Source organism: Canis lupus, chromosome 14, assembly GCF_048164855.1.
Source record: "Canis lupus baileyi chromosome 14, mCanLup2.hap1, whole genome shotgun sequence".
In the NCBI taxonomy this organism is placed as follows: domain Eukaryota; kingdom Metazoa; phylum Chordata; class Mammalia; order Carnivora; family Canidae; genus Canis; species Canis lupus.
The window spans coordinates 2,255,859-2,375,368 of NC_132851.1; the positions used below are offsets into that span (position 1 = coordinate 2,255,859).

The 119,510-nt window shown below is 39.5% G+C and overlaps 1 protein-coding gene and 1 long non-coding RNA gene across 6 annotated transcripts; one reads left to right on the forward strand and one right to left on the reverse strand.

The window, feature by feature from the left end:
* Window positions 1–5,921: 5,921 nt before the first annotated feature.
* NIPAL2 (NIPA like domain containing 2) lies at window positions 5,922–82,061 on the reverse strand. Of its 5 annotated transcripts, none has more exons than XM_072773965.1 (12): window positions 81,915–82,051; window positions 69,625–69,792; window positions 60,249–60,317; window positions 38,809–38,868; window positions 31,596–31,696; window positions 24,538–24,634; window positions 16,030–16,165; window positions 13,974–14,062; window positions 12,891–13,016; window positions 10,269–10,332; window positions 9,063–9,157; window positions 5,922–7,515 (listed from the first exon to the last, which is right to left on the reverse strand). In XM_072773965.1, exons 2-12 carry the CDS (start codon window positions 69,683–69,685, stop codon window positions 7,403–7,405), a joined length of 1,011 nt encoding a protein of 336 aa, XP_072630066.1. In that variant the 5' UTR covers window positions 69,686–69,792; window positions 81,915–82,051; the 3' UTR covers window positions 5,922–7,402. The 5 variants fall into 5 exon arrangements, with proteins under 5 accessions (XP_072630066.1, XP_072630064.1, XP_072630063.1 ...); XM_072773963.1 differs by having other exon boundaries at window positions 31,596–31,717; XM_072773962.1 differs by lacking the exons at window positions 69,625–69,792; window positions 81,915–82,051 and adding exons at window positions 57,539–57,710; window positions 76,728–76,776 and having other exon boundaries at window positions 31,596–31,717.
* On the forward strand, window positions 81,156–99,750 carry LOC140603592 (uncharacterized). Its single transcript, XR_012006515.1, has 3 exons — window positions 81,156–81,410; window positions 97,497–97,626; window positions 99,268–99,750. It is a non-coding gene; the product is annotated as an uncharacterized lncRNA (long non-coding RNA).
* The last annotated feature ends 19,760 nt before the right edge of the window (window positions 99,751–119,510 follow it).

Sequence of the window (119,510 nt, forward strand, 5' to 3'; positions counted from 1 at the left end):
CCCTCTCCCTCTCGCCATCCTGAAGTTACCATGTATCAGGATTACTACGCCTTTAAAAAAGAACAAGGTTATAATGTTCCTTAAAGATTAAGCCTAGGATTGGGGCACCTGGGGGGCTCAGTTGGTTAAGCATCTGCCTTCGGCTCAGGCCGTGATTCCGAGCTCCTGGGATCCAGCCCTGCATCAGGCTCCCTGCTCAGCACTGGGTTCCCTGCTCTGCTTCTCCCTTTCTCTCCCTTTGTGTGCTCTCTCTTATTCAAATAAACACATCTTTAAAAAAAAAAAAAAAAAAAGATTAAGCCTAGGATCTACAAAAGACTTATGGTCATTTTGGGGGGCTCACCTTCTCCTATCTCCTATCAGAAGACTGCCCCATACGGGTTCTGGACTCTCACTGAACAGGGCTAAACTGTAATTTGAGTGCTGGAAGGAACTTCCTCCCGGTTTTCATGGAGCACTTCTCAAATGGGCTCATCCTTTCCCCTTTATGTGCTAGCAGCCACATCTAACTAATATTTGCTATAAACTGTGAGTCTTGGGACAATCAGACCATTCTGATGACCGGGAACACGCAGTCACTCCAGCCAGCTGGAGAAGACATTGGCTGTCATTGTGAACATATCCATGAGCGGAGGGAGGGGATCTCACACATCTGGGCCCTCCCAAAGTTCCCAAGGCAGGCCCCAGCCTCAGCTGTCCCTGCAGCTCTCTAGTCAACCCTGCTCTGCGTCTACGTTTACAGGATTACATACTTCCCCTTCCTCTGCCAACAGATTTGGCTCTTTTATTTCAGCTCTTTTATGCTCACGTTTCCTTCTTCCCTCCAACTTCAATGTCTTGCTGACCCCGACTTGCTACAGCCCTTGCTGTCTCTCCTACCATCATACTTCCTGAGCATGGCTTCCAGTCTCTGCTCCCCTCACCTGACCCCTTGATTCTCTCCATATCTCTCAGTTCAGGTTCTGGGGCTGGGGTGCAGCTCTGGCTGGCCCAGCACATCCCTCTCTGGGTCCAGCTTTTCTGCCTGAGGCCATCTCAGAGGTCACTGCCCAGCCTTACGGCCCGGCTACTCTGGTCCTTTCTGGTAGGATGTGATGTGCCACAAATGTGAAGCATGAATTCTGTTGTGACTTCCTGAATGTTTATTATGCCATCTCATATTGATGGTGAACAACTAGGAAAGGTAAAGGAGCATGTCATTAAATTCTGACAGGCAAGTTTTTGATTATGTCTTTGGGTCCATCCTGCACTCCCAGAACTGAAGTTAATGCCATCATGTACCTTCCAAATGAAATCCAAACTCTTAATTCTGTGTCAGAGCTGGCCACTCAAGTCTTTCTAACCTGCCTTTCTCATCCTATCGGTTGCCTTCCTCTTCACATGACCCCATGCTGCAGATGTTTCCAAGCTTACTCTGACCTAGTCAGCTCCTCTTTTGCTCATGGGCTTTGACGACCAGCTCAGGACCTGTGTTAGTTTCCTAGGGCTGCCACAGCAAAGTACCACAGTACCACATCCTGGGTGGCTTCAAACAACAGAAATATATTCTCTCATAGTTCTGGAGGCCTGAGGTCTGTAGTCAAGGTGCTGGCAGGGCTGTGCTCCTTCCAAAGGGTCTAGGAAAGAATCTTTCCTTGCCGCTTCCCATTTCTGGTGGCTTCCGGAATTCCTTGGCTTATGGCCTCCTGGCTCCAATGTCTGTCTCTATCTTCATGTGGCTTCCCTCTCTCCCCACCGTGTGTTTCTGTCCTTTCCTTTCCCTTCTAAGGACCCCTGTTATTGTATCAGGTTATCCAGGATTTAACTTAGGATGATATCATCTTGAGATCTTTAATTATATCTGTAAAGACCCTTTGGCCAAAGAGGTCACATTCATAGGTTCTAGGAATTAGGAGGTGGACATATCTTTTGGGAGGAGCACCATCTAATCCACTATAATCTCTAGTTCCTTTGTGAAGACTGCCTCCTGGTCAAAAATGACCTCTCTCCCCTCTGGGCTCCCTTGCCCTTTATTCAAATCTTTTAAGGCACTTTTAAATTTTTTTATTTTTATTATTTTTTAAAGATTTTATTTATTTATTTCAGAGAGAGAGCACACAGGGTGGTGCATAGAGGAAGAGACAAGCAGGGAGCCCGATATAAGGCTTGATCCCAGGACCCTGGGATCATGACCTGACTCAAAGGCAGGCACTTGACTAAGCCACCCAGCTGCCCTACCAAATTTTTTTAAAAAAATTTTTAAGAAGATTTTATTATTGATTGATTGCAGAGGAAGGGGCAGAGGGAAAGGGAGAGAGAACCTCAAGCAGACTCCACACTGAACACAGAGCCCAATACAGGGCTTCATCTCACAATCATGACCTGAGCCAAAACCAAGAGTTGGATGTTTAACTGACTGAGCCACCCAGGTGTCCCAAAGCACTTTTGACGTTCTCTTGTGCAGTGTAGACATATTGGTACTAGTGGTAAGAGTGTGGGTTGCAGAATTAGATGTCCTGGGTTCAAATACCAGCTCTGGCACTTGCCAGCTGAATGACACTGACCAAACCACTTCTTGCTAGGGACAGGCTGTAATGGGGTGCTTAGGGCACAACATTTAAGGAGATATTCACTCTCAGGGCCCAGCAGGTGCAGGGTCAGCTTTCTCACTACCTTGAGAGTGAGATTTTCATGAACTTCCTTAAATTTCATGCCCCAACTGCCTCTCTTGCCTTACCATAGTCCCTGCCCTACCTATTGCCCTGTTTTTTAATCTGTCAGGTAGGGAAAATGACCTCCCTGGTAGAGAAATTGTAAGGACTAGGGTTGCCTGGGTGGCTCAGTTAAGCATCTGCCTTCGGCTCAGGTCATGATCTCGGGGTCCTGGGATAGATCCCCACATCAGGCTCCCTGCTCAGCGAGGAGTCTGCTTTTCCCTCTCCCTCTGCCTCCTGCCCCTAACTTGTGCTCTTGCTCCCCTACTCTGTCTTTCTCTCTCTCTCTGTCTCTTTCTCAAATAAATCAATACGTCTTTTAAGAAAAACCCCTACTTTATTTAAAAAAAAAAAAAGAAAGAAATTGTAAGGACTAAATAACACAAGTAAAAGCACAGTCCCTGGCACATTGGAAGGGCTCAAGAAATGAAAGCTGTTTTTTCTCCCACCAGACAGTAAGTTCCTGAAGAACTGGCCTTCATGTCTAATTCATTTTTATAGTCCTAATAACTTGAAACACATTACACTGAAAATAGTATGTGATTAATTATGTTCAAGTGAATTAATATTTGCCAAGTTTAAGCCATGTGGTGTTTGGGTCTATAATCAGGAAAACAGCTCAAACTTTGAGTCTTTGGATCAAGAATTCTTGAGCTGGTTCATTTCCTTGTTCGCATTTAGCATTGAGAAGGTTTAGGTGAGGAGCTTTGGATGGAAGTAGAGTCCAAACCTCAGAAAATTGCTGAGGTTGGTTTTCAAATTAGAACCATGAAGGAAAAGGCTCCAAAAGCAGGATGCGTGCACACTGGAAGGATTAGCTTGCGTCTGGGTAGCAGCAGCTCAAATGTGCAAAGTGGCTTTGGTTCATGCGTGCTGGTCACATCAGGATGGATGGGCTCCTTCTCCATTATGCACTCGCCAGTCCCTTGGGAAGATTTTTTTCCTGGAACATGGATGGAGACTATCTTGCATCTTGCCTGGAACTCCGTGAAACTGTTGGCAACATTGGGCTCAGCTGGGTGCATCCCGAAACACATTTATTTGATATCAGAGTTGATATTCCTCTTTTACATTGTGGTTGGGACTCATTAACTCTCAGTAAGGACCGACATTGAAGAGGAGTTTCCTCCCTCTCTCGCAAAAAATGTTTCCTTGGACAGGACATAACTCCTGTAACTGATTTGCTCTCCTGGCACAGGGCAGCATGTTGTGTGGTACCCCGAGGCTGGTAAGAAAGGGGACGACTCAAGAATTCCTGGGTGGGAAGGCTTTTCCCTGTGCTTACCACAATTGCTGAAACATGAGGTTTAATAGCCCAAGACTGGTCTATATTTGCATGGAAACTGTGTTTGTGTGGAATTTTATTTTTTTATTTCAAGATGGCCATAATAAGACCCAGACTGTTGAGGAGTCTAATGATTAGAAGCAGCTCCAAAATGTCCCACACAACCATGTTAGGTTCCATTGCAAGATCTTGTTCTCAAAGTTCAAAATGCGTGGTGTTCAGCTAGCCACCTCACTAAAGCACTTCTATCCACCTAGGGCCAGACACGTGCATTCCGTTTGCCCTTGCCTGGTGCAAGGACTGCCTCCATAAACGGCCGTGGAATTTAAGTAAGGCAGTCTGGAGGGGTGTTGGGAAGGCTCATTTTAGTAACTAGTATATTTATGTCCATAATATCACTATTAAATTGGCAAATATGAAGCAGCCTTTAGTGTGGCCCAGCGTATATAGTCACCATTCCTGGATGAGCTGTGTGCTTGGAAACAAGGAGTGTAAAGAGGGTTCTTGGCTTCCAGGAATTTGACTCAATGTTTCAATCCATTTGAGTCATGTCCCCGATTACACCTGCTTCTTTTGGAGCCATACCTGCACATTATCACCATTACTCTTCAATAGCACTGAAATTGCAATAATCTATTAAATCTGTCTTTTCCCGTTCTTTCACTGCCACAAAACAGAATTTCCAGGAGCTTGTGGGGGTGGAATGGGGGTGTTAAAAAAATACATTCTGAGTCACTGCTTGAGGAGCTTTTATTGTATTTTTCCCTCAAGTGATTCTAGTAGTGAAAGTATTATGGGTATAGAACAAGCAAACACTTAAACCGGAAACAATCAGATGGAAAGTCCTCTGCTTTAATGAGAGGTAACTGGTACTCATTTCTGAAGCTATTATCAACTGGGAGTGTGGGATTGGAGAGGCTCTTCCACTAATATAGGTAGTGGTGCTCACAAAAGAACCACTGCTTTCAAGAGAAATGTGGGCACCAGCAACTTGGTGAAACTTGGGCATCATTGCTTCTATCTGCATCTTAGGTAAGCAACCAGAGCCTCATGTAAATATCAAGACATGGCTTCACTATGCCATAGTATCCCAGTTTGTTATGAGTCATGTAGTGTCACCATCTCAACTCCAGAATGCCCAAGGAGCAAGAAAGAAATTGTGTGGCAGGGGCAAAAGGAATCTAGATCAGAGACTGGCACACTATAGTCCTAGGGCTGACCACCTGTTTTTTGTAAACAAAATTTTACTGGCATACAGCCATGCTCATTCATTTATATATCGAGTATGTTTGCTTTCATGCTAGAATGACAGAGTTGAGTAGTTGTGACAGGCAACGTTGGCCCACAAACCCAGAAATATTTACTCTCTGTGTCTTTACTGGAAAATTTTGCAGACCCCTTGTCTAGACAAATAGTCAAATGAGTCAAGTTATTGGCTAAAGATCCCCAATTCGCAATGCCAAGAGAAGGACTGGGTTGGCTTTGGTTGTTGTCATGCACTTTGTAATTTACAAAATCTTATGAGCCAGTACAACTAAAACTCCTATTCACTCCTATTCTCCTTTTGAATAAGCAATATGGAAAGTAAAATTAGGTCTTGATATATTTTGTATGTTGCCTGGACTTCTAAAGCATTGCTGGATTGCTGAAATGTGCGTAAGTCAATGTCATTTCTCAAAACTTTTAAAAGATGCAAATGTTGGCAACTACTAAAGTATTGGCATTATGCTTGTGTCTGTACAAAGTTCTGCAATGCTCAAAACCACGTTTTGTAGCTATAAATGTAGCCCTACTTCAAGTGAAACTCTTTAGTCTAAATATTTTCCCAATCTTTGAAACCAGTTTTAAGAGTCATCAGAAATCTTTAGTTTAAGACACCAGACACATTTCTTAGTTGAGCCTTCCAGTGCCAACATGTTGGACCAATTCAGTAAAACATGCCATAAATTATATGACTGCTTTATTTGAATTACGGGATACTTTCCACAATAGCAGGAATTCTTACCAGGAGTTCAAACATGAGTTCTAGGTTATTATTCAGACAATGGTGATGGATTCAAATCTTGCCTTTGTAACCAGGTTTGGTCAGGGGTATAGTTTATGACAAAGAACAAAGCTAGAAGACCCCTAGTAGTTAAGGGGTTTGCAGTTTCAATAGCTCTGAGTCACACAACCTTCACAAGCTGGAGGACAATTGGCTGGAACAACTTTGGACTAGTATGTTAGAAGTGATTTGAAGGTTTTGAAATGTCATTAAAGATAGGGCTTATTACTTGATGTTGGTTACAATGAAGGCTAGCTCTTTTCATGTCATTTAAATATATTAGTAAATCATAAATAACATATATGATTATGGACTCTATGGGCATATGAATCTTAGTAGATATGTGACTAGTCACGGCAGAAAAGCCATTCAGGGTACAGGAGCACACAGCCGTCATCTCTAGACTCAGGTTGCGCCACCTGGCTACGTCTACAGATTTAAATGGCTAAAATCCAGTTCTCTACTCATAGCTGTACTTTTGCCTAGAAGAGTTTATAAAGCTTGGGATAATAAATTGGGGGAAGAAATGGTGTCCTAGTGAAAATAACACTAAGAATTTAAATACAATTTTTGAGACTTGTGTCGAGTTAAAACATAATAAACCCACTAGGTAAGTCATAAGAACTACACATATATAAGCACAGGATATGAAGTTTTCAGTTTCAAGTATAATAGGATCATATAGCTGAAGAAAATGTTCATTCTATATTTTTTGAAAAATTGGGTCTTAATTCTTAAATTGCTCCTTTCTTAATCTGAAAAAGTTCACTAGCCAAGGTATACATCATCACAGAATGCCACTTACAAAACTCTAATTTTAAAGATACCCTTAATTTTCAAAGGACAGTTACAATAGGGCTCACTTTCAGAAAAGATGATTCACCGTTCTAACTTAGGAATAGAAAGGTGAGATCCTTATGGGGGAGGCTCATAAAAGATGTTGTAGGAGAAACAAATGTTCTCAAACCTTTGGTACAGGAGTGAGGTTGTGGGATGAACATGTCTCTTTTAAAGTAAGGCAGCTGATGCTATAAGTCATGTGGGAAAGGCAGCCTATGTGTTCTGGAGCCAAAATCATGAATGTACATTTTTGTGTGACAGTCCTGCTTGGGGAGCCAGGGTCTAATTAAAATCTAGCCGGTTAGATGTTCACAAGGGGGAAGTCCAGGGTGTGGGGAACACTTCAAATTACATTCCATGAAGACATTAGACTGTCAGAGCTTAGGAAGGCCTGGTTGTCTGTAAAAAAGGAGGTGGGATAAAGGGCTGTGTAATGCTAGCACATGTCAGCACAAAATAGCTGTGGACACAAATGGAACATATGCAGTTTTTTTAAAGGTGGTATCGAATAGCAGGCCAGCAGCCATCCCTCTCGGCATTTTAGTCCTCTTTCTTCTCTCCACTTTGGCTCTTTGTTGAGACACTTCCATCAGGCAAAGTTCCATAGGATAAGCCATTTGAATCTGGTTGTATTTTGTCCAACATTTGTTTCCCTGTGGAGATAACAATCACAAAAAATCCTTTGCTCTCTTAAAAAAAGAATAAGTCTTAATAATAATTTCTCTCTCTAGGCCACATTTCATTCCCTTTTTAAAATAAGATGTAGTCTGGGCAGCCCGGGTGGCTCAGTGGTTTAGCGCCGCCTTTGGCCCAGGGCCTGATCCTGGAGACCCGGGATCGAGTCCCATGTCGGGCTCCCTGCATGGAGCCTGCTTCTCCCTCTGCCTGTGTCTCTGCCTCTCTCTCTCTCTCTCTCTCTCTCTCTGTGTCTCTCATGAATAAATAAATAAAATCCTTTTAAAAAATACGATGTAGTCACTCTCTCAACAGAAGAAGAGATAAACATCAGGAAGAAAAGGCCCCGGAACTCAATGTCCCTTAATGGGGACAATGCACTGTCCCTGGAGAGAGTGGTCTCCCCACCACCCAGGGCCTACTGTGCTGGGCATGGAAATTGGGTTGGATCAGCAGAGAGGTGAACATGCAGCATCCATTCATCTCCACACCTTCCTTCCTGGGGTCCTTTCTCCTTTTCCATGTTTGGTCTAATGCATGTAACAACAAAGAAAAGCAGACTCCCACAGCAGCTTCTAAAAGCTGTTGCTGATCTTCTGGATGGGGCTTTGTGAAATGAAAAATTGCGTTAAAAATACGTAAACACTATTTTACCATCCAAGTCATTTACAATGCACATCTTTGCCACAAACACCAATTCTTGCTCTTAGCTGATAAGAGGGCTCAAGAAGGAAAGAGAACACAGAATTCCTTGGGTCCTATTTTCTCAGGTAGAGCATGAAGGCTTTAATGGTTTTTGCTTCAAAGACTTGGACCTAACAGAATGGTAGAGGAAGCTGTCAGAATGTCATTACTTCTGTCTAGAAACCTGCAGGTCACCCCAAATCCCTAGCAAAGCCAGAGATATTGGGTGGGCAGGGGAAGAGGTGAGGACACAGCCAGCTGTTTGCTATGCTCTAAAGATTGCTTCTGTTGTCTGCGTGACTACAGTGAGAGTGGAGGACTGCCTACATGCACATGTTTGATGGTCAGGATGAAGAAGGCAATGGGGGCGGGGGGAGAAGCTACCCATGTTCCCACATTCGGGTGACTGTGAAGAACACCCCTTCTGTCCCCACTGTACACAGGCCACTGCAGTCTTCCCCAGGGACTGTTTTCTTTAGCAGCCTAATGCCCTGTCCTTAGAAGTTCCTTCAAAGGCTCTCCAGGCAGCAGGGGACCCCTGCTGCTGGTAGTCATTCCCCACTCTTATCCTCCTTTTTCAGTTTAAGGAACCCCCCAAAAAGACATTTGCAACACCAAATCAAGAAAATGGGGCCAGTGTTCTGTGTAAAACTGACATTCAAATAAATGATTATTAACACTGACAGTTAAAACATTGCCTCTGGTTTCATCGTTAAATAAACACTTTTCTGAGGATAAGAATTATGTTTTATATTGATTTTAACACCCCAAATAACACCAGCAACTATTAATTTATAAGGATAAAGTTTTCCATCGTAAGTTAAAGAATATACAGTTTTACCAGGAATATTTCCAAAATCAATGTAGGACTGTGGCAGATGTTCCTTTTCTCGACTTCTTGTGACCAAAAACACACCAAGGAACGACAGAAAACACCTGTAAGAATAATATTAATAAAGAACACAAGAACACTGAAACAACCTATGGTGTTAAATAACTGAGCCCCATATTCTACATGATGACATAAATTGCACTGGGTTTGTTTTTCCTGTTTCTCAGGGTAAGCCTTCTAGAATTTGTCTTAATTGCTACAGCCAATTATATTTTTTTCCCAGAACCAAGACCTGGGTGGCTTCCAATAAATCTCTGCCCCAGGTTTTTACCATCTGGAGGCTAATTCAGGCTCTAAACCCTTTGGGTAGACACTAGGTCTCATTTTCTATCCATGCATGCCCAGACCTGGCATGCAACATGAGCAAAAATATATATATATTCTTTAATTTTCTAGGAAATTTAATTGTCCTTGGCCATAAGAATAGTCATAGTTTCCTAGAAGTTTAGGCTTACCCAAGTATCTTATGAAATTGAATTTTCAAGCTTAGATGGTTTTCTATGCTGAAAATAGTCTGGGCTCAAGTCTGCATTAATAATGGTCATGCAGAACACCAGATCAAGAAACAGCTAAGCATTAATGGAGTGCCAGCTGTAACCAACAGAAGATCTTACACACTGGTCATATTTTGTCAAAGTTCTGCTCTCTGTTTGCAGGCATGTCAGCAATGATGCTGACCAAATTTCCAGGAAGGGCTAAAAAGGGCCCAGACACAAGAAAGGGATACCACCAATCTGACGTTATTAGGTCCAAAGCTAATAACCTGCCCCAGACTTAACTTTTTACTCTAGGTGATTCCAGAGGCATCTGTGGTTCCTGAGTGAGTTCTAACCTAGAAATTTCCTAGAGCAAGGTAGGTCTGATTTAGTACAGAAAAGTCATAGAGTAGCTACAATAGCCTGTGGATTTATCTAGACCTTGCCTGGAACTGGAAATCCCCAGGTTCTGAATCCTCAGAGGGAGACCCAAGTTACCAAGTCAAAGAAACGGAGTTCTGTATAGGGTGTTAAATTGAAAACTATGTTTCTTTTAAGAGCTCAGGAAACTAATGTTTCTTATGTTATCTTCCAATTTTATATACCTCAGTACAATGCCAAAAATCCCACATAAAAGTAATAGGATTTCACATTCCTTACTTATGAGACATCTACTCACCCAAAAAAATATATAAATACAGTTACAAAAGCTGCACCAAGGAACTCCTGATAAAATATGATACCTGTAGCAGGAATAAAAGACAAACTTAATTTTAGGGTAAAAATATATGTTATATATATATATATATTTGGAATATATTACTTACACATTGTTTTTCAAATTGTGTTAATGTATTATTTTTTTCTAAGTACAGTTATCCTTAAAATATAAATTCTGTAGCTTAGTTTTAAAATATTTGCATGCCACACTTAAAATCTTCAGTGATTTCAAAAAGAACAGAGATTCATAGACTTCAATAATCATGTATTATTATTACTATAAAATCAACACAATTGACGTAACTTTTATAAGTAGATATTTCTCTCTCTCTCTCTTTTTTAAGATTTTATTTGTTAATGAGAGACATGGAGAGAGAGAGGCAGAGACACAGGCAGAGGGAGAAGCAGGGTCCATGCAGGGAGCCTGATGTGGGACTCGATCCTGGGACTCCAGGATCACACCCTGGGCTGGAGGCGGCGCTAAACTGCTGAGCCACCAGGGCTGCCCTGTAAGAAGTAGACATTTCTTACCCAGTCTAAGATTTGTCCCACTGGAACATGCAAGAAAACAAAACTCTAGTGACATTTCTCACCTACCCTTTTAGGCCAGGGATCAGCAAGCCTGACCTGAGAGAGTCTGAGTAGACTCAGGCCTCTGACACATCATTCCCTTTAGGGCAGCACTAGCCACTCATGCTGGCACTCTTAGCAATGCCATGTGTGTGCTCAGGCACCGCAAGGAACAGCAGCAACTGCCATTCTACCCAGCTCCATCTCTTACTGCCACCACCCTCTCTCCCTTCTCCTTCTTTGGGTCTTCCTTTTTGGGTGAAGGAAAACTTGGATGTGTTGTTTAATAAACTTTTCTCCTCTTCTTGCTGGTCTCGATGATTTCTTCTTGGTCTAAGGTCCCAAAGCCTTCAGAGAGTTGTTGTTTTCTTTTAAAGGGTATCTTTAAATAATGTATTATTTGGAATTGAATTTGTGTGTGTGTGTGTGTGTGTGATATTAGCCTTCCTAGTCATCCGACAAATATTTATGGAGTCCTACGTGCCAGCCACTGTGCTAGGTGCTGCAGATACCACGATGAACAAGACAGAGTCCTCTACCTGAGGAGTGCTCTCAGAAGCCCATATCCTCACCTAGAGAATAAGCTTTGTCCAGGAAGAAGCCCAAGTCCAGTTCTAATAAGTATCTGTCAAGGGGATGAGCATTATTCCACATTACTGCACACTTGCTTGTAGTCATTTTAATGTTTTCGTGTTATTCTAAGCAGATGCACCATAATATTCATTTCTCTAAGGGCATTTTAAGCGGTTTTGAAATTTTTTTTTGCTTTAGTCAAGTAGCAATAAACTTCTTTGTACATATTTCTTTTTTTTTCTCAGCATCTTAGGACTTTTCTAGTTATTGCTGTTTAAAGCAGAATTTTTTTAAAGAGTAGAAACATCTTTAAAAAAATTTTTGTAGTAAAATATAAATAACATAAAGCTTATTACCATTATAACCATTTTTAAGTTTGCAGTTGTGTTAAGTATATTCACACTGTTGAACAACTAATCTCCAGACCTTTCTCACCTTGCCAAACTGGAAGTCCATACCTATTAAAGGACAACTCTTCATTTTCCCCTCCTCCAGCCTCTGGCAATCATCACTCTACTTTCTACTTCCCATTCCTGTAAGTCAGACTACTCCAAATACCCCATATAGGTGCAATCATACAGCACTGGTCTTCTTATTTCACTCAGCATAACGTCCTCAAGGTTTCCATGTTGTAGCATGGGTCAGAATTTCCTTCCTGTTTAAGGTTGAATAAAATTTGATTGTATGACATACCACTTATTCTTTTTCCATTCATCTACCAATGGACATGTGAGTTGCTTCCACCTTTTGGCTACTGTAAATAATGCTTCTATCACCCAGGCATACAGGTATGTTTGAGTACTTGCTTCCAATTCTTTTGGGTATGTACCCAGAAGTGGAATTGCTGAACTGTGTGGTAATTCTATGCTTAATGTTTGGAGGAACTGCCATAGTGTTTTCTATAGTGGCTACTTCATTTGACATTCCCACCAACAGTGCAAAGAATTTAATTTTTTCCAGATCCTCAGCAATACTTGTTAATTTTTTTCTATCTGCCATCCTAATGGGTACAGGTGGTGGTATCTCCTTGTGATTTTGACTTAGATTTCTCTAATGATTAGTGATGTTGAGCATCTTCTCATGTGCTTACTGGTCATTTGTACATCTTCTTTGGAGAAATGTCTATTCAAGTCCTTTGCCCATCTTTAGATTGGGTTATTGTTATTGTGGTTATTGTTGCACTGTAGGATCAAAGACTAAAAATATTTTTAAGGTTCTAGATAAAAGCTATGAAACTGAGTTCTAGGAGGGCAGTATCATACCACCCAACTCCATGGCAGGACCTATGATACTGTAGCCTTGCTGGCATCAATTATTGCAATAAAAAGTATGAAACAGAAACTTTACCAATTTATAGGCAAAATATGGTATGGACTTTTAGTTTTAAGCTAGACTTTTTGATGGGGGCAAAAAGGGAAAGTTAGTCAAGAAGCTTCACCTCCATTCCATACTTCAACAGCAGATGAATGATCACTCCCAGAAAGCTCCAGCCTCCCTGACTCATCAATTACTTGGTGTGTTGAGTACTGAGATTCCAGCCCTGTTGGTCCTCCTACAAAAGATTCTTTTCAAGGGAACTATATTTTTTTACACATCTTTACAACATTAATATTAACTATTAGGGGACATGTCATGCCTGTAACTCTTTTTGGCCCTATTAATTTTTTCTAATAACTCTAGGGCACACAAATATGAAATCTTTTCTTACTTTCTTTTGTCAACAAGCATAAAATGCTTTTAAAAAATAAGATGTCTTTGTATATGATTTTTCTCTTTAAAAGTAAGGTTCAATTTGGGGAAATAAAAAAATGCATCAATTATTCTTAAAAACTGCCCACTAGCAAAAAAAAAAAAAAACAAAACAAAAAAAAAAAAAACTGCCCACTAGCAGTCGCATTGTTCACCATGAAATAAGAAAGATGTGCCAATTAGGTAACATATTCCTTAATTACTACCAAAATGCATAAACTTTGTTTTGGCAAATGAACTTCCAATATGAGATGGTAGTAAATATATCCAATAAGCCAATAAACAAGGGCACACAAGGAGTAACCTTAGGAGTGAGAGACCGGAATCTACCATATTTTTGTCTGTACCAATTTTCAAATTTACGCTTTTTTAAAAAAACTACTGTGTCTCATACACACACACACACACACACACACACATATATTTGGAAATACCAAAGAACCAGAATAGTAAAAAATAGAGTCCAGAGCATCAAAGATAGTGGTTTGTATTCTCATCTGCCTGGCCTTCCATGGAACACTGGATTCAGTGTTGGGCCCCACTCTGATGAAGGCAGTGAGGGACAGGGAAGAAGAGTTAGGACGCTTCCACTGCTTTGATTATCAGAAGGGCTGGCAAGGAGAAGACTCCAGAAAGCAGAGCTAAGATGAGAGTCTTGAATTCACAGTCTCATTTAACCTAAAGATTCCTTGTCTCATTTACTCTGAAAGAAACTTGATTTTATGCCTGGTGTAGGGGTAGAATCACCTAGGTGTAGAAAGCCGAAGCTCACCTGCTATAATGGCACTGGTCGTAAAGAAGACGTGGTTGACTGGCACCACCATTGTTGTGTTGTAGAGTTTTGTAGCTTGATTCAGGAACCTAGAGCAGAAGACACTTACTGGGGCTTGGACTTTAAGAGACGCTCAGCAACATGTATGTTAACAGTAACATCAAGAAACTTAAGCTACAACTACAAAGGAAAAGGAAGTGCAGTAAAAGGGCATTTCCAATCAGCAGTCATAGCTCATAGCTTATATGCATCTGATGTATGAGATCAGATGTCAGGTTTTATGGTCTGTTTAAACCAACAACAGTAACAATGAAAAGTAATTAATCATATTCTGAGGCCACAGAAGTTTGAGTTGGAAGCGATTCAAGCTGCTGGACCAGTATCACACTGGAGCTGATTCATTAGGATAGACCCTAGAATCTGTTAAGTATCATATCTGGGGAATAGTATAGCTATCCATTGACATGCCACGTGCCAAGAAAGAAGATGGAGAAGTAAAGGAATGTTTAATATTTCAAAAACAATGCTCAGGACTCCAGCTGCAGAGCACATGTGGGAGCTCAGCTTCTCACTTTGGCCACCAACATGATTCAGTTTCCCACAATGAAGCTGTGCTGCCCTGTCACTGACATAAACTGGACAATTTTAAAAAGCACTAATGCTTAGGTCCTGTCCTGGCACAACTTAAAAAAAAAAAAGTTTTGTGGGTAGGCCCAAGTGTGCCTGAGCTTGTGTGCACATGCGTGCCTGTGTGCACACACTTATGTATGAATATATACATGCATGTAGATGTGTGTGTGTATATATATACATATACACACACATATCTATATACATACAGATACATGTATATATACATATACAGATATATACAGGAGAACAAACACATCTCCTTGGGTGTTATTTCACTGGGTGGCCAGTCCTACAGTTCCAATGTGTTCAAGGTAGGTCCAGTGTGGCAGAGGCAGAGCCAGAACAAGGGTGACGGGAATCCGGTATACCTTCAGTTGTACCTGCCTCTTAAATTCATAAAGCTGAGTTGAAAGATAACAATCACTAAACTCCAAAAGATATTCTAGCAGTGCTGATTATCTCAGAAGAAGAAAGGGAGATGAAACAAAGTAGCGAGGGTCAAGCATTAGAAACACACTCATTCTCATAAGGAAATGACAGATGAAACTGCGACAAACCATTGGGTTTCTCCAGTCATTGTCCACATTTCCTTGCAACAGGGCCTATGTCCAACCCGTAACGATTAGACTTGACTGCTAGCTGCCATGGAGAGCACCACTCTCTTCCTGATGATAGGCTCTGATCTCCCAGCTGGCACCGGAATGGTGCTTTTGCATAGATTTTGGGATAAACAGAAAACTTCCTGGCTGACCAAAGATAGTCTTGCAGGGAAGGGCATAATCATGATGTGAAATGGAGGGGAAGTGAGTGAGGCAGATGGAGGTGGTGGGGGTGGGGGAAGAACAGAAATTTAAAATGTTCCATGTCACCACAATTAGACCCCAAGAGAAACATAAAACAATCATTCTATGATCCCAGGGGTACAAAGGAAATTCTGGCCAAGGATGCAAAGTTCTGGGTAAAGGATTTCCCTCCCAGCCAAACGTCTGGTTTTGTCCATCCCTGTGCAATTAATGAGCATGAGCTAAGGATGAAGGTGAAGGGTTCAGGTATTTCCTATATTTAGAATGACATCCTGGATGTGGACCTGCCCCTTTGATTTATTGCTAATGACAACCTGCATATGATGGATATTAATTACAAGCAGAAGAGCATCAGGAAAGTATCAAAGTACACTTAGCTAGATTACGGCATACTTTAGAATTCACAAGATATGAAGGCAATGCTTAGTGCAAGCTTATTATTGGACACGAAGGATAAAGCAAGGCATGCTGGCTGAGGACAAGCTATAGACTCTTCACCCTTAGAAATCAGTTACATCAGTTACACCTAATTGTAATGATCAACGGACGCCCATAAAGATAAATGCGCAGAGAAGCACAGGGATGTTGAAAGATTAGTAAGTATGTAGAAGCTAACTTACTTGACTTGGAAAACACAAGATGCTATCATAATGATACACATGATATAGAAGATGGGATAAGTTAGTTGCATTTGATCCATCACAGAAAAAGTGATCATGCCTGAGACTGCTTTTACCGAAATTACAGTCAATGAGGCTGAAAAAGAAAACAAGAAACACAAATAAAATACATACTTGAGACAAAATTACAAATAAATATTTTAAGTTTACACAGGAGAGTAGTTGATACCCCAGTTATGCTCTCAGAATGCAGGCTCAGGGGAGGTGGCATTAGGACGTGACACCAGATATGCAGTAGCGCTGCTGCTCAAAGCTGCGCTGGATTTTGAATTTGCTTAAATCTGCTCAAGATCGGCTGTGAAACTGGGTGCTTTTAATCTTTGCAGCAAGCAAAGCTTAAAAGCTTATTTTTCCAGCCCTAACTGTTGAAAGGATGCCACAGAGGTTATAATCATTAGGAGATGGGAGAGTAGAAAACAGTGAAGCAGAGAGAGAAGAAAAGCCAGATAATCCATGTGACATGAATGGGAAAATAACTATTAAACTAGACTGAAAAAATTTAAAACCAAATAGATGAGAAAACTGGAGTGTGTAAATCAATTCACTCTGTGAGTTTACTAAGAGTTGTACTGAGTCTACATATGAGCCTTTTTGTCCATAAATGTCTAGAAGCTTCATGAAAAATATTTTTTGACAAAGACAGTAATTGGAAGCAGGACCAGATCTGAGTATTCATTTCTCAGAGTCAACCATAAATCTAAGATGTACATAAGCAGTGTCTATTCTCTATGCTAAAGAGGAACCTGTTAGGAGAACAAATTTTTCATAGGTTACAAATAGCAATGAAGTGACTTGATAAGATTATAACAGGAAAGCAATGAAGCATTTTCTAGAAACACTGTGTCTCTGTAGGAAGAAAATAGTGTTTTCTTTTTGTTTTAGGTTGCTTAATGTTGCATATAATTCCAAAACTTAGCTAAAACTTACAGTGAAAAAATAATTTTTACATGAAGTCAAATAACTGTAAGTCAAAGGCAATGTGAAGGAGAAAAATTATCTTTGGTGCTGTTGATCTACCTGGTCATAATATATCTGGCCTTTATTCCTTTTTGACAAAGTATATAGATATATATGTGTGTGTATGTGTGTATATAGATACATATATATGTATCTATATACTTTTATATATATATATAAAATAAAGATATATATAAAGTTATATATATATATAAAGAATAAGTTTAAAATAGCAGCTGATGGCCAATCAGGGAAAGCCTCCCATAATCTCCTTTTCCAAAAAACTGAAAATATATTTTAATTTGAAGAGTACCAGGGTACACTTCCAAATTAGGCATCTTCTTTTCATAATTAACAGAGAACAGGTGATAAATTTTAAAAACAAACCCCCAATCTGAACAAGAGGCCCTTACAACCAGGCCTCTCTTCATCTTAAAATGCCTTTTGGGGACGCCTGGGTGGCTCAGCAGTTGAGCGTCTGCCTTTGGCCCAGGGCATGATCCCGGGGTTCTGGGATCGAGTCCTGCATCGGGCTCCCTGTGTGGAGCCTGCTTCTCTTCCCTCTGCCTCTGTCTCTGCTTTCTCTCTGTGTCTCTCATAAATGAATAAATAAAATCTTTAAAAAAAATGTCTTTTGACCTGATCATTTTACATGTTTTCTACAGATTATGACAATAGTCATACTTTAGCTAATCTAGGAATTTTAAATATCTGCAGTGATGTATGTCACTGAATGGTTTAAGTTTATAAGGTTAGCTCTTGAGGGACCTTGGTTTCCTCCTCAAAATTTTGCTTGAAATTAGAACACAATGTGATTATGGTCTTGGGGTCAGAACAGCCAGATTTTCCAAAGGATCATTAATGGGAAAGAGCTGAACACTGTTCCATTAGCCTCACAACCTCCGGATTGCAAAGGTTCTTCAAGGTTCATCTAATGCAACTACCATCTGATATTAAGTTATACTTAACTGCAAAACAAAAACAAAACTACACTTCTTTATTAAACAGCTAAACCAACTATTGGTTTGCTCTAATCACTGTATTTTCAAAGCATGTATAATCATCAACTGATTAATCACTCTTTACGTAACTTATGTAACTGTACATTATTTCTAGGCTGTGACAAGGATTCTGTTTTATTTTTGGGTGGGAGTGTGGTTAATGAGGACAGGTGGCAATACAAAATGTAATGCAATATCATTCTAATGTATATATAAAAATATAAAGTGTTTATATATCTTCTATTTTTATATACAGAAAAGAGGCTAGAAAAAATACTAGAAGGAATTACATCAAGATACTCTCAGTGGTTATCTCTAAGCTTTGGGATTATGATAATCTTTAAGCTCATTGTTTTAAGCTCTAAAAGTTTATATGTTCCTTTAAGAAAATTCAGAAAAACACAGAAAAGCCTGAAAACAAAAATGAAAATCACCTGCTCTCAACACTCATCCCCAAATCATTTTTAACACTTGGGAATATTTCTTTGTAGCTATTTTTCTGTCTCTAAGTATGGATATATTGTAACATACAAATCATATAATATATACTATTTAGGAACCTATTTTCAATTGTCATTAAGTATTTTCTATGCCATTAAATATTCTGAAGCATGATTTTCTTCAGTTGTGAAGTATGCCTTTGCACAAATACTTACTTTATCTTGGTAATTCTCTATTTTTGCATATTTAGGTTACATGCCTTTTTTTAGTATTAAAAATGAGGCTGTGATGAATATTCCTGAACATAAATCTTTGCATACCACTCTGCCAATTGCCCCAGGAAAATCACCCTAAAGGGGACTTTGTTAACAGCTGCTGTTCTGAAATACACTGTCAAGCTGCCTTCTACAGAGTACCAGTCACACTCCCAGAACACTGAGCGGCAGTGCTCAGTTACATGGATTTTTATATTTTTTTCTTGATGAGTCTCTCTGTTTTCTTAGTTCTCAACAATAGACATTACAGCGTACCATTTTTACCTGACGTAGCTGACTTGTGTTTGAAATCTGGCCTTCTCAGTTTTCTGCTACTTCATCAATTGCTCCTTCTAGAGACTTGCTCAAATTGCCATCAATGTCTACTTATTAGAGTTATCAATATTTCATTTATTAATTTGGCTTCTGTAATCCAAGTATGCAAAGCAGAGAGAAGGACCTCCTAGCTTTCCCAGCTTTCTTGATCAGCTGAAAGCATTCTGCCGGGAGTCCTAAGACTCCTTTAAGAAAGATTACAGCCACAGTCATGGGGAGCCACCCATTAGAAGCCAGAACGCTTTCTCCCCAGTTGCCCTCACTTGCTGTTTTTCCTTTTTAGTTCTTTTCTTTTAAAATCTATATGATTTGGGGGCAGCCCCGGTGGCGCAGCGGTTTAGTGCCACCTGCAGCCTGGGGTGTGATCCTGAAGACCTGGGATCGAGTCCCACGTCAGGCTTCCTGTATGGAGCCTGCTTCTCCCTCTGCCTGTGTGTCTGCCTCTCTCTCTGTCTCTATGAATAAATAAAAGCTTAAAAAAATAAAATCTATATGATTTGTATCAAATAAAATATATCAAATTTTTATCAAATATTATATATCAAATAATATGTTAACAAAAAAAAAATCCACCTGCCTACTGCCTTTCATTCATTTCCAGTGTACGCCTCATACGTGCTTTTAATCACAACGATGGTAGGTACAAGGTTGTGTGCTACTTTTTCATTTAACTTAACACCATACATATTTTTCAAGGCTGCCACATGAATTTCACAATCATTTTTTCTTGTAAAAGTCATTACTGATCATTGTAAAATACCCAGCCAGCACAGGTAAGTATAAAGCGAAGAGTGGGTGTCTTTTTCTCTTTTCTTATTCTAGTGAGAACACCTCTGGTTTTCATGAACGGGTGTGCTCTAGCTTTTGGGTTAAGAGAAGTATGTTCTTCCAATGTTACAGAAACAGAGAATAGAATGGTGCTTGTCAGGGGCTGGGGGTGGGGGAAATAGGGTGATATAGGTCAAAGGGTCCAAATATTTAGTTTAAGAGGAGGATCTGAGGATCTAAGATACCACATGGTAACCATAATTAGTAACATGGTATATTGTGTACTCTAGAGTTCCTGAGAGATCTTAAGCATTCTCACAGCACACACACATAGAAGAGTTAACTATATTAACTATATGAGGTGATAAATGTGTTCATTATCTCGAGTGTGGTAATTACTCTAAAATGTATATGCATATCGAATTATCATGTTGTATACTTTAAATATGTGCACTATATGTGTGAATTATTTCCCAATAAAGTGAAAATTGTTAAAAAGAGAGAAATATGTTTTTAACACACAGATATCTCTATTCCAATTGCATTTCAAATTCTTTATTAGGAATGGATATTAAACTTTAACATGTCTCTTCAGCATCTAGATATTTACATATTTCCTTTTTGAGTCATTAATATGATGAACTATATTAATGGATTTCTTAAAGAACAATCCTTTCTTTTTTAAGATTTTATTTATTTATTCTTGAGAGACAGAGACAGAGACACAGACAGAGGGAGAAGCAGGCTCCCTGCAGGGAGTCCGATGTGGGACTCGATCTGGGATTCTGGGATCACGCCCTAAGCAGAAAGCAGATGCTCAACCACAGAGTCACCCAGGGTCCCAAGAACGATCCTTTCATTCCCATAATTAATTTAGTTAATTAAAAATGTTTACTTTAAAAAAAATGTTTACTAAAAAAAAAAAATGTTTACTTTGAGCTCACTGTCCTCAGTTCTACGAAATTATATACAGTGTAACTACAACAGAGATGGCTATGTCTTCAGAACTAATCTGATGGGGGAGAGGAGTTCATACCGGAATATAAGGATATAAGTAGAGTATGTAAGTATAAATTATTATTCGTGTTTCAAAGAAAAAGAACTGGTTTCATAAAGACCATTTGGTCATGAAGTATGATTTTTTTTTTCTGGATTCTACTTGCTCATCTTTTATTTGAGACTTTTACACATTAATACTCAGTAGTGAAAATAGTTCATGGTGTACTGTTTGGGATCAGTATACTGATTATGTAAAGAAAAAAAAAGGTGAAAGCTTTCTTCTTATGTCTTCAAATAGTTTAAACAACACCAGAATAATCTGTTTCTTAAAGATTAAATGCATTACCATCTAGGTTGAAAGTAAATGTAGTCCTGATTCTCTTCAGGATGTAGCTTCTATTTCCTCCACAGCTATTTTCCTTTAAGAATTAGCAGTTTAATCAAGTTTTCATATTTATTTTCAATTTTATCTTGAATTTTGGGTATTTGAGATTTTTTTTTTTTTGTCTTATGGAGGGTCTATTTTAATGTCTTTTATGAATAGATTTTGGGTTTATTTATCAATCCACTGCTTTTTGGTTCTATTTCATTAATTTTTACCTTTATTAAGCACTCCTTTTTGCTTTCCTCAGCTTTATTTCAGTTTTATTCCTCCCTAACTTTTTGAGTGGAGTGCTTGACTTACATTTAAAGTAATGAATTTCCTTCTGAATATAGCATTAGTCATAAACTATAGGTTGAATAGTAAGTGTTTTCATAATAATTTTAAAAATATATGCTGCAATGAAATCTTGTTTTCTACTAGGGTCCAGCAGTAGTTTAAGAGTAGTGTTAACATTTCCAGATGTTACAGTCTTACTCTTTTCTATTTTTGTTATTATTTTCTGTTTTTATTTCGCTGTGATCTGAGAATGTGGTCTGTACTATTTCAACTTCCTGGAATTTATCAAGGATTTCTCTGTGGCCAATTATATAATTACCTTCTGTAAATGTCACACAGGCACTTGAAAGCAGGTGTATGGCCTGTTTTCAGGATTTAGAGTTCAACGCGAGATCAAAATTATGGACTCATTCCTCTATCCTTACATATTTGTCTACTGTGGGACTCAGGAAATTTAACAAAATCCCCTACCCCTGGACAAGCAGAGCAGGACTGACTCTATTTTGGGCTGCACCCGCCTTGTGCTGACCTGCGTATTACTTAGGGCGCTGTCCCGCCCTAGTCAAAGACCAGGACACACCCGAATCGGAAATCCGGCTCAGCGGACCAGCCTGACTGTGCAACATTCTGCGTATCCTATGGGCCACTGGCCCCTATAAAGCTGCTACGCCGCTTAGTCTCGGGGTCCAAGTCCCTGCTCCGCTGTGTCGGGTGCACTTGGACCCATGCTGGAGCTTGTAAATAAACCCTCGTGTGTTTGCATCGGTGTCGGCTCCTCGGTGGTTTCTCGGATTCGCGATCTTGGGCACAGCATCTACCCATCTTCCATGAGCTAAGAGAAGTCTGCTACTCTTCCCATATTCTGTTAATGTAATTTCCAAAAGAGCTGCTGCTCGAGTCTCTGAAGGTCTCCTGGCCGTGCTGTCTCCTCTCCTGACCCCCAGGCCCACCATGATGAGCAGCTAAATACTAATATGGGGCCTCCAGGAGCTCCTGCTGCATTTAATGCTTCTGCCTTGATTTTAATGTAGATAGTAATAGTATGGCCATCTGCTTTCTTTTACTTTCAATCTGAGTTACCTTGTTTTAGATGACACTTATGTATGAAGCCAAAGTATTTCACAACCAGCAAGGGCCAATTAGAAAGAGCACTATTTCTATGACTCTCACAGATCTGACCCTGAGGACACTGGCTGAATACAATTTCAGAATCTTTTTCAAAATCAACCTGGTAGGAATGCCTGGGTGGCTCAGCAGTTTAGTGCCTGCTTTCAGCCTCTGGCGGTCCTGGAGTTCCAGGATCGAGTCCCACATCAGGCTCCCTGCATGAAGCCTGCTTCTCCCTCTGCCTGTATCTCTGCCTCTGTGTGTTTCTCATGAATAAATAAATAAAATCTTAAAAAAAAAAAATCAACCTGGGAGTTTTTCCTGAGGTCCAATTTGGGAATCTTTCCTTATTACTAGGTAAATTTACCCTATCTACATTTACAATCATAATTGGTCTGTATGATGATCTTAATTCTGTTATCTTACTTTCCTATTTAAAATTTCCTTTTAGGGATCCCTGGGTGGCGCAGCGGTTTGGCGCCTGCCTTTGGCCCAGGGCGCGATCCTGGAGACCCGGGATCGAATCCCACATCGGGCTCCCGGTGCATGGAGCCTGCTTCTCCCTCTGCCTGTGTCTCTGTGCCTCTCTCTCTCTCTGTGACTATCATAAATAAAAAAATAAATAAATAAATAAAATTTCCTTTTAAATTTTTTTTCCTTTTTTCAATATTTTCCTATATAATGTACATTTTGTCTCTCAGTTTTTTGCTTTTATTCCCCTATCTGGTAATTTGGAATGAAACAAATGTAAAGTTCTTTTTCTGTTCTTTTGATCATCAGCATACTTGAATATAGCATAAATTTGTTTCTATAAGTAACTACCACAAATACAAATCTTCTGATTCAAAGGAGAAAACTAGTTCATGAAATGAAAAGAAATGAAAGCTCCAGCCCTTCCTCAGCATAAGGGCTGCTGCCTGTCCCAATGCTGTAAGTATAATCTACAGTCATAGCAAACAACACACGATATATGGATCATCTATGTCATCTGCAAAGAAGAGGCAACAGAAGAATTATAAATTTTTAAAAAGGCAATTTTCCAAATGATTAATGAGAGCTCCTAATGTTGACTTACATGAGAGAGTGTGTGTGTGTGTGTGTATTTACGTGTGTGTGTGTATATATATAAGAAAGGGGAGGGGAAAGGATAGATTCAAAAATATATAATGGGCTTACAGAAGCTAAAGTTTTCAAATTTTATAAGGTGCCTTCAGAAAAAAAAGGGGATGGATCAACAATGAATGAAAAGAATGAAAGAAATGCAGATTTTAAGAAAATCATACTGCTTACATTTATGTTTATTAGCCACATTTTATTAAGGTTTTATAAAAGTAAACAAGATAAGTTGATAAATAATCCTTGACACAAAAGTTTCAACTGGAATCATTCATTTGTTCCTCTTTTAATAATTCTCAATTATAAAAAAAAATTCTCAATTATACACTAAGAAAAACAATCCTCAAGTTGTCAGAGAGCAAATAAAATTACCAAGAAGTAAAAACTCTTACATATGTTTTTTTTTTTTTTCAAAAATTTTTTTTATTTATGATAGTCACAGAGAGAGAGAGAGAGAGGCAGAGACACAGGCAGAGGGAGAAGCAGGCTCCATGCACCGGGAGCCCGATGTGGGATTCGATCCCAGGTCTCTAGGATCGTGCCCTGGGCCAAAGGCAGGAGCCAAACCTCTGCGCCACCCAGGGATCCCCATCTTACATATGTTTTTAAAACAACTAAACACACCAATTTTAGCCATGGACATGCCAAATTTTATTTGCATAATTGAGACTAGGTTTCTTTCTACAGATCAGAGTTGAAAAGTAGAAATAATGAGAAAGGAATACAATGCTCAAGTCCTCTCCTTCCAATCTCTTTTCTGACTTTGCCTGGCTAGATTAGAGAATTAGGAAACAAAACGTGTCCTTACCGAGAAGTGCCACCAGGGTTAGCAGAATCACCATGTGCTTCACTCCCTTTCTCTTATGGAAATACAGCAGAATGCAGAAAATTAATATTTCTAAAATCTAGAAATGAAAAAGATGAAAAAGAGTAAACTATAAATTATTTTATACAAAGTCTTCAGAATGCCACACTTCTGTGATTTTGCAACAGTTCTCCTGTGAGAGCTGAGGGTGACTGGCATTCCTAAGGACAATTATAAACATAGGGGAACAATATAAGGATCCTCAGCCATTCAGACTAGGGCTCTAACCTCACCTACATGCCAGTGACCTTGAGATCAGCAACTCCAGTCTCATTTATCCAAATACCTTCTAGACATTTCCACATGCACATTTAATAGCCGTATCACACAGATATGGACAATGCTAAACTCCTGAGTGCCTTCCTTCCCTACATATCCCTCCTGGGGTCTTCATCCTCAAAATGAATGGCTCAACACCTACCTCCCTGCACCAGCCAGCAAATCCTTCCTTTCCCCTACTCCCTGCTACCCTCTCTCTAACCAATTCGTTTTTGATTCTACTCTTGCCTCTACAATCCAGCCATTCAGCAGCCAGAGGAATCATTTAAAAGCACAATTTGAATAATGAAATGTTATTCATAGAGAAGATATGTGATATACATATAAAGTCTTTACATAATATGACAAGTAGTCGGGTGCCCTGCACCCAGCCAGCGAGAGAGAACCTACCAAAACCTGTGAAGCCTCTTGCGTGCCACTCCCCAATTGTACTCTGCTCCTGGTAGGATCTCCCCAGCAACCACTACGATGAATTTGTGTGTTTACTATTCACTTTCTTTATAGTTTACCACCTTTTATGTATCCTCAAACCACACTGTTTATTTTTGCATCTGTCTGGACTTTATATATGCAGAGTCATACTTGCTTTCACTTACTTGTTTTTTTTCACTCTGTTTATGAGATTTATCCAGGATGATATATGTAGTAGAAATATATATTAAATCCAGTCATTCCTTTGCCCAAACCTCCTGTGGTTTCCTATCACATTAAGGATAAAATCCTGGATGGCCAACCTGCGCCAGCCACAGATGCCCCACCCCCACCCCAACCCTCATCCCATTTTCTGCAAAGCTCAGATTGCTCCTGCCTTTGGACCTTTGCACTAACTGCTGGAGTTTCCTGGAATACTTCCCTGATCTCCCTACAATGCCTTCTTCCAGTCACTAAACTTCAGCTTAAAGATCACCTCCTCCGAGATGTGTTCTGACCACTCTGATCTAACAGAGCCACCATTCATCTACTCTGTAGAGCGTTTTATCATCATCTGGAATATTTCTTGTTCATGTATTTTTGTGTTCCTTGTCTGTCTCCCTGACTAGCAGACAAGCTCTATGAGAACAGGGATCTTGACTGTCCTCTTTGCCACTGTCTTCAGTGCCTGGACACAGTTGGTCACTGAATAAGTATTTATGGAATTAATGAATAAATTACACCTTAAATTTATTATGAACTTGCCAAAAAACCAGACTTAATGTCTAATAAGCTGAGTGTTCAATAAATATTAATTGACTGTCTAAAATTTTCTTACCCTTAAGAAAACGCTAACGTAACTGAGTTCTCAATTTTATTTTTGTTTTAACGTTTTTTTTCTTTTTGGAAGTCCTTAAGATAACCCAAAGCAAAGCTGTTTTGTTTTGTTTTTTTTTTGCATGGAGGCAGTATCCCTGGACTGAAATCATAAATAAAAATGTTTACTTTTCTGACATCAGACAAGTAAAAACACCACTCCACTAATTTTTTTTCTTAGGAATTACTAGGGTTAGGGACTTTACTACATTCAGGTCTGCATTTTACTTATGGAGCCCTCTCTAAGTTAGCATGAATCTCTACTGTTTCAGTTCCAGGTTTGCTTGTTCTTTTTTCCTCTTAATCCTTTGTGGGCATGGAAAACAGCAGGACCATATCTTCTTCATGTAAAAACCTTTCATCTCATGTGGAAGATTAAGTCATCCCTCAGTCTTTTCCTGGTTAATTAAACCAATTACTTTAACTTTTTCTTATCGGACTTATTTGCCAGATCTTCAATTTAATCAAGTCAGGCTAAAAAAGTTTAAACTCCTATCCCTTTGCCTTCCCCAAAGCTGCCATCAAAACGTTGGGTGTCCCAGTGTCTGTACAGATCATCAATTGTTAACAGAAATATCCCCATTGGCTTTGTCTGCCTTCAAACCACAGGCTTTCATTCCTCACATCATGTGATTACAGACAACTCACAGCAGCATTTGGGACCACTTGTACTCATTGCTGGAGAGAAGGCACGAATGCACTGAGCGTGTTAGCTAATCTATTAGCCAGAGGATTATTATTTCTGGGAAGGGGGTGGGAGGAAATGAGGGTAGTTATCAGTTCTAAATATCACATATGACTTTTTTCCCAAATTCCATTGCTGTCGCTTTAGATAAATAAAACATGATCTCCCGTGACTCAGAATGACTGGAGCTGCCCTGCATTCTGTCTTGTGGCAAGAGGTCATAGACCTCCCAGAATAAAATATTCAAGCAGCATGGAATTAATGTTAGTTTTTCCTAGGTGACATTATTTTCCCCTCTCTGAAAATATCAACATTAAAGCAGCAGTGATTTTTATGGGTTGCTGAGACACAGAAAGAGACAGCTTTGCTGATTGCTATCTCAGAGGTCAGAAATAATAACAGCACTTACTGCAGGCTTACCACGTGCTTTACTTGCACTAATTCCTTGAGTCCTCACAATGACCTTAGGAGACAGGCAGTGTTATCTCCATTTTACAGATGAGGATACCAAGGCTCAGAGGGGTTAAATGATGTAGGTTTGGTAGGCGGAATAACGGCCTCCCAAAGATGCCCATGTCCTAATCTCTGTAACTAGTATGTTACTTTGCGTGGCAAAGGGGCTTTGACCCTTAATTAATTCCTTAATCAGGCTATGGACCTTGAGATGGGGAGATTATCCTGGATTATCCAAGTGAGTTTGAAGTAATGGTCTGAGTCCTAAAAAGCAGAAAACCTTCACAAGCCTGCTCGGAGGGAGATGTAACATGAGAATGAACAGAGTCAAGGAACACTTGTGGCCTCTATAAGCTGGGAGAGGCAAGGAAATGGATTCTCCAGAGGCACGAGTAAGGAATATAGCCCTGCCAGTACCTTAATTTTAATCCAGTGGAACCCATGTTGGATTTATGACCTTCAAAACTGTAAGATAATAAATTCATGTTGTTTTAAGACATGAAGCTTGTGACAATTTGTTATGGAAGTAATAGGAAACTGAGATTTTGGTATCTGAGGTCTTTCCAGAGGAACAGACTCTTCAGGATGAGTTTCCTGAATCGACTCCAGGTTTTATGGATTGGTTCTCTAGTCCATTTAGATTTAAAGGCACTCATCACCCTATTTTCAGTGGTGAAAAGAACACTGGCAGGCCATGGGATGCTGTGACAAAGGAGATACACAAAATTTCATAATTAGATACTCCACTTCCAGTACAAAAATCTGAATCCACATTTACCTCACCTCTCACGAAGTCTTTCTTTCTTCCTTCTTTCTTTCTTTCTTTCTTTCTTTCTTCTTTCTTTCTTTCTTTCTTTCTTTCTTTCTTTCTTTCTTTCTTTCTTTCTTTCTTTCTTTCCTTTTTCTCTTTTAAAGATTTTATTTATTCATGAGAGACACAGAGAGAGGTGGAGACACAGGCAGAGGGAGAAGCAGGCTCCATGCAGGGAGTGTGATGTGGGACTCAATCCCAGGACCCTGGGATCACGCCCTGAGCAGAAGGCAGACGCTCAACCACTAAGCCACCCAGGTGTCCCACCAATTCCTTTCTTGAAAGTATATACTTTGAGATGACTTTCTTGTAAAACAAAAACAAAAACAAAAACAAAAACCCAAAACAAACAAAAAAAACCTCTGCAAAAGCTCTCTTTAGGGTCAAGTCTGGGCAAAGATTTGATCCTCCATGGTCAGTTTTTATTCATTCTGCATAGAGAGGTGTGTACTGGAATGGATTGGAGAGTGCACCCTGGAGGTGGGCTGTCTGGTTTTGGATTCTGGTTCTGCCACTTAGTATTTATGTAACCTTGGATAAGTTACCTACCTCAGCTTCCCCATCTGCCAATGTAGAGGACAGAACATATTCCGAGTTCCCCACACAGGATTCAGCTTGTTTGGTGAGCACAGGCTGCTCTATTGCGGAAGCGAGCCCCAGGGCGAGCGTGTACGTGCTCAGATGGCAAAGCAAAAGAACCTCAGGCAATGCGTATTGAGGTCTTATAAAAACAGGTTTTTTTCCTTCAGGTTTCTAACACCTGGTGGTGGGTTTTGAAGCAGCTCTGCCAGAAAGGCTGACTTAATAATCAGCTTTGGGGTATAGCATTACAACAAACAATAGGGCATGGCCCCTGCTTCTGCTGATTTAATTTTTTGTCTGGTGGAGAGAAAACGAACACCTTTCAGATTATTTTGTGAAGGATCTTATGTTCACAACAGAAGTTTCCATCTGAATTCTCTGTTGGAAAATCTGGGTGGACAAAATGTCTACAAAGAATGGCCTGCCAAAGAACACAAAGCAATTGAGGCTTACAGCCGAATTTCCTCATGCGCGTTCTGCAGACTGCCTTAATAGGTATCACTCAACAAAAAAGCTCCTTCGAGAAGAGGACCCTGTGGTCAGCAATTTTGTTTCTTTCCTAAAGGACTTCTAGTAGAGATGAATTTCTCAGAATCTCCATGTTATGCAGCAGCTTTTCTAACCTTGAAAACGCACTTGTTTTTTGCTTCTTGGCAAGCACCAGGTGGGATTTACCCACCTGTGAATACAGGCTAGGAAAAGTTGTTTCAGTGGGTGAGCAAAGGACACTTCATTCTTCACTGGCTGGTTGACATCAGGCTTCTCAAATCCTCTTCCTACTAAAATGAAAACAAGCTCAGAGGACAGGCTCCTGGGTCTTGTTTCTGAGGCCTTTACTTTATGTAAGCCTTAAGGGTAACCTGGACATCCACTTGGTATGGGTAAGCACATGACACAAGGAGGTGCTATTAGCCAGTCTGGGACAGAATTTTACAATCCCCTTTTGAGAAATGGAAAACTTTATTCAGACTATAAAATATTTTTATTCATTTTATTAGTTATTAGAAGAGCAATTCAGGTACAGTATTTATCCTTGGTGTAATCCAAGAACAGTTAGGTGAATGATACTTCAAAGAATAGTCTTAATTGCTGTAATTGTGATCTTTGCAGTCACAGTTTGCAGAAAAAGCACAGAAACTGCCACCTCCAAGGATTAAATACTAATTACTTTGATGTTTAACAGATTTAAACCAAACTTCAGCTCAAGATCTTAGCATACTAATTACTTTGATGTTTAACAGATTTAAACCAAACTTCAGCTCAAGATCTTAGCATATAATTGATAACTTCTAGAGTCTTTAGAGATGTAACATATAATGAATTAAATTCCAAACTAAGATAATATAGATAATCCCCTTTAGAGTCTAAAGCCAATAGTGTTATTCAAATGTGACTTTATTAAAGATTTATCTTATACTATCTTATAAATATCTGAAATTAGATTTTTGGATGACATTTACTTTCAAATATACTTTCATTATTTTATAAGAATATGGGCCTCTCCCAGGACTGTAAGTTTCCTGTTACAGGAATTCTCTATACCCTTGGTGTCTAATCAGTTGAATGAACCAGTGAATAAATGAATGAATGAATTTAAGAGTTGATTAAATGGAAAAGTAGCAAAATGCAAGTAATGTCAGAGGTTTTTTTTGTGTGTGTGGAAACTTAACATTTAATAAAAGGTAGTTTTGTTCTTTTCAATGTTTCCTCTGGTGTTCAAACAATATATGATATGTCACCATCAAACAATGCTGTTTATCCCAGGAAACTAAGTCTTGATGCAATTTCAATCTCCAAAGGATTCAACTTGGGCTATTCATTTTCTGGTCACACACTATTTGACCCTTTTCTCACTGGATAAAGAATTTCTTTTGCTTGTAGGCAAAGAATAATTATATGTTGGTAGGACTTCAAGTCTAGGCTACCATGAAACACTCAGTAAGTCCTTCTAGTGCCTTGGATTTGCTCGATGAAATCTGTTAAAGGGCTGGGTCTGGTGGATGAGCAGGAGGATACAATGGGGCAGAGGGGAGGCACAAGTATGACAGACCTGAGGAAGGCTAATATGAGCTGGAAAGTCCAATTCTAAAGGTTGGTGGAGGGCCGGGGGAAGGAAAGCCTTCCAACATAAGAAAGAAGAGAGTCCAGGGGACAAAATAATTGAGTTCAGTTTTTGAGGAACTTTTGAGGAACCTACGAGACATTTTTTTATTGAATTAAAATTATTTTACTACTACGGCTCTTGGTTAAATGCTCATTTAGTCTATCCCAGTTTTCTTCTTACCACCTGCCCTTCCTGGAACATGCTTATTCTTCAACCTAAACCAACTTCTGTAACAAGTTACATACCAACCATCTCTATCACCCCTTCTGTCTATAGCCACTGGATACAGTCACTACATCAAATAAAATATCCCATTAGTGCCTTCAAATTTCTATATTGGTTCATTCCATTCTTTCTTTTACACATCTCTCAGTGTTATCCTGCTGTTGTTTACTTCTCCCAAGACAATCTTTTGCATTGGTCTCAAGGAATACTTTTTTGAAGAAAATATCTATCTTGAATAAAAGTCAGTGAAGTAGAATGTGTCTTCAGGCATTTCCCTTTGACCTGGGAAGGGAGGTTTTTTGGGTTTTTTGCTTTGAGTTGTCCTAAAACATGTTGCTCTGGAATTTGCTGGATTAAATATTGTGGAAATTATTCCAGTGGCAAGTCACCCCCAAGAACAGGATACTCAGGAAACTGCTGATTTAATGTTTCAAATACTTTCTTATTGGTCAAATATATTTACAATTTAATGAGATATTAATGTTGAGAAGAAAAGATTTATTCTCTAACATCTGCATGTACCAGTGGTCTAGATAATATAACTTCTGAGATAGTAAAATGTTTAAGATTCTTACCACATAGATCAGGAACTGCCAGCCAACAAAGTAATAGTGTACTGTTCTTGCAGAGATAGACTGACTTCTGTTTGGAGCAAAGTTCACCAATAAATATGTTCCTGCAAATGCCAAGGTCATACCTTTAAATAAAATTGAAAAGGAATATTTAAACCTTTTTTGTCAATGCAAACATTACCTATAGAGTGAACATTACTTATAAAAGTGCCTATGGTTCCTTCCTATTAACATCTGATTGATCAAACTGTCCCAAGATAGCATCATGTATTCACTTGATGGCATTATCTTTAAAAAAAGGGGGTGATAAGGCCCAGGGAAAGGATGTGGGTAGGTTATAACTTCTGATTTTTCATTGTGGTTCCAGATGAATCATTGCGTCTTCAGGAAACCTTTCCCCAAAGATGGGAAAGATCAGAACACATGCATTTGGAGACATGAAAACACATCCAAGCTGGCTGATTCTACATGGACCAGTAAGTACATGATAGAACTAGATCCACCAGAGCCCAGAGAGTGGGGAAGTCCATCACCTGATGGATGACCTGATGATCTACTCTGTACTTATTCATATTTGAAACATTTACACAGATACAGACACACACACACACACACACACGATTTTATACTTTATTTTAAAAAAAATTTTTTAAAGACTATTTATTTATTCATGAGAGACTTACAGAGAGAGGCAGAGACATAGGCAGAGAGAGAAGCAGGCTCTCTGTGGAGAGCCCATGTGGAACTTGATCCCAGGACCCCAGGATCATGCCCTGAGCCAAAGTCAGATGCTCAACCAGTGAGCCACCCAGGTGCCCAATTTTACACTTTCTAATCAATGCCATATACTAGAGTCCTTTTAGCAGAAATAACAAAGATAAGTGCTGACTTTGCTATAAGATTTGTTTAATCCAACTTAGAATCTAGAATTCTAGGGCTAACGTAGTAAAAAGTCACATTATAAACCTACGTAAGGCATGTATTTACTGTTATCCCTTTATCATTACCTAAAATAATGGAGGAAAGAAAGGTGTATGGGAAGAGGGGCCACATGAGGAGGAATAAAGAGAGGCCTTTACATTCCAAATGACACTGAAAACTGCTTATTTATTAATAATCAGCGCAGAAAAGCTGTAGTATTTTTCAGATAGCACCCTTAAAAAAGAATTCAACTTGTTTCATCACTATGGGTGGCATTGTTGTGTATATAATTTACAACCAGCACTGACCCCAACCAGAAGCAATGTGGCTTGTCTATAAAATCTCACAATTGGAAGATACCAATTTCCTGTTCCTCTTAACCAAATGATTTAGGGTTTTGAACTCTTGTTTCTGGGAACAGAGAGCACTGGACTTTTCACACAAGTTAGACAATGGCTATTCAAGATATCATAGAAGCTATAAAATAAACTTCCTCTATTGTAAGAACTTACTCTGTAATACTTTGTGAAGGCAGAAATTATATACAAAATTTTAAAAGCTATTTCTAATGAGAATTTTAAAAATGAGAAAAATTATATTATTAAGCATTGGGATAAAAGGAGAATAATACAAATTATAAGTACCTAAGAACTTGGGCAAGATTATTGGTGAGCCCTGTCCTTTCTTTGAAAAAGAAAAAAAAAAGATCTTATAATGGTTCAATATTAGGTTGCTAGAAGGATGGGATTCTAAAAGAAACCAGTCTTCTAAACTTGGTATAGTGAAGTAGAATAAATGCATTGAATACAACTTAAAAATCTCAGAGACTTCCAACTTTCTTTTGTGAAATCCAAATTTCTTATTTTTATTGAGTTTCTCTGCCAATAATTTTTTAAATCTCCTCTAATTGTATCTAGTGTGGTTAAATTTATTTTTAAATTTAGTTTTGATTGGATAACACATGTATATGGTTAAAAAAAAAAAAAGTCAAAAGACACGAAGGGTGGTGAGTGAAAAGTTAAATCTCCCTCCCACCCTATGGCCCACTAGTTCCCCTCTTGCAAGTTAATACTGCTACCAAATCTTTGATTTCCCTTTTCAGAGATGTTTTATGCAAGTGTGTGAGAAAGTGCAGGAGTTTGAGTTTTCTACACAAACAAGAGCATATCATATACACTTTTCTGTACCTTGCTTTTGTTCTACTTAACAGAACATCTTGGAGAACATTTCACATCAGTGTATATAGGGCAACCTAATTCTTTTTAAGCCTGCATAATATCCCATTCTGTGGAGGCAGTGTTATTTATCTTAACTTTCTTAACAGGGTCCCTGCTTCCCATCTGCTTTCATATTTGCATATTGTGCCCAGTTCAAAATGTAGATCTTCACTGCATTTCAAAACTCCTTAAAAACAAATAAAATGACTGGTGACTGCAATTTTACTTTCAAAGTACTTCTGCACCTGTATTATTTCACTTGAGCCCCATATCACTGTGAATCTAGTTAATGACTCTATGGCAACTTGGTAGGTAACACATTCCTTTTTCTTCTTCATAATTTTAATTTCAGTTTCCTCTGACAATTACAAAGGTAGTTCTAGGTAGCTGCTATCTGTTGTATGTTTGTTTGCTTGGTGTCATTTGTCTGTGTGATTCACTCTCTCCTTTATGGATTATGTATACATGTTTCCTAAGTGTTTAAAAGTATTGAAGATACTAACAGCTCCTTATATAAATGTCCTTAAAATGTATATATATCTCATATTTTTTCTAAAAGTGGCATCAGATGTCCTTTCCTGATATTTTTATTTCAGTAAAGCCACAAATACTCTTTCATTGAAAGACACAGATTTCTAAATTAGAAAACTTGTTAGTTTACTTTCCGCTGGTCCATTTGCCCAAGGGAGTTATCTGGAAGCATAAGATACTCAAGGAGGGGAAGCAACACTTGGTATGCTCTTTGCCCATGGAAATGATTAAACTCCAGGTCAACACTTGGATCATGAAAGTCTAATCCACTAATCCACGCTGAAACTGCCCCCATAGTATTCAAATTTCACTGCTACTTGCTGGCTGGAAAAGATTAGGCATGTTACTTAGCCCTCTGTGACTTAGTCTCCTCATTTCTAGGCGCAAATGAACTTATCACACCTGCTAGACTCCAGGAATTTGGCTGGGCAAGAAGCCAATCTGGGGAGCTGAATAGATTTGAAAGCTCATCTGGTGGCCTGATGTGACAGAGAACTCTGGGACAGATCTTCTTCAGGATACCGATCACTAGGAGTCCAAAGCTATCTCAGTTAAGCTTAAAAATTAATCTGAAGTTGGCAGCTCCTTCTGTACACGGGTCCTGTCCCTGTACTACCATAAAAGCACCTTTTTTCTTGAGGCAGCCCTGAAACCAAAAGAGCCAGTCTGTTCTCTCAACCAGAAATGATGGTTTGTTTGGCTACATCGGTATTCTAGATACCAGCCCTAAACCTAGCTGACCATTTGGTGTGGGAGAAGGAAGGAAAGAGATGGTCTTCATGTCACTCTTAATCTCTTGACATTCTATCTAGGGAAACCATTTATTAGTGACTTGAAGTAATCAAGTTACTGGTCTCTGGAGAGTACTTAAGAATTGATTGTATTTTTTTTAATGATAATACTATCTAGACTTAAGTCAACTAGGATCATACAGTCTATTAGATTTAGTACTTTTGATGATTAAGGCAGAAACTATAGGTTTTGGCTGACTGAAGGGGAGAGAAATCTGGTGCTTTTTAAAGGAAAAATAATCATTAAAATAATTTAAAGTTATTAATCCACTAAGAATCAGAGCACAGTCCAAAGCCTGTCATTGAGTTAATAATAGTTGGCGATTCATTTCAGACATAGCTTTTGTGAGGTCATTTTTTGAGGCTAGTGGTGAAAAGCTTCAGAGCCACAGAGCAACATTTGGCAATAAATTAGTTCAGCTTGTTTCCACATGGCCCAAAAATCTTCATTTGTTCCATCATGAAAAACAAGCTTTCATTTGCTTGAAGCAGGGAAAAATAAATGAATTTCTTTTGCACATTTTGACAATTTAATTTTTAGCATGCTTATATGTTAATCTTTCTATTTTTTTAAGCCACTAACTACTCTCTCCCCTGTTTGGTTTTAGCCTCTGTAAAGAAAAAAAAAATCCCTGCATTTTTAGCTCTTTACAGAAAGAGCCAAATTTTCTTAAGGCAGCAGCAATATAGATCCAAAGAAAATACATGTGACTTAACAAGTTACTGAGTGAGATTGGGGAGAAATTCTTCTCCCCAAGTATGAAGTGGGTTATTACATCTCAGGTTATGATAATTTTATGACATTGCTGTAGGAGACATGGGTATGGAAAAGGTGGCTACATTTTTTTCTTCTTCCTTTGCCACTAAAGTCAAGAATTGATCACTTTCAATGACAGTATGATACAAATGTGACATCAGTTATATAGCACTACTCAAAAAGCATTCAATAAAAAGGCAAAAATACCCAACCAGAGTTATGGAAAATATTGACTGGATTACTAAAGTTTGCAAAAATACTAATCAAGGTTTGTTCTGATGAACCACTGGAGTACATGTAGAAGTGGGGGTGGTGGTAGCAGTGGTAATAATAGCTAACATCAATTGCTTATTACGTGACAGGCCCTGTTCTTAGAGTTCTATCTCTATGAACTCATTTAATCCTAGAGGGTAGGTAATATTATCTTCATTTAAAACACGAGGAAAGGAGCCTCACGGAGATTAGGTAAATTTGAAAGGCCACACAGCTTTCTGCCCCTAGAGACTCATCTTCAACTATTACACTATATCGGGCTGCCATTATTAGAATACTGGTCCACTATTCACTGGTTACATGACCTTGGGCAAATTAGTTAACCTAAGTATCAGTTCTGTAAATAGGTTATTCCTACATTTAAATGAGATAGTTCATGTAAATACCTGAAAAGAGGAAATATTTAATAAATGTTATTCTTAAAAACAAGAGAAATTAGCAAAGAATCAAAGTGTTAATAGAGGTTTAATTTTTTATTATTGTTATTTTTTGGTATGTGTATATATGTGTGTGTGTTTCTTACTCCTTATATTACATTTTTAGTATTACCTCTCAGGAATGAAGTTGATCATAGAAATTACGACAATTTTATTAACAGGACTTTACATTTCTCAAAGTGCTTATAAGAATTATTCAATTTGATCCTTAGAACAGTATTCTATATTCATGAACAAACTGGTAGAGCAGTTAAGTGATATTATGCTGGCCACATAGTTGACAGAAAAAGTTGAATCCAGATTTGAACTATAAAAGTAAGTTTAATTTATATCTTTGATGTTGAGCTCATTTATTGCTTTTAGAAATGTGTCATTGATCTTGGGATTTCCAAGTATATAATCAAATCATCTGCACACATTGATATTTATCTTTCTTCTCTTTCCATAGTTGTGACTTTCATTTATTTTTTTCCTAAACCTATCAGCAGCAGTTGAGTGCAGTATTAAATAGAAACTTACCCTGCCTATTTTGCACCTTTGTTAATACTTTTCACCTTAGTCCCTCTCTATGTCAACCTCCAAATGCTTGGAAATGGCCCATGCCTGTCCTATCAGTTCAATCAGAACTGATTGAAATGTTAGATCTTCTATAAGAAATTCTTTCTGAGTTTCTTAGCTAGAGTAACCTCTATTTATTCTAAACCAGTGGTTCTCACCTGGGGGTGATTTTGTCCCCCTGGGGACATTTGGCAATATGTGAAGTCATTTTTGGTTGCCATAACTAGGGCAGATGGTGCTACTGGCATCTAATGGGTAAAGGCCAGGAGGAATGCCACTAAACATTCTGCAAGGCACAAGACAGCCCGCTGCAATGAATTCTCCAGGCTAAAATGTCAGCAGTGCTGAGGCTGTGAAACCCTGTTCTAAACCCTGTTCTAAAGTCTCAGGGCATTAGGACACGTAGTATTTTCCACTTTTAAAAATGTATTAATGTATATATTTTATCATCGACTCTATTATTTGAGTGCAGAGATTCCATCTTCATCATCTTTTTATCACCAATGTTCACAGTAATTGAAATGTCCCTACATATCCACCTGTATTACCTCATTAAATACATTAATTTAAACCTTAGCCATTAACTACAAAAGATGACATACATTAGATAAAATGATTTAGTTTTCATAAGACATTTGATAAATGAGAAAAATAATATAGGACCTAATTTTTTAATTTATAAAACTCAGGTAAATGCTCATTCTTATTTCTGATTCCATGCATCTTCCCCAAATGATTCCATAAACCATGATATATTTTTAAAAGTATAGAAAAATAAAATATTTGAAAAGAAACAATGCACATACCAATGCATTTGGAAAAATAATGTAACCATGACAAATTTGATGATGTCAACAAAAAATTCTACTAGCAGAATCAAACCAAGGAAGGGAAAGAAAAAGTGAAAACACTTTCAAGACACTAGGCTCTAGGAAAACACAATCAGGGAAAACAAATGCTCAACATACCAATACTGGTGTCACATTTAAAGCTCAAATTTTTTAAAAAATGTGATCTCCTTGGAAGTGAGTAGACACTGTTTTATTGAAAGTGCCTAAAGTATCATTAATTGTTGTCATATTATGTCAGCAGCAATTTAGAGAGGACTTTGTTAAGGAAGAAAATATGAAGTTCCAGAATCCTCATATGTGATATTTCCAATAAGAGGTGGAAGATACAATCAATACATGATGGCTTTGCTATATAATAGCAATCTTTCTTATAGCCAGGGAGGCTACTGTTACTTTCCACTAATAGCTGTATTTCTAAATAAAATTTTGAAGGGGAATGTTCTATGTTACTTTTGGAAAGAGTTAAATACAAATTAGGTAGGAAATTGGTGTATTTAATTTTTGTGAGGTTTTCATTTGCATGCAGTCCTTTCATGTAACAATCTAATAAATACATCCTTTGAAGCCAAATACTCTCTTAGGTAACACAGTTGTTTCCTTGGATTTTATTATGCTCATGAAAATTTTGTAACATTCATAATAATAATAGTATAAAATAATAATTAACTGTGGCCAATTGCATGGGCAGTGGGCACAATGGAAATTGAAATATTTCACGTGAAAGAGCAGAAGGCAGATCCAAGAAAGAATACTATTCATCTCCAAATGAGATTTATCCAGTTCAGTAATTTGTTCCTAGTTTTTAATGCACATTTTTAATAGTATTATTTATTTCCTGATCAAGCAGTGCTACAATTACATGAATTAAACAATTACTTACCTAGTAAATCTGAAGCTCTTAAGTTTTCTTTCAGAAACATAACAGAAATAATGGCACTACCTAGAAAGAAAATGGCTATTAGTGGTGTTTCCAATACAAAAACATACATTATGCAATGCCATTTGAAAGGAGTTGAGCACTTTGTGTCTTACACCTGGCCTAGCTATGTCCTGGTCAGAGACACCCAGTAGCTGTGCCTGTGAAAACAACTTTTCCCCCCTCATGGTTGAGGATACATAGAAACTGGCCTGGTTTATAATGGACTGAGGTCAGTGGCTGGGATAGTGCCCTGTGGACCGCAAGAGCATATAAAAGATTACTAAATAACTAAATGAACAAATGGAGAGAAAGGCAAGAAGAAGAAAAGAAAGAAAGAAAGAAAGAAAGAAAGAGAAGAAAGAAAGAAAGAAAAAAGAAAGAAAGAAAGAAAGAAAGAAAGAAAGAAAGAAAGAAAGAAAGAAAGAAAGGAGAAGAAAAGAAAAGAGAAAGGAAAGGAAAGGAAAGGAAAGGAAAGGAAAGGAAAGGAAAGGAAAGGAAAGGAAAGGAAAGGAAAGGAAGAAGGAAGGAAGGAAGGAAGGAAGGAAGGAAGGAAGGAAGGAAGGAAGGAAGGAAGGAAGGAAGGAAGGAAAAGAAAGATCAGAAACAACGAGAGGGGAAGGCAAGAAAGAGTGGAAGCAAGTTTTAACTTTAATATATCCCAGACTGAAGCACATTATTTCCCTTCATCTCTTCCTATAATTCCTAGTCTAATGATACCTTTAAAGAGCCCCAGAATCCTAGGACTCCTGTCAGTCTCCACTCTCCTTCACACTCCACATTCAACAGGATCCTGGGTCTGTTGGGTCTGAATTTCACCATCTGTCTGGTCCACTCACTCCTCCTCAGACCAGTGTCATTGTGCTGCTCAGGCCAGCTGCACTTCATGCTTAGACCTTAGGCTCCTGCCACTTTCCTCACCCCATTTGTCCTTGATCTCTTTGATGTCCTATGCCCATCCTTACTAAAATAATCAGAATTCCCAGAACCATCATTTAATTTCATTCTAAAGGACTTTTATTTGTGTTCTTTCCTTTGCAGCTCTGGCTCCATTCTTGTGACCAACTATGGACTCAAGTATCACCTCTGGATTCCCCTAGACCCAGTTAACCAATCCATCCTTTTTCATAATTACCACCTCTACTATAGCTTTCCTGTTACACTGAAGATTTATCTCCCTATCTGTCCTCAAAGACTATCAGTTCTTTTTACTCTAAGGTATGTCTTATTCTTATAAGATCTCCCAGGTGTTCCTAGCACATAAATAAGAGAGTTTGTGGGATCTCTGCCCTGCATTTGCTGGCCCTCATGGTGTAAGGTCTTCTCCATTACTGATGCTACTGAACACTCATCCTCTAAGTGATGACCTGCTACCTGCCATAGCCTCAGGTTATGTAGGGTATGTTGAATCTCTCTGAATTGTTCCTCTCCTCTATTAGTAGAGGCATGGGAAAATCCAACTTGTAATAATACAAAACAATACACAAAATAATTTGTATTTAAAATTTTTAGGGGCAGAGGGAGGAGGAGAGAGAGACTCAAGCAGGATCCACACCCAGCGTGAAGCCTCATGTGGGGCTTGATCTCATGACCCTGAGATTATGATCTGAACCAAAATCAAGAGTTGGATGCTTAACTGTTTGAGCCACCCAGGTCCCCCTATATTTTACATTTTTAACATAAATTATTAGCTAGCTTTTTAAGTTTGTTTTTTATTTTTTAATATTTTTATTTGTTTTTAAAATTTTTATTTATTTATTCATGAGAGGAGACACACAGAGAGAGAAGCAGAGACATAGGCAGAGGGAGAAGCAGGCTTCATGTAGGGAGCCCGATGTGGGACTCTATCCCAGGACCCCGGGGGATCATGCCCTGAGCCAAAGGCAGATGCTCAACCACTGAGCCACCCAGGCATCCCTAAGTTTGTTTTTTAAAGTGAAAATATAGGGAAGAAAAGTCATCATAAAAATAACTCATCACCTAGAGAAAACTGCAGTTGACATGTTGGTGTGCTTATTTTATCTTAGCAATGTTTTTTCAGTCTTTTTAGTTATTATGTTATTAAATTTGTCATGTCATTTAAAATTCTTCAGAGATAAAAATTTTAACGAGTCCATATAATAATTCATTAAATCAGTTAAATTTAAATATAACTATATCTGGTATTCTGGCAATGAATGAAAACAAAGTAAATCCACACCAGAAACCTTCATTCAAGATAAGCTGGGATTCTCTTACGTTTTCTTCATATTTTTCTCAACTGGCTCTTTCTTATTCAAGCTGAGCTATGTCCTTGCAAACTTCTCCTGGGGAGGTTATTTATTGGAATGGATGTTTCACAGAATAAACAGAGCATGAAAAATGTCCAACAAGCATGACTTTAACTGGGTGCTGTGGCTTTAAAACAGTAAAGCAATGTTTTCTGTATGGATATGTATGTAGCCTATTAACATTAAGAATTGAGTTAGGAACATGTGTAAAAATGTATGAAAATTTTCCATTTCATGTTTGGACCAAAACCATTCAGGGAAACTAATTTCATATGTTAGAGAACTAAAAAAGGTACAAAAACCAAGACCCCATTCCCATCCCATTACTGACTTCCTGTGTAATTGCATAAGAAATGTTTCCAAGTGGAGAGAGGTAGATCAATAAGAAATAAGTGAAGTATCACTACTAACATATATCAAATGCCATTCCGTTATAACAATCCATGAGATGACTGTTTCACAGCAAAGGAGCCCAGTAGGAAGACAGACGTTGCTTACATGGAATAAGGTCATCTTAGAGCTGGTAGGAGATACAGAGACAATGTATTCCAGGTCCTAAACCTTATATTTGGGAGACAGGTCCAGAGAAGTTGTTTGTTCATTCACTGATCCATTCATCTGACAAACATTTATATTACAGCAGAATTGGAACAGCATTTATATTACAGCAGAATTGGAAATGTGGAATTGCCCACATTTCCTTATCCTCAGTCCAGAGCTCTTTCGAGTACACTACACTCCATTCCCTCCTTTGAAAGGAGAAAGACATTGTTTTCCTTCTCTTCTTGTTGCTAAACTAGTTTTATAATTTCACTTTTAGAAGGGTTGGGGGAAACATTATGTAGGTGACAATTTCATTGCTAAAAGAGAAGAGGACATGATTGCTAACAACAAACTTAAAATCCACTACATGCATCAAATTATATTAACTGCCATAAAATAGTTATCAGAGTTTTGTTTTATGAACATAAATATGCTCCTTTTGCTTTCTGAAAGAACGTATGTCTAATGTACTTCATATTCATTTTTTTGTTTTAAAAGAATGTGTGTTTTTCTAAAAAATTGTTAGGTAAGAGAGTAATATTTTTAGTTTTAACTAACAAAGGAAGTAATAAAAGTGAACATTCTGTTAAGAAACACTCAATTCATTTATCATTCAAAATATGGTTAAAATGAGAGATGTGCTGGGCAAAAAGACTATCTGAGCAACAGCTAATAACATGACTTCTAAGCAGAGCAGTAAATTTTTAAAATGAGAAAACATGAATAAACTGAAGTGCCCTAAATACATTTGCCATCAGAGATCCGTCAAGCTCAATCCTGTCTAGTTGTTGCTGTAACAACCACCACTGCCTAATAAACACCTAGGAAGAGGAAAGAACTATTATGCTCTTACTCTAAAGTAAAATTTAATATTCAGAAATAGAACACTTCAAGACCAATAGTTTAAAAAGCATTAAGCCAGAACATAGTTGTAAATCAAGCAGATTTGTGCGGTGTGACTAAACTATCATTACTACTGAGCATTGATTTCAGCACTCACAGTATCATGTAGATTTTCAACTGGGGGCATATTTGAGCAGAGGTTCAAGAACCCTTTTCCATTCTGGCCTTCATAAAGACATAGCTCAAAACAGAGTGCTCACAGACATGGTCTACACAGAGGGTTCTTGTGGACATGGGTTAAATTCATTACACAGTGTTGCAGTGACTCCAGAGCCAGACAATGAATGCAATGAGCATAATGTATTAAGAAAAGGTAGCATATGAAAGATTATATACCAAAATTTAAACAGTCGTTATGTAGAAGTCATGAGGGGGTTAAAACGATAGCAGGAATATTTTCTGTAAGGGGGAAAAAATAAAAAAGCATCTAGTACTCTCTCTGGTGCAAAACTGGAGTACAATTGACATACAACATTAGTTTCAGGTGTATAACATAATGATTTGATGCTTATATTTTGTGTTCTTTTAAAAATTTGTTTAAAGATTTTATTTATTTATTTGAGAGAGAGAGCATGAGCAGGGGACAGGGAGAGGCAGAGGGAGAAGCAGACTCCTCATGAGGAGGGAGTCTGGTGCAGGACTTGATCCCAGGATCATGACCTGAGCTGAAGGCAGAGGCTTAACCAACTGAGCCGTCCAGGTGCCCAGAGATGTTTTTATTTTTTTTATTGAAATATAATTACAGGGATCCCTGGGTGGCGCAGCAGTTTAGCGCCTGCCTTTGGCCCAGGGCGTGATCCTGGAGACCCGGGATTGAATCCCGCGTCGGGCTCCCGGTGCATGGAGCCTGCTTCTCCCCTCTGCCTGTGTCTCTGCCTCTCTCTCTCTCTCTCTCTCTCTCTGTGTGACTATCATAAATAAATAAAAAATTTAAAAAAAAGAAATATAATTACATACAGTGTTATATTAGTTTCAGGTATGCAATATAATGATTCAACAATTCTATACATTTCTCAGTGCTTGAGATTAGTGTACTCTTTTAAAATTTATTATTTTTATTTGAGTATAGTTGACACACAGTCTCTCATTAGTTTGGGTGTACAACTTAGTGATTTGAGAGGTTTACACATTATGGTATGTCCACCACAAGCATGGCTACCATCTGTTCCTTTACATCACTATTACAATAAGCACTGTATTACTTATGCTGTGCCTTTCCTTCTCATGTCTTACTCATTTCATAACTGGAAGCATTTCATATCTCCCACTCCCCTTCATCCATTTTGCCCAACTCCTACCCCTCCTCCCCTCTGGAAATCATCAGTTTATTCTCTGAATTTATAGGTCTTATTCTGCTTTTTCTTTGTTTATTCATTTTGGGTTTTTTTTTAAAATTATTATTTAGATTCTACTTGTGGGGATTCCCTTAAGCATCCTTAAAAATACTGAGCATCTTTTCATGTCTGTGGGCCATCTGTATATTTTCTTTGGAAAAATGTCTATTCAGGTCCTCTATTCACTTTTTAATTGGATTGTTTGGTTCTTTGGTGTTGAGTTGTATAAGTTTTTTATATTTTTTGGATATATACTCCTTATTGGATATATCATTTGCAAATATCATCCCCCATTCAGTAGGTTGCCTTTTTGTCCTGTTGATGGTTTCTTTTGCTATTCAAAGTTGTTTGTTTGTTTTTTTTTTATGTAGTCCCAACAGTTTATTTTTGCTTTTGTTTCCCTTGCCTTAGGAGACATAACTAGAAAAAGTTTTTCTACAGCTGATGTCAGAGAAATTACTGCCTACTTTTTCTTGTAGGAGTTTTATGGTTTCAGGTTTCACACTTAGGTCTTTAATCCATTTTGAGTTAATTTTTGTGTGTGATGTAAGAAAAGTGGTCCTGTTTCATTCTCTTGCTTGTAGTTGTCCAGTTTTCCCAGCACCATTTGTTGAAAAGATTGTCTTTTCTCCATCATTTAGTCTTGCTTCTTTTTCATAGATTAATTGACCATATAAGTGTGGGTTTTGTTCATTTTTGCTTTTCATGCCTTTGCTTTTGGTGTCAAACCCCAAAAAGTCATTGCTGAGACCGGTGTCAAGGGGCTTACCACCTACATTTTCTTCTAGGAGTTTCATGGTTTCAGGTCTTACATTCAAGTCTTTAATCCATTTTGAGTTAATTTTTGTGTATGGTGTAAGAAAGTGGTCCAGTTTCATTCTTTTGCATGTGGCTGTCCAGCTTTCCCAGGACGATTTGTTGAAGAAACTGACCTTTCTCCAATGTATATTCTTGGTTCCTTTGTAGTCAATTATTTAAACATATATGCTGGGTGTATTTCTGGGCTATTTTGGCCCATTGATTTGTGTCTGTTTTTATGACAATACCATACAGTTTTGATTACTATAGCTTTGTAATATGGTTTGAAATTAGGGAGTATGATGCCTCCAGCTTTGTTCTTTCTTAAGATTCCTCTAGCTATTTGGGGTTTAGAATTGTCTTTTCTAATTTTGTGAAAATGCCACCAGACTTTTTAAAAAATTTATTTATTTTAATTCAACTTGTCATGGGACGCCTGGTTGGCTCAACGGTTGGGCATCTGCCTTTGGCTCAGCGCGTGATCCCAGGTCCCGGGATCAAGTCCCACATTGGGCTCCCTGTGGTGAGCCTGCTTCTCCCTCTGCCTATGTCTCCACCTCTCTCTGTGTGTCTCTCATGAATAAATAAATAAAATCTTTAAAAAAATAAATTCATGTTGCCAACATATAACACCCAGTGCTCATCCCATCAAGTGCCCTCCTCAGTATCTATCACCGTTACCCCAGCCCCCACCCGCCTCCCTTCTGCAACCCTTTGTTTGTTTCCCAGAATTAGGAGTCTCTCATGGCTTGTCTCCCTAATTTTTCCCACTCCATTCCCCTCCTTTCCCTTATGGTCCCTTTCACTATTTCCTATATTCCCCGTATGAGTGAAATCATATGATGATAGTCCTTCTTCAATTGACTTATTTCACTCAGCATAATATCCTCCAGTTCCATCCATGTTGAAGCAAATGGTGGGTATTCATCCTTTCTGATGGCTGAGTAACATTCCATTGCATATATAGACCACATCTTCTTTATCCATTCATCTGTTGATGGACACTGAGGCTCCTTCCACAATTTGGCTATTGTGGATATTGCTGCTATGAACACTGGGGTGCAGGTGTCCCAGTGTTTCACTGCATCTGTATCTTTGGGGTAAATCCCCAGCAGTGCAGTTGCTGGGTCCTAGGGTAGCTCTATTTTTAACTCTTTGAAGAACCTCCACATTTTTCCAGAGTGGCTGCACCAGTTTGCATTCCCACCAACAGTGCAAGAGGGTTCCCCTTCTCCACATCCTCTCCAACATTTGTTTCCTGTCTTGTTAATTTTCATCATTCTCACTGGTATGAGATGGTATCTCATGGTGGTTTTGACTTGTATTTTCCTGACAGAAAGTGATGCGGAGCATTTTCTCATGTGCTTGTTAGCCATGCGTATGTCTTCTTTGGTGAAATTTCTGTTCATGTCTTCTGCCCATTTCATGATTGGATTTTTTGTTTCTTTGGTGTTGAGTTTAATAAGCTCTTTATAGATCTTGGATACTAGCCTTTTATCTGATAGGTCATTTGCAAATATCTTCTCCCATTCTGTATGTTGCTTTTAATTTTGTTGACTATTTCCTTTGCTGTGCAGAAGTTTTACCTTGATGAGGTCCCAATAATTCATTATTACTTTTGTTTCCCTTGCCTTTAGAGATGTGTCTTACAAGAAGTTGCTGTGGCCAAGTTCAAAAAAGGGTTTTACCTGTGTTCTCCTCTAGGAATTTGATGGATTCTTATCTGACACTTAGATCTTTCATCCATTTTGAGTTTATCTTTGTGTCTGGTATAAGGGAATGGTCCAGTTTCATTCTTCTGCACCCAGTTTCATTCTTCTGCACGTGGCTGTCCAATTTTCCTAGCATCATTTATTGAATAGACTGTCTTTTTTCCATTGGATATTCTTTCTTGTTTTGTCGAATATTAGTTGACCATAGAGTTGAGGGTCCATTTCTGGGTTCTGTATTCTGTTCCATTGATCTATGCGTCTGTTTTTGTGCCAGTACCTTACTGTCTTAATGATCACAGCTTTGTAATATAGCTTGAAGTCAGGCCTTGTGATGCCACTGGCTTCGGTTTTCTTTTTCAACATTCCTCTGGCTATTTGGGGTCTTTTCTGGTTCCATACAAATTTTAGGGTTATTTGTTCTAAGTCTGTGAAGAAAGTCCATGGTATTTTGATAGGGATTGCACTGAACGTGTAAATTGCCCTGGGTAGCATAGACATTTTCACAATATTTATTCTTCCAATCCATGAGCATGGAATGTTTTTCCATCTCTTTGTGTCTTCTTCAATTTCTTTCATAAGTGTTCTATTGTTTTTAGGGTATAGATCCTTTACCTCTCTTTTGTTAGGTTTATTCCTAGGTATGTTATGGTTTTGAGTGCAATTGTAAATAGAATTGATTCCTTAATTTATCCTTCTTCAATCTCATGTCAGTGTATAGAAATGCCACTGATTTCTGTGCATTGATTTTGAATCCTGTTGCCTTGCTGAATTGCTGTGTTCTAGCAATCTTGGTGTAGTCTCGGGTTCTCTATATACAGTATCATGTCATCTGTAAAGAGTGAGAGTTTGACTTCTTCTTTGCCAATTTGAATGCCTTTTATTTCTCTTTGTTATCTGATTGCTGAGGCTAGGACTTCTGGTACTATGCTAAATAGCAGTGCCACTGAAATTTTAATAGAGTTTGCACTGAATCTGTAGATTGCTTTGGGTAGTATGGACATTTTAACAATATGAATTCTTCCAATCCTTGAGCACAGACTATCTTTCCATTCATATGTGTCTTCTTCTATCAATGTCTTAGTTTTCAGTGTATAAGTCTTTTACCTCTGTGGCTAAATTTACTCCTAGGAATTTTATTCTTTTTCGTGTAATTGTGATCACTTCTTAAGAGACTAATTTAATCAAAAATTAAAACAATCAATTACACTTTACCCAATTGTGATTATGGATGTAATAGTCTTATCTGATTCAGGTGTAAAAAATAAAACAACAAACAAAAAACCTTTGGTCCATGGGTTACAAATTCAAAAGTCTGGGGCCAATTAGGCAATCCTCTAGAGAAGGAAAAATAATGAAGCTGGTGGGCTAGGGCAATGAAAGTTGATGGGGTGTGGTGACAAGGGTGGTGGACTGGTGTGATGAGGGCAGGTTGCTGGAGTTATGAAGAGCAGTGGGGCCATGGTGACCTGGAATATACAAGATCAGTGAAAGGTGGCAGCCATAATTCAGCCCTAGCCAAATGCAAGTACAGGACTACCAAATCTGATTCTTTCAGGTAAACCACTTTTTGTGTGTTATGATCCAATTTTTAAACATAGGAAATTAGTTTATATTCTTAAAAGCATTGTTTAAGCCAAACAAAACATTGCAATGGTCACATCTGACCTACAGAACATCAGTTTTTGAAATCTCACCTAGTCCACAGTGAAAATTTCATCAATTTTCATTTAGTGTCCTCCAGTTTATTGTTTAGCCTCTATGATCTGAAGAGAAACCAGGGTATGTTTTTATATAATAGGAAAGTAGAAGATAAAGTAGTAAAGGGAACGCTTTTATAAAAAATAGCCCATGACATGGAAAGAGCATATTTATATAATAATGCTACAAACAGATCCACACATGTAAATATCTGTCTTATGGTTTCCAATCACTTATAATGGCAACTTTATTGTACTGCTAAAAAGCAAATCGCAAAAGCACTTTCCTGTCACTCACAATCAAGCTTTAAACATGTGGGCACATTGAGCATGCTCCCAGGCTCAATCAACTCTAGCTGTATGGAGGTACTGACTACTCCAAAATTATCATTCCTTCTTAGTTGTAGAATTGTAGGTCAATTACAATGTACTGCATGGAGTTAGGATTTGAAAATCTGAGGATGTGATGGTTTGAAAAATGTTTCTTGGTAGAGAAAAAAGTTGTCCTACCATCCCTATTGGCAGGAATAAAAGTGTCAAGTAATTCATGTTAATAAAAAAAATTGCTATTGTCATTTATTGAAGATACTGCACAAACTGTTCATAATTTGTATAATTTGAAATAGGAAATTTACCTGCATTAAAAATAATCAATGTCTTTTCTACATTTTCCTTGACACACATTAGTGATTAAACTTGAAAAGATTCCAAAAGAGTAAAAACTATCATTGAGAAGATTAACTGTGTATTATAAGTTTAATAGCACATTACTTCATCAGGAGCAATTTCTCTAGAAATACTTTGTGGCATTCTCAAAAAATCAGGATGAGTGGGAAAAAACTTGTGTTTTAGGACTTAGGAATGCTTTCAGCTGAGTGCAGAAGCAGACATAAAATGAGAACTTCAGAGGTTTATCCCGCACATTTGCTGCTTTGGGGACAAATCTGCTAAAGCAGACAACCCAGGAAGCCACTGAGGAAAGGGATATTTTCTGCATATTTTCAACATTAAAATAAATGTCTGTGTGGAGCGCCCACAGGAAGCCCATGTGGTTTGGAGGTCCGGTGATCTCATCCAGGCTGGCACTAAGCATGATGCTCCGGAGGACTGGAGGATTCGCAGCATCTAGGTTTGTGAAATGCTACAGGTCACTGGCTAATTGGTCTGTTTATGTTTCCTTTCATTTGTTTCTAATAAAAATCTTGGAGTCCAAAGTTTCTGCTTGAGATTACTTCTTTAGAGTTCCAAAAGGCATCACCAGGGCTTTCTGGCTACAGTAAGGCCATTGCCTAACGGATTACAGATACACTGCAGCTTACAGTGCCACCAGAGCACAACAGAAATATACAAAACATATATTCCACATCATGAATTTCCATTTGAGCCAAAGCCAGCATGTTAGAGAAAACTGGAGATGGAAAAGACTTATCCATCATGTGTCTCATTCTCTCATTTTCTCAGTGCAGTTGGCTTTCCAGCCACCGTCCAGATTAGCCCAGTCACATGGTGACTACTTCTCTTAGGAAATTATTCCAGGGCCAAGGAGATCTTGCTGCTATGTATTTTAACATTCCATATAAAATTCCAGGTGTTTGATCTCATATAATTCATCTCAAGTTTAATCTATTCATTGCCCACTTCTATTCATCTGGGCAATAATGAAATAAAATAGCATGTTTATGGGTCTCATACATTATCTGACATAGTGGATGCTCTTTCAATATTTGTTTATTTCTAACTGAAATTTAACTTGGAATATTTCTGAATTTAACTTGGAAAGGGTGATATGTTCTATGAACTTTCTTCTAATTACTTAATTTTTAAACTTTATTTTATTTTTTAAAAAGATTTCATTTATTTATTTATTCATGAGAGACACAGAGAGAGGCAGAGACAGGCAGAGAGAGAAGCAGATTCCTAGTGGGGAACCCGATGCAGGACTCGATCCCAGGATCCTGGGATCACGACCTGAGCCAAAGGCAGATGCTCAACCACTGAGCCACCCAGGTGCCCCTAATTACTTTACATCAATATACTCAGGGGTATAGAACTGAAAAAATGTCATTGGTGCTTCCATTATGTTCTGTTTTTCCCATCCTCCCTCCCCCTGCAACAATCTCCCTTTGTACCCCACTCCCTTGTCACCCCCAGAAAAATTAATTTTATACTGACTAAGGTCTACCATGAATTTCCTTAATTCCATGTCACTTCAATTCTTTCGGTTGTTGATGGCTGCATGATTTTTAACCATCTCTCAATACTTAGACATAGCATAGATACATCATGAGGATAAGCATAAAAATGAACAGGTTAAATGTAAGGCTGTACTTGGTAGATGCACAAATAATCTAACTTAACCCCCAAAGGACAAGCTAATACACTTTTAAGTATGCACAAAAGTGAATATCCACGAGTTCCTTGCAATGAAATGCTTAACCACTGTGCTTTTAAGCAGGTGTTTTTGTCTTCCAATACTCTAGAACAGAACATCCTATCCTCATTTTATCAAAATTCAAATTCAAACCAGCTCTACAAAGCTGTACTGTGTGATTTCCCTGTACAATGCTTTTCTGGAGAAAGAAGATGGAAAGCAACCAGACATACACAGTCACGTCTCCTGGGTCTCAATTAAATGGTGAGGAAAGACATAAAACAGGTCATTGTGAAAATCATGAAAGTAGATGGAGGGGCAATGTAGGACCAGGACTGTTGTGTGTGGTTGAGCAGGTTGCATAGTGCACAAAGATGCAATATCTGAGAAGCACCACCCACATCTCATATCTTGTTGATTTGTATATTTCTCAGGACAATTTTATGGTAGGTAGTACTAAAGCATCCTGGCCTGCTGAAATCATTCTATTACAATAATTTGCAGACAAAGAGAAATAAAGTATCATGAGAAAGGCTACCTTTTTCTATTCACAAAAACGCACCATATAGATAAGAAGAGGGCCCACTTAGGGCTTAAGGGAACAGAGAATAAGCCTGTTTAATTGGGTCTAGGAGCCAAGAAAGGCCTTCTAAGGAGGGAAGGATTAGCAGTAGTTTAAAATTTTATTACAAACTGCACAGAATATCCAACTTTTACTAGATTTCTGGTATACGGTTTCTCCAAAAACACATTCTCAAGTTGCAGTTAGGCCTGAAAGAAATCTTTCCTTCAGCCTCTGAAGTTAATTAGCAAGTTCACAAAAGTGCTACAAAGCTAGAGCAAGAAGAAAGTTACATACACATCCTAGGCTGCCATGCTTTTCCTCTGACAGATTTCTGTGTCTTTGTTTTTTTTTTTTAATGTATTTTGTCTTGGTAGGTTATTTGGAAATTCTGGTATTTTCCAACATGTTTTGGTAGGGGATATGTGGAAGGGTCAAAGGGTAATTGCTGCTTAATGGCTGAACGTGTGAGCTACAAGGATCCTATTTTTCTGCTCCCCCCAAATTAACCATTATATAAATAAGAAAAATTAAAGTCTTTTCTTAAACTGGTTCCTCCATTTTGTTTTTTATTTCTTCTGAAGATTTTATTTATTTATTCATGAGCAACACAGAGAGAGAGGCAGAGACATAGGCACAAGGAGAAGCAGGCTCCATGCAGGGAGCCCGATTCAGGACTTGATCCCAGGACCCCAGGATCATGACCTGAGCCAAAGGCAGATGCCCAACCACTGAGCCACCCATGGTGCACCCCATGGTTTCTCCATTTTAGAGATGCCCAACCACTGAGCCACCCACCAGTGCACCCCATGGTTTCTCCATTTTAGAGATTTTAATCATCAGCCATTTGGGGGGCCAGGGAATAGATTCCCTTATAAAGAATAAGGTGCTTTGTCTCTAAGTAATAATTATTATAAATCTCAGTGACAATAACTAGTGTTATCATTATGTCAAATACTATAGTCTGTATGTAACACTGTTCTTAGGTGTTTGTGTTTACTTTGTTTTTCCCCAGGACAACTTCTGAGGTAAGAAATCTTTTTACCTCCATTTTACAGATTAGGGACCTGAGGCATTAACCCGTTTAAACCACCTGAGGTCACAGAGCTTTCCAGTGGTAGAAACCTAGAGCTTGCTGTGTGGCCCTAGAGCTCATGTTCTTGACCATACAACTTCCCTGTCTTACTGGGATAAATATCCAGCCTAGGCCAAAGATGAAATTGAAAAATATCCATTAAGGGACACCCGGAGAGCTCAGATGGTTAAGCAAGCATCCGACTCTTGATTTCTGCTCAGGTCATGATCTCAGGGTCATGAGATCAAGCCCTGCATTGGGCTCCATGCTTAGCATGGAGTCTGCTTGTCCCTCTCTCTCTGCTTTCCGCCACCACCCCCCCCCCCCACTATCTTGGTCACTATCTCTCCCTCTTTAAAATAAATAAGTGAGGGGGATCCCTGGGTGGCTCAGCGGTTTGGCGCCTGCCTTTGGCCCAAGGCGAGATCCTGAAGTCCCGGGATCAAGTCCCGCATCAGGCTCCAGGTATGGAGCCTGCTTCTCCCTCTGCCTGAGTCTCTGCCTCTCTCTCTCATTCATAAATAAATAAATAAATAAATAAATAAATAAATAAATAAATCAATCTTTAAAATAAATAAATAAATATGTTAATAAAATCTTAAAAAAAAAAAAAGAAAAACATTCATTAAGCTTTCTTGATTAATGGAAACACAAACCCAAGTCAACATCCCGAATTAACCACACTACCAGTATAATAAGCATATCAGCCAGAATGAGCTTTTGGACCTATCCTTCAGTGAGAAATGCAGGGTAAAAGTGCAAGGTGACACAAGATATTAGGGCTCTGACATTCTCAAAAAACTGGAGTCAGGCCTGGGCATTCAAATCTGCCAGGATTATTCCTCATTATCCAATCCTTGAGACTCAGACAGGCTAGATAACTCACCCGAGGCAGTCAATGGAGATTGGATCATTATTAACGTGAGCATTGCCTTAAGAATTCCCTAAGGGGTTTTTTGCAGAACTATTGTCCTTTGAGGATGCCTCATATAAAAACATTTTGTGGTCAGCAATTTCTGGAAACCTGGCCTATTACATCTGCCTCTGAAAGACAGAGTGTGTGTGGACCCATCCTGGGATGGGCCCCACAAAGCCCTGCCCTAATGAAACCTGGCTAACATTTAAATTCCAACATTACAGAAATCTGTTTGTTTGTGGAACTCTTTGTTTCTTAGAACATCTTTGGAACTACCAATTAAACTAGTGTTTGAGGGACACTCCTTCAAGGTGAGCATTTCATGGGAAGGAAATATCAGAAAGGGAGACAGAACATGAAGACTCCTAACTCTGGGAAACGAACTAGGAGTGGTGGAAGGGGAGGAGGGCGGGGGGTGGGGGTGAATGGGTGACCAGCACTGAGGGGGGCACTTGACGGGATGAGCACTGGCTGTGATTCTGTATGTTGGCAAATTGAACACCAATAAAAAATAAATTTATTATTTAAAAAAAAAAGGTGAGCATTTCAGTGAGAGACAGCAGAACACATAGAGAAGGAGAAAGAAAAGATAGAAAGGAAGATGGTTGGAGGCAGGAATGTGGGAAGAGTGCAAACTGAAATAGCCATAATGCTTACCATAGTGTTTCTTATGTACTAGTCCTAAGAACAATCTGTTCAATTGAAGTTACAAAGGGAAAAGGAGTTTTGATTATGTAAGATAAAACAGCAGGTCTGACATATTAGCAGGCCTGGGGTATTGTGTGCCGTGAGATCAGAGCACAGGATCACCTACACAGCATTTCTCCTCACTTCTAGGAAGGAGAAAGGCCATGGTGTGTTGATGTGAACCAGATCACCTAAGCAGAGGGAGGAAGATGGAAGAGAGTACCTACCCTTCACTTGGACTTTAGAGCTCCCAACTTTTTTTTAAACTGTTCTGGACTTTAATTTTCTTTTCTTTTCTTTTTATTTTAAAAGCAACAAAAGATAGAAGAAAGGCCAGAAAAGAATATTGAAACTCCCATTCCATGCAACACCACAGCATACAATATCTTTTTTTGTTTGTTTTTAAACTCAGAGGGAAGATTGATTTCTTTCATGAATCTTCCAAAAAACAAGGAGGAGAAAAGTTCCAGCACAGAAGAAATGTGGACACTCTTCAGCCACATCTGTAGACAGAGCCATATGATATGTTATTTTAAAAATACTTTCCTTTTTGCTTTAGCCCTTTGGGGTTTCTAGAATCTTTATAAGGAATCTCAGGGTGGTAGGGGTTTGTTCTGGGGAATATTCTCAATCACCAATGGCCTATAACCTACCCTAAACACTTCACAATAACCTAAATTTCAGCTCAGGAAGTCTGTGGGAATATTACTCATGAGCATATATTACTGTTTGCAAAGATTGTAAAGTAGGAAATGGTTTGTATTTGAGGCTATAAGTTTTTTACTTCTTTGAATCATTTTATGGGCAGAGAGGGAGGTTGCTAAGAAGGTTCTAACATTGAAATATTAATTGGGGCTGATGGCCCACAAAGAAAAATGATCTGTAGCATCAAGAAAGGCCCATCTGTCAAACCAGTGGGCTTTGAGTTTGAAGGGAGGGAGACTGGCCCCATGGGGACTTGGGGAGGATGGGGCACTGTCTGAGGTGAGTGGGGAAACTTAAGCTTCCTATTATTAATGAGAGCTGGGAGCAAGTCAGGCCAAGAGGAGTAGCTTCACAGGTAGCTTTCCTGAATGTCTTGCAAAGGGTACCAAGGGGCCCTTAATCTCTGGTAACTTCTAAACTCTCACTTTAGATCCCACAGAGTCTGGCTGTATTTCATGCCTGTGAAATCTCTGATTATTATAATAAATCTAGCTATACTCCCCTTTCTTTGAGCTAGCTGGAGGAGCTCTCTTTTTCTTCTTCCCAGAAAAAAGATCCTCAGTACTCAGGAGACTCGAAATAAATGGAGCATTTCAGTACAATGTGATACACTCAATCCTCCCTCAGGTGTCTTTTATGCTCTTGGACAGTATTTTGTCTATTTTATGAAAACTAAGCATAAAGCAAAACAAGAAGTAAAATTAAAAATCAGCTCTAGGGGCAGCCTGGGTGGCTCAGGGGTTTAGCGCCGCCTTTGGCCCAGGGTGTGATCCTGGGGATCTAGGATCGAGTCCCACATTGGGCTCCTTGCAGGGAGCCTGCTTCTCTCTCTGCCTGTGTCCCTGCCTCTCTCTGTGTCTTCCATGAATAAATAAATAAAATCTTAAAAAAAAAAAAAAAAAGTTCTAAATATACAGTCATTGTGAAGAATGATAAAACATTTTCACAACAATTGGGGCCTATAAAGGTCCCAAGGTGACAATGCAATTAGATTTTTTAACATTTATTTCTATATTTTGAGAAGGAAGAAGAAATCTACAATGTCCATGTACATGGTATGTGTAGCAAAGAGAAGATATACTAAAATTGCTCATTTTATTGGCATGTTAAAAATGGTAAGTGATTACATAAATTGTGTGCCTATTCAGAGTAGTAACACTATGGCAATTTTAAGTGAGCAATTTCTAGAAGGGTGAAAAAATACTCTTTGCCAAATATTCTACTATAATACAGCATGGAAGTATTTTATGTAAAATATTTTGAATGATTAAGAGGGGGAAATGACTTTCAAAATAAAATAAAATTCTTTTTCAATATACTTTATTTCAGTTTAAACTATGCCTTCTTTAAGAATATCATATTTTTGTGCAGCCCGGGTGGCCCAGTGGTTTAGCACTGCCTTCGACCCAAGGCCTGACCCTGGAGACCCGGGATCAAGTCTCACGTCAGGCTCCCTGCATGGAGCCTGCTTCTTCCTCTGCCTGTGTCTCTGCCTCTCTCTCTGTCTCTCATGAATAAATAAATCTTAAAAAAAAGAGAAGAATATCATATTTTTGGGACACCTGGGTGGCTCAGTGGTTGAGCATTTGCCTTCAGCTCAGGTCTTAATCCCAGAGTCCCAGGATCAGGCTCCCCACAGGGAGCCTGCTTCTCCCTCTGCCTATGTCTCTACCTCTCTCTCTGTGTCTTTCATGAATAAATAAAATAAAAAATCTTAAAAAAAAACCAAATATCATATTTTCAGGATGGAAAATTAAAATTGAGACACGTGAATACATCTTATGCTTGATCTAGTTGTTACCAGCCAATAACCATCAACTCATTCCTACTTCAGTGGAAGTTTCAAAATCACAGATATTTAGAAACATGCTGCTTCCATAGCAGCAATTAAAAAGTAAAACTAAGAAGATTTTATTGATTTTAACAAGGCTTAGAAAATTTATTCATCTTTTTAGCAGTGATTTTTTGCTCTTTTTTTAGTCTTTAGCAACATCTCATATTCTCTTTTCTAGATATATTTAGTAAATCATAAATTTTGAAAGTAGGTTAATTGTGACATTACTATAAAATTACACATTCTTATAGTAATATAGAATAACCAATATTTAATCCTCCTTTAAATATTTATTTATTTATTTTAGAGGGAGAGAGAGCACACACGTGCATGCATAAGCACATGCAGGTGTGCAGAGGGAGGGTCAGAGGAAGATGGAGACAGAGAATCTTAAGCTGGTGCCACGCCCAGCACGGAGCCCACAAGACTTGATCCGCATAACCCTGAGATCATGATGACCTGAGCCCAAATCAAGAGTCAGATGGTTAACCAACTGAGCCACTATATTTAATTCTTTTTTTAAAAAAAATATTTTATTTATTTATTCATGAGAAACACAGAAAAAGGCAGAGACACAGACAGAGGGAAAAGCAGGCTCCCTGTAGGGAGCCTGTTGTAGGACTTGATCCTGAGACTCTGGGATCACACCCTGAGCTGAAAGCAGATGCTTAACCTCTGAGCCACCAAGGTGTCCCTCCAGTACTTAATTCTTAATGTAAAGAGATACTGAACTATAGATTCAAGATCAGGCATCAAACACTCTAAGTACATGTAATGTCAGCTTAACATATACATAAAATACAATGTATGACAAATACTTGTAGGTAATTCATTAATAATTTAAAAAGCATGGTATAACATTTGCTGTTGCTATTAATTTATTAAGATGCAGACACTGGAATCAGGCTTTTATTTTTTTTTAAAGATTTTATTTATTTCTTCATGAGAGACACAGAGAGAGAGAGACAGAGACTTAGGCAGAGGGAGAAGCAGGATCATGCCTCGAGTCAAAGGCAGACGCTCAACCAATGAGCCACCCAGGTGTCCCAGAAATCAGGCTTTTAAACACAAATACTACAGTTACAAAATGCAAGTTTCTTCATGGTAACGTGGCGGCATGATGGTAGATAAGTGAAATCAGCAGTGTAATTGTTCCAAGATAAAATGCTAAGAAAATAGGAAGTAGACTTTCTTCTTTTATTCATGTGTTGTTCAAGTTGTATCTTTTTTTGCCAACTATCCTGACCTCTAACAATTTCTGCTTGTCAAAACAGAGAAATGGCTCACCTGTAACAGACATACAGCCTAATGGAGCGATGAGAGTAATAGGAGCAAATCCATAGGCTGCAAAGTTGCCTGTCTCCCCCATGGCCATGAGCGCGGTCCCAGCCCACCACAACACACTCTTGAAGTAGGGCCCGGGATGTTCCTGGTGTGCCAACTGGACGTGAGAATATTTCTGGAAGTAAATCAGAAGGCAAATAAGAAAATATCTCTCCCAGTTAGAAGAACTTGCCTTGAAAATTTTTGGTCCTGTGTATTTGCATCATGGCTTTGAAATTTGCAGATTATTACAGAGCGATTATTATGGTTTTCTGCTTGTTCCAAACATATCAGCTGCAGAAGCGACTGTCATTAACAGAGAATTTTGTAGCAAAAGGGCCTTCCTTACATAAGAATGTTTAGTTCCTGTAGCTATAAAAAATTAGTATCAGTAACTATTCTCCAAAGGTGAGGAGTATGTTAAGGAGCTTAGTGTCTTTTCAGTCTCCCACACCACAATACTTCTTTCAGAATGTTGAAAAAGTCCAGCCAAAATAAACACTAATGAAATAAAATAAGTTACTAAAGAAAACCACTTTGAAAAGGGACTTAAATGTGTGAGTCAAAGTAGCTACCACAATAAACATACTGGGGCAGAATACTTTGCTAGTAGGGACCTGGGGTGATACATACTTGTTTATATCTGGTCAGAGTATTTCTTTGTATGAGGTACATACATTCCTGGAAAATTGGCCATTAAATAAAGCCCTGTTTCCTTATTAATTTTATGATGCCTGAACCTACTTTCTATTAAGAAGTATGTACAATTCTAGATGACATTTAAAAACTTAAAAAATAATAATAAAAGTACTAGAAGAAATACAGAACATTAAAAATAAATCTTGGTTTATGCCAAGATTATGAACATCTTTGGTACAAATTTGTGGTACGAATTCAAGCCACCAAGGCACTTTGCCTCAGACATGTAATATGATTAAGAGGCCATGAAAACATTTAATTTCTTTTAAAATCAGAAGAAGAAAGAAGTGAAAGCAATCTAGCCAATATTTGTCTTTACAACAATGAGGCCATAAAGTATAACTGTTTTTTGTGTGTGTGTATTTTGTGTGTGTATTTTTGTGCGTGTGTGTGGAGGAAGGATCCTGAGAAGTGCCTGAGGGCCATTTTTTTTTTTTTAAAGACACATTCAGCGTCATGATCAGACTACTACATTTAGCAATTAACAGCATGGGTGCAAAAAAAAAAAAGTACATTAAATCCCTTTGTTGGAATGCTTTCCACTTTCCACAGAACAGAAACTAAAATAATCTGTTATACAATTAGTCACAAATACAGTTCTCGAGTTTTTTGTCCATACCCATGAGTATTGTCTAAAACATGTCTTCTTTGTAGCAGCTAGACCCTGCCACCACTGTACTTGGCTGAGTTCACAGATCTGTTGTAACCTGTAGCTTCCCTGTCCCTTCTATGGCTCTCCTCTCCTGCTAAGCTTTGTTTCCTGGCAGTAATTAAAACCTTCTGCCACTGCCATAGCTGCTGCTGCTGCTGCTGGAACCGCCATAGCCACCTTGGTTTCGTGGTTTGGCAAAGTATTGGCCTCCACCACGACAGGGGCCAGAGCTTCTGCCTCCAAAATTTCCTCCTTTCATGGGTCCAAAATTTGAGGATCGATTATGGTAATTGCCAAAATCGTTATAGCTTGCGTCACCTCCAAAGTTGCTTCCATCATTATCAAATCCGTTATAGCCATCCCCACTGCCACCCTGTCCACCACCACCTCGACTGCCACCGAAGCCACCTCGACCACTGAAGTTCCCTCCACGACCAAAGTTGTCATTCCCACCAAAACCACCTCCACGACCACCACCAGAGTTTCCAGAACCACTTCGGCCTCTTTGGCTGGAAGAAGCACTAGCCATCTCTTGCTTTGATAGGGCTTTCCTTACTTGACAGTTGTGGCCGTTCACAGTGTGGTATTTTTGAATGACAATCTTGTCTACAGAGTCATGGTCGTCAAAGGTCACAAAAGCAAAACCTCTCTTTTTGCCACTACCTCGGTCAGTCATGATCTCAATCACTTCAATTTTCCCATACTGTTCAAAATAATCTCTTAGATGATGTTCTTCAGGGTCTTCTTTGATGCCACCAACAAAAATCTTTTTCACACTTAAGTGGGCACCAGGTCTTTTCAGGAGACAGCCCTCTTTGGTTCCATGACTCTTCTGTCCACCTTGTGCAGCTGAGCGTTCAAGGCCGCGTCCACCTCCTCCACGGTGGCCTACGTGAGGAACCCAAAGCCTCTGGAGCGCTTGTAATTGATTATAGTAACAATGCTGAGTTGTGAATTTAAAAGTTAGTAAGAGAGCTCATCTTAAAAGTTCTCATCTCAAGAAAAAATTTTAACTGTGTGAGGTGATGGACTTTAAGCTTACTATGTGATCATCTCCTAATACACACATACACCAAATCATTACACTGTATACCTTAAGCTAATACAATGTTATAGATCAATAAAAAAATAAAAATAAGACCATTGCAATGGCTTTCTGCCCCTGGACGCCACCGAGTAAGCATCGTTAAGGTGTCCTCTCCCACCGCCATCATGTCTAAGTCAGCGTCTCCCAAAGAGCCTGAGCAGCTGCTGAGGGCCCTTTAAAGTCATACTCTGTTCCTAGATCAAACTACAGAGTTAGAAAAATAAGCTCCTTCTTACCTGAATATTTAGGGAAATACTCATTACCAAATTTCCTAAAATGGCTAGCAAAACTCCAGAAAGGTGAATCTGTAAAAGAAAATGTTTTCTTTTTAAAATAGCATTTGTACGATACTTACTTAAAAAAAAAGAAAAGAAAAAAAAAGAGGCAACAACAACAAAATTTAAGTTGATTCATTTGTTTGCTCATTCAGCAAATATTTTCTTAAGCACCCATTTGTCAGGGTCATTTGGATTTTGAATAGTGGTTTTATTAGGATTTGTTTTTTTACACTTGTAGTCAAATATTTTTTTAGAACAAGCTCAACCCTTTACTGAATTCTCTAACTATCTGCCTCATTTGCTAAAATAAAGAAAATAGTTACCAGGTTCTGACTTTTTCTCATTAAGGTGCTTTCTTATTTGTCCTTTCCGTCCCTCTTCCTCAGCAATCCTTCTCATTGTGTTTATTGCCTTAAGTGTGGACTGTACAATTATTGCCCATCTTCTCTCCCTTGCTCCTATCTCTTAGTATATTCTGGAGGACTGTGGCATGAAAGAAAGATCACTGGCCTTCGAGTTAAAGCATGAATCTGGGATTTGGATCTGCTATCTTTTAAGGGGTGACTCTGAGCAAGTTATTTCAACTCCCTGGGCTCAGTAAACAAGATAATGTTGAATAAGATGTTTCCAAAATCCATTTACTTGTCAAGTTTTATGATCTCCATTGGAGACAGACTACATTTTCCCATCACTCCTCTGATCAAGAACCCACAGCGCTTCTCTCCAGTCAGCTACATCAAATATAAAACTACCACATCAGTTCCCCATAATCTGTCCTCATCCTGACCATACAACTGGCCACAGTATATTTAATGTATCCTCTACCTCAGGCACCTGGTGCAAGACATTCTCCAGCTGGTCACACTTTTGCTCACGTCTCTCCTCTCTCCTAGAGAGAGTGGTGCCCCGTCTTAGCCCATTCGGGTCATACTTCATCCTCCCAGCCTGCTCAGGTCTCCCTCCTTGAAACCCATTCAGACCACCACAGCCCATCCTTACTTTCTCAGACTCTAAGTGGTAATGCTTTTATTCTTTTATACTGGCACATGCATCATTATGTTCTAGGCAAATAGTCCAAGGGCTTCTATTGGATTTTCTACATCATCTATCACGTTCATCCACTGTCATGTCCATCATTACATTCTATGAATAGATGGCAAATTGCCTGAGGGCTTCTACTGGATCTTCTACATATTTACTTTGCAAAATTAGGGGCTCTTGAAAAAGTATATAGTGGTTTAAAACAAGAACTAAAAAGAGATTTAAAAATAAGTTCTTATACATTGCCCAAGATTTTTACTATAGATAGCGTTTACTATGGATAGTTTACTATAGATCCAGCCCAAGGTCAAAACATTCATTTGCTGCTCAAATGGCACAAAGGTGTCATAACTTGTAGCAGAATAAATTAGCAATGGCATCAGGGATCTTCCCCCTTCTTCTTCTATAGTACATAACTTCTAGCTAGCTTCAAATTCCAAGGAGTGATTTGAATTTCAAATGAATATTATAACCACAAGGAACCCTTTTTGGAATGCAAAATGTCTTTGAAGTTTTAGAACTTTATTATATATGCTAAAGTGAAATTCAGTGTTTTTTAAAAATAAAGCAGAAAAGTTGAAAACCCATTAAATAGTTGATATATAACATCCATAGTCTTTAATCAGTTAAAAATTTTCTTTTCCTAATAAAGGCACTTGGCAATAATTTTGATCACTATTCCTCATGAGGAAAAACTGTATCATAATAAAGTGCTATTTCCATGCTTTCAATTTATAATTGAATGCATTTGGCAGTAATCAGGAAAATAAAGATTCAGAAGAAGCTTGGGATTGAATGGATGATTATGAAATCTTCCATAATTATAAATTGTAGAATAGAAATAACTTATTTCAGTTCTTTAAGTCATTCACTGAGTAGTTTAAATGCCACCAGGCTGAGCATTTAGAAATTGATAATGATTTCTCAGATATGACACCAAAAGCACACACAACAAAAGAAAGAACAGATAAGCTGGACTCCATCAAGATTAAAATCTTTTGTGTAACAAAGGACACTATTAATGGAGTGAAAAGGCAATCTACTCAATAGGAATAAATAACTGCAAATCAAATGTCTCATAAAGATTGACATCCAGCATATACAAAGAATTCCTACAATTCAACAACAAATTAACAACCCAACTAAAAATAGGCAAAGGACTTGTATAGACATTTCTCCAAAGAAGATATACAAATGGCCAATAGGCACATGAAAAGATGTTCAACAGCACTAGTCACTAGGGAAATGCAAATCGAAATCACAATGAGCTACTACTTCACACTCATTAGAATGGCTACAATTAAAAACAACAACAACAGAAGAAGATATCAAGTGTTGGAAAGGATGTGGAGAAATTGAAACTCTTGTGTACTGTTGAAGAGCATGTAAAATGGTATAACTGCTGATCACATACAAGAATTAACTCAAAGACCTAAGAGCTAAAACTATGAAATGCTCAGAAGAAAACATAGAGATAAATCTTTATAATATTGGATTTGGCCACAGATTCTTATAGATAAGACATCAAGGCATAAGCAACAACAACAAAGATAATCAAACCTTATCACTATGAAAAATGTTTGTGTTTCAAAGGACACTATCAAGACAGTGAAAAGAACCCATAAAATGGTAGAAAATAATTGGAAATCATACATCTGAAAAGGGACTTGTATCTAGAATATATAAAGAACTCTTACAACCCAATAACAAAAAGACAACCCAATTAAAATTGGGCAAAGGATCAGAATAGACACTTCTCCAAAGAAGACAAATGGCTAATAAGCACATGAAAAGATGTTCAACATCATTAGTCATCAGGTAATGCAAATAGAAAGTACTGTGATAAACCACTTCACACAAATTAAGATGGCTATAATCGAAAAGTCAGATAATACCAAGTGTTAGCAAGGATGTAGAGAAATCAGAAGCCTCATACAAGCTGATGGAAGTATAAAACAGTGCAACCACTTTGGAAAACAGTCTGGCAGTACCTCAAAAATGTAGGCATCGAATTTCCATTTGACTCAGCAACTCCATGCGTAGGTATACATCCAAGAAAAATGAAAACATACATCTACACAAACACTTGTACACAAATGTCTATAGCAGTATTATTCATAATACAGCCAAAAGTGATAATGACTCAAATGTTTATCAACTAATGAATAAACAAAACATAGTATGTTCATACAATGGAATATTATTTATCCATAAAAAAGGAAGGAAACAGATATATGCTACAACCTGGGTGAGCCTGGAAAAATGTATGCTATGTAAAAGAATCTAGTCATAGATGACTACATGTTATATGATTCCTTTTATATGTAAGGTCCCCACTAGGCAAATCTATAAATAGAGAAAGCAGATTAGTGGTGGCTTAGTCCAGGTAAAGATGCAGAGCTTAGGGATGACAGCCAAAGGGTGGATTGTTTCTTTTTGAGGTGATGAAAATGTCCTAAAGTTGATTGTGATGGTCTCATAACTCTGAATATACTAGAAATCAGCCAATTGTACACTTTAAAATAAGTGAACTGTATGCTATGTGAATTACATTTCTATAAAGTTGTTAGAAACAATAATTTTTTATTTTTATGTTTTAAAAGATTTTATTTATTTGAGGGGGGGGGGAGAGAGAACGCACAAGCAGGGGAAGCAGCAAGCAGAGGGAGAGGGAAAAGCTCCCTAGAGCAAGGAGCCCAATGTGGGGCTTGACCTCAGGACCCTGGGATCATGACCTGAGCTCAAAGCAGACACCCCCACTGAGCCACCCAGGGATCCCCCACAATCAATAATTTTAATACACAAAGTATTTACATCTCTTTTTCTGACCCCCAAAAAATAAAATGCTACCAATGAAGCTAGCCTTCTTATAATCTCTTCTCTCTTCCAGAGATAACTTTTTAAAAAATATTTATTTATTCATGAGAGACACAGAGAGAAAGGCAGAGGCACAGGCAGAGGAAGAAGTAGGCTCCATGTAGGAGCCTGATGCGGACTCGATCCCAAATCCCGGGATCATGACCTGAGCTGAAGGCAGCCGCCCAACTGCTGAGCCACCCAGGCACCCCAAGAAACTCTTTTTCTGAAGTTGATATAAACTTCTTTCCTTCCTAGATTTGCCTTTATTATATTTTAGTGAATTTTTTCATCTTCTTCATTTAGATGCTTAACTCATTAGCTTTTCCTTTCTTCCTAATAATATATACAAGTGCAGCTATACATATTCCCTTAAGTTCACCCCGTTTTAGCTCCATACATACTTTTAGCTCTATACATGTAGTTTTCATTGGCATTTAGTTCTAAATATCTCCTAATTATTTTATTATTTTTATCTGAACCTTCTATTATTTAGAGGTCTGTTTTTTAATATTTTAATAATGGAGGTGTTGTTTATTGTTTTGTTACCAATTTCTAATTTTATTGAGTTGTGGGCAGAAAATATGCTGTGTACAAATTAACACTGCTTTTTGACCTACTATATGGTATAAACTGAAATTTGTTTTGTGACCTAATAGTGTATGGTCAAGTTTTATAAGTATTCCATGTATGTTTGAAAGAGAGTATTTAATTGTTCGGTTAATACACTTTATATATATTTTGCTATCTATCCATCCATCTACCTAACTCCATTAATTCATTGGTCAAATCTTTGATACGCTTAATAAATTTTGGACTTTTTTGTCTATCAATTGTCAATGTAGGTATATTAAAAATCTAACTATGAACATGGATTTATCTATTTTCCTTTTAAATATACTGAATTTTGCTTTAAAATATGTAAAGTGCTATAGTGTTAGGAATGTAAAAATTCAGGATTGTTTTACCCTCTCAGTTAATTGTTCTTTCTATCATGATATATTGCCTCTTTTAATCACCATATGTTCTCACTTTAAAGTTTAACTGCTTTCTTTTAAAATTTTTTATTTATTCATGAGAGACAGAGAAAAGCAGAGACATAGGTAGAGGAAGAAGCAGGCTCCTCACAGGGAGCCCGATGTGGGATCCTGGGATCACAACCTGAGCCGAAGGCAGATGCTCAACCAGTGAGCCACCCGGGTGCCCCTATGTCACTGCTTTCTTCAGATATTTGCCACTTTCCACATCATGTACTTTCAACATCTCCATGTCATTATACTTAGGTCTCTTAATTTTTAATTTTTTTTTAATTTATTCATGATAGTCACAGAGAGAGAGAGAGAGGCAGAGACACAGGCAGAGGGAGAAGCAGGCTCCATGCACCGGGAGCCCAATGTGGGATTCGATCCCGGGTCTCCAGGATCGCGCCCCGGGCCAAAGGCAGGCGCCAAACCGCTGCGCCACCCAGGGATCCCTTAGGTCTCTTATACATTGAAACTAACTGAACTGGAAAAAAATAAAACCTGAGACTTTCTGTTCAATGTGAAGTTTGGTCCATTTTATTTATTGTGATTATAAATATATTCATTTGTTTCTACCTTTTTTTTTTTTGTATTTGTAGTTATTTTGCTTTTTCTGTGCTATTTTCTCCTTTCCTCAGGATTAGTTGATTAGTCTTTGCTTTTTTCCTCTCCCTAGTCTTTGGCAAAGAAGTTATACAGCTTACTTATTTTCTTTTAGTAATTATTGTTAAAATTTTAAAACTTTTTATTTTGAAATAATTTTGAAAGAAATGTAAAGGTAGGTCCTTGTCCACTCTTCCCCCAGGCTCCCCTCAAAGCTCCCATCTTACACAATTATACAAAACATCAAAGTCAAGAAACTGGCGTTGGTAAAGATCTTGTTCAGATTTTACCAGCTATGCAAGCACTTGCGTGTATGTGTGTATGTGAGAACAGGAGACTCATCTGTACCATCACCATAAGATTCTCTTATGTTACCCATTATTGATACACCTGTTTTCTTCTCTTCCCCATCTCTAACCTATAGCAACCACTAATCTGTTCTCCATCTCCAGAATTACATTAATTTACATATGCTACTTAAATGGAACCATAGAGCTGATATACTTTTGAAATTGGCATCAGCCTTAAGGTTCATCCAAGTTGTTGGATCAACAGTCCAATCTTTTTATTTATTTTATTTTTTTAAAGATTTTATTTATTTATTCATGAGAATACACAGAAAGGAGAGAGAGAGAGAGAGAGAGGCAGAGACACAGGCAGAGGGAGAAGCAGGCTCCATGCAGGGAGCCCGACGTGGGACTCAATCCCGGGTCTTCAGGATCATGCCCTGGGCTGAAGGCGGCGCTAAACCGCTGATCCACCCGGGCTGCCCCCAGTCCTATCTTTTTATTTTTATTATTATTATTATTATTATTTTTAATACCAGTCTGATCTTTTTAAATGCTGAGTAGTATTCCATGGTATGGATGTACCACAATTTATTTAACCATTCACTCACTGAATGACATTTGAGTAGTTTCCGATGTTGGGCTGCGTGAATCAAGCTGCTACGAATACTGTGTTTAAATTTTGCATGAAAATAAGTTCATTTCTCTGGGATAAATGCCACAAGTGTAATTGCTGGATCATGTGGTAAGCCTATTTTAAGCTTTGAAAAGAACTGCCAATCTATTTTCCAGAGTAGCTATCCCATTTTACATTCCCAACATTAATATTTGAGCAATACAGTTTCTCTACTATGAAATTGCATTCTTGATATAAATTCTAATGTTAATCAATATCCTTAGCCTCCCGACATTATAAAAACTTTAACTACAGTGTCTCCTCTCTTATACCTTTTTTAAAAAATAATTTTAATTTAGATCCAATTAATTAACATATAACGTATTATTGGTCAGAGGTAGAGGTCAGTGAGTCCACAGTCTTGTAGAATACCCTGTGTTTATTATATCATGTGTCCTCCTTAATGTCCATCACTCAGTTACCCCATCCTCCTACCTCCCTCCCCTCCAGTGACCCTCAATTGTTCTTGATAGTGTATCAGTTCCACCTTGCTTTTGTAGCCTCAAATTCGTCATTGTTATGATTGTTTCATGCAATCAATATTTGCCTTATTTATCCATGTTTCTTTGCTCATCACTGCTCTTTAAAAAAAATGGCTTTATTGAGATATGATTCATATGCCATCATGTTCACCCTTTTAAAGCATACAACTTAATAGCTTTTAGAATATTCAGAGTTGTACAACCATCACCACTATCTGAGTTTGGAACATTTTCATCACCCCAAAACAAACTCCATACCCATTATCAGTCATTTCCCATTCCCTCCTCCCCTCAGTCCCAAACTACTTTCTGTCTGTAGGGATTTGCCTATTGTGGATATTTTATACAAATTGACTCATAACAATATGTGACCTTTTGTGGCTGGTTTCTTCATTTAGCAAGTTGTTTTCAAGGGTACTACGGTGTAGCATGTATCAAGTATGTGGAATGTATCATTTCTTTGTATGGCTATGAAATACTCCATTGTAAGGATACACCACATTTTATTTATGTATTCACCAGCTGATGGACACTTGGATTGCTTCTATTTTTGAGGTAATAAATTCCTGTATCTTAATTTTTCTTCAGTGTCCTGAACTTCCTAGTAGCTCTTTCAATGAAATCTTTGAGTTCCAATTCTCTGTTATTCTGCAAATACCTTTATGTCATCTTTCCCCTTGAGTAGAGAAATACAGGCTGACAGTTTCTTCATTCAGTGCTCTGGTGATATTATTCCATTGTCTCCTGGCCCTTGTCATTGTTGACAAGGGTTGACAACCTACTGCTGTCAACCTAAATGTAGCTCCTTTGCAACATTTGACAAATGATAGTCTGCCATTTTTCTCAGGATGCTCTTAAGATTTTCTTTGTCATTGATTTTCAGCGGTTTCACTACAATTTTTCAGTATGTGAATCACTTTTTTCTCAGGACTCATGCTTCCTCAGTTTGAAGATTCATGTCTTTCACAAATTTGGTTAAGTTCTCTGCTATTATCTCTTCAAATGTCAGCTCCCTTTTGTTCTATTTTCTCCACATGGAACTCCTGTTACCAGTATGTTAGACTCTTAAATTCTATCCTCCTTCTTTCCTATTAATATCATATTTTCAAATTCTTCCTCCTTTTATATTGAATTCTGGACAATTTCTTGACATCTGACTTCTAAGTTAGCTTTTCTGACTTCCTTCCTCTGAATCTAGTCTTTATACACTTCTATGTCTCCATATATTATACTGTATATAATGATTTTGTACAAGTTCATTTTCCCTCTAGAATATAAGATCCTTGAGGGCAAAGCTATGACTTCCTTATCAACTCATTTTTTACCCTAATGACTAGTATAGAACCTGGCAGAAAGTTGTTTTTTAAATGCTATCTGAACTGATTATAAACTTCTAGAAATAATACATTTTGGCCTTTGGTCCTAGCATGATCTCACAGGGAATATTTTGTAATCAACTAGAGTTTGAATATACTAAGCTCTTGGTTTTTGGTGAGAACACAAGTTTGTCCCAGAATTCAGATTTCAACATCTGAGTTTCCACTAGCGTACAATAAAAATCTGCTTGTTGACTTTTAAAATCTACTTAATTTATATTATACAAAGAATAAGAACTATATAGGTATTTAAAGCAAGTGTCAGAAACAGTTTCCTGATAAACTTAGTATATCTTATTCTTGATTTTTCTGAAACTTTACCTAATTATTCAAGGTTAATTGCACACTCATTATATTCATTTCACACATACTTGTAATATACTAATACAGTAAGTCCTCATCAATGCCCCTAATTAAAGGGGAGGGAAACGTCAAGTTTGCAGTGTTTTTAAAAAAAGGTGATTTAATTACCTGCATGAACATACAGTAACTTCAAGTAACCAGTATTAAATGCTGTTTCCAATTAGAGGTTCTGGTAAATGAGCTTTAATGATTACAAAATCCTCATCTGCAATCAGGAGTATCATTTGCATACAGTGAGCAGGCCCCTATAAACTTGCCATTTAAATGAAAGATGTCTAGTTTACATCATTACTTTATTCAGAGTGTTCTCTATTTTCTAGCATTTTAGAATTAGTGGGAGTTTAGATTCCTTTCCTTTCCCCACCCTCTTTCACCCCTCGTTTATGTGGAGACTGGTCAGGAAAGAGAACAGAGGGCCAAAGAAGGAAGGTGACTTGTGCAAAAGTCACGTAGCTAGAAGCAGGCAAATTTTGGCCCCAAGGCACCCAGCTCACATCTGAATCACTATTTTTTTGCTGACAGCACTCAATAACCTCCTAGATAGGCAATGTCAATTTAGTGCAATTTTAAAATTAGCAAAATCTGTTTCTTTTTCTTGGTGCAAGTAAAGTAAAACAAAGATAATAACCATAAGGAAAGGTTGCTCCACCGCTTAACAATGCAGTTAGAAGTACAGGCTGGGCATGCATGCCCTTAATTTGTTCAGTGCTCTCTCTTGTCACCACTGTGGCTTAATTCCTGACTTTTCCAGGATGTCTTAGCAAACAGATGGTGGGAGCCACAGCAAACAGTTTATCTGGAATGAGATTCAACATATCAGCACTGATAAGTATCAAGAATGTTTTTGTTTTATTTGGAATACCAATCTTCTAGCCTACCTTTTGTACCAGAGTGTTCTCTATGTATTTTGCATAGTTATTGCCCTGTAATCCATGGGCGGGGTGGTTTGCCCAGATGGAGGTGGGATATAACAGGGCTATGTGGAATTGGTAATAGTCTGTCCTGGCTCCGCTTCAAAACATAAATTCAGAATCAGACCCCAGTGGAGCTCATGCATGGTTCAAAAGGACCACAGAGGGATCCCTGGGTGGCGCAGCGGTTTAGCGCCTGCCTTTGGCCCAGGGCGCGATCCTGGAGACCCGGGATCAAATCCCACGCCGGGCTCCCGGTGCATGGAGCCTGCTTCTCCCTCTGCCTATGTCTCTGCCTCTCTCTCTCTCTGTGTGACTATCATAAATAAATAAAATTAAAAAAATAATAAAAAAAACCAAAAGGACCACAGATTCAGAGCTAGTTTTGCGCACTATAATATAGTCATATCACCTTGCAACTGGAATAATGCTACCTTTTTGTTCCAGGCAGGAAAATATTCCTGAACACACAAATGACAGATTTAGTACTGGAATACCTCAGGTTGAGTGATTTGGGTCAACTATCCCTGTGGGAATGACCAGAAGAGCCTGAATCTGCAAGGGGATGATGTGTGTGAGAAATGGGTATTCGGTTCACCCCATATCACAGGAAACTCTTAGGAGTTTAGCTGGGATTATTTTGCATTTGCACCTTATAAACAGATAGACAATTACCTCACTTCCAGAACAGTTAGGAAGGGTCATGAGGCCATCCAAATTCTTAGTAATACTTTGTAATACCTAAGTATTAGGAGTGAAGACTCATAATGAGTGTAACTTACTTTTAAAGGGTATATTACAATATAAAATGAAAAAATATACAGAGCAAGAGAACAAACAAATGTTTCACAATGTTAACAACTGGTGAATTCTCCAGGTGAAGGGCATGTGGTATTTATTGTTCTATTCCTTTTCATTTTCTGTAAGTTGGAAAATTTTCAAACTAAGAAGTTAAAAAAAAAAAAAAACACTGCTTTACAGACTTAATGAAATTGAAAGGAATATGGATTCATTTAAAAAGAGTTAAAAGAGGAGATAATGATAAGAAAAGCAAGAAATACAAAGCAAGCCAGGTGAACCAAAGATAGTAAGGGGGAAAATAAGACTATTGCACAACTCTCAACCAGACACTGCTGGGGAGAAACACACAATGTGGAGGACATGGATGTGAAATGCAAGGGGTCAGAGAGAAGGGAGCTATGGCAGAGACAACCAGAAGATGCTCTCAGCAGGTACTATTCATTCAGCCATGCATCCATTTGGCATTCATTCCACAACAGGCCAGTATTAGATTCTAATACTCTATGTCAGGAACTGAGAATGCAAAGTACCCTCAGGGAGCTCAGAAGAAGTAGAAAAAGCAACCAATAACAAACGGACTACCACCTGTTAAATCTGGGGTAGAGGTAGGTGCTTTACAGAACTCATGGGAACAGAGAATGTGAATCTGCCTACTTTGGAGAGTATATTAGCTACAGGAGTGGCTATGACAAACTGTCACACACTTGGTGGCTTAAAACAACAGAAATTTATTCTCTTACAGTTTTGGAGGCGAGAAACCCAGAATCGATTTCACTGGACTTAAATCAAGATGGCACAGCTACATTCCCTCTGAAGGCTCTAGAGGAGAATTTGTTTCTTGCCTCTCCCATTTTTTGGTGGCTCCTGGCACATCATTGGTTTATAGTTCTATCGCTTCAATCTCTAGGTCTCTGGCCACATCATCTTCTCTTTTTTTGTTTGAAATCTCCCTATGCTTCCCTCTTTTATTAAGATGGCATTTAGGATCCATCCAGATAATCCAGGATAATCTTCCCATCTCAGGGTCTTTATCTTAATCATATCTGTGGTAAACAGGGTGTCTGAAGGGCCTTGAAGCAGATGATGCCAGGAGAGCTGGACTGGAGAGGCAGGCATGGGCCAATGTCTACCATGAATCTGTAGGCCGTATTCTGGCACAAAAGACTCTAAACTAGAGGATAGATCCAGATTTGATTTTTAAGAAGACTCATCCTGGCTGCAGTGTGGGGGATGGACTGGCACAGAGCAAGACCAGAGAATAGGGAAACCACTGGGGAAATTACTTCAGGATTTCGGAGAAGTAGGGGCAGTGGGAGAGTTCATTACAACAGGGCCATGAAGAAACAATATTCATATTTACAGTGGTAAACATTGGAGACAACCTGAAATATGTAATGCTTTTTGGATTACTAGATGGGTTGGACTATTCTCACCATGAATTTCCTTTGCCCTTGCAGATAAATGAGTTGTCTGCAATACGACCCCAAACTGAGTTAAAACCATAATACCATATTTGAGGGAGAAAAAGAAAGAAAAATGTTCAGGCATGAACAGATTTTCAATTTGTTATCTTGGTTATTGTATGCTATAAGGTTATTACCTTTCTATCCTGAGAAAGTCTCATGGCACTGGATCCAAAATCTGGTGATGTAAAGCCAACAGAATAGATCTGGGTTACATAACACAGTATTCCTTGCTATTCTTACAAGTGGTTCCATGCCAATTTGTAATCAACCTTAAAACCTAGACAGAAAAATCCCAACATATTGCCTTCCCATACAATTAAGAACGATTACATTTTGTCTTTTACTTGGGAACATATTTACTTACATAACTGCACATTCATTACTTTTATAAACCAAACTCCATTAAGGATAAACCTTACAAAGCTTACCGGAAGCCACCGTGTTTTTTGCCTTAGAGAAATTTAAGTTTCCATCAGTAGGAAAAACAAGACGCCCTTTGCAGAATTTTGTGTGTGTGTGTGTGTGTGAGAGAAAAAAAAATATGGAAGAAGTAATATATTTAATAACACATCCTTTGAGTGCTTTTAACATTTTGTTAAAAGGAGAGCAATAATAGTGAAGGTGAGATTACTAGTTCAGGAGGTCTTAAACTTGGTTCTATGATAAAGTAAACTGACCCTACAGAAGGCTGCAAAGGGAATCTCTGAAACAAGGGCAGACATGCTGAACATAAAGAACGTATTGTTTCCATCCAGGCAGATCTAAGGTCCTATAACTTTCAAATTTTCCAAGAACATATTCATCATAGTCATTTCAAAACTCTATAGTTCCTTGTTTTCAAAGAAGCAGGATTGCAGTCTGCCTTTTGTAAGGCTGGCCCAGAGTTTGGAAGAGGCTTCGCATCCTAAAGCCGGAACTTGAGAGCTCTTGTAGTTAAAAGGCCCTCCCTCACCCCTGCCTGAGTCTCTGGGGTACATGTCCTTCTGAAGATAGATGCCTGCCTTGAACTCTGTGTTTGGGCAGCTCCATCTTCCTGGAGACTGAACTCTATCCTCTGTGTCAGGCATCAATCAGCCACGGGATGAGTCTCTGCCTCTGCATGATGAGGGATAATGACACTGCTTCTTTCTGACAGACTTCTGCCAGACACTCCTATGGCTCTTGCCACCCACCAGACCAGATTTTTCTGACAGCAGAGCAGGAATCGAGTTCAAGTTTTCTACACCTGTTAGGCATTGTGACTTGTACTTCTCATTGCCTCCATAGGGCCACTCCTCATAGCCAAAATAATTTCTCCTATCCCCCAGCTCCTCTTTCCTGGCCAATGATGGTGACTGTGATTTGGGTCTGCAATTGTAGTTCAAAAAACTAATAAAACACTCTACGTGTAATACACAATTATACTCAATTTCATGGCTGCCGCAGATGCTTATAACATGAGGTCTGCTTATACCTTGCTCACAAAGAACCAACCACTCATTTCTCTACTGCTGTGACTCAGCCAGCCATATCCAAAGGTATATTATAGTTTCCTCTTCCGCTTTGGTGCTCTTATTTACAATTACATACCTGTATTACGTTAGTCTGCAAGCCTAATGTAAACAGTCTATCAGATAGTATAAGCAAGGGTAGCTTCACACCAGTCCTTCAAATGTTGTTTAACAAGTAATTATAAAGCTCTCTCTCTCCTCTTCTCTCTCTCTCTAACACACATACACATTATATATATCACATATATTTAGCTACATTTTGAGGACACAGTCCATATTTTCTGATTTCTTGATATCAGTGTCTAATACTGCTCTGTTAAGAAGGGCTCTCTGCTTATGATTTTTATTGAGTGGAATACTGATTGCATTTTAGGTCCTCATTTGTCAATTTGCTGATCAAGCTTAATATGGGTTGTGACAACAGAGAATACAGTGCACCTATGTCCCTAACATCCTGGAACAATCAGGGATTTGCAAGTCCAGAGGCTGAAGAAGAAAAAAAGACCCCCCAGAATTCACAGGATTCCCCTCAAACTTAAATGAGATATTGGAAATGCTAACATGGCTTCTAGGATTCCACATAGTATTGCATGCATAAATCATACATTTTCTACCTAAATCCACTCAACTTTTAGGAATTTCCAAATTACTGAAGAGGTGATTATTGATGGTAAAGAAATTTCTAAGCAGGTAGAGGCAAGATAGAGACTAAGCAAGGGACACTACCTTTGCCAGATGATTCCCTTTGACTTTTCCATCAGTAGGAAAAACAAGACGCCCTTTGCAGAATTTTGTGTGTGTGTGTGTGTGAGAGAGAGAGAGAGAGAGAGAGAGAGAGATGTGTGAGGGGGTAAGTCTGGAATTTAGAAATAAGTCACCACTTTGACATGATGTTAATAAAAATATTTCAGAAGTTGACCCTATATCTTAGCTTTTAAGGAGATTATACTGTTCAGATCTCACCCACAAAGACAAGCAGGCTAAATAGGGGACAATGTTTTAGGGGTTGCTTATGCGAGGCAGGATATAGAAAGGGAATGTCCTAGCTGAGAAGGGTGTTAGTTTGAGAGTTGCTCAAGAAGACAATAATCCGGAGGAGGACATTGTTTTCAGGGCCACACAGTATCCCCTTCTTTCAGTAACAGGACCCTTCTTTCAGCTAGCCCTTTCTAAGGGTGCCCATGTTCTCTGAGGATGTCAACCCCAGTAACTCTAGCCTTGATGACTGGTATGGGAAAGACTGTGGACCTAACCTTGTCCTGTCAGACTAAAGCCCATTTATATTTATTGGTGGAGAAAGTCAAGCTTCCCCTCCTGGAAGTGGAAGGAGGAATGTAGGCCAGTGGGATGAATCTGCTAAAAGTGGAACCAACAAACTCTAATGAATGAAAGTTGAAGAGAACAGTGAGATATTGAGCCTTCATCATGTTGCTAGAGCCTCTGGATCAAGGCTTAGTTGTACCCAGAATTCTCCTGGACCTTTATAGTAAGCAGCTTAATTTCCTTTATTATTTAAGCCAGTTGGTGTTATGTTTTCTGTGACTTGCAAAATAATGCCTCTTAGTTACAAAGTGTTCTTGTAGGGAAAACAAGTTAGGCCAGAAGAGAGGGACTCCTATTGCAAACTGAAGGCCAGTGGCCCAAGTTACTCCAAGAAGAAACCAACTGGAGAGGTACAAAGAAGGAGAGGTGGGTGATTTAGGAAACCAGTTCTGAGGCTGCACGCAGACAGCAGGATGCTCCTTGTAGGCAGGTGTGGGTATGGCCTGTCAAGGCCAGGCTCTCTGAAGGAATCAGGTTAGGACAAACTAAATCTTTAGTGAGGTATGGCACTTGGGACTGATCACATGTTAGCTTGTATTTACATAAGGGAACAGTCCACACCTCCTGATGTGTGCCAGAAATGACAGGAAGCCATATGAAGAATGACCAAGGGCGGGGCAAGTGACAAGAAAAGGCACATGATAAGAACTATGTGAGGGGAAGTTGAGTGTTGTCTGCCAGCTGCCAGGCAGTTGGGGCATTCTGGTGAACCAGGACAGCCTGGGAGTTGAGCTCTGACTTTATGGAAAACCCAAGTCTATCTGGAACAGTGGGAGATAAGTCATACAAAGATGTAACCTAAATAGAGCAATACTGGATCGTCAGGGAAAAAAAAAAAAACAGGCAAACCCAAGCTACAATAAATGCCATGGAAGTCTCAACAGTAACAGTACCTGAGCACTCCCAGGCTGGGAGTGCTGGTCTTGCTGGTTAAACTATAATCAGTGTCAGGTAATCTGATCACCAAAACCTCTGTCACTGTTGCCAGTGCCACACACCCATCTCCCCAGCCCAGCAGCCTGGAAAGTGGCAGAAGACGTAGGAGGAATCCTTGTCTTAGTACGTCAAAATAACAAGTGTTCTAATTAGGAAATTACTTCAGTTAGGAAGTGTTCTGGAACGTGAATATGTTTGCAGAGTGATAGGAAATCAAACACCAAAGGAAGTAAGGAAAACACTAGATACAGAGAAATCAGTGGTTTTATATTAAAAAAAGAAAGATCACATCAAATATCTGACATGATTTCTCTTCTTTCCATTTGCAATGAGCTAAGTCCAATAATTACTAAATATTAGAAATATATCTTTTATGATATTTCCTATAATATAGGTTAAATGTAATACTAGTAATAATAGCTAGTATTTATTCGAGTACTTTCTATGTGTCTGGGACTTTGCTACCTTTCAGATATACATCACCTTATTCTATTCCTACATCAACCTTGTGAGGTGAGTAGTGTTATTCATATTACCATTTCAACAGAGAAAGCCAAGATTTGGAGAAATTAAGAAACTTGTCAACACCTCTGGGAATAAGACTGAACTTTTAAAAACTGCACTGTTTAAAAACAAAAAGGATAGTTTAGGGGGAACATCATTCTTTCCATGGTAAGTTCTCAAATGCCAACCTGAACAGTTATCATTTTTTTAAAAATTGTTTCAGTAATTCTCTGTTGAAGCAAACAGAGTGAATATGGCATACCAGTTCCCACAAGGTGAATTGGGTATACCATTACCCACCTGGGTAAGACATGCAAGTTGAACAGTAACCAATGCTCAGACTATTTTCAAAACTTAAAACAGTCGTAGAACATAATATACAGACAACTGCAAAGAGAATGTTATAGATGAATAAATTACTAAAATGAATTATTGTAAGGCAAAACACCCTTATAACACCAACGAGATCAAGAGGCCAAAAGAAATTGGGGACCCACCCAAATCCTCCCTGGGCCCCATCTCATCACACCCACTCCTTTCTCATAAGGCCTAACCTTATTGCAATCATTTTCTTGCTTTTTTTATGGTTTCATCACACAAATGTGCATCCTACAACACTATATAGTTGAAGATTTGGGTTGTTTTTTTTTTTTTTTCCAGATAGTTTTTGTTTTGTTTTGTTTTTGGTCTCTTAATTTACAACTTCTCCATCCTCTTCCTTTTCTTTCTTGTAAAAATGATTTTTGAAGAAGTGTAGCCATTTCAACCTGTGAAATGGCAAAGTTTTCCCATAGCCTGAATTCTGCTGATGTGATGGCCTCAATACAAATATTATAACTGGTTGGTATAAATCAGTCCATAAGGAGGATATCAGGTAGAATGAAAGGCAAACATCTCATCTGCCATAGGCGCATTAAGATTCTTTTTCTCGGGGATCCCTGTGTGGCTCGGCGGTTTGGCGCCTGTCTTTGGCCCAGGGCGTGGTCCCTGGAGTCCCGGGATTGAGACCCGCATCGGGCTCCCGCTGCTTCTCCTTCTGCCCGTGTCTCTGCCTGCCTCTCTCTCTCTCTCTCTCTCTTTCTCTGTGTCTATCATAAATAAATAAATAAATAAATAAATAAATAAATAAATAAATAAATAGATAAATCTTTAAAAAAAAATTCTTTTTCTCTAACAAAATCCATGGGATAATGATGATTTTTTTTTAACAAAAGTTGCTTTGAGGTAATCTGTTTCTTCCTTCCTCTTGCTGACTCATACATATATCTCGTAGAAAATCTGATAATAGGAAAATGCCATGTTGGATATATAAGGAAGGTAAAAAAAAAAATAAGCATAAACAAAACAAAAAGATTATTTTTCTTGGGAAGGAAATGGAAAGGACCAGCAACCTCTACCCAGCACTTTGGTTATTTCTAAATTTTGGCACTTTTAAGAAACAGCCAAATGCAGCTACCAGAAAAGAAACAGATGGTAGCAAAGCAAAATCAACTAAAGGGCAATATAAAACTCAATGAGATTTTTCATCAGCACAATGAAACAAGCCATATTCATTCCTTTCCCACACTCATGTTGCCCTCACCACCACATTCTTTTCAAGACACAGCTTCTCAGCAAGGCCTTCAGGCAAGAAATAAGGCTAGCCATGTAGTTAAACCTAATTGCTGTAAGATCTTGGGGCAAGTTACTTAGCACAAGTTTCCTTACATGAACAGTGAGGATAATATGTACCTTACGAGGAGGTTTTTAGGGGGCTCCACTGAGATAATAGCTATAAAGCGTCACATAGTAAATGCATAACAAATGTCAGTCTCTTGGCTTTGCCTCTTCCCGGCCAAGTTGTATCATTTTTCCTTTAAATATGTTGACTTTAAACACTCAAGCCATTGAAAATCAAAAGTTCAAATAAAGGACATAAAAAATTCTAAATTTTCACTTCACCCTATGCAGAATGAACCTTTTTGACAACGTCTTTGTGCATTTAAATACTGAGCAATATGCTTAAACTTTAAGAACCAGGGACAAAACCCCTCCTTCCCAGTTGTTCCCACATTCATCCTTTACCGTCCATTCCCTCCACAACCTTGCTGGTTTGGCACCATTTAATCAATCAGAGAACAAAAGGAAGACTGGAAATCTTTTGTTCCAATCCTCATTTTCCTGGAAAGGAAACTGAAACCCAGAGTGAATTTCCTAAGCACACTCTGGTTCACAGCAGAGACTGGACTACAGCCTCTAACACTGGTTGCAAATGAAGTGCCTACAGGGGCCAATGGGTTAAAGAGAGGAGAGTAAAAGGCGGGGTTAGGTGGGGAGCACAGCTGTTCTAAACTGTGAACTTCAGCTCACAGTTACCATATTGGAAAGAGGGCCAAGTACTGCTAGAACATCTAACATTTAAAGAGATCACTGCAACTTGAAACTTAATATATAATCGACTTGCTTTTAAATGCTGGCAATGTATTAAACATTTTTTTTAAACTCTCTATGCAGGTCAAACAAGACACATCTGTGGGCTGGATTTAGCCAATTTGAGGCCTCTGCATCCTGCCAACCCTAAGTTAAATTTATTTTATTTAATTTGCTTTGATTCTCACAACCCTTGCTCAAAATAAAAACCTTCAATGGCTCCCCATTGCCTACAAGATAAAGTCCAAACTTCTCACCCAGTCCTTCAAGACAATCCATGACTATCTTTAAGACCTCAAAGTATATTTCCACCTTACAGTCCCCATCCTCCATTGCAACCACAATGGCCACCAATGTCTACATCAGGTACAAAAATATTCAGAAAGTCACCTGCCCGGGCCACACGGGCTGTCCTTGTTCTTCAGACTGTGCCTTTCTTGGGACGACTTCCACCTGTGCACTCCCATCACTGAAACTCTGTCCACCCCTTAAGTGCCCAGTGGAAATACTACCTTTCCACAAAACCTCCCTGATGGCCCCTGCGAAAAGCCACCTTGCTCTGAATTTCCATAGGACTTTATACCACTCACATGACACTTAAAACATACTGCCTTGTTTTGGAGTTACCTGCACAGCTCATTTCCCCAAGTACCCAATAACTCTTCTGGAAGGAAGGGTTTGAATCTGACGACCATGGTGAATATGTACACATGCTTTGTTCAAAGCAGGGGGCTCAATAACTATCTCAGAAACATTACCCTTTTATGCTGCAAACTTGTAGATCAAACATGAAGAAAATACTGTTAGAGAACCCCACTACATTTGTCTTTCATAGGCAGACTCTTGAGTGACAAAAAGGGGAAAAGACCTCACTTCTCTGGCTTCCCAAAACATTTTCTGCCCTATACTACTACTTCTACCCGCTTTGTGATTTCCTCCTCTAGAAGCCCTCACATCTTTGCTCCAGACAACACTGATTCTAAGAGACCACTGTTAAATATTCATCCATTATGTGAAAGTGTTGGTCTTTTCCTAGGAGTTAATTTATCAGTCTGGTGGTTATCACTTGGAAAGACACAGAGAGCTGGGCAACTGGTAAATAGATGCTGTCATCATCTAGTTCAGTTGTGACAAAACTGATTAAATCATAACTACCCAGGAACCAAGGTTGCTTTTGAGTGTGAGAGTCCTAAACTTGTGTCTCACGCTCCTGTTTTTCTGGAGCCACTCCCATTTTTAGTCATTTACTTTCAGCTGTGTCAAAAGAGAAAAGAAAAAACCCCATTAGGCTTCATTTTATTTTTTTATTGGCCTGGCCTACCCTAAAGGCACTCAATAAAATGTTTGCTGACTGAATTTCAAAAAATCAACTTTCACACTCTTGTCTTTTGTAAGATGGCCTAAATTTGTACAATAATGGGAAAGGTTGATGCAACCTGAACTCAAACTAGCTATAGTTTAGATGTCAACTGAGTCATTTCAGTTAGCATATCCTGGGCACACCATTTTAAACCTGATCAAATATATACAGTCAGAGGCATGTTAGCCTTGCAAACATCAAGTTAGATGTTCACATTTATGTCACGTGGTAATCTGTTTTGATGTTAGAGAGCCAAGACTATCTTGAATTCTAGTAAACATCAAGGACAACAGACTATTGGGGTTTCCATTATGAAAACAATGTTTTTTCCTGTTTTGGATGATGCCATTGTAGGTCATAACTACTAATTCTCTAATTTCTTTACCAAAAGAAGAAAGTTCATTCTTAAACCTTTACTAGGAGTGCTTCTAGCATAAGCATGTTAGAGCTTGTTTGTAATGTACATTAGCATAAGCATAATTTAACAGACTTCAAAGAGCTTCCCATAAAAAGCAATTCTTCTCTTTGTAATTCCTGTGAAAGAAGTGAAATAGGTTTCGCACAGTGACCAAGAGGCTCTGAGTCCCCTCATGTTTCCTTCTTTAGTACATTTTGGGATAGAACAGGCTTAAAGCAATACTCTCTGCTGCAAACTAATAAGGTGAACATGCTTATTTTGTCTTTCTGTAAATAATTTTCTGTTAAATTTCTGAAAACAAAATTTTAATATTTTAGAAATTAACATCCGAAACACTGTTCAAGCGTCCTTTAAAGGAATTCTGGACCTCTAATCATTAGTTAAAACACGATTTGGACCGACAGTAACAAGTATGTTGTGATTACATTGTTGTGAAGTAGGAAGGCCCACAGATTCGTTAAAGAACAAGAATACAGTAACACACTTAGGAACACAGGCAGCAGCCTGGGACCCACTACATCAAGATCCCTTGCTCCCACTTAAAAGAATATGACTGCGGCCAGTGGAAGGGCTCCTCGGAGTGTTTTTCTGATCTTTTTTTTATATATATATTTTATTTATTCACTCATAAGAGAGGGGCAGAGACACAGGCAGAGGGGGAAGCAGGCTCCACGCAGGGAGCCCGACGTGGGACTCGACCCGGGACCCCGGGGTCACGCCCGGGGCTGAAGGGGGCGCTAAGCCGCTGCGCCACCCGGGCTGCCCGCGTTTTTCTGGTCTTAAACCAAGACAGAAAGTAAGTGGGAAGCTCCGCTCCCCTTTGATTCCGTTCAGTGTATACTTCCAGCAGAAACCGGCATCGCTTAGGCGGACGACGGTTCCCCAGAGGGCGCGTGAGGCAGAGGCAGGGGCCGGGGCCGGGGCAGGGGCCGGGGCAGGGGAGCGCCGGGGAGCGCCGAGCCGAGGCCGCAGCATCCGCGCGGGGGCGGGGGTCGGCGCCTGAGAACCGGGCGTCGTTCGTGTTCAACCGCAACGTGGCCAGGATGGAGGGGGCTGGGATGCGTGGCGGAGAGCCGTCGCCTTGCAGCCCTCGGGTCCTTCCGGGGAAGGCGGATTCGGGCTGGAGAGGCGGGGAGGCGCGGGCCCCAGGCCCGGGAACGACCCGCGGAGGCCGGAGCCGCCCACCCGCGCGCCCCGCCCCAGGGCCTGGTGCCCCGAGAGGGAGGCCGGGCTCGCCGGGTGGGCCCGGGCGAGCATCTTCCTGAGCGCCGGCGGCCAGCAAGAGGCGCCGCGGCCTTACCTGGTTCCCGAGGTACCACGCGCCCGACAGCGAGCCGTTGCCGGCGCCCGGCGACCAGTACGTGAAGTTCCGGGACAGCTCGTCCACCGCGGCCGACGCGGCCATGCGCCCGCTCCCTGGGCCCGCGCCGGCCCCCGCGCCCCCCGCGCCCCCCGCGCCCCCCGCCCCGCCGCGCCGCGCCCTCGAGGCCACTTCCTGCCCGGCGCCGGCCACCTGGCTCCCGCCCCCGCGCCGCAGGTGCGGCTCCGCCCCGCCCCGCCCCGCCCCCCGACGTCGCGGCGCGTCCGGGGGCCCCGCGGCCTGGGCTCGGTGCGCTCGCGGGCCTCGCCGCCCAGGCGCGTCCCCGTGTCCCCGCGTCCCCGCGTCCCCGCGTCCCCGCGCGCAGGGCTGCACCTGCCGGGGCCGCAGGGCGGTCGGTCAGGACGCACCCAAGCGGGCGGACGGCCCCGGACCTGTTCCCGGCAGCTCCGGCTTCTGTCACTTTCAGGGTTTCTCAGTTGAACGTCCAAAGCTGTTTGCGATGGAAAAGTCACGAGTCCCCGAGAATATTGTAAGCAACACGAGAATAAAGGTCAGGTCCATGAAATCTCAATGCCAACGATTGATAGATCCTTAGTCACTATTCCCGCAATGAAGGAAAGAATCTCCTGTGTTAGCTGCACAACCCTAATCTTTCCTCCAGAATCGAGGTACTTTCAGATGAGACCAGAAGGAATTTCTGAAACCAGCTGCTGGATGTAAAAATTTAGAATGGGAGATAGTTGTTAATGGTCTTAACAAACTCTAACTAGATGTTCGATTTTGTGTGTAGTCATTCATTCAAATTCTACCGCCTTACTACAAATGAAGTGTAAGGTATCCCTGACCTTTAGAATCCTGCGGTCCTATATTGTTGCCGGAAGCACCGGAACTTGGATTCTTTTGTTTAGACCATGCTGAGATTCTTCGTACATAATGTGTTCTGTCTGCCATGACTTCACTACAGGGGACCTTCAAGAAAAGAGAATTGCTGCCTAATGAAAACTGGGAGAAAGTTTTCAGTGTTTATTAGGGGAAGTATGCGAATGAGAGAAGGAAGCGAGAAAAATACCACTTTTAGGTAAATAACAAGACATCACCTGGGAAGCTGTGTAGTTTCTTGCTTTAGCACCCAAAATGCTCAATGAACAATTGATATGGTAGCTAACTCTTCACAATTTTAAGAGGCTCATTTATTTCAAATAGATATCTGAAGGAAAAAGTGTCTTTTTTATATCTTCTATAATACCACATTAACTTATGTCGGTGACCTTATTAATGCTTCCTTCAGTTGAGTGCTTTAGGATACAAGTAACAGAATATCCTAGTAAAAGTGGCTTAGATAACAAGCATGTTGTCTCTGGAGGGAATTTGGTTCTGTGTGGCTCTATGATGTCATCACTTCCATCTTTCTGCTCTACCATTCCTGATATATCAGGCTTTTCCCTTTACATGGTGGCAGCTCCAGGCATTACATGCAAACATGACCACATGCAGGGGGAAAAAAAAGTGAGGCATTTCTTCGAATGCATCTTGTTTTGTTGTTGTTGTTGTTGTTGTTGTTGTTGTTGTTTTCAGAGAGGAAAACCTTTTTCAGGCTGCCCCAGCAGATTCCCCTTCAGGTCCCATCAGCCAGGACTGGGTCACAAGCCCATCCATGCTCTACCTGCAAGGGAGGCTGGGAAAGTGACTCGGGCATTTCCAACCTTCAGAATGGGAGGTGAGCTCTATCTGCAAGGAAGAAACCAGGATAGGGTGGGAGGGTACTACCAGCAGAGCCTGGCACAACCACTCCTCAATATATTCTATCAGCCAGATTGTAACTAGTCATACACTCTCTAACAAGCAAGATAATAAGTGGATCGTGTCACTTTCCTGTCTAAAATGCTACCAGACCTCACCATTGACACAATAAGTTCACACTTTTTAAGCTTGGCATATGAGACACTTTATGATCTGGCCCCCATGCTCTGCTACACACAAATCAGTCCCGTTTTATTTTTTAATTAAAAAAATCATTTTCCATTTCTTTGCATTTGTTTAAAATCCTGTAATTTTGGAGGAAGACAGCACTCGGTACAGAATAAGTATGATGTGTAGCCTGTGACATGCTGTTCTCCAGATTCCAAGATGCCACTGCAGTGACTGTGGCTCTCCTAATGTGTGGGGGTGGTTGGAACAAAGAATTCGTGACCAATGTTCCTTTCCACACAGTTCACAAGGAGGCGGCAGGAATGCTGTGTGAGCTATTTCGGTCCCAGCGGTGTAGGAGTCACTGGAGGCTGTTCAGGGCTTTGTGACGGATGGCCTCTACTTCTTGCGGGGTTTCTTCAGGGGATATCCTGTTCACTTTACAGGACACCAAAAACCCTTGATCTACTGGCTGTTTTTAGAGCTGAAATGGTGGAGGTCTGTTCTTCAGTTAATTCTAGGAGTTCTGTTTTGGTGCCACATCATTTGAAGCTAAATCCTGACTCCATTGCAGATTTGCTGTATGATTTTGATCAAGTGGTTTAATTTCTCTGTGCTTTGCATTTATCCTCTGTAAAAGGGAGCTAATGAGTACTGCAACATAGAAAGTACTCAATAAGTTGTATCTTTTACTACTTATGATGGTGGGAGAGGGAAGAACTTTTTAAACAAACAGATATGCACAAAAAAATACAAACCACAGAGGATAAAGTTGATATACACAGTTGCAATAAAATTAAGAACTTTCATACATCAATAGACCAAAAATATAAAAAGATAAGTCACAAAGAGAGAACATTATTTGTTATGACATAAAATTGATGAAACTTCACATCCAGAATATGTAAATAACTCCTATAGGTCAATAAGAAAATGCCGGATAAACCAGTAGAAAAATGGGCAAAAACATAAATAGGCATGTTTCCTAAGAGAAAGTATAAATGGCTGATAAACATATACAATGCTTCCATGTCACCAATAATCGGAAAAATGCACATTTAAAAGCTCAATGAGAATCTATTAAAAAAAAAAAGAGAGAGAATCTATTTATACCTGCCTGGTTAGCAAAAAAAGTTGTTTTTTTAATTTATATTTTGTTTCAGTTTCTTTGGGCCACTATAACAAAATACTACAGACTGGATAGCTTATAAACAACAGAAATTCAATTGCTCACAGTTTTGAGGCTGGGAAGTCCAAGATCAAGGCACCAACCTGGTTACATTTAGGCCCCCTTCCTCGTTCACAACCGGCACCTTCTTATTTTTTTTTTAATTTTTATTTATTTATGATAGTCACACAGAGAGAGAGAGAGAGAGGCAGAGAAACAGGCAGAGGGAGAAGCAGGATCCATGTACCGTGAGCCCGACGTGGGACTCCATCCCAGGTCTCCAGGATTGCGCCCTGGGCCAAAGGCAGGCGCTAAACGGCTGCACCACCCAGGGATCCCACCTTCTTGTAGCCTTCTCATGTAGTAGAAGGGGCTAGAGACCTCTCTGGAGCCTCTTGTATAAGCCACTAATCCCATTCACGAAGGCCTCACCTACTAATATATCCACCTTTGGGGAGGTTTGGACTTAAAGAAGCAAGTCCACAAAAGGTTATAGACAATGTGATTCAAAAGCATGCAAAATCAGACAATACAGGGCAGCCCGGTGGCTCAGCGGTTTAGCGCCACTTTAGCTCAGGGCCTGATCCTGGAGACCCTGGATCGAGTCCCACATCGGCCTCCCCGCATGGAGCCTGCTTCTCCCTCTTCCTATGTCTCTGCCTCTCTCTTTCTCATGAATAAATAAATAATTAAAAAAAAAATCAGACAATACACTGTACATCCATATGTAGGAAAACCTAAAGAAAAGCAAGGGGATGATAGACACAAAATTTGGCCAGTGGTTCAAAGGTATCGGCAGTGTTTTACTTACTAAACTGAGTGATGGACTATGACTACAGGCATTTATCTTATTATTATCATAATAGATACATTTATATCTTATAGGATGTAATTTTTATTTTATTTATTTATTCATGAGAGACAGAGAAGAGAAGCAGAGACACAGGCAAAGGGAGAAGCAGGCTCCATGGAGAGAGCCCGATGCGGGACTCGATCCCTGGTCTCCAGGATCACGCCCTGGGCCAAGGGCGGCACTAAACAGCTGAGCCACCCGGGCTGCCTGGATGTAATTTTTATAAGTGCGATATACTTTATAACTAATACAAAAGATGAATCAAGAATCAAATGCAAGATTTTCTGGTCAAAGTTTTCAAAAGTTCAAGGTCAGTTGACCTGGATTTAAGTTAAGTCTTCTGCTCCTTATCAGCTGTGTGGCTTGGGGCAAATTCTCTGAGATTCAATTTCCTAGTTCATAAAGTTGGGAATAATAATATTTTATTTCAAATATCGTTGTAAACATTCCATACTAGGTAATATAAGTAAAAAACATTTTATAGTTCAACTCAGTTCACCCAACATTTGGTGCCAGGAGCCAAAGGCACAGGGATGAATAAAGCATGGGCTTTTTTTGCCCAAGAACTGATACCAACGTGAGCAGACAGGCAGGTAACAGGTAGACTCAAGTTAACTTTAGCATGAGAGCTGGGAGACAACAAAGTGGTTATCCTCAGCTCAGTTTGGGAAGGCAAGTGCAACCTGAGGCTACCTAGAAAGGAGGGCCAAGTGTTCCAAATCCCGGAGGATGAGTTAGCCACTGCAGAAGGGAGGTGGGGGTGATCAGGGCATAAAACAAGGCCAGAAACAAGAAACAGTATAGTGGGCATGTTTCCAATTAGTCATGGCTGAGATGAGATTTACCCTGAGAATAAGGACAGAAGGACCAGCAGGGCCAGGACATATAAGATTTGTGTGCTGGGTTATTAAGGTTGGACTTGACTGTTAGAGCAGTTGAGTAAGTTTACATAAGGGAACAGCAGAACAGGATTGTTGCTTTACTTTTTTTTTTTTTTTTTAAAGATTTTACTTATTTATTCATCACACACACACACACACACACACACACACACACAGGCAGAGGGAGAAGTAGGCTCCCTGTGGGGAGCCCGATGCGGGACTCGATCCTAAGACCTCAGGATCACACCTGAGCCAAAGGCAGACACTCAACCACTGAGCCACTCAGGCGCCCCAGGATTGTTGCTTTAAAAGATTCCCTACTGGAAGGGCAGTGATGGTTTAGGTGGAAAACACTAGAGAGGGAGAGTCAAGTTAAGAGCCTACAATGAGGATACATGACAAAGGTGAGAGAGAGCAGAGATCTCAGAAATGTTTCCAAGTAAAACCTGCACAACTGGTGGATGGAGCAGGGGAGGGAGAGAGAAGGTGGGGGTAAGGAGATATGAAGCAGGGGAGAGAGAGACAGAGATGAGAGAGAGTCTAAGATGTGTTCTAGTTGGGACTACTGGGTGCTAAGGCAGCATCACTTACCAACATGGGTACTAGGAAGGAAGATTCGGTTTAGGGAGAGAGGGTGAATTCAGTTGGAGTTGAAGACTCAATCGAATTTGAGGAGCTTGTGGGGCATCTAAGCAGAAAAGGAGGTGCACGATTATCTTAAGATGCAGGGGTGAAGTCCGGGGCCAGGGAGATTTAGGTGGATGAGGCTGGCCAGGGAAAGCACATGGCCCCCATCATTTGGAGTAGGACCAGGCAAACTTTTTCTATAAAAGGCCAGATAGTAAATATTTTAGGATTTGTGGACCATATGGTCTCCTACCATAACTATTCAACTCTGCTGTTACAGTGCAGAAGCAGCTACAGACAGTATGTAAATTAGTGTGTGGCTGTGATCCAATAAAGCTTTATTTACAAAAACAGGTGGCTGGCACAAACTATAGTTTGCTGACCCCTTTCCTAGAGAGAGGAGAGCTGAGTGCAGAATATTAGGCCAACAAGGACCACTCGAGAGGTAAAAGAATACATTGGCTAGGCCTCTTGGCACATGAGTGAAAGGATCCCAAACCAAAAGAAAATTCAATGACTCATAATTAATACCTGGGAAGGCAGGGATGGAGCTAGACCACTAGATCCAGGAACCTGATTTCTGGGTATGGTCTTCATCCTCAGGTCAGCTTCACATGGTGGGGGCATGGCCACAGCCTCTCCTGGTGTCCATCCTTAGAGCCTGGGTTCAGAAAGGTAAAGGAAGTGGACAGATTGGTTATTGTTCCCATTTCTTCATGCCCTCCCTCCCATGGAGGGATATATCTATTATCCACCCCTAACTCTTCACCTCTCTCCTCCCCCGCCAATTGCCAAATGACTGTAATTCCTCCCACTAGAGGCAGCATCTCTGTGATACTGGGTTTGGCCACATGGCTTGCTCTGGAAATGTGGATAGTGACAACAAAGTGACAGTTCTGAGCCAAGACCTTGAGAGATAGCTCACATTTCTGCTTGCCCGGTATTTCTGTGCTCTATCTTGAGAAGAGGAGGCCTTAAGTAGCCATTGGTCCACAGAGAACGAAGACACCTGTGAAGCCCACCTGAAGTCAATCCTTACCACATCTGGCCTATAGACTCACAGACGAGAAAATAAATATTGGTTCTTATAAGCCAACAAGATTTTGAGAATAAAAAAAAAAAAAAAAAAAGATTTTGAGAATATTTGTTATACAGCAACACTGATTGATTAGGGTGTGCCCAACCAGCTTCATTTAGAAAATCCTGGTGAAAAACAGGCCTGATTTGGGACATGTAACCCATCTTGGGACCAACCACTGAGGGCAGAGAGATGTGGATCCTGGTCTCACTCTTCTTTAGGGAGGTGGGGGCAGTTACCAAGGTGGGGGCAGTTACCAAGGTGAGGCGGGCTGAGCAGACAAAAGCAGTAGCCAGTTCTGAGAAGTCAGGCAGGACAGAGTAGCCAAAACCAGGATGTGTAGATGGCTGCGAGGACACAGAGATGATACATGAGAAGTGTTTGTGCCCTTTGCAACAGCGACCAATAAAAGTCACGAGTGATCCTTGCCTGAGCAATTTCAGTTGAGTGTTGGGGCACCAGCCAGATGATAGTTGGTGATTATATTTAAATAAATTCAAAAAAAATAAAAAATAAAAAAAATAAAAATAAAATAAATAAATTCTAATTCACGATAGGAGTGTTAGCTCTTCCTGAGAAGGACTTTAGATAAAGGAGCAGGTTAGGAGTCCATGAGGAGGGGTCAGAGTTTCATTGATTTGTGCGGCATTTTGAAGCCATGGGAGGCCTCCGGGGAAAGGGAATGTCGGGATCATCCACACTAGAGGGACGTGATTCTCGAAGTGGGAAATACAGCCCTCAAGGGTAGAACCAGATAAAAAGGGGAGCCCAGTTCTGGTGTGACCCTCAGGGCCTGCAGCAGCAGAATTGGATCTTTGGGAACCAGACGTTGAAGGCAGAATCAAAGGGACATGAAAATTAAAATAGCAGGGTTTGGTGAGGGATCGCAAGGGAGGTGGGAGAAGCCAAGGGAGGAGAGAACTGGTAAGAGTGTCTGGTCTCAGGCCTGGAGAAGCAGTAACAGAGCCAGCCCATAACACAAGTATCCAATTGGTAAGATGGTAATCTAGTGCCCCCCCGCCCCCCGGGACTCTGACCTTGCCTTAACTTCTTTCAGGCCTCTTTCCTTAGCCTCTGTCCTCCTTCTACACCCTGTCCCGCCTGCCTTTACTGATGACTATGTAGGACTTCCTAAGGCTGTGTCCCACCCAGGCTAGTCCTCCCCAGACAGTCCCCCAATATCATTTCCTCTGCCTCCTCTTAAATTGTACTGTTTGTGTCTCATTCCTTTGCTCTTCACTCTCAAGGAGGCATCTGGGAATGGATCCAGGCCAAGATATTAACATAATAGATCTTCTTCTGTGGTTATTTGCTTTCTAAATGGACTCTCCTGGTAACATGATGTCTTAACCCAAAGGAATATTTCTGTCGAAGGAGTAACAATGTGGCAGATGGAGGTGGGGTGTGCAAAATTGCCTCTCAAATCTTACAGCATAAGTTTGCCACTGATGAGGCTTGTCCTGAACTGGGGGAGGCATTGAGGAAAGTCAAAGAGCCCTAATTTTAGAAATAAAATACTTGAGGCACCTGGGTGGCTCAGTAGTTGAGCACCTGCCTTTGGCTCAGGTCCTGATCCTGGGGTCCTGGGATGGAGTCCCCACATCAGGCTCCCAACAGGGACCCTGCTTCTCCCTCTGCCTGCATCTCTGCCTCTCTCTGTGTCTCTCATGAATAAATTAAAAAAATCTTTTTTAGAAAAAGAAATAGAGTACTTAATTTTAGGCAACAAGACAACAGATTTTTAGAAGTAATTCCTAAATTAAATGTGGAAAATATAGGATTAGGCAAGTGGCCACAAGTTCAAGGTCAAGACGCAGTTACTCATATCCTGGTGTATTACCTTTTTCTTCCAGTTCCAATCTTCCATGCTTACATTTGTTATTTCACTTGATCCTCACAAAAGCTCTGTGAAGTAGGTGAGGCATTTGTGTTTCTTAAAAGCACTTAAAAATTTTGTCTTTTGGGATCCCTGGGTGGCACAGCGGTTTGGCGCCTGCCTTTGGCCCAGGGCGCGATCCTGGAGACCCGGGATCGAATCCCACGTCGGGCTCCCTGCATGGAGCCTGCTTCTCCCTCTGCCTATGTCTCTGCCTCTCTCTCTCTCTCTGTGTGACTATCATGAATAAATAAATAAAATCTTTAAAAAAAAAATTTTTGTCTTTTTACAAAGCAAAATAAAAAAATACAGTTTAGAGAAGCTAACATCCTCATCTAAGGTTCACTCTGGTTTGTGGTGGAGTCAGGACTTCTGCTGCTCAGTTAAGAAGGCCAGCTATGTGGGTGAATTAGTCAAGGTTCTTCAGAGAGAAAGAATCAACAGAGATGTAGATAAATGGATACAGATATGGCTACAGATCCATGTGATGATGAAGACTGAGAAGTCCCAAGATCCAGGAGAGCTGAGGTAGAAGTTCTAGTCTAAAAGTCAGAAGGCCTGAGACCCAAGAAGAGTCAGTTTTTCAGTTTGAGATTGAAAGCAGGAAAAGACTCGCGTTCCAGCTCATCAGTCAGGCAGAAGACATTCCCTCTTGCTCAGTCTTTTATTTTATGCAGATCTTTATCTGAGTGGAAGAGGCCTCCACGTTAGGGAGGGCAATCTGCTTTACTCAGTCTACTGATGCCAATTCTAATCTTGTCCAGAAACACTCTTCTGGAAACACCCAGAACAGTGTTTGACCCAATAGTCTGTGTTCCCCGTGGCCTCATCAAGTCGGCATATAAAACTATCACAGTGAGCGCCTCAAATTGGGAAATAAAAAGACAGTCCTGTATTGCATTGAATACCCCTGATATGGCCTATGGAACCAGGTGTGACAAATGTGCAGGCAGAGGTTTCATGGCCATAAATTTGATTATTTGTACCATTTTTCTTTGGCCTGGAGTTTGGTTTCTATAGTCATCCAATTTGTCCTGTAGGTTTTCTGTGACCACTTTACTTGAACAGGATTCACCTTCTATCTTTCTCCCCTCTCCTTCTCCTACATCATCTTTATTGTCATACTGTCATTAGCAGCACCCAAGGTTCACTGAGTGTCTTCTGCTCTCATGGCTCTATACCAGGAAGGAATTCAGAATTCACAGGGGAATCTAGATCTGTCCCTTGCTTTGAGTGGCTTCATCACAGTCTAGGAGACAGAAGATAGAGAGATAAATGTAAACCAACTACAAACTACCTAAGTGCTAAGTGCAGGAGGGTATTCATCTTAAGATTGCACAGAAAGGAATGATTAGTGGGCTGAGTGTGGTCTGGAAAAGCTTCAAGGTGTCTGTGACATTGGGCCTCAGGGAAGAGCACATCCAAAATGAGACCACCAGGAACAGAGACCCCCCCCCCCCCGCCCCATGACAGTGGAAAGTGTGAGTGTGTGCAGGGACAGACAGTGAGTCGAGGCTTGGTGGGCTTCTGAGCCATTGAACAGCTTGATGCTTGGAGAGCAGCATCTAGGAGCAGCTTTAGGTCCAGGTTGCTAACTAAAATTTTTTCCAGTGTGAGTGAGATTTTCCAGGATCAGCATGGAGAGTCATCTGCCTTTCCTGGAGGCATCTCCTCCCCAGCACAATTTCCTAAACCTGTCTGGCCAGTCAGGTATCACTGCTGCTCTACCAAGTTATGTACAAAGCCTGGATCTGCCCATGATTAAAGAGGGGGGAAAAGCACTGAAAGAAAAAACCTCTACCCGTTTTCATGTGCATGGTGAATGCTGTTTTATATGGTTTGTCCTGTTTGTCTGGGTCCCTAGCCCTAATGAGCTGTAGATTATGGAGCAAGCAGGGACTGGTCTGGCAGTTCTCTCCCAGGCCCAGGCACACCGTTGTGCTCTGCTGGCTTTGGGGGCAGCACAGAAACTGTGTGCAATGAGACTATACACTTTGCCTCCGACAGCCAGTAGGGCAGCAGCTCTCCTTCCTCCTCCCAAATTCTCTAGACTCTCCTTGGTCCTCTGGAGGCTGTGTAGGCCCTGGAGAGTCAAACATTTCGAGAGATCACCTGTATTCCAGTCCTGCTCTTCCACGAACCAGCTGCATGGCCTTAGCAAATCCCTTTACCTCCCTGGGCCTCATTTTCTCATCTGTAAAAGGAGAGTGTGGGCTAGATGACTATGCAGAATGTGTTAACTGTGTCTTCTTTGAATTATATCAGACAGTGTTTTTCTCCCCTGGCTACTTAGGGGAGGAGAGGGGAGCTCTAGAAGGTACAAGTTCCTCTCCCTAAAACGTCATAAGATATTAGTCTCTAATCAAAGAGGGTTGGCTTTTACCTATCACACACACTTTTTCTTAGAATATTTATGTATTTATTTGAGAGAAAGAGAGAGAGAATGGGAGGAGGGATAGAGGGAGAGAGAGAGAATCTCCCGCAGACTCCCCACTGAGCGCAGAGCCCCACGCAGGGCTTGATTCCAGGACCCTGAGATCATGACCTGAGCCTAAATCATGAGTCATACGTTCAAACTACCAAGCCACCCAGATGCACCTACCAGATATATATTTTTTGATATCTTTAATGGGCATTTTAGAGAGATGGAATATTTAGAGAACTTTAAACATAGGAGAACTAAGAGTCAAATAATCCCATGATTTAGAAGCTGTATGATCTCAAACCAGTTACTTCACTTTCCTGGGACTCCATTTCCTCACTTATAAAATGAGAATAATAGTAATAATAATAATAGTAATAACAACAACAAGAACCACACTCCTTAGGGTAACTATGAAGATTAAATATGTGAGTCTTAAGTCCTCAGGACAGTGTGTACACATAGGAAATATCCACAAGCCAGAGCCATAGTGTGTCTGTCAGCTGTGGATCAGTGAGGAAATGACGTGTAGTATTGTAGTGGTTGGCAGGAGGACCCTGGATGAAGGAAGATCTGAGTCTCAATCTGGGCTTTGGGCCAACCAGCTGTGTGCCTTGGGCAAATTATTCTACTTCCTCAAGCCTCAGTTTCTTCTCTTTATGGGGAATTGTGATACTTCCTGCTCTGTAGAATTATGAGTGGAAGCAAGAAAGAGATGCTAGTAAGCCATTCTGCTTTTACAAGACCTGGTTTAGTCTTCAGGCTTTCAGGCCTATTCCAGGCCTTCACAACTCTACCCAGGAGGACCTTTGGAGATGTGGAGACCTCCTCTTTACTCTAGAGTGGCGCTGTTGAAAAGAAATATAATGTAAGCCAATACAGCATTTAAAAAGTCTTAGTAGCCTTGTTTTAAAAAAATTTTTTTAAAAAGTAAGTGAAATACATTTTAATAATGTACTTTATTTAACCCACTAAAATCCAAAATGTTATCATTTCAACACACAATCAAAATAAAAATTATTTAATATTTTTTTGTACCAAGTTGGAAACCTGGTATGTATTTTATCCTTGCTGCATAGCTCAATCCAGACAGCTTAATTCAAGTGCTCAATAGCCTTATGTGTCTAGGCCCCTAAATTGGAAGCCATGCCTCAAGCCTAAGAAAGCAAGATCAAGCCTCTCCTTCCACACACTCTCAAGCCCACCTCTTAGTTCCACTTCCTGTCTGGGGACCCCCTGATTTCACAGGTGGGTGCCCTAGGAAAAGGCTTTGGGATTCGTAGAAGATACACCCACCACCCACATGGGTGTGCTCTGACCTTCCATGTCTCACTAGAAAAGCCACATCAGAATACGAGATCATAAGTTCAACACCCATTCCATGAGATACACATAAACAACAGGGAATTGATTTTTCAAAGCACTTCCAAGCTTGTTATTTGAAATATCACTATCATCAGCCATCAATTATCATTTTCTTTTTTCAGTCATGCCTTTGGAGAATTTTATCCACTGCCATCTGGCTTATATTTAACCCTCTCTGGTAATTAATTTGTATATTCAACTTCATGAGTGCCTACTATGTGTAGTGGACTTGAGAATGTAGTAATGAGCAGAAAGAGTGCAGTGCCTGTGCTTGGGAATGTTAAACTTGAGTTGGATGGGAGGGAAGTAAGCAGGGTCTTATAACAATGGTATAAGGGGGGTTATAAATACTGAGTACTCGGGAAGCTCATAGGAGGGCAACTAACCTAACACAGTAGTGTGTGTGTATGTGTGTGTGTGTGTGTAGGGGGGCAATCAGGGAAGAAATGTCTAAAGTAAAGTCTGAACTTTGAGTTGAAATTGGAGTATGGGGTTGTTGGGTGTGGAGCTGGAAAAAGAAAGAGAACATTCCAGGTAAAGAGAGAGCAATCACATATTCCGGAAGGTTCAGAGTAGGGGGCCTGCAAATCACACCCTCCCACTGGAGTCCAGGAGGAGTACATTTGTGGTGTGGGTAGATGTAGGGGAGGCAGGGGATTAACCATGGTTAATACTTAGGGCTTTATTTAAATTCTATGGTAAAGTAAAAAAAAATTCTATGGTAAAGATCCTGGGAACATCAGTTCTGGTTCTGATTTCTTGCTTGCTGTTTACAAGGTATCTCCATGTTCCACTTAAATTCAGCATGCTCCAAATCACTCATCACTTCCACTCCTCTGCTAAATATTCCACATGGGTTCTCTCTTCTAATTTTTCTGTTTCTCATAATGAGATCAGCATAATTCCAGTCTCCTACTGCAGCGAAGACATCTTTCATCCCTTCTCTAACTTCACTCCTGTACCCAAGCCATTACTAAATCTCACTAATTTTTTGACTGAATAGCTGAAGGCCTTTGTTTCAAGCAGTTTCTGGCTTCCTTGAAGATAATTCATCACTTATTTTTCTATAATAGCTTTAAATTTTCAGCAGGGCAATCCAAACTCCAAGTGGTATAACTTGTACTCCTTTGAGATATTGTTTTGGAACAAACCAGCAGTTTTGAAAATCACATCAGATTATAAAGTAGGAAAATAATTCCAGCAGTCCAGAAAAGTTCCAAGTAATTTTTATTGGAAAAAAAGTTTTATTTATTTTTTTATTCTAATGTCTTCTTATATCTTAAAAAAAAAAATCAACCTTCCTCCTGAGATTGTAAGGTCATGTTACTGGCGTAGAGAATCCATAAGCAGGGATTTTGTCCAATTGTGTCCCTCTCTTTCTACATAAGCCTTTTCCTGGATACATTACCTGCATGTTCACTCACCCTAAAAAAATGTTCAACACTGTTTAAACTTGCCCTTGATTACCAAGTATCTTACTTCATATTGGCTCAACAATTCATTATAACCACACCCTGTACTGGACATGGAAAATTTAAAACACAAGAACCAGACTGCATTTTGTGTCTCATGAATAAATGAGAAGAGAAATGATAATTTCCCCCAGTTGCATTTTGTCATGTTTTAAGCAAAATGTCCACAGACTGGAAATTTCATTTGAATCAGTAAGTATTTAGTGAGATTTAAGGATTGTGTTCAGCATGAAACTACTTGTTAGAGGTACAATAACCACATTTTGTACACTTAAAAATGAGGATGCTAGTGTGACAATGGGACAGAGTTTTGAAATCAGTACACTCCCAGAAAATTTGTGTTGAATGATTCCCATAGTTAAAGGAAATGCAATATAAACACTGTCACTCAAGTTTATAATTTTATTGAAAACACAAGTACTTGGCCAATGAGTAGTGAACATCCAATACAGGAGGTACTTTATTAGCTGGTAAAGTCACAAAGGTGAAAAATACAGACAGTTGCCTTAAATGCTTTCTGAAAACATTGTGAGGCTAATTTTATGTGTCAATTTGGCTAGGCTACGGTGCCTAGCTGTTTGGTCAAACACTAGTCTAGATGTTGCTGTGAAGGTATTTTTTAGATGCAATTAACATTTACATCAGTAGACTTTGAGTAGAGTATCCTCCATAATGTGGATGGGTGTCTCACCAGAACAGTTGGAGGCCTTAAGAGCAAAGATTGAAATTTTCCCCAAGAAAGAGAAATTCTGCTTTCGGACTCAAGACTGCCAATATTGGCTCTTGTTGGAATTTTCAACCTGCCCGCCTACCCTGCAGATTTTGGATTTACTGCTTTCCACAATCGTGTGAGCCAATTCCTTAAATAAGTCTATCTCTCCTCTCTGTACACACACACACACACACACACACACACACACAAACACATCCTGTTGGTTCTGTTTCTCTGGAGAAATCTATATAGCTTTCATAAGAATTGTCATTTATCTCCCATTCCTGAGCTAATCTATACATTTTTAAGCAAAATTGTATAATATCTTTTTTTCCCCACAAATGGTAACATCCCACTTCACAAATATGTCTTCTAGCAATGTTTTTAAACATATGGCATCGACTTTTAAGGCCCAACTTGCTGTTAAAGAGAAAATTTAGAAGCTAAAGTGGGATTACCAGATAGAACAAAGTTGCCTAATTTCAAGTGGGATGAGAAATGAGGGAATGTAGAGAAGCTGGAAGAAACCTCTGAAGTGTTCAAGTCAAGGAGGTGACAGAAATGAAGGCACAGAGAAGGCAGCTTTGGCCTCTGCTGACAAAATTTGGAGGAAGAAAAGTGCGCAGATGATTGGACCTATGCCTCTAAGTATCCTTACAGTGGAAAAATATGCTGTGAGAAGAAACAACAGTAGAGCAAAACTGGTCAGAGAAATTGGGATAATGACCAAAACTGCCTGGAGGAAAGAAAGGAGCAAAGAATGTCATTTAAGATCTAGAACTGTGAGTTCAGCACTAGATTAATGTTTGGGGGTTCTGGGGTTTCTATGAAGTGTTCCAGTGGAAAATGGTACAGGATGATCTGCTCTAAAAGGAAATGTGGGCACTCTGTAGCAAGAGAATTCTGGATGGGATAAGTGATAGCTGATTTCCACATCTGATTTAAGCACATAGCAGGCCCGTTTCTCTGAACTGGCAATAGAAAACACTTGGAAGGGAGAAATCTTATGAATAATTAGACATAATTAGGTTGTCAGCTCATATATCATTATGCTTTGCCTCTCAGGGATGTTTTGCAGATTAATTAGTTAATGTTTGTAAAATAAGCTCCAAGTGCCATGTATCATTGGCATAGAATTTGATTTTCAGTATGATGAATGTAATTAAGTCATGTTGATTTCATACAAACTTTCATTGCAGGATAATGTCTGTTCTGGAGTGTTCTGGAGACATTGGAGCATGGGTTCTTCTACTGGCATTTTATCAAGAAAGCTCTCGATGTTCAGAACACTGTGACAGGCATTTGCATCATGTGTGATACACAGCTCAGGTAAGATGAGGAATTTAAAATGTCAGATTAGAATTGTGGCTTCTACTAATGAATAAAGGTTATGTTTTTATATGATACCCAGCTTGATAACATAGTAATTAAAATCAAGATTAGCAGGAGAGAGAACATTAAGGATTTTATTGGGAGCCCTTACCTATTAAATGACATGTACATTAAATATTCTCCAGTTAGGAAACTCATTTTTAAAATCTAGAAATGGCTTTAAATCCATACCTGTTAACAAGCTGGTCATAGATAGTATAATTGATTATTGACTCAGAAGCTCAAATATGAATATTTTTGAATTTAGTGATTTTTGAAAGAGGCATCAAATAAGATCCAGGATGGTGGTTTTCAAACATTTTGGTCTCAGAGTCCTTTCTACTCTTAAAAATCACTGAGGACTCCAGAGAGAGCTCTGTTTATATGTGTCACATTTACCAGTGTTTATTGTATTTAGATATTAAAACTGGGGAAAACTTTAAATTTATTCTATTCATCGAAAATAATAGCCCATTGGGGACCCCTGGGTGGCTCGGAAGTTTGGCGCCTGCCTTTGGCCTAGGGCACGATCCTGGAGTCCCGGGATCGAGTCCCACGTCGGGCTCTCAGCATGGAGCCTGCTTCTCCCTCCTCCTGTGTCTCTGCCTCTCTCTCCCTCTCTCTCTATGTCTATCATAAATAAATAAATAAATAAATAAATAAATAAATAAATAAATCAATCTTTAAAAAAAAGAAAATAATAGCCCATTACATAATAACATAATAAGAAACTTCTAATGAGAAGAGGTGAGAAGAGTAGCACTGTTTTACATTTTTATAAATCTCTTTAATGTCTAGCTTAATGGAAAACAGCTGTAGTCCATATCTGCTTCTGTATCCAATCTGATGTGAGACATCTTTTTGGTTGAAGGAGGTGAAGAAAATTTGGCCTCACATGAATATGTAACTGGAAGAAGAAGTATTTTAAGAACCCTTTTTAGATAATTGGATATTCTCTTTTAATTTGATGCCAGAACTCTCAGCAAGTGATGGTGTCTTAAAGATTAGTTTCTTAAAAATTGGTGGATTTTAAAACCATATCAGTGACTTTTTGTATCCCATCACTTTAAAATCCAATGATCTATCTTGTACTTGTATCATGCATTGGTTGTTTGGAAAGTAGTGGTTCACTGAGTGATCCAGATCTTCCAAACGTTCCAAACATTTCATTATACAGTGTCAAAGTTCACTTTTGTCATATGACCACTGATTTCATTCTAAAATTCTTTAAGTATTGGTATACCATCAAATTTTCTAAAATTTTCATTTTTGCTATAAAGCTGGAATTGTATTATTGGCAATACATTCTTTCAGTTGTTTTCCTTGAAGTGATAGTCTCACTTTGTTCATTTTAGAGACAATGTCTGCCAAATACCAACATATGAATAAGCATAGTTTTTTCAAGTAAAAATGCTATTCCATTGAAAAGCAGCTAGTTCAGCTCACTGCACAAATGATTTTCCTTGAGACAACCATCATAACTGGTATGCATCCAGGTCTTTATGACAACTTCCTACAATATTCACACAGAATATTAAATCGATATGTGCTCAAGGGTAAACATTTAAGAAACTGAATACTTTTTACTGCTTCATTAAGGTCACTGTTCAGTGAAATTGGCCTTTGAAGGAAACCCTGCAAGTGCATGGCAGAGCCATATACACTACAATTTGGTGCCACTGCCACCACTGGTACCAGTGCCCCAGCAGTTTCCGCCATCTTGACTCTGCTCCACCAGTGCAAATATCAGCACACTGAAAATGCAGGTAATGTCCAAGTCTTACAATAAAATAGTTTTGAACTTGTAGACTCTCTGAAAGGGTCTCAGGGACCTCCAGGGGTTCATGGATGGCACTTTGAGAATCACAGGTATAAGAATGCACTAAAGGTGTTGCTGAGGAGAAAGGTAGGGTATCTTTTTAAAGCGGTGATTTCAGGAATAGCTAGGATGATGGAAGGCAGTGTAATCTGATGGAATTGGCTGCTATTGTTTTTAAGCAGCAGAAAGCATATTATATTGCCCTAAATTTTTTAAAACTTTTTGACTGTAACACACAAGAAGATATACCTTTACATTGTAACCTAGTGCATGCATATATGCAAATATATTTACTGAAATAAAAGTTTTATGAAATAATACCGTTGCAATTTGTGATGCATCCTAACGATTTTGTTACTGTGTTTCATATTTTTAGAAAAATGTTAATCTGATTTCACTCACCAAGAAACAAAACAGATGAACATATGGGAAGGGGGAAAAAGGAGAGAGAGAGAGAAAGAAACAAACCATATGAGACTCTTAGGGATAGAGAAAAAAACTGAGTGATACATAAGTAATGGGTATTAAGGAGGGCACTAGTGATGAGCACTGGGTGTTGTATGTAAGTGATGAATCACTGAATTCTACTCCAGAAACCAATATTGCACTGTATTTTAACTAGCTAGAATTTAAATTTAAAAAAATTTTAAGGGTAAAAATTAAATTAAAATTTTTTGTTTATTTTTTTAAAGATTTTATTTATTTATTCATGATAGACACACACACACACACACACACAGAAAGGCAGAGGCACAGGCAGAGGGAGAAGCAGGCTCCACACAGGGAGCCCGTCTCAGGATCTGATCCCGGGACCCCAGGATCATGCTCTGGGCCAAAGGCAGGTGCCAAACTGCTGAGTCACCCAAGGATCCCCTAAAAATTTTTTAAAACATTGATCATACCCTACTAAATTGGTTTCACAACTCACTCATGGGTTAGAAACCACAGTTGACAAAAGTCTGTTTTAAATAAAGATGCTTTAATTATAAATTCTCTTCAGGACTGACTACCTTTGGTTGGAGACTAAATGAACCCAGGAGTTTTTAATGGTTGGTTATTCTGTCATTTCTTGATTCAGTTGCAAATAATTTTAATGAGTGGTCAAACAAGAAACCCTTCATTTCAAGGATGCGGTGTGTTTGATTTCATTAATTTTTTTTCTGATAAAGTTTAAATGTGTACCTGGGGCTAATAAAACTTAACACTTTTTCTTCAGCATTGGTGGATAAATACATATAACACAACCTTACAAAGAAGATTGTATTGAGACTGATACAGTAATAGTTGCTCCCAGAAAAGAACACTTTGGTGCATTCCCAGGATCTAGGTTTATATCGTTTTCTTAAAGAATTTATTTATTTATTTGACACATAGAGAGAGAGAGAGAGAGCATAAGCAAGGGGAACAATGGCAGAGGGAGAGGGAGAAGCAGGTTCCCCACTAAGCAGGGAGCCGAATGCAATGTGAGATGCAAGTTTGATTGCAGGACCCCAGGATTATTTTTTTTTTTATAAAGTCTTTTTTTTTTTTTTAATTTACTTATGATAGTCACAGAGAGAGAGAGAGAGAGAGGGCAGAGACATAGGCAGAGGGAGAAGCAGACTCCATGCACCAGGAGCCTGACGTGGGATTCGATCCTGGGTCTCCAGGATCACGCCCTGGGCCAAAGCAGGCGCTGAACCGCTGCGCCACCCAGGGATCCCGGACCCCAGGATTATTAACTGAGCCCAAGGCAGATGCTTAACTGATTGAGCCACCCAGGTGCCCCCTAGGTTTATATCCTATTTAATACTGCTCTGACTTCCTACTCTGTCAGTCTCTTGAGACTCATTACTCTGACAGGTGCAATTAATTATAAAAACTAAAATGAACTGGCTATCAAGTTTTTATTGCTTTAATGTAAGTATTATTTTTTGTTGGTGATATGATAAGAAAAGAGATGGTAAGGAAGTAGAATATATGAGAGATAAAGAAATATCCTCTTTGACTTCTTCCAGTATTTGGCTCCTCCCTACTTCTCCTACTTGGCTTTCAGGATATCCCTTCATGATCTGTCTCTCTCTTTTCCTCTCTTTCCACCTATATTTTCCAATAGTTTAAAAATATTAATCTGTTGACCTATCCTGCCTTGATCTGAAAATATTGGTTTTCCATCTGTTTAAGGTCAAGGTACTTGCCTAGCTTTGCCTCCTCTGCTTTGGCATCATTTATTCCATGGCTTCAAGCAACATGTCGGAAGGATTGGGGCAAGGAGATCAGAAGTGAGAAGAGTTAGATATCCATTGAACTTGGTCAGAAGCAGGATGAAGAGGCACTGAATTAAGGAAATGCCACTAGAAATGGAAGAGGAGGACAGACCTCTATGACTTGTTTAGCAATTGGAGTGGGGATGCAGGAGAAAGAAAAGAAAACATTGAGATTCTCTCTGGAGAGAACTTGGTACAATAGAAGGAAAAGCTGATACAGAAAAAATTGATGAGACCATTAAAAAACAAAAACAACACATTGCTGATGTTAAACAGGCACCAGAAAATATAATAGTGGAACTTGAGAGACTACAGGGCTAGAGACTTGAGCCAAGTAATCTACCCTTGAACAGTCTCTGAACTCATGGGTATAAGTGAAGTCACTAATGTAGAGAACCCAAAAGGAGAAGATTACTGAAGATAAACTTTGGGGAACTTCAAAATTGGAAAGATCAAGAAGAGGATGAGGAGTCCCTGAAGGGGGATCCCTGGGTGGCGCAGCGGTTTGGCGCCTGCCTTTGGCCCAGGGCGCGATCCTGGAGACCCGGGATCGAATCCCACATCGGGCTCCCGGTGCATGGAGCCTGCTTCTCCCTCTGCCTTTGTTTCTGGCTCTCTCTGTCTCTCAGTCTTTCATGAATAAATAAATAAATAAAATCTTTAAAAAAAAAAAAAAAAAAAGGAGTCCCTGAAGGAGCTAGAGAAGGAGAAATTTGAGGAGCAGAGAACCAATTGGAAGAATGAAATTTATGGAGACAAAGTCATTTGGCAGCACATAAAATACTAAGTTACCATCCTTTGGGGGAGAGAACAACATCTTCCTTCTTCTTAGTAAAGAGTGACAGAAAGCAATGTTCAAGGAGATGCATGATGTGGAGGGAAAGATCCTAGAACTTGGAGCAGCAACGATGGGTCTCATTTCCCCATAGGAGCTTACTAGTTATGTGCCTTGGGCAAGCCATAACGCACAGGTATGAAAGCATGAGAGAACACCTGAAGGCTAGCCTGCAACCAGTATACTGTCAGAAATAGATCAAGCCACAGAGGGTGTAGCTGCTTGGTTTGAGGAAGTTAGAGAACACTACTGAGTATGGAACTTGAGTCAAGTGTCAGAGGATGACCAGGATTTTGGCAGATACAATAGTGGAGGAAGAATACTTGACTTTAAACATGGTGGTTCATCACCTGGAGAAGAAAAAATTGAAGACATAAGTTCCCCCCAAAAGACCATCTCTGTGTTTACTTTTTCTTGCTCGGGAACTCAGGAGCCTTGTTTATTTGAGATGATATAGACTATAGTTTGATACTTGACAGAAGACAAAAAAGAAGGGAAAAAGTATATATTCATATGTAAAGTCTTCCTTTAGGATGGATGAGTTGTTCTTTATTTTTCTTTATTCACTTTCATTTTAGGATATACCCTGAATTGTCGCTTGGGTGGCTCAGTTGGTAAGCGTCTGCCTACGGCTCAGGTCACGGTCTCGAAGGTCCTGGGATAGAGTCTTGCATCCAGCTCCCCGCTCAGCAGGGGAGCCTACTTCTCCCTCTCCCTCTCCCTCTATCCCTTCCCCCTGCTCATGCCCTCTCTCTCTCTCTCTCTGAAATAAATTAAATAAAATCTTTAGGGAAGAAAAAAGAAATATACCCTAAGTTCTCAACAAACAAAAGACTGTTATTCTTAAGGAGATTGTAGCACTTTATGTAGAAAGTTAAGAAACCACTCAAAGATCCCTCTACTTTACAAGTAGGAGGTGTGAATAAGCAACTCATTGTTTAATTTAGAGATCAAAAGTGAAAGCCGTACATTGGAGGTCAGGGAGATGCATATTAGATGTGATATGAGTATACGTCTTCTTGGATTACAATATGAGAGAAGTATAGGAGTTGATTTCAAACTGAAGAGAGACATGGGGAATGCAATCCAGAGGGATAAATTGTTTAAGAGTATTGTGACTTTAAGATACAATATCATTTTGGTAGCAAACCAACATTCTTGAGCCATGATGCTCGTTCTTTTGGGGAAAAATTAAATCAAGCAAACATAAAGACATTTTATTCCACTATCTTTGGGAAAAAATTCAGTTACAAGTTTGACCTCTAAGAATCAGTTCCAGAATACTATAGGTTTTATTGACCATGCAGTGGAACAGGATCAGCAGTCACGGTGTATAGCAGACAATCACGTTCATTGCTGAGAGTTGCTTGTTAGGCATAACCAGAGGCTTCAGAAAGGGTTTCAGCGTGGTTCACCTTGCTTTGAACGAAACCAGTGAGATCACCAGCATTCACTTTAGTGAGGACAAGCTGAGAATTAGCAGCTTTTCAAAATAAAAACCAGAGAGTACTAAATGTGTCATCATTGGGAGGGGGTGCTTTGGGTTTAAGAGGATTTGGACACTTACAGAGATCATTACGATGTTATTAAACATTTATAAGTTAGTTTATATTTGCCAAATGCAAATATAAAAATCATTTCTTAATTATACAGGCATTAAAGTCTTGCATCATTAACCACATATTTAAAACAGCTTTGTGCCACTTATAAAAACAACTTAAAATATCAGATTGTTGAATTTCCTCTGTTCTAATATCCAATTGCCTTACAGCAAGATTAACCTGTTTATGGTCTTATTAAATACATTAAAAAGTGTAATTTTCTCATTTGTCAAAATTGAAGTATAGGGAAATGAGGCAATTAATTTGTGCATATTTATTCATCGATTCAGTGTTAAAATTTGAGAATTGAATTCTGATTTTTTTTTAAAACCTGGTCAATATTTGTACAGTACATCAGGCAGGCAGCATACTGTAAAGAACAAAAGAAGGAAAATAAGATGATAAAAATTACTTGCTTTGGGCTGAATAACAAAAGAGAACCAAATGGAAACTCATCCACTAGCCAAGAAGGGCTCTCACTTGCTCCTTTATCCATCACCATCAGCTGGCAGATGGACTCAATGCAAGCTGCCACTGATGCCAAGTTCTCTGCTTATGCAGCAGTCTTTGTCCTGGCCATTCAGGGAGGGAGGACAGGGAGTGGCCGGAGCCTCCAGTTCCACATAGCAGTTCATCCCAATGTGAAGGAAACTCTTGGGGCTAGCCAACAAAAATGGAATTCAAATTTGGAACCAGACCTCACCTGATATATTCTAATTGATTGTCATATGATTAGCCATCTGTTTATAATTTAAGTGTCTTTTCTTTGTATGAGAAATGCTTTTGTACAGGGTGGGACCCATCCTCCTCTCAATTTCTATATGGAAAAAAAATTTTTCTATCTTTTCATTGCTTTGCTGAGTAGCTTTCAACAGGCTGTTGGAAAAAGTCTGGGTCCAGATTTATAAAGTATCAACTGATGCTATGCTAGAACAATGGGGTATTTTATGGGCTGTAAAGCTCTTATTATTAAATAATTTTTTGGTTGTGATAATTTTAATAATTGGAGTAGTAAGCAATTTTAGAGGCTGGAAGGGTGATGAACATTTTAAAATCAGTTGAAAGTGTTTCAATTCAATTTACACTGTAAGGGCTAAATCCGAAATATTATTTAGTTGTAACTATACTTCCACAACTTATTTGAATGCTACTATTTAGATGATTTAGGGAAATTGAGGCTAGCTAGAATTACAGGTCAAAATTAATGGTTCCCAAAATTTCTAGAAATGCAGAAATCATTCTATTTTTCTCAATTTAAAGTAGATTAGTCTTCATTGGGCCAACTTTGATTCTCTTGTCTAAACTTCCCTTTTATGAGTCCCTTATTAGTCTGTTATCAAAATTTTGATAGTGGACATAATATTTTAGAGTTGTATTTTTTAAGAAAAAAGAACAGGGGTTCTTAAACTTTGGTTCATCAGAATAACTAACCTTGGGAACCTGAGCCTCAGCCTGAACCCGTGGAAACAGAATCTGGGGTCTGAGCATCTCTTTTTTTTTTTTTTTTTGTCAGAAGTCACTCAGGTTATCCTGATGCACATAGTTTGCAAACAAATGAACAAGACCAGCCCAAAAGCCAAATCTGCCTGCTTTTGTAGATAGCACTTTTTAGGAATACAGCCACACCCATAATTTTTTTTCATTTATCTTTTCATTTCATTAATCTTTTTTTTTAAATTTAAATTCAAGTTAGTTAACATATAGTGTAGTACTGGTTTCAGGAGTAGAATCTGGAGATCCATTACTCACATACAACACCCAGTGCTCATCCCAACAAGTGCCCTCCTCAATGGCTGTCACCCATCTAGCCTATCCCCAAACCCCCTCTAACAAGCCTCTAGCAAGCCCCAGTGTCTTATGGTTTGTCTCCCTCTCTGTTTTTATCTTATTTTATTTTTCCTTTCCTTCTCCTATGTTTATCTGTTTTGTTTCTTAAATTCCACATATGAGTAAAATCATAAGATACTTTTCTTTCTCTGACTTATTGTGTGTACCATAGTACACTCTAGTTCCACCCATATTGATGCAAATGGAAAGATTTCATTCTTTTTGATCACTGAGTAATAATCCATTCCACATCTTCTTTATCCAGTCATCAGTTGATGGACATCTGGGCCCTTTCCATAATATGGCTATTGTTGGTAGTGTTGCTATAAACATTAGGGTGCATGTGCCCCTTCTAATCAACATTTTTGTATTCTTTGGATAAGTACCTTGCAATTGCTGGGTCATAGGGTAGTTCTATTTTTGATTTTTTGAGGAAAATCCATACTGTTTTCCAGATTGGCAGCACAGTTTGCATTCCCACCAACAGTGGAAAACGCACTCATCGTTTTTGTATTGTCTGTGGCTGCTTTCATGCTATAATGGCAGAATTGGTTAGTTGTGACAAAGACCATGTGGCCCACAAACCTGAAAATATTTATTACCTGGCCCATTATAGGAAAAGTTTGCCAACTCCTGTATGAGTTGAAATGATATAAAAAGAATTACATTTTTCCAGATCTAGTAATTCCCATTCATTCATTCATTCATCTAGGCAGGTAAGAACTAAAAATCATAGAAACATTTACAGGGAGTTAAAAAAGGATTTAAGATATTGCCTTTTAATTTTCTTCAAACCTTTTAGTTGTTTCAAAGAAAGAAAGGAAAAACTAAGTTGGAGAGTATGGGGGATCCCTGGGTGGCGCAGCGGTTTAGCGCCTGCTTTTGGCCCAGGGCGTGATCCTGGAGACCCGGGATCGAATCCCACGTCGGGCTCCCGGTGCATGGAGCCTGCTTCTCCCTCTGCCTGTGTCTCTGCCTCTCTCTCTCTCTCTGTGTGACTATCATAAATAAATGAAAAAAAAAATTAAAAAAAAAAAAAGGTGGAGAGTATGTTTTTTTAAAATTAACTGTATTTGATTGATATCTTAGAAATGTAATACTTTTCTAATTTGTTGCTGCAAAGTGACTCATCCCTAAGTTAAACTCTGTAATATCATGAATTTTAGCAGTGATTAAAGTGATACTCAAATATTTAAAGAAAAAGCAAGCCTATTCCTCTCAAAAGGGGGATACTATTAAAAAGATTATAGGAGCTTAGAAGTGTGTTTGGATTTAGCAAGGCAGTGAAATGGGGAAAAGAGCTAATGATCTTTATGGCTGCCTAGCCAGGGACAGCACATCGTAAACAAGGATGCTTTTTGGTGATACAGGACAAGACTGCTCTGTACACAGTATGAAGCATCTTGAATTGTGAATAAATTGGATGAGGTTCCAAAAACAATAGATATGCTCAAGTGAATAGGAAGACTCAGCTGCAACAAGGCCTTTGATTTACACAGCATGATTGTTTCAAGGCGTGCACAGTCCTTCCCAAGAGCTGGATGGATTTTCCTCCCAGCACCTGCAGGAGATGTTGAATTGACATCACAGAAAATTGTCAGCAGATAAGAGAGACTGATTGCCCGGCTGTGGGAGGGAGGTAGAGAAGGAATTAGCTTCCTTACACCTTGTTCATTGTGTCATTCACTCCCTCCTTCATAAATGTTTCAGTGACTTCTTATTATTTAAAGGATTTCAGGCATTCTCTAATCTGTCCCTTATGCTGGTATCACAACGTATTTTCATGCCTATTACCTCATTTGATCTTTACAGTACCTCTCACGCATGTCAAAGGAGGAGGTGGTAGTCTCAGTTTTCAGATAAACAAGCTGAGGGATAGCTGGCTCAATAGCTGAAGGTCATGCAGCAGTAAGGGGCTGAGTCAGCCCTGGAACCCAGGTCTCCTGCACCATACAACATGTTCTTGAGTCCTTTCCTCATGTTCCTGAAACATGCTCTGTGCTTGCCTACCTTATCTATGCTCCTGGCTATGGAATGCATCCCCCTTCTCCATGCAGAATACTACCTCTTGGTTTCTCGTTCCTTTTCTGTCTCTGCTAGCAAAACTTTCCCGAGCTCTAGTATTTAGTGTTCTCCTTCTCCTCCTCTGAACCCACACACTTTTTGTTGACACCATTCCTTTTCCTCAGGATCCTACCATGCTTTGTGGCACCTCTTGCTGTACTAGATGTTTTCATTGGATAGTGAGATTCCCAAAGAGCTCTTTAACTTTGCACAAGTGACTGCCCCATCTCCAGTAGAGCTACATGCTCTTTGAGGGAGCATCTATGTAGGCTGTATATTTCTTTTCTCCTCTACCATGCCTTGTGTCGCACATAAAGAAGACAGGGACCCAATAGATACCTGTTGGACAAACAAATGATTTCATTTTCATGCTATCTCTGAATATGATTAAGAGAAAAGAGATGAAACTGAAAAAAAGGGTTGAATCTCACAAATGTGTTTTTTTTTTTTTTTTTTTTTTTTTTTTTTTTTTTACAAATGTGTTTTTAATAGCAAATTCTTTTCTATTGAATGAAAGTATCCCAAGGACAGCCACTAATGCTCCATGTTTAGCTGAAGCCCAGAGTCATAAGGGCTGAGTGATCTTAAACTGGGCATAACATAAACCAGCCTATGAGGAAATGAAGACTTGGAATATACACTGTTAAGACAACTCTTTTGTACCTTTTACTTCTTTAGGCCAGCAACTCACAAGTAGTTGGCATAATAGGAAGAAAGAGAGAGAGAGAGTGTGTGTGTTTTCCTCGCAAAACACTGACCTTGCCATATCTCCATCTTGTGGAGGCTGATGCTGCTCTATGGTTTCCTGGCCTGGGTTAAGGGGTACAGCTGCAACAAGGCAAACCTTCCTTGGAGCTTTGCCAAAGTCTTATCTCTCTCTCTGGTTGCTGGATTAAGAACTAAACATAGTTGCCTTTGTAAGCTGGTAAGTGGGACAAAAATTTCATGAAAGGATCACCTTACCAGTCTGTGAAGCTTGACTAAGCCTCAACAATGCCCACTCTCCGCCATTCTCACTCACAGGCAGTACTTCTACCCCATGTCTCTGTGTTGTGTACTTCCTGTCTAGTTGCACTGACCACCCACCCCAGAACTAGTGCACAAAATGATTTAGGGTCAATCTTATCTCCTGTGCTGACCACACCTATAATTGGCATTCTCTGGGTTTAGAGCCTCAGTGAGCTAGGTAGGACTGTGTGGTCTATACCACATCTCCCCTGTTCTGAAATGAGTACATGGACCAGGTAAAACTAAATGTGAAGCTATACCTATTTATATTGATGACTTCCTTTCAATTTACCAGGTCCTTCTCTTTTTTTTTAATCAAAACTTTTTTTAAGATTTTATTTATTCAAGACACACAGAGAGAGGGGCAGAGACAGAGGCAGAGGTAGAAGTAGGCTCCATGCAAGGAGCCTGATGTGGGACTTGATCCCAGGACCCCAGGATCAGGCCCTGGACTGAAGGTGGCGCTAAACCGCTGAGCCACCCAGGCTGCCCTTACCAGGTCCTTCTATCACAGAAAGTGATTATGTTAAAATTAGTGCTACCTGGGAAGTTGAAAACTTATGTGGTTTTTTTATTACTTCTGCAAGAACCTCTCAATTATGTTCTACACACATATTTCTTCACTTAAGAGTAAAACAGAGCTGTGTAAAGTGAGCAGCATGTTTACAGTAGATCCCTATGGCTTGCTATCAAATTAGTGGCAAATCAGTATTATAGTAAACAGAGGTCAAAGATCAAACCCACAATTTCACATAAAATTCAAAACACGAGACACAAAATACAAAATAGAAGGCTCATGTCATGAGACCATCAACTACTCTTAAAAAATAATCAAAACCAGGAAAAGATGAGAGGAAACACAATTTAAACATGATTTTGGTCCAGAATCTGATGCAAAAGCTAGACCTCACAGAGCTCTTTTAAAAACCATGACAACTGACTACATGTCACTCATCTTAAATGGAAACACACATCAAAAGGTGGCAAGAACCAAGACTTAGCAACTCCCAGATTCTATTCATGGATCTGTCACTGACTCTGGACAAGTCAAAATCTGTCTTCATTTTTTTTTTTAGTCTGAGAAGCAGGATGGAAACTATTGTTTTACTTCTTTGATGGACAACTCTGGAGAGAGTCATGCTAATAAGGAAACAGTGGTAATTCTCTCCTAGATGTATTTCTGAAAGGTCAAATGATTTAGTAGCATGAAATTGTACACACCACACCCATTTTTACTATGGGCAGCTCTCCACTCTTGGCTTCTAAAGAGGAAACTAGAAGGATCACATTCATTCCATGTTAAAGTATTCCTTCAAGCCAAATAACCCCACAAAAATGATTATGGATTAGACTTTATTATTAAAATCAAAGTCCTAAGTTAATCAAGGGTTCACACCTATCATCATTAATCTACGATTCATCAACCTTGAGTTAAAACATAACTTTTTACTGAAGGCTTAAATGAATGGACTAGGCCAGATGATAAATATTAAGGGAGGAAAAGCAAAGCCTTTGAAAACAGACTTTGGAAAAGCTCCAAAGGAGGCCTGAGTATTTAAAATCAATTTGGTCAATAATTTTAATCACAACCCTTCTTATTAATTCATAAGTATTTGCTTAATCAATGCCACCAGATGTCAGTATATCCTGTATGATTACCATTGAGTTCTCAAAGCCATCCAGAGTTTTTATTCCAGTAAATGAAAGTGAGGGTAGTGGCCAAATAATTAGGGCTCTCTAGAGGATTATAAATCCTATTCCTCAACATTAGCTATGTTATGGTAGAGGCCCCTCATTTTAGACACAAATTCCCAGGTTCCCAATAAATCTCAGTACTGAGGATCTTAAAAGTAGGAATGCCCTGCTCTAAAAGTGATGTGTGTCAGAGAGCCCAAGCAGCCTGTTGGAGAAGGGGAACATGAACACAGCTGTAGTCCATGCAGCCCTGGGACGTCTACTGTATTTTGTCCTCTCCTATTGACCTGACTTCTCCATTAAAGAAATGTCTTATTGGTGTTTGGTGTTTATCAGTGAGATAAAGGGAATTTTTATTAATGGAGAAGATGACTGCCTTGTACTGTAGATAAGTGCTAGGACTTCTACCTATATTATCTTATTGAAACAATAAGAAATTGAGAAAGAAAGTTTAAAGCTCAATGTGTCTTTCTTTTTGACATGACCAAAGACCTAAACTGAGTTCTCAAGCCTTTCGGAGATTTTACTCCAGTTAACAAAAGTAACATTGGTGATCAAAAAAGTCAAGGTTGAGCAAATTGGCAAAATTTTTAATTTGTAGGTTATTATTAAACAACAACCACTCCATTCTTTAACAGGATTGGATCTGGAAGGATTTTCAATGAGTAGTGAGGATAAAATTTTAAATACTATTTGACAGTATTTAATTGTGAAATACATGTGCATTTTGATAACTGTAAGCTCTAGAAATGTTTGAAGTCCTTGGCACTCTGCCATGTTTTCAGAAAAGAATCAATTTTGCATGAATGAGGTCCATGTTGAAACTTCACATTATAAAGTTCATTGTGGGAATCATCTGGGGCATGGTCCTTGGAGATAGCAGTGGAGCTCCAGGCTTCTGGCTGCATAATGAACGATGCCCATTTTCTCTTAGGAATGAAAGTGTCCTTCTTATCCTAGAAGTCAATATAGCTATAGGCTTTACCCTTGAAGAGAAATCCTTTGGAATATGAATGTTTAGTGTGAGAAAAATTGTTACAGCCTTGTCATTTAGGACAGGACGAAAAGTCTGACAAAATTCTTTGGAGTCTACTTCTAAAAGCACTGATAGGGCAGCCTGGGTGGCTCAGTGGTTTAGCGCCACCTTCGGCCCAGGGGGTGATCCTGGAGACCGGGTCCCATGTCAGGCTCCCTGCATGGAGCCTGCTTCTCCCTCTGCCTGCGTCTCTGCCTCTCTCTCTGTGTCTCTCATGAATAAATAAATAAAATCTTTAAAAATAAATAAATAAATAAATAAATAAATAAATAAAAATAAAATAAATAAAAGCACTGATACACTTGCAATTTTGTTAGTGAGAAGATAACTGAATTTTTTCAAAGCTTATCTCCTCTGATGTTCAAATGTCTGTGAAATTCACTTCAAACAGAGGTCCCTTCCCCCTAAATGCATATGCACATGTATTATTTCGCCGGTGCATAGAAATTACTGAAACAAATAGCTAAGGACTCTCTATCAGATAATGTCAAATAGGGATTTTTAACTTGGTGATATGTTTCATGGATCAAAGCACGAGTCATTGTATTTGAATATCTGCATTCACGTACCATCACAAAGCCTCAGAAATCAGAAAATTGTATCTAATCACAGAGGGAAGATGCTACAAAAGTCACTCTTAGATAAATCTTACTTGTCCTTGAATGTTTTCCTATGGAAATACATTTCACAAACTGCAAAGTTATTCACCGATTGAATCAAAGATCATGACAGGTGGGGAGGACTTTTGAGTCCCTACAGTGATTTTACAATCTGCTACTCCACCCAGCCCCACATTGCCGTGGGGGATACTGAGGCCCAGAGAAGTGACCTGACTCAGACTCGCTTCTCAGGCCCCTGGGCACTTGCACTACTTAATTCTTAACAATATGGTTTTATTGTAAACTAATTTATTTAACTCACTAAAGTTTGGTTCTAGGAATTAATTAATCTTAACTAATTATCCCAAAAAATCATTAGGCAAGTAGACACAGGTAGAATTCACCTTTTAAAACTAGAAGGAAAGAAAAAACCCAAGAGGAAGTAGAAGGCATTTTACACACAAATCTCATTTATTCTTCATCAAACAGTGTGAGGTAAGGATCATCCTCTCCATGTCACTGCTGAGGAAACTGGCTCAGAGCTTTTAATTAATGTGCCCAAGTCACTATTAAGTAGCAGAGCCAGGATTTAGACTCAGATCTGTCTGATTCCAGAAACCATGTCCTCCTGTCCAATCTAAGATGTTTCTGTTTAAGTTACTTATCCAAAATTACATGACGAGATCTAATAGAATTGAGCACAAATCTCAGTGCCAATGCACTGGATTATGTTTGAACAGAATCCTCACAATAAAGTCCAAAAGTACAACTTCTAGCACTAACCAAGAATGTCCTGAATTTCTCTCTCTCTTTTATTGCTAGTTCTGATTGTTCCACTGTGGAGGCTGAGAAAATTAAGGCCATTCCACTTTAAGTTCAGCATTAGCACATGTTCAGCCATCCCAGGCCTCTGTGAATAAGAGCTGAACTTTACCTTCCTTCAGTTACAGGAAGAAAACAGCTTTCAGCTTAACGTCACAGAGCCCAACGGGCAGCCCCGGTGGCGCAGCGGTTTAGCGCCGCCTGCAGCCCAGGGCATGATCCTGGAGACCCTGGATCGAGTCCCACATCAGGCTCTCTGCATGGAGCCTGCTTCTCCCTCTGCCTGTGTCTCTGTCTCTCTATTTCTCTCTCTCTCTCTGCATCTCTATGAATAAATAAAGAAAATCTTAAAAAAAAAAAAAAAAAAAAAAAAAAGAACAGAGCCCAGGAAGCCCCATATTAGAATAAGAACAGAGCTCAATGCCCTTGAAGGCCCCATATCAAAATGTAAACAGGGAGGAATTGCTCCAGCCCTTCTGGAGGGCCCCTAGACCAGCCCTTAAAACTAAGCTGAAACCCACCTCGGGGTCCAAGGAGTCCAAGTCCCTGCTCCGCTGTGTCTGTGTCGGGTGTACTTGGACACAGGCTCGAGCTTGTAAATCAACCCTCGTGTGTTTGCATCGGTGTCGGCTCCTTGGTGGTTTCTCCGATTCGCGATCTTGGGCACAACACCACATACTCAATATTTTAACAAAATTACAGGTTTGCTTTCTCTTAAAACCTGTAAATTCTGAGGTTGGTTGGTCCATAAATTAGCAAGAACATAAAATATGAAGAACTCTTATCAAGGACTACCACTGAAAGTGGTTTTGAGCAGTTACAAACCATGGGTAGTTCAAATGGCATGTGAAGAAGAAAGCTGGAGACTCAGAACCCTCACATTGGGTCAGTTCTCTGGATGTCCTCTTCTCACTCTGTAGCTCATCTTACCCCCATTTCTCTTCTCTACTTTAAAACAGCATTTCAAAAACAGAATAGAAAGGGTATAGGCACTCTTGTACGTCAGCGCCTATACCTTGATGATTTTATTATCAAGATATGTGAGGTTGATATTGCATCGATAAGCTCAGAGTCCAAAAATGGACATATTGTAAAATTCTGTCTTGTTTATTCAATATGGGTCTTAAACAGACTTAGGTGGTACTAAATTCTTAAACAGACCTCCAGACAGGAGGAGCAATGGGAAATAAACTTCTTTTCTAACCAGATAGCTCTGTTTGTTTTTAACTAAATAATTCTCTGATGTCTAAATGATGCTCCCCATTGCTTTGAAAAGGTAATAAGATATTTTGTTGGGCCAGTTTGGAGCCAGCCCTCAAAAGATCAGAGTATTTGGGCTAGAGAGGTTCCTAAGGACACCAGCCCTTGCTGAGTAACACTCATGGACTAATGGGCACCATTTTGTTCAATGGGGGATGGGGGACATGGAGAACATGAGTAAGCAAAGGGAGGGTGGGTGGGAAGGAAAGTAATTTCACAGGATTGCATAAGTATTACTTACTGCTTTCTGCTGGGGAGGTTCATAGATCTTAGAGGTACCACCTTGGGTAGTGTTTACTCACCAACTGGTCCTGCGAGGGGTATTTAACGCTTCATCCAGCCATTAACTGGAAAGTCATCCATAAAAATTCTAGCTGTCTGGATACAATGGAAGAGAAGCTCTTATTCTTGCTTGTCTGCATATCTGTCCACGAGTGGAGGCTTTATTCCGGCTCATGCCTCTGTAGGTCCTTTAGTTATGAATGACCCGAAGCCCAGGTCACAGTGCTGGCATTACTCTGGAGGGCCTAGACTTCCATAGCAAGGGCTGCAGAGCTGCTGTCAGAGAGCACCCTGAGCGAGCCAGGGATGTCAGATACTGCACATCTTCTGCTTTGTTTTCTTTTTAGGGTAAATTCACTTCTGTGTGCAGGTGAAGGAAAATACCAATTGACATTTCACTGGCCCCAAAAGCTCAAACTGAAATCTCCATGTAACAAAAAGAATCTAGGCTAGAAAGAAATGACTGACTTTTGAAAGATCTGCACTATGTGTTAAAAATTTAGGGTATTCAATCTAGGAACTTGAGGAGTTTGACACCTATGAAATCATTCTTACCATATGCCTGTTTTTCTTAATAATATCTTAATATTTCAAAGTAAATTGTCTGGCTGGCTTTCTTACCTCCAACTGTTTAGATACAATGAAAAAAGAAGTTCTCTTTATTTTTGGAAAGTGTTTTTTGTTTTGTTTTGTTTTTTAAAATCAAAATCTATATTCAGCCTGACATTGCTGACATGATTGCCTCCTCTGGCTCTCCCCTGTCACAGCACTAATTCATATGTTCAACATTAATAATAAAATAATAGAACTAATACTAATAGCTATTTTTTCAACATTAATAATAAAATAATAGAACTAATACTAATAGCTATTTTTCTAATCATACAATTTGTATGGACCATTGCTTTGCTGGGAATTTTTATGCATTATTTAATTTCATCTTCACAATGGTAAGTAAGCAAATAGGTTAATATCAAGTGCTTACAAAGCAGCCGGGGTGGCTCAGTGGTTTAGCGCCACCTTCAGCCCAGGCTGTGATTCTGGAGACCCAGGTTTGAGTCCCACGTTGGGCTCTCTGCATGGGGCCTGCTTCTCTCTCTCTCTCTCTCTCTGTCTGTCTCTCATGAATAAGTAAATAAAATCTTTAAAAAAAAATATCAAGTGCTTACCAGAATTTATGTTTAATTTAAATTTATTTATTTACTTAATTTTATGTCAACCTGACTGGGCCACCGGTTAAATATTACTTCTGGGTGTGTCTGTGAGAGTTTCTAGAAGAGATTAACATTTGAATTGGTGGACATTGTAAAACAGATTGCTCTCCCCAATGTCAATGGGCATTATTCAATCCATTGAGGGCCTGAATAGAACAAAAAGGTAGAATCAATTTGAATTCTCAAAAGTCAGTCCTTTCTTTAGGGCCTAGATTCTTTTTGCTACCTGCAGGTCTCAAACTCCTTGAACTGCTAAATTTTGCATCTGGGCTATTGTATTAACTTCCAAGGTGGTGACAGTTCTCTTTCTTGCCAATCTATCCTTCAGAGATATTACAATCTTCTTTTCTTTCAATCCTTCAATGGTTTATTGCTGCCAGTAGAGGGAATTCCAAACTTAGCATGGCATTGGAGGTCCACCAGTATTTGCATGGCCTCAATTCCCATTATTTTCTACCACTCACTCAAGGCTTTAACTATCCTATGAGCATCTCTCAGCTCCAATGCATTCTTTGGTGCCTGTGGGCACATGCAGGTGCTATTTGGATCACTTGTCCCCATCCCTACCTACCATTACCACTCATTCTTAGGCCCCCAGCTCTTCTTTGAATTGTGGCAACCACCTCCCAACTGGTCTTCCTGCCTTTACCTCTTTCTCCTCTCCAATTCAGTTTCTTTCTTTCTTTCTTTCTTTCTTTCTTTCTTTCTTTCTTTCTTTCTTTCTTTCTTTCTTCTTTCTTTCTTTTCTTCCTTCCTTTCTTTCTTTCTTTCTTTCTTTTCTTTCTTTCTTTCTCTTTCTTTCTTTCTTTCTTTCTTTTCTTTCTTCCTTCCTTCTTTCTTCCTTTCTTTCTCTTTTTTTTTTAAGATTTTATTTCTTTATTCATGAGAGAGACAGAGGCAGAGACATGGACAAAGGAAGAAGTAGGGTCCCTGCAGGGTCCCCAGTGTGGGACTCGATCCCAGGACCCCGGGATCACGACCCAAGCTGAAGGCAGGGCCAACCACTGAACCACCCAGGTGTCCCCCAATTCAGTTTCTACTTAGCAGCCAGAGTAACCTTTCTAAAATTCAGAGCTGAGCATGGCATACCCATTCTTAAGGCTTCTGAATATTCTCCCATTGCCAAAGGAATCAAACCTAAATTCCTTCAAATGGCCCTTCATGACCTGTCCCAGCCTACAGCTCCTGTCTTCATCTCTCACTAACCTCCTAAACAGGCCCTTTCACCCATAGGTCTTTACACACCCTTTGCCCAGAATGTTCCGCTTCAGTCCTCACTTGGCCAATGCCTTCTTAACCTTCAGGTCTCAGCTGGGATGACATCTCCTCTAGAACACCATCCTCGACTTTTGACCCCACCAAAGTCTTCTAGGCTTGGAAGCATATTGTGCCATCCAAGGTGCTAATTACTCCCTTTGTCCTTGTCCCATTGTCAGGTCACAGTCTGGTTCTTGTCAGCTTGTAGCACTGGATTGTGTATTCCATAACTGGCAGGACTGTCATCTTATTCACTATTGTTCCCCAATGCCTATCACATAATAGGTATTCAGTGAATATCCAGCAAAGAAAGTGAACAAATAAACAAATGAATGAATATCTGGAATGCCGTCCTGTCTTCACTTCTTGATGAAATCCTTGCTTTGCTTCAAAAATTGGCTCCAGCTTTAGTGCTCCTCTAGCACTGAGCTTGCCCTGTCCCCTCTGCCCAGTCAGTATACTCTACTCTGGGCTCTCCTAGAATTGTGCTATAATACAGATAATATATTTAACAAGTCTTCAAATATGGCCTTGCTAAATTGTAAGCTCACTGGGGATAGGGATGATATTTTTGCCCACTTCACACTTAGCCCTTGGCATGGGGCCTGTTATTTAGTTCATTCACATCAGTTGAGACTTTTCATTAGGGTCTCATCATTACAAATGGGAAAAAAATAGAAAATGTAAAAAGAAAAAAAAGATTAAGGAAAGATGTAGCCTGGTGATAAAACAGTGCACTCCCACCTCCTCACATACGCACCCCCAAATAAAAACCCAGTGCTCTGTTCCTGGCTTTGTGCTTCCTCCACTTGGGCACCTGTGACACCTTGTTTCAAGAGCATCATTTTTCTTCCCTACCTTTTCTTTACCTAACCCCCTACAATAAACCTGCAGTCCAGCACGTGCTTAGCCATTTAGGAAGCAAATTATGTTTTCTCCCCCTTGTTAGGATTCATTGCTGAGCAGAAACTATACACAAGTGGGTAGCAAGTGCTCAGAGGGCTAAACGTTAATGTGATGTGACTCATCAGTCTGGGACTCAACCATCCAAGTATATGTCTCTTCAAAAAGAACCAGGTCACCCCTTCACTTTGACTCTGTGTAAATGTGTTTCCCCTCAGTTCACTTCAAAACACATTTACAGAGGGTCCAGCATTTGGTAGGCACTGGGATAAAGATAAATAACAAAGAGTGCTTGCCCTTGAAGGATTGATCCAAGACACACAGAAAGAAAGAAATACAACAAAGAGCAGTTACATGGTAACAGAAGTTTGAATGGGACTGTCTAAGTCTGCTTCTCTAAGAAGTACACCTTGTGATAAAGATTTGAGTGCCACTCATTTATTTGAGAGGCAATCCAAGGAAGCACAATGAGAGAGTGAGAGAGTGAAACAGACAAGGAGAAAAAGTCAATCAAAAGTGTATTAAAAAGTAGGTAAAGACTGGGGGCAAGAGGGGCTCAGACCTCCTGGGAACCTTCTGAGATACGGTGGAGAGCACTCTTCAGAATTGTCCTGTTGTAAAGTAAGGATGCTAGGGTGTATATCGGTGAACTTCTGCCTCTCCATGTTTAAGGGTTGCTTCTGGGACATTAACTTCTGGCACTTTTGCTTATTCCATGTGGGGATGATGTGTTCCTGTGGTCAGAGAAAGTCCTCGAGTCATGAGAAACAGAGGCTTAAGAAATGAGGCCACAGACACAGTACAGGAATTACTGACTCTCCAAATGTCTTCTGGGGTTGTCCCAGGAGATATGAGTGAGGCACCAACCATATCTGCTACACGGACACAGAAATATGTATGTAGGGGAAAATATTGTAGGTGAGGAAAATCTCCATACAGGTGCTGTTTTAGCAAGGTTTGAAGGTGAAAAGTTCTCCAACTGGACAAGTAGAGAAAGTATTCCAGACCAACAAGATATTATGCATGAGGGCTTGGAGATGTGAATTAGCATGCTAATGTAGGATACCTGGGTACAGTTGAGCCAGAGGGTGGTGCTGAGGCAACAAGGGGCAGGGTGAGAGGGGAGGAATTGGGTAAGCATTTATATCACATCTTTTCAATGCCAAGAGACAAAAACCCACAAAAAATGGTGAAAAATTTTTTGTTAGTGTTGGTCATTTGACATTATTGTATATTGTGGGGGTAATTGTGTGAACAGGCAAGGAGGTCCAACCATAGATCTAGGCTATCCTTCAGGTCTATGGAACATATTTAAACTCGCTACACATTTTAGCTCCTGGCATCCTGTTTTCTTTTGGTTTGTTTACTCACTTT

What these genes read in the sequence shown, in the direction of transcription:
- NIPAL2 (XM_072773960.1), bottom strand. An exon ending in GACCAGTGCCATTATAGCAG is followed by an intron (nt 13,017 to 13,973) that starts GTGAGCTTCGGC and finishes TCCCTTGAAAAG; the next exon opens with AATCTTTTGTAGGAGGACCA. An exon ending in TGTTGAAGTATGGAATGGAG is followed by an intron (nt 10,333 to 12,890) that starts GTGAAGCTTCTT and finishes TTCCTGCTACAG; the next exon opens with GTATCATATTTTATCAGGAG.